The sequence below is a fragment of the Ochlerotatus camptorhynchus genome, unplaced genomic scaffold, assembly GCF_037179485.1.
Source record: "Ochlerotatus camptorhynchus isolate MF236.1 unplaced genomic scaffold, CSIRO-AGI_Acam_v1.1 ptg000043l, whole genome shotgun sequence".
Classification (NCBI taxonomy): domain Eukaryota; kingdom Metazoa; phylum Arthropoda; class Insecta; order Diptera; family Culicidae; genus Ochlerotatus; species Ochlerotatus camptorhynchus.
Genome location: NW_027040534.1, coordinates 1,254,170 through 1,377,345, shown reverse-complemented (window position 1 = coordinate 1,377,345; position 123,176 = coordinate 1,254,170). Strand labels below are relative to the sequence as shown.

Below are 123,176 nucleotides of genomic sequence, written 5' to 3'. Positions count from 1 at the left end.
CCAGCGCAAAAAAAGCCGCATTCTTTTTCATATCAATGGACTCGTCACCCATTCGATACAGTGATGAAACTGAAGCTACTAAGGAGGACTCTAGTCAAAACCATGACCATACAACCAGCTCGCCAATCATTGTCTCTCGACCAAACACCCCTACCATACCAGATAAGGCCTCGGGCAGTCGGGGCCCTGTCAGTGCAGACGTCAATAAAGAACCGGAACTGGCAGATAACCCCCGGCACTCGTTGGTAAACTCTGGGAATCGAAACAAACGTTTTGTATCGACTTATCCGGTTGGATCGTGGGGAAGCAGTGGCCCCGTCGGTGCGGACGTCATTCAAGAACCGGAACCGGCGGACAATCATATCCCCCTATGGACAGCGTGGGAACGAAGACATCTTTAACTAAAATGAAAACCAGGCCTCAAGAGCCGACAACTCTGTCTTTGGCGGGTCATATAACGGGACTTTACACTATTGAAACTCTGTTGGCGCCCGGACAAGGGTCGAAAACGGAAGCAAGATCCCTTCCCCCTCAGCATTACGTGGAAAAGAAGCACGATGAGTCGATAACAAAAACCCCAATACTTGCCACAACAGCCCTAAGGAGATCACAACGAATTCCCACTAGATCTGAATTACCCTCGAATGCACTCTCCAACGCAGCTGTTTATGATGCACTGCAACTAAATACACTAGGCACAACCTTACCAACAGCGGGCCCCTCGTTGAAGCCTTCATCACGCACAGAGACCAACTCGCACAAACCCTCAATACTACGTGAAATGGCTCGGTTACCTCTGCCGATAGCGGTAACAGCTCTAGACCCCTCTGCCGATGGAGCTCCGCTAGGATCCGTACCTCCCACATCATTCAACAAGAACGACAGTACGAAATCCATTACCACATCCTACCGAAGATCGGAGAGACTACGAAATGTACGCCAACCACCAACTAACACTCAAGCCAATGACACAACCTACAGCCAGCTGGTGACCCAGCGAACAATATCAACACAGCAACAGTCTCCTGTGCTTACCCAAGCTGACGATTCTCTCAATAAATAAATCGCCGACACGCGACCAACGGTGCTCAAGGTCAAATATGGACCCAGAATCACCCTCCCCATTCGGCTCATGCTTTGCCATCCAATGGAACATGAACGGATACCAAAACAACCTTAGCGACCTGGAGATTCTCGTCCGGGATCATGACCCATCTATTCTGGCTATCCAAGAAGTGCATCGTGCTAGCACTGATACACGGACAGAAAATTGTTTGCATTGAACCAAAAAAAAACTTTATTTGTATTTACACAAACAATTCCGGTTGAAATTATATTGCATTTTATTGTTTCGATAATAATTATTCAAATAAATTCAAGATAAGATTCTTTTTGTTTTCATAAGCCACTCTTCAACTGCAACTATTGTAAAAATAACAATATTCTTTTATCAAGCCAACAATAGTTAATTTTAATTCAACATTTATTTGTTGTGTCAATTCCCCGGGCCATGAATGCAAAACAACCAACCATTCCCTCGTGAAAACCCGGACAAAAATGTAAACAATAACAAAAAAAATTCTCGTTTGATTCAGCTCTAAAGGTAGGTAAGTATGCTGCTGTTGCATAATATAAACAGTTTTTCTTTTTTCCTTGATTTTTTCCGTCGATCTTATTTTCAGTACTGAGTACCAATGCTCCCAACGCCAGGAAGGCCGCTCCCACACCTGGACCCTACCTATCGACCCATCAATTCATGAACCGGAGAGATTTTATGCCTCAGAAAGTTTTTTTTTTAATTTAATTGTTATTCTGTTGGTAACAAATAGAAAACAAAACATAAAAATAATCGCAAATTATTAAAAATTGAATCAATAAACATATTTTTATTTCTACTGCGTATATTTTTAGGCTTAATAAAATAAATATGATTGAATCAAAAAGAAATCTCTTTTAAAAACAAACATATTTTTTTGTTGACCCAGCTGCCAAATTTGACAGCTTACGTCAAAACCATAAAAGCTCTTGTAAATTCGAAAAGATTTTCTTTTTGATTTAACAATCCATGGGTTTTTAAAAACAAAGATACTGGATTGTTGAAATAATAATGATTTCATTTTGCAGCCAAAACAAAATGAAATTCTTATTAAATTTACGTCAGATATTATTACGTTTAAAATATTTTTTTCTGCGTGTAGAATGGACCGGACTCTCGCGGGACAATATCGTTGGGTGTTGGGAACCAACCACAATACTCGCCAAGGCACTGCTATCGGAATCAAAGCAACTCTTCTCTTCACCACCACTCCGCTATCTACTGAGCTACCTGTGGCTGCTATAAGACTCGAATATCCGCTAGCAGTCACTGTAATCTCTGTTTACCTTCCCTGTCAGAAGATCCCTGGACTTAAAGGAAAGTTAATTGACCTACTCCGCTCCATCGACGGCCCAATACTTCTCCTGGGTGATGTAAACGGCCATCACCAAGCATGGGGCAGCCCTCTAAACAACCGCAGGGGCATCGATGTCCTGGAAGCGGCTGAAACTGTTGATCTAACTCCTCTAAATGATGGATCCACAACCTTCATAAGTGGACAAAGGGAATCCGCAATTGACGTGTCTTTCGCCAGCTCAGGAACAATCCATCGCCTTCTATGGAAGGTCATGGAAGACCCGATGGGTAGCGACCACCACCCCATTGAAATCCGACTCGACTGTAGACCAACCGAAGCCTCTCGTAGACCACGCTGGATGTACAATCAAGCAGATTGGACAAGTTATCAAGAGGCAATCACCGGTACCTGCAGAGAATCCGAACCGACCAACCTCTCGGACTACATCGGTTCGATTTTTCAAGCGGCAACAGACACTATTCCTCGATCTAGTACCATCCCAGGACGAAAAGCCCTTCCGTGGTGGGGGACAAACACAAAAATTGCTGTGAAAACCAGGAGAAAGGCTCTTCGTGCCGCCAAGCGATTAAATAAAAACCACCGACAAGGAGGTTGCTTTGGCTCACTACCGTGCAAAAAGGAACGAATGTCGGCAAACTATACGCGATGCGAAAACCCAAAGTTGGGAGAACTTTCTCAACGAAATCAGCCCAAACCAATCGGCAGCTGATCTGTGGGGAGGTTAATGCTTTAAGTGGGAAGAGAAAAAACCGGGGAATCGCACTTAAATATGAAGGAGGAATTACCCGCGATTCAGAAACTATTGCCGATGTGTTTGGAGAATACTTTGCCTCTCTATCAGCCATAGAAGGCTACGAAGAACGCTTCCGTAGGAAAAAAAGTTGCTTCGACACCCCCCATAGCCAGCATGCCAATTCCAGAGAAAACAATTGTGCCGGAAATAAACGAACCCTTCCGGATGAACGAGCTCGCTCTAGCCTTATCAAAGGCTAAAGGCAATTCTGCGGGCCCGGACGAGGTGGGCTATCCTTTGCTCCGGAATCTACCATCAGAAGGAAGACGCAACCTTCTAGATCTAATCAACCAGGAGTGGCTGCACAACTCCCTGCCTCAGGATTGGAAGCACAGTCTCGTGGTCCCGATCCTCAAGCAAGGAAAGCCAGGCAGACAAGCTAGTGATTTCAGGCCGATCTCCCTCACATGCTGTGCCTCCAAAATCGTGGAAAGGATGGTAAATAGACGACTGATGAACTTTCTAGAATCCAGGGACCTACTTGACCACCGTCAACACGCCTTTCGTCCAGGACACGGTACAAACACGTACTTCGCCACACTTGCCCAAGCCCTAGATGACGCTACCTCGAGCGGGCACCACGTCGAACTGGTAGCTTTAGACATAGCAAAAGCATATAATAGAGCTTGGATGCCAGATGTCATCCGACAAATGGCTGATTGGGGCCTTGGCGGGCACCTGATGCATTTCGTGAAGAATTTCTTGGCAAACCGCACCTTTCAGGTACTTCTGGGAAACCACCGTTCCGCAACATTCCGAGAGGAGACTGGCGTACCACAGGGTTCGGTTATCACGGTCACCCTTTTCTTAATTTGTATGAATGGAGTTTTCGTTAACCTTCCTAAGGAAATTTACATCTGTGTCGCTAGTATCCAATCTACGAAGTATATCATAACAACGCTAACGCTAACGCTAACCTTCCTAAGGAAATTTACATCTTTGGGTACGCAGACGACATTATCCTCCTGATCACTCACAAAACCATAAAGGCACTACGTAGAAAGATGGGCGCTGCCACAAGGGCAGTCTCCCTGTGGACATCACTGACTGGCTTCCAACTCTCAGCCGAAAAATGCACACTAGTGCACATCTGCTCTCACCATCATGCCGTCCTTAACACTCCCATCTGTATCAATGGTACAGCTATTCCCATCAGGAGGTCAGCCCGTATCCTCGGAGTTCGAATTGACCGATATTCGACCTTTTCTGCCCACTTCGACGAAGTCAAGAACGCCTGCAAGACACGCCTTAATCTGCTACGATCCATCGCAGGTCGACACCCAGACAGTAACCGGTCCATTCGTCTTCGAGTTGCTAGAACAATTTTAGAATCACGTCTCCTTTATGAAATCGAAGTTACCTGTCTCGCTCGCGAACAACTTATTACGAAACTAGCCTCTACATATCACCAAGCTATCCGTATCTCATCCGGCCTACTACCATCGACGCCTGCAATTGCAGCTTGCGTGGAAAGTGGAGTAATACCATTCAACCTTCTAGTTACTCAGACCATCTGTAACCGATCAATTTGCTTCGAGGAGAAGACAGCTGGCTCATATGAAGGAGTTTTCCTCCTTAGCGAGGCCAAACAACTCCTTTCAGCCACCGCCAATCTGGAGCTTCCCTCGGTGCCTAGCATACATTGGTGTGGAACCAGAGATTGGAACCTGCGCGGGCCCATTATCGACTTGGCGATAAAGAAGAAGTTCAAGGCAGGATCCAACTCTACGGCACTTGTGAGATCCGTCGCGGAACTCCAGAGAACCAGATACTGCAACCACACTATCCGTTACTCCGATGGATCGGTTTCCCGTGAAGGGGTTGGCATCGGCATCACGGGCCCCCAAATGTCCGTACTACATCGACTTCCAGACCAGTACACTATATTCTCGGCAGAAGCGGTCTCTGCTTTTATTGCTGCTACCGCTCCCTCAAACAAGCCGATTGCCGTATTTACGGACTCCGCAAGTGTAGTTTTAGCCCTCAACTCAGACTCTATTAAGCACTCATGGATCCAAGCCATTCAGCGATATGCCCACAGAACACAACATTTGTATGGATTCCTGGCCACTGCGGCATTCTTGGTAATACGGAGGAGGTCGTTCGCAATGCTGTTGTATTTTATAAGGACTGTTTCAATTTGAAAACAGAAACGCACCTTTCGCAATGCTGAGTTGCAGTTTCATTATTCGAGCACTATTTTGCACCAGATTTGCAACTGCTCGACTATTCTGTTTTATTTCTGAGCGAGTTTGAAACACGAATGGAACTCTGTTTCAAATTTCTTTGGATATATTTAAAGATGTTTCGAAGAACTTCACAAAAAAAACGGAGAACTTCATAGAGAATAGTAAAATTCATGGAACATGATGATTACAAAAATCTTTTAGAACTGTGCGTTGCGCTGATCGTTTGTTTTCCTTGATTTGTTTTCCGTCGATCTTGTTTTCCGTGCTGAGCACCAATGCGACCGACGCGAGGAAGGCAGCTCCCACACCTGGACCCTACTTATCGACCCATCAACTCATGAACCGGGGACCAACGGCTTTACTTCCCTTCCGAAGGAAGGCGTGATCAGAGATGTTATTCCTCAGAACATCCCGGCGGCGCCGACTGGGATTGAACCCAGGCCTGCTGGGGTGAGAGGTAATCACGCTTACCACTACACCACCGGCGCCGTTATTGCGCTGATCGTGTTGCAGTTTTATTTTTGACAGTTTCAAATTATAGAATTGTCGTTTAAAACAATTTTGAAACTCAGCATTGTGAACGGCCTAACAGCTTTTGTAAACAATGACTTCTCTTGATGATTTCTAGAAATTCAAGGCTTGCCCACGCAAACCAACATCCTCAGCGGGTAGGGAAAGACTTTCCCTATTCGATGTTAAGGTTGGTATGCGTGGACGTGCCTTGAATTCCTAGAAATCATCGATAGAAGTCATTGTTTACGCCTCAATTCCTGCTCTATCTAGAATTATAGAAACAAGATTATTTTCATGGTAAATTTTTAAAATTCCCAACCTTGGTGAAAATAACATCCCGACTTTTTCCTGGTTCACTTGCCACCCTGTAAATTTTATCAAGACAAGAGAAAACCCGTTTGTCAAGCAGTTTTGGCGTGACTTTCAACCAGCGGCGATTTCACAAAACTGGACCAACTTATTTCTATTTTTTTATGAAACGCACAAATGATGGCTACTTTTCTGGTGGTTCTAGAAGAAAAAATCTCAAAATAATGTTTTATTTCAAAGTTTGAGTAGTAGTAAACGTCATTTTAACTGCTCGAATGAAGTGGTTAATTGATTTGAATTTGGAACAAATAGAATAAAAAAAAAATGTGTAAAACCCCGTGAGGAATGAATAGTCAGCCCTATTCTGCGAGTCACGTGACTCTCTCTCACCGGTGAGGTGACTCTCCATTTGATTTGCATGGAGAGTCACCTCACACGAGGTGACAATTGTCACCTCACCGGTGAGAGAGTCACGTGACTCGCAGAATAAGGGGGAGTGACTACACTACATACCTAACTGCTAAGCCGGACCGTCCCCAGTAAAAGTAAGATCAGTCAGTGTCATCGAAAAATTATTGAACATGACCAATTTAGAAGAATACGGAATGTAAAACCGTATCAATCCTTTATTTGTGGATTTTTCCTTTTTATTTTCTTTTAATCCTTAAATATTAAAGAAGAAGAAGATCTCTTCGTGCATTCTTGTTCACCAACGCAAAATATACCCAGAGATAACAGGTCCTTTTTTTACTTCTCTTCCTGCTTGGAGTAGACCAGTGTCAGGTGGCACTTGCCGCAGTAGTGACGATCTTCGTGGGCAGCCATGAAAACACCGGCACCGCAGGTCTCGCTGGTGCACTCACGACGCAGACGGTGGATCTTGCCGTTTTCATCGACCTATGGGGAAACGGAAATACAAAAGACAAAATTAAGGGCCATCCAAGGGGGACATGGAGTGAAGGATAATACCTTGTAGTACTTGAGGACAGCCAGTTTGACCTTCTTCCTCTTGTGCTTGATCTTCTTGGGGGTGGAGTAATTCTTCTTCTTGCGCTTCTTGGCACCACCACGGAGGCGCAGCACCAAGTGAAGGGTCGATTCCTTCTGGATGTTGTAGTCGGACAAGGTACGACCATCTTCCAGCTGCTTACCGGCAAAGATCAAACGCTGCTGATCTGGGGGGATTCCCTCCTTATCCTGGATTTTGGCTTTGACATTTTCGATCGTATCGGACGGTTCGACCTCAAGGGTGATGGTCTTGCCCGTCAGGGTCTTGACGAAGATCTGCATCCTGGATGCTGTAGAGGGCGAAGAAAAGGTTGAATATAGGATGCACACGTGGGCATGCGATCGTCTGTCATCATTTGCAGCTTCCGAACAAAATAAGTTGATATTCTAATTCATGTTCAATTAGATAGTAGTAGTAGTTTCTCGTAAACGCTCCCTCCCCCTCTGGTCTTGATAATCATATGTACATTTTTTTTGAAGATTTACATGAAACGTAGACAGTCGTTAAAAACTGCGTAGATTTTCTTTTATTTATGAGGTTCGTCGCTTATTGTGCCGTATTTACCTAAGTAAATCCAAACTCAATTTAAAATCATATCAATTTAAAAAAATATGTTTCAATATGAATCAATAGTTTCCATTGGGAACGCACATGATATTTTTCCAGTAACAAAAATAATTATTTTTATCTGAAATTCACATAACATTTATATGATCACATGAATTCTATGTGGTAAATCACATAAGGTTCATGTGATTTTGTAGTGCGATTTCCAATTTTGTGATCACATTGAACTTTCAAGTTATGTGAAATTCTAATGGATATTTTCCATTGGACATGATTTTTTTTTTTGAGTGTAGTAACGTGAAGCGCCTAATTCCAAGCTGTTTTTTTTACATTTTGCAGTTTTGATTTTATCTAAATTCATATTTTTCTCAGATACACCTACTAGGGGTAAGAGGGGCATAGTGAGCATCCCGTGCACCAGCTTATACTTTCGGCTATTCGGAACAAATTGGTTGGTGGTAGGATCAATATCATAATGATATTGAACCTACTATCAGTTGATTTGTTTCATGCAGCTGGAGATCCAGAGCCAAACTGCGGAATGCTCACTATGCCCCTTCTCCCCCTACCTACCTACACTCAAAAAATAAATCACATCTCCAATGGAAAATATTCATTAGAATTTCACTTAACTTTCATGTGATCTCATAATTGGGAATCGCATCACAAAATCACATGAACCTTATGTGTCCAATGAAGTTTATGTGATTTGTCATATTCAATTCATGTGATCGTATGAACGTTATTTGAATTTCAGATAAAAATCATTAATTTTGTTATTGGAAAAATATCATGTGCGTTCCCAATGGAAACTATATGAAAACTTTTTTCAGTGTACTTATAAGGTCAACTCAATTCAAGCTGAACATTGCATTAGGTCCTAAGTAACATTGACAGATTATTTTCATCGACTTTCTCTTTGTATCCCCACGGCCATGTGAAGATATTCCCACGTATTTTCAGCACACAGATCGATAAAAGAAGCTTTTATCTAGCATCTAATACGACAAACACAACAAGAAAGAGAAAGAGAAAGTCGATGAAGAGAATCGATAATTGTTACTTATGACCTAATGCAATGTTCAGCTTGAATTCAATGTATCTACTAATTAAAATAATTTTTGAATTTTTCAAAACTGCGCGGAATAATGGCACTTTTACGGTATCTACTACTACTGGTATGTTAGGGGGCGTTACCAATCTTCTTCTTTTTTCTGCAAAAAATCGTTGTTTACATTTTTTTTTGTACTTTACACTACACTTAGGTTTTTTTGTACCGTGTGAAAAAAAACCTACCGAGATTTTGATTTTTCTCATGTTTAAATATTTTAAAACAAATCGTATCTTGATGCCATTTGAAATTATAGCATGCTTTGGTCCATATACATATTTAAAAAAAATCTGTATTTACACCAAAAATTGAGATTTTTTTAAAGTATGCCATTCCATTAGGTACATATAGCTTGAAACGGATAATTTGATTGGAATCAAGTCGATAGGTTGTACCGTTGTCGAGAAATCGTTAAAAACGTACCGTGTAAATCGCGACTCAGCGGCACTAACCGTGTAAAAAAAGACTTCAGTGTATACTATTCCCCTATTAAGGCGTTTTTCGATACGCGAAATCGGTATTCGATTTGTCGCGTATTGAAACAAAGGGTACCGTGGTGGTTTTAAGTACAGTCAAATGTTTTAACGCGTTTTTCTCAGAACCACTTTTTTTCGCTGACCGATAAGTTTTCTCAGAAACTAGTACACAACTACACAAATCGACTTGAGCTTTTTAATTTTGGTTCTTCATACTTGTTTTCGGCTAATCTCCCATTTTCATGTCGATATATTAATATTTAACATTGCCCGAACACAGTAAAAAAATGGGCCAAAATCGACCACTTTTTTCGTATGGCAGCCAAAATTTTATGTGAGTGGAAGGTTAGCCGAAGAATCTTATACAGATTGCTAATTGCATGCGTTTATGTGTTACAGATTAGCCGTTGCATATAAAACTTATCGGCCAGCCAGGAGTGCACAGTGGACAGCAAAAATATTATTGAAATCTCTTTTTGTTAAAAAAAAACATGACTGAAACATTGCTGCCAAATTTGACAGCTTACGTCAAAACCATAAAAGCTCTTGTAAATTCGAAAAGATTTTCTTTTTGATTTAACAATCCATGGGTTTTTAAAAACAAAGATACTGGATTGTTGAAATAATAATGATTTCATTTTGCAGCCAAAACAAAATGAAATTCTTATTAAATTTACGTCAGATATTATTACGTTTAAAATATTTTTTTCTGCGTGTAGAATGGACCGGACTCTCGCGGGACAATATCGTTGGGTGTTGGGAACCAACCACAATACTCGCCAAGGCACTGCTATCGGAATCAAAGCAACTCTTCTCTTCACCACCACTCCGCTATCTACTGAGCTACCTGTGGCTGCTATAAGACTCGAATATCCGCTAGCAGTCACTGTAATCTCTGTTTACCTTCCCTGTCAGAAGATCCCTGGACTTAAAGGAAAGTTAATTGACCTACTCCGCTCCATCGACGGCCCAATACTTCTCCTGGGTGATGTAAACGGCCATCACCAAGCATGGGGCAGCCCTCTAAACAACCGCAGGGGCATCGATGTCCTGGAAGCGGCTGAAACTGTTGATCTAACTCCTCTAAATGATGGATCCACAACCTTCATAAGTGGACAAAGGGAATCCGCAATTGACGTGTCTTTCGCCAGCTCAGGAACAATCCATCGCCTTCTATGGAAGGTCATGGAAGACCCGATGGGTAGCGACCACCACCCCATTGAAATCCGACTCGACTGTAGACCAACCGAAGCCTCTCGTAGACCACGCTGGATGTACAATCAAGCAGATTGGACAAGTTATCAAGAGGCAATCACCGGTACCTGCAGAGAATCCGAACCGACCAACCTCTCGGACTACATCGGTTCGATTTTTCAAGCGGCAACAGACACTATTCCTCGATCTAGTACCATCCCAGGACGAAAAGCCCTTCTGTGGTGGGGGACAAACACAAAAATTGCTGTGAAAACCAGGAGAAAGGCTCTTCGTGCCGCCAAGCGATTAAATAAAAACCACCGACAAGGAGGTTGCTTTGGCTCACTACCGTGCAAAAAGGAACGAATGTCGGCAAACTATACGCGATGCGAAAACCCAAAGTTGGGAGAACTTTCTCAACGAAATCAGCCCAAACCAATCGGCAGCTGATCTGTGGGGAGGTTAATGCTTTAAGTGGGAAGAGAAAAAACCGGGGAATCGCACTTAAATATGAAGGAGGAATTACCCGCGATTCAGAAACTATTGCCGATGTGCTTGGAGAATACTTTGCCTCTCTATCAGCCATAGAAGGCTACGAAGAACGCTTCCGTAGGAAAAAAAGTTGCTTCGACACCCCCCATAGCCAGCATGCCAATTCCAGAGAAAACAATTGTGCCGGAAATAAACGAACCCTTCCGGATGAACGAGCTCGCTCTAGCCTTATCAAAGGCTAAAGGCAATTCTGCGGGCCCGGACGAGGTGGGCTATCCTTTGCTCCGGAATCTACCATCAGAAGGAAGACGCAAGCTTCTAGATCTAATCAACCAGGAGTGGCTGCACAACTCCCTGCCTCAGGATTGGAAGCACAGTCTCGTGGTCCCGATCCTCAAGCAAGGAAAGCCAGGCAGACAAGCTAGTGATTTCAGGCCGATCTCCCTCACATGCTGTGCCTCCAAAATCGTGGAAAGGATGGTAAATAGACGACTGATGAACTTTCTAGAATCCAGGGACCTACTTGACCACCGTCAACACGCCTTTCGTCCAGGACACGGTACAAACACGTACTTCGCCACACTTGCCCAAGCCCTAGATGACGCTACCTCGAGCGGGCACCACGTCGAACTGGTAGCTTTAGACATAGCAAAAGCATATAATAGAGCTTGGATGCCAGATGTCATCCGACAAATGGCTGATTGGGGCCTTGGCGGGCACCTGATGCATTTCGTGAAGAATTTCTTGGCAAACCGCACCTTTCAGGTACTTCTGGGAAACCACCGTTCCGCAACATTCCGAGAGGAGACTGGCGTACCACAGGGTTCGGTTATCACGGTCACCCTTTTCTTAATTTGTATGAATGGAGTTTTCGTTAACCTTCCTAAGGAAATTTACATCTGTGTCGCTAGTATCCAATCTACGAAGTATATCATAACAACGCTAACGCTAACGCTAACCTTCCTAAGGAAATTTACATCTTTGGGTACGCAGACGACATTATCCTCCTGATCACTCACAAAACCATAAAGGCACTACGTAGAAAGATGGGCGCTGCCACAAGGGCAGTCTCCCTGTGGACATCACTGACTGGCTTCCAACTCTCAGCCGAAAAATGCACACTAGTGCACATCTGCTCTCACCATCATGCCGTCCTTAACACTCCCATCTGTATCAATGGTACAGCTATTCCCATCAGGAGGTCAGCCCGTATCCTCGGAGTTCGAATTGACCGATATTCGACCTTTTCTGCCCACTTCGACGAAGTCAAGAACGCCTGCAAGACACGCCTTAATCTGCTACGATCCATCGCAGGTCGACACCCAGACAGTAACCGGTCCATTCGTCTTCGAGTTGCTAGAACAATTTTAGAATCACGTCTCCTTTATGAAATCGAAGTTACCTGTCTCGCTCGCGAACAACTTATTACGAAACTAGCCTCTACATATCACCAAGCTATCCGTATCTCATCCGGCCTACTACCATCGACGCCTGCAATTGCAGCTTGCGTGGAAAGTGGAGTAATACCATTCAACCTTCTAGTTACTCAGACCATCTGTAACCGATCAATTTGCTTCGAGGAGAAGACAGCTGGCTCATATGAAGGAGTTTTCCTCCTTAGCGAGGCCAAACAACTCCTTTCAGCCACCGCCAATCTGGAGCTTCCCTCGGTGCCTAGCATACATTGGTGTGGAACCAGAGATTGGAACCTGCGCGGGCCCATTATCGACTTGGCGATAAAGAAGAAGTTCAAGGCAGGATCCAACTCTACGGCACTTGTGAGATCCGTCGCGGAACTCCAGAGAACCAGATACTGCAACCACACTATCCGTTACTCCGATGGATCGGTTTCCCGTGAAGGGGTTGGCATCGGCATCACGGGCCCCCAAATGTCCGTACTACATCGACTTCCAGACCAGTACACTATATTCTCGGCAGAAGCGGTCTCTGCTTTTATTGCTGCTACCGCTCCCTCAAACAAGCCGATTGCCGTATTTACGGACTCCGCAAGTGTAGTTTTAGCCCTCAACTCAGACTCTATTAAGCACTCATGGATCCAAGCCATTCAGCGATATGCCCACAGAACACAACATTTGTATGGATTCCTGGCCACTGCGGCATTCTTGGTAATACGGAGGAGGTCGTTCGCAATGCTGTTGTATTTTATAAGGACTGTTTCAATTTGAAAACAGAAACGCACCTTTCGCAATGCTGAGTTGCAGTTTCATTATTCGAGCACTATTTTGCACCAGATTTGCAACTGCTCGACTATTCTGTTTTATTTCTGAGCGAGTTTGAAACACGAATGGAACTCTGTTTCAAATTTCTTTGGATATATTTAAAGATGTTTCGAAGAACTTCACAAAAAAAACGGAGAACTTCATAGAGAATAGTAAAATTCATGGAACATGATGATTACAAAAATCTTTTAGAACTGTGCGTTGCGCTGATCGTTTGTTTTCCTTGATTTGTTTTCCGTCGATCTTGTTTTCCGTGCTGAGCACCAATGCGACCGACGCGAGGAAGGCAGCTCCCACACCTGGACCCTACTTATCGACCCATCAACTCATGAACCGGGGACCAACGGCTTTACTTCCCTTCCGAAGGAAGGCGTGATCAGAGATGTTATTCCTCAGAACATCCCGGCGGCGCCGACTGGGATTGAACCCAGGCCTGCTGGGGTGAGAGGTAATCACGCTTACCACTACACCACCGGCGCCGTTATTGCGCTGATCGTGTTGCAGTTTTATTTTTGACAGTTTCAAATTATAGAATTGTCGTTTAAAACAATTTTGAAACTCAGCATTGTGAACGGCCTAACAGCTTTTGTAAACAATGACTTCTCTTGATGATTTCTAGAAATTCAAGGCTTGCCCACGCAAACCAACATCCTCAGCGGGTAGGGAAAGACTTTCCCTATTCGATGTTAAGGTTGGTATGCGTGGACGTGCCTTGAATTCCTAGAAATCATCGATAGAAGTCATTGTTTACGCCTCAATTCCTGCTCTATCTAGAATTATAGAAACAAGATTATTTTCATGGTAAATTTTTAAAATTCCCAACCTTGGTGAAAATAACATCCCGACTTTTTCCTGGTTCACTTGCCACCCTGTAAATTTTATCAAGACAAGAGAAAACCCGTTTGTCAAGCAGTTTTGGCGTGACTTTCAACCAGCGGCGATTTCACAAAACTGGACCAACTTATTTCTATTTTTTTATGAAACGCACAAATGATGGCTACTTTTCTGGTGGTTCTAGAAGAAAAAATCTCAAAATAATGTTTTATTTCAAAGTTTGAGTAGTAGTAAACGTCATTTTAACTGCTCGAATGAAGTGGTTAATTGATTTGAATTTGGAACAAATAGAATAAAAAAAAAATGTGTAAAACCCCGTGAGGAATGAATAGTCAGCCCTATTCTGCGAGTCACGTGACTCTCTCTCACCGGTGAGGTGACTCTCCATTTGATTTGCATGGAGAGTCACCTCACACGAGGTGACAATTGTCACCTCACCGGTGAGAGAGTCACGTGACTCGCAGAATAAGGGGGAGTGACTACACTACATACCTAACTGCTAAGCCGGACCGTCCCCAGTAAAAGTAAGATCAGTCAGTGTCATCGAAAAATTATTGAACATGACCAATTTAGAAGAATACGGAATGTAAAACCGTATCAATCCTTTATTTGTGGATTTTTCCTTTTTATTTTCTTTTAATCCTTAAATATTAAAGAAGAAGAAGATCTCTTCGTGCATTCTTGTTCACCAACGCAAAATATACCCAGAGATAACAGGTCCTTTTTTTACTTCTCTTCCTGCTTGGAGTAGACCAGTGTCAGGTGGCACTTGCCGCAGTAGTGACGATCTTCGTGGGCAGCCATGAAAACACCGGCACCGCAGGTCTCGCTGGTGCACTCACGACGCAGACGGTGGATCTTGCCGTTTTCATCGACCTATGGGGAAACGGAAATACAAAAGACAAAATTAAGGGCCATCCAAGGGGGACATGGAGTGAAGGATAATACCTTGTAGTACTTGAGGACAGCCAGTTTGACCTTCTTCCTCTTGTGCTTGATCTTCTTGGGGGTGGAGTAATTCTTCTTCTTGCGCTTCTTGGCACCACCACGGAGGCGCAGCACCAAGTGAAGGGTCGATTCCTTCTGGATGTTGTAGTCGGACAAGGTACGACCATCTTCCAGCTGCTTACCGGCAAAGATCAAACGCTGCTGATCTGGGGGGATTCCCTCCTTATCCTGGATTTTGGCTTTGACATTTTCGATCGTATCGGACGGTTCGACCTCAAGGGTGATGGTCTTGCCCGTCAGGGTCTTGACGAAGATCTGCATCCTGGATGCTGTAGAGGGCGAAGAAAAGGTTGAATATAGGATGCACACGTGGGCATGCGATCGTCTGTCATCATTTGCAGCTTCCGAACAAAATAAGTTGATATTCTAATTCATGTTCAATTAGATAGTAGTAGTAGTTTCTCGTAAACGCTCCCTCCCCCTCTGGTCTTGATAATCATATGTACATTTTTTTTGAAGATTTACATGAAACGTAGACAGTCGTTAAAAACTGCGTAGATTTTCTTTTATTTATGAGGTTCGTCGCTTATTGTGCCGTATTTACCTAAGTAAATCCAAACTCAATTTAAAATCATATCAATTTAAAAAAATATGTTTCAATATGAATCAATAGTTTCCATTGGGAACGCACATGATATTTTTCCAGTAACAAAAATAATTATTTTTATCTGAAATTCACATAACATTTATATGATCACATGAATTCTATGTGGTAAATCACATAAGGTTCATGTGATTTTGTAGTGCGATTTCCAATTTTGAGATCACATTGAACTTTCAAGTTATGTGAAATTCTAATGGATATTTTCCATTGGACATGATTTTTTTTTTTGAGTGTAGTAACGTGAAGCGCCTAATTCCAAGCTGTTTTTTTTACATTTTGCAGTTTTGATTTTATCTAAATTCATATTTTTCTCAGATACACCTACTAGGGGTAAGAGGGGCATAGTGAGCATCCCGTGCACCAGCTTATACTTTCGGCTATTCGGAACAAATTGGTTGGTGGTAGGATCAATATCATAATGATATTGAACCTACTATCAGTTGATTTGTTTCATGCAGCTGGAGATCCAGAGCCAAACTGCGGAATGCTCACTATGCCCCTTCTCCCCCTACCTACCTACACTCAAAAAATAAATCACATCTCCAATGGAAAATATTCATTAGAATTTCACTTAACTTTCATGTGATCTCATAATTGGGAATCGCATCACAAAATCACATGAACCTTATGTGTCCAATGAAGTTTATGTGATTTGTCATATTCAATTCATGTGATCGTATGAACGTTATTTGAATTTCAGATAAAAATCATTAATTTTGTTATTGGAAAAATATCATGTGCGTTCCCAATGGAAACTATATGAAAACTTTTTTCAGTGTACTTATAAGGTCAACTCAATTCAAGCTGAACATTGCATTAGGTCCTAAGTAACATTGACAGATTATTTTCATCGACTTTCTCTTTGTATCCCCACGGCCATGTGAAGATATTCCCACGTATTTTCAGCACACAGATCGATAAAAGAAGCTTTTATCTAGCATCTAATACGACAAACACAACAAGAAAGAGAAAGAGAAAGTCGATGAAGAGAATCGATAATTGTTACTTATGACCTAATGCAATGTTCAGCTTGAATTCAATGTATCTACTAATTAAAATAATTTTTGAATTTTTCAAAACTGCGCGGAATAATGGCACTTTTACGGTATCTACTACTACTGGTATGTTAGGGGGCGTTACCAATCTTCTTCTTTTTTCTGCAAAAAATCGTTGTTTACATTTTTTTTTGTACTTTACACTACACTTAGGTTTTTTTGTACCGTGTGAAAAAAAACCTACCGAGATTTTGATTTTTCTCATGTTTAAATATTTTAAAACAAATCGTATCTTGATGCCATTTGAAATTATAGCATGCTTTGGTCCATATACATATTTAAAAAAAAATCTGTATTTACACCAAAAATTGAGATTTTTTTAAAGTATGCCATTCCATTAGGTACATATAGCTTGAAACGGATAATTTGATTGGAATCAAGTCGATAGGTTGTACCGTTGTCGAGAAATCGTTAAAAACGTACCGTGTAAATCGCGACTCAGCGGCACTAACCGTGTAAAAAAAGACTTCAGTGTATACTATTCCCCTATTAAGGCGTTTTTCGATACGCGAAATCGGTATTCGATTTGTCGCGTATTGAAACAAAGGGTACCGTGGTGGTTTTAAGTACAGTCAAATGTTTTAACGCGTTTTTCTCAGAACCACTTTTTTTCGCTGACCGATAAGTTTTCTCAGAAACTAGTACACAACTACACAAATCGACTTGAGCTTTTTAATTTTGGTTCTTCATACTTGTTTTCGGCTAATCTCCCATTTTCATGTCGATATATTAATATTTAACATTGCCCGAACACAGTAAAAAAATGGGCCAAAATCGACCACTTTTTTCGTATGGCAGCCAAAATTTTATGTGAGTGGAAGGTTAGCCGAAGAATCTTATACAGATGGCTAATTGCATGCGTTTATGTGTTACAGATTAGCCGTTGCATATAAAACTTATCGGCCAGCCAGGAGTGCACAGTGGACAGCAAAAATATTATTGAAATCTCTTTTTGTTAAAAAAAAAAACATGACTGAAACATTGATGAAGTAAAAAGTATTCATTTTACATTCAAAACAAATTATTGAAAAACAGTTTGAAGACGGCCGAAAGATTGGTAACAACCGCTTAAGGAGATTATTTTTTGTAACTTCAAAAGCAATGTTCGTTCAAAACCGAAATTCTGTCAATACTATGGTAAATGTACCAGTTTTGGCCATACCTCGGGAAAATAATTGACTCAAAATCTTCTTGCGTTTGTATATCCCGTGCATATGATTTTGATCAACAATGTTAACACAACTTAAGTTCTATAACATGAAAACACTAGGCGTAGCCAGAGGGAGCAGGGGAGGGCAACTGCATCCCCCTTAAACTCAGCAACACAAAGGCTTTCGGTGAAATGGCATTCGGCGAATTTTCCATAGCAAATATATTGTCAAAACAGGTGCGTTTCCCCTATATATTTATCGGTATGAGTATTTCCACAGTTATGGATCAAGGCATATTAGGAGCAAAAAGGTTTACCATGAAGTCGTTTATTTTCTCTACTTCAAACATATATAATAAATAAGATATTATTTCCTTTAGTTCCCTCCAAAAATATTTGATAGGGAAAGTAATATTCCAAATCCTCGAATATAAACAAAGAAGGGAATACTCCTATCTTATCTTATCTCCTTAATATATAATATAGAAGGAAATATTACCGACCCAATCCACTGGAGTCGATTTTTACGCGGGTGATACGTGCCGCGTAAAAAAAAACCGCGTTAATTCCGAAATCCGAGTAAAAAAAACCGTGTAAAAAGCGACTTCAGTGTATTTACTATAGTAGGCAATGTGCGTTCTAATGCGCTATGAAACGCATGCCCTTTTCCAGTGGTATTATAACACCAAAGTTTATTTTAAAGATTAATGAGAAAAATTTGGAATTACAGATACCTGTGTGAAAGTAATGATAGATAAAAGCCTGATGCGCACAAAATCCAGGGTTGTTACAGAAATTTTGATTTTGAATCCGCGCTAAATTTGGTCATAGAAAAAATATGTTATTTACAGCTCAAATAGGGGAAGGAACCATTAGAAATTTAAGCCAAAAGTACAGAATGCTCATTATGACCCACTATACCCCTCCTACCCCTACCGAAATAAAATTAGGAATAAACTCAACAATTTTTGTTAGTTGTGAGTTTTCGAAAAGCAAGATATAAGTAAGATGAAAGCATCTTCCATTCATCTTTAACTATTCATAGAACTTAGTCCTATGATATTTGTCTGCAACAAATTATCTTTCTTTTAGTTATTTGTGTAAACTAGATGAGATTTATCAGCTATTAGCTATAAGAATCTAGATATAAAAATCTACTTACATAATTTTAAAGAATTTGTTAGCATTAGCTACATCTAAATATCATTATTCTTCACAATATTGATCAGAAGTTTACTGTACATCCGCGTAAAAAGCGACTCCAGTGTACAACAAATTTTTAATAGTTGGTATGATCACCCGAATAAAAATAAAATTGTTAGATGAAAAATACAATGATTTCATTTTCTTTGATAAGCTTTCGGAAAATCCGCGCCAGCTGTAACAACCCTGAAAATCAGGTTATCACTGTATTTATTAAAGAAGGAAATGCTAAGGCTGTGTTCCATTTGGTGAATGTTCACTTAAATTTGACACTTGGAAAATAAATTATAATGTTCGTAAATCCCTCTGATGTTGGATCGTCCGATTTTCGAGAAGGTGCTGATTGATTCCTGGTCTGTCAGAAATAAGTCTGGTACAATAGTAGGTTCATTTGAAAATTGAACACAGCCTAAATATTTATGAAGTTAGGCAAATCAACAACTTTTGGAAATTGTTATTCGGGCTGGTATAGCATTCTGATGCGTTTTTTTTTTTTTAATTTTCGACCTTTTCCAAGTTAACAGGATTGTCATTTTATTATCTTACCAAACCTGAACTCACCTTTCTGTACCAAAAACCTCCACTTCTAGCTCCCACTCCACTGAAACAATAAAACACCTAGGATAATTTTACGAATGCATACCTCGAGTTATATTTTTCACATCCATACAAAACTAAACGACGCAACCTTACATACTAATGCAGACTTTACATGAGAAAAAAAAAAGAATCAGGTGATTGGACAGCGACTAAACTAATAGCACAGCATTAATACATCCGTCATTTTCGGGATTGTTCGTCACTTGGGCGTATTTACCCCAGACGACCTTGCCCGACTGCGTGACCAAACCCAGCTCGGAAATGTTCACTTCGATCACAGTACCCTTGGTGATGACCCCCAAGCTGGTGTACATCGGGGAGGAGGGATTCTTCTTAACGCCGATGATCGGCAGGTGGAACGTCGCCTTCAACTCCGGATGCGTAACGTGCGCTTTGTTGAATCGAAGCGCCATAGGTCGGATAAACCGTTCGAATTTTGGCGGTTTTCGGGTGAAGTTCTCGCCCACATAGGTGACCTTGGTGACCATGCGTTTCCACGCTTTCCGTTTCGTTTTGCCGCTGCGAATCACCTTGAATACCTCTGAGTCTGCCTGTGCTCGAACCTTCGGAATCGGTACGTCCCATTTGCCAGCCTTCTCCTTTCGCTTTTGCTTAATCATGTTCGACAGCACCTTGGCACTGGACTGTACACCACGATCCAACAGGTACGCCGGAATCGCTCCATCCTCAACCTTCTCCGTGGTCTTTTTGACCTTCTTTTCTTCGTGAGCCTGAATTTTTTTCTTCATCTGGATCTTCTCATTGCGCCGTTGCTTCTGGAACAGTTTGGCCTTGATGCCTCGCAGTTTACGGGCCATGGCAGCGCGCTTCTTCGGCTCGCGAGCCTCGCGCTTACGCTTGCGCTCCTCATGATCGAGCCGCCGGCCATGGAGCTTGATGTGACGCTCAATATATTCGTTCTGCGGCATTTTGCTGCTGGTGTGATGGTGAGGTCAGAAGCCGAAGAGCTAGAACAGAAGAGGCAGCGTTAGCGAGGGGTCGGATCTATGGTTATCGTTAATGTGAACTGATACAGGATCCTGCAGACACAAAGCAATACAGCCTACGATGGAGCGAGCAATTGACCTTTGTTTTTCGGATTTGTAACTTATCAAATATGTTATTGATGCGTCATGGAAATCGAACGCCCAATGACCGTCGATAAGTAATTTTCTCTGGGCCATGTATTTGACTAAGGTCATGGAGGTATTCCCAAGACCCCAGCTTCGATCAGGCCGTTTTATTGCAAGTTGGTACGTAAAATATCAAGACCAACAATTGAAATGGCCTTAACTCCATTTTGTAAACAAACCTTGTAAAGCCATTTTCTCGCGAACCGAAACCTTCATTCGCAAACCTAAACCACAATCGGCTAGAGGAAAATTTCCCCTACCTGTTAATTATTTTGGTTTGTCTTTGCGGACTTCGGTTCGCGAGAAAATCGCCTCACAAGGTTTGTTTACAAAATGGAGTTAAGGCCATTTCAATTGTTGGTCTTGATATGATATAACGAATCCCGGTGTTTCGATATTATAACAATGTACAGTAAACTCAATATTAGTAACAGAATGGTCACTGAATTTCGGAATTTGAATTCCCGGTTTACCAAGATAGTTTTAAGGTTTTATAAAAGATTCCTATATTTCATAAAAATAACTATTAATTCAATTCATAGTTGAAGATGCCAAGTTTCAAATAACAGACTTAAAATAGTCATTTTTGTATACGATAGATGAATGAGGAGACGAAAGTATAGCTAACTTTGGTTCCTATAATAGTGGAATGCATTGGTTTGCAAGCAACTATAACCGATTAAAGACATTTAGATTCCGGTATAACAAAGAATAATTCATGTAAACATCCCGAGGATAGAAAATTACTTTCAATTTTGAACTTCGAAACATATTTCAAATTCTAGAACCTTAAAAAAATGTTGATGATTTCATACCTAGAACCATTTTTAAATTTTTGGGACTTTGCCCTCAGAATATGAAAACAAATAGGTACCTATATGTATAAGATTCCCGCAATTTCACAACTCAACATATTAAGGATTTTGTGATTATATGCGACTGAAACTACTACCACTTTTGTTTGCTGCGGAGAAGCAATCAATTACATATTTATAAACCTTATATATCTTGAGATTTATGCTCTTGAAATTGCGAAATTTGATAAGAAAAAGGACTCTCTACAAGGAAACGCCTTACAGATCTCAAACTTTGATAACATTTCTAATCTGAGTTGGAAAGATTACCTTGATCTGTTTTCCCCAAATTCTAGGACATCTAATTTTTTTTTCGTTATTTCAGACTTGAACAAAACTTCAGGATCCTGGACTGATTTTATTTTTTCAAAATTCTGGTTTACACTTCAACAAAAACTTCAAAGGTCATTTAATGATTTAAAGGTAATACCTTTAAAAAATGACATCCTAGACGTAGGTATATAGTGTTTTAAGGTTCCGGACAATTTTTAAGATTTTAAGCTTTGAAAAAAATTACTTACAAAGTTTAGAAAAAATCCTCCAAATCCCGGGGTTTGTACCAAAGATCTTGGATCAAGCAAACAAAAAATCAATGTCCTTGATTTAGACCTAATTAAGAGATTCAGGATTAGAAAAAAAACGCAAAATAAAATAATAAAAGGAAAGTTTTAAGAACCTGGATTTTGCAACTTTTTTTTACAGAAACATCGATAAACATTGAAGACCTCTTAGGCCCCTCTCATTTAATGAAATTCAGTTACGCTGAAGTCTTTTTTTACACAGTTAGTGCCGCTGAGTCGCGATTTACACGGTACGTTTTTAACGATTTCTCGACAACGATACAACCTATCGACTTGATTCCAATCACATTATCCGTTTCAAGCTATAGGTAATCGAATTGAATACTTAAAAAAAATCACTATTTTTGGTGTAAATACAGATTTTTAAAAATATATCTATATGGACCATAGCATGCTATAATTACAAATGGCATCAAAATCCAATTAAAAAAAAACACGGTACATATCCCCCGTGTAAAAAAGACCTGAGTGTATTTCAATAATTTGTTTGATTATAACTTCTTTATTTAAAGGTAATTTAACATATTCAACATACGATAAGCGGACCATCGATTAGGCGAATTTACATATTTTCGTCAATCTGACATCCGCTAACATGTCAAAACATCATATCGACGTTAGCCACACGACTTAGACATGATGAATGATGCCACATCACCGCCGTGTGCATTGCTCGAGTAAATGAGACATAAAAAAAATACACTTGGACAACATTTTAGGATCCTGAGATTTAAAAAAAATTGTAAATTCTCAAGTCAAGAAATCTTCTGCACATCGATGCAAAAAAAAACATGGATTCCTGAAGGGTCTAATTTCCAGATTACCTTTCTCTTACGATCGGATTTGAACGAACAATGGAATGTTTCTATCAAAGATGAATTATTCTAAATTTGTTCACCTTTCCATACGCACCGTTAGATTTAATAACGAGTACATAACATTGTTGACAAAATCTAACACGTCTTAACTCCAATGCCGTCATACGAATTTCAATTCCGTCACAACACATTGAAACGCCATTAAATTCACTTCGGCATACACATGAAGGGAGAAAAAATTGATCGCTAGGAGCACCTCGTATGTTTTCAAGAAGAATGGATGCATAATATATATTATGCGTTCATATAGACGTTGATTTGTAGCTTTTGAACTGAACTATCGTACCGAACGTATGGTATGATTGATTCATTCTCGTAGAGATCATAGAAATATTTTTTTATGTTTCTGTATGATATGACGGAAATGGGCGCAATAGTCCTCTACCCTATTTTCCATACAAAAAAAACAACTTGTATGAAAAATACGGTTTGAACGTAAACAAGAATAGGGTGTTTTCATGTTGGAATTCCCAAAAAAAAAATTGGTTCAAACCTTAAAAGTTTCCCGGTTATTAATAGTCAACAACTTTTATTCAAATATCCAATGAACACCACGAAAATATTGATTTTATGTGTGAAGAGATGTTCTGTTTCTAGAAACATTCGAAGGCTTATGAAATAATTGCAGCAATTGACAAAGACATTCCTAGAATATTTTAAAATTAGGTTTGCAAATATACCAGATGTACATAAGTGAAAGTTCTTCAAATTAAAAATGTATTCAATAATTCTCACGAATTCGCTGAATTATTTTTCTTGAAATTCTCTTAAAAATTTTGTTAGAAGTCTCTTGGTAGAACTCAGAATTATCATAGTAGTCTTCTCTCAATGATATTGAAATTTTCCTAAACATTGCCTTGAAAACACTTCCTTGGAATACTTCAAGAAATTTCTTATATTTAGTTCACTTCAGCATTTAGTTTGAACTCTTCTCCGGATTCTCCTCAGAATCCCTTTGGAATTGCCCTGGGAATTAGATTCCCTTGCAAGTCTTTTCTGAATTCCCACGGTATTCCCCTCCATTTTCCATATAATTGAATCACAAAAAAAAATTAAAAAGTGCTTGGAATTTTGCCTAGAACTTCAATTCTCCGCAGAATTATCTTGAAATTATCTTTAAACTTTCAACAAATTCAACTTATAACCTCTGCATTTTTTCCTACAGCAAATGTAATGAAAATTCTATAACGTACAAGCAAGTTTTATCAGATCGAATATTTTCGTATGAAACCTTCACTAGATGATTTTCTAGCCATAGTAAATTTAGCTGAAATAATGTCAAAATCATTTAAAACCATTCCGACGACCACGACCACAGAACGGAATCTTTACATCTGAATAGAATCTTATATTTCTCGGTTGGGTGTAGGAATAAGGAATTATTCTCACAATTTAAAAAATATATTATTCCTTATTCTGAAAATTTCTTTAAGGCCCAAACCAACCTAGATCTTGTTTTCAAATCTGAAATAATAAAAACCGACACCTTGAGCCTTTTATTTAGCCTTATATTCTTGAAAATGTCCATCAAAATAATTTTCTGTAATCACAAAATCTTCAAAGTTTTAGTTGATGATGTGAGATCGCGGAATTTATTCACTAAGTAGATCTCAAGTTTTTCATTCCAAATTTATAAAATTTTTGAGATCAACATCTCACTTTTCAAAATTGGGCGTTATGACCGACAGAATTAAAAAAAAAAAAAAAAAAAAACAAAATTATCATAACTGTCGACTTTCTTTTCTTTTTTCAATGTTATCGAGTCCTCTATACATATTTCTTTAGAGAACTAAATTAATAGTTTTTAAAACAGCCTGTAGTGAATAAGCAGTTTTTACCTCTTTTACCATGATCAAGTAATCAGTAAATAACCATCGTAAGATCATTTTCTTGGTTTAATATATAGGCGGGTATTTATTTAAAAATAATATGTTTGGATTAATTTTACGTAGGATCAATTGAAACGTCTTCCTACGAGCATAGATTATCACACAGATGTCTATAAAATTTTACCGAAATCTGAACAGCTGAACGTTTATAGGTTTTTCCTTTTGTAAGCAAAACTTAATAGGCTCTATTCAAGTGTTACGCGAGAAATCATCAAGAGACGTAATTGTTTACAGACGCTGTTAGTCCCGTATTCCAGCTCTATCTAAAAGTATTCGATGTTTTTCATATGGGAATTACAAGTCTTTGTAGTTTTGTTATGCTATCCGCCCTTCTGATGGTATTATTAGTTTCGTCCTAATTCACTCCGGAAGTGAGGAGAATCGGTCAATCTAACACTGGAGAAATCACCGTGTGGAGGCAATGTTTACATACACCCAAACTACTATCGAATGCTGAAAGCATGTCGAACTATAGACCGTCGTGAGTGTCGAACTCGTTCCCATGCAAAATTCAGTAACTTACGGTCAAACGGCCTTCTTCATTCTTCCCGATAAGCAAGATTCACCAGGTAGTTACTACGACTGTTTTAAGGTTAGATTCAAATGCTTTCGCTCTGCAGTGCTCTCTGTTGTTGCTGTTATTGATTTGTATCTGCTAGGAACCTAAAATAGAATCAATTTTGTTAAAGAAACGGGAAAACATTCCCCGGCATTCGTAGGGTACTTTGCATTTTTAAATACAGTGAAGCAGTCAAATTTTCAGAGGCTCGATCACCGACAAAACTAAAACCTGAGTGACAAGTTGCCTTCATTGAACCATCCAACATTGTCGTTCATTGCTCTCATCGCACTTAAAACACTATCGAATTGCTTCAAAAAGGTAACACGACACTACAAAGTTTTAGTTTTTGGGGATCTGCTTCTGAATATTCGACGTGTTTCACTTGAATAAAAAAGATTACCCAATTTAAAGTTCTTATACTTGAAATATGAAATGTTTTCTAATTTACGGATGTACTTAACTATTACAATACTCACCGCGGATAAGCCAAAGAAAAGTAAACTTGACCGAGAACTGATTGGGATTTTCGCGAAATTTAATCGAGTTTTCACAACTTTTAACCAATCTTTTTTATAGAAGATCCCCAACACATCAACAATATTCTTCACAGAACCCCAAAAGCTTCACTTTTCTTACGAATTTCACTACCGCGAGCGAGCAACACACTTTGCGTACGCGTTTTGACACTTGGCAAAGTTTACATGTGCCTGTTTATCGTCAGTAAACTGCCGAAATTCTCGGACAATTTCCACCGAATCTGCAAACAATTATATCTCACCCTTAGCGGATCACCAATAACTGCCAAATTATCAACTTATTTTACTGAAAAAGCTGCATTTAGTTACACTTTTTGCAGGAAATTTATCACCAGCAGCACCAAACTCACCTTACTCTGACACCATTCACAAAGTAAAAGAAATAGGAAATGGAAAAGCAGCGCCTCTTGTAGCAATTTGCATCAACTGACAGCCGACAGGAAGTAACGGCGACTTCACGCTTGTCTAAAACCCTTGCAGCAAACGATCGAATAGGGTGGCCAAACTTTAGAATTGTGTACACCGAAAATAGTTTTCATGTACACACCAAAAAAATGTAATAATTCAGTGCCAACATTTCAAATGGGCGTAATTGATTTTGTAAACAATAGCTTTAGTCGTCGATTTCTCGCAAATAAAAGCCCACCCCTCTAAATTACAAATATTAGCTGGTACAGGAAACATCCCTCTGCGTGCTGGTGTCATTCATTTTCATGAGTGAGCCATTCACGAGAAATCGACTACTAAAGCCATTGTTTACAAATGCAATTACGCCCCTTTGAAATGTTGGCACTGAATTGTTCTTGTAAAAATGTAAATGTAAAAATTATTCTTCGAGGCAATCGCTGTAAATATTTACATTATTTGACAAATCTCTAAGCAGTAGGTATGTTTTCTTCATTCAAATTGTTTTCAATAATCAAACGTCATGATCACCTGGGTTTTGTCTAATAAGGTAAATATTTCCATTGCTTGCACCAAACAATATCACGCAGAAAAAAAGAATCATCGAAATAAAAATATTTGAGGTAAAAATAAGCGTAAACTCTGTTTGTTCTGGCCACAAAAATAAAATAGGTTCCCTACACGAAACGAAAATCAATTATTTAATTCATGTGTTTCACTTATACATTTTTGCCAAAGCATCAGCCTTATACCATAGAGGTAACTCTAAGACTAGAAGGTCCCGAAATAACGTGCTCAACTTTTTGGCTCAACTCTGGTACTCTCTTCGGTCCCAAGCTAATCGATTCACCCCTCGAAACATAGGAACAACCATTAACCCCTCATTTTATCTGTCAAACTTTCATAGCGAATCAAAACAAACATTGCGTAGTACTAGAATTTAGACTAGAATGGGGTACGTTAATTGTTTGCTTGGGACCAATAGGCTAGTCAAGAAGTGAGCCATTTTGAAATCGTTAGTTTCGTATTGATTGTTGCTTATACATTCCATAAGACAAACCACATAGGTCCTATTAGAATGCATAAAAGGTATGTGTGACCGTAAATACATTTCATTTGACACATGATCTTTATTAACTTTTTGCAAGGCGTCTGCTTATTAGTTGACTTATACATTTTATGAATAATCAGCAATGGAAATTTGCCAAAAGGTATAAGGAGATTTCTATCCGTGTACATTGATAAAAATTCAATGATTGTTTTTATGTGTTCCACACATGAATTTTTGCAATGTGATCAACAAATGATATCGATGTTTCGGACACATATTTAATATGTGTACACATAAAAGCCATGTGTAACCATATATACTATTCATTTGACTCATAAATTTCGTGTGTGCTTCTGGGTGGATTCTGTTTATGTGTGGTCACATGAAAATCATGTGGAATTTTGCATGGAAATTCGTCAATAAAAATGTGTAGAATTCTATTAGTGTAGTAAAAATAACCATAAAAGATAGCTTAACGACGTGTTCAGGGCACCAGCCAAACCATTTGTGGGATAATTTACCCATCCGGGATACAGTTCGTTTATGGTATTTGTTTAATAGGGTTGATTCAAACGTATTTTATGTTTAAAGTCATGTGATATCAATAAAAATCCGAGTAAAAATCATTATACACAGAAAAAAAAGTTGTTGAATATTACATCCAACCTGCTGCAACCAAGTCAATCCATCGGTTGTGTAATATAACGTTGTACAATGTACATCGATTTTGCGAACAAAATTACATCCATTGATGTAATACCCCGTTCACATTACAGCCTATATTACGTAATATAGGCTGTCTTGCAATGAGCACGCATACATAGGGTTTCCAGTGAAAACTAGATGTATGAGTGCTCATTGCAAGACAGCGCTCGAGACAGCGTATATCACGTGATATACGCTGTAATGTGAACGGGGTATAATATTGTATCTGCTTTTTGCTATTACCTCGGCTATTACATCATTGTTTCATACATCAGCTTGAATTACATTGATCGATATTACATTTTTTTGGTGTGTACGTTTATTTTAAAAATATTCAAGTTGAAAATAAATGTGAATATTTTTGTTCGATTTCACAGTTTTGTAAACAAAAATAAATATTTTTATTCTAAATATCAAGACCAACAATTGAAATGGCGTTAACTCCATTTTGTAAACAAATCTTGTAAGGCCATTTTCTCGCGAACCCGAGGCATGACGTCATCATGGTGTTGTTTTAGGTAGAAGTATTGTAATATTATGAGCACAAAACGCTTTCCACACTCCACATTCCGATTTATTTTGCGGACAACGGAAGAAAGAAAGATAAAACGCTGTACAGACTGCAGAGTTATAACAAGTTATAACGGTTGTCAAATAATTGCAAACAGAAACCACCATCAAGATAGCGCCATAACGTGTTATAACTCTGTAGTCTGAACAAGACATAAAGCAAACCATTGCTCGATTCATTGGTGCATATATTTGTTTTGAACTTTTGCGCACGAAACAAAACAAAACTGCACACACACTAATCCAGCATTTAGTTGTTCGGTATTTTTTTAAACTGGGCTTGAACTGTAAAACAAATATTTTCCAATTAGCGGAATTATCGACATTCAGCAAATACAAACTGAACTTCGGTAACGTTTATTGTAAAATACTGAGCACATAATTTGTAATTACTGAGTAAGCCAGAAAGTTATAAATTTTCAGTATTGTACGAAAAGTCAGTAATTATAATTACTGTACACAAAGTAATCATAGATTTTTTCTGGACATCCGTCAAAATACTCAACATATTTTACTGACCATGAATTGTAAAATTCTAAGCTGTCACTTTAGCTTTAGTGAAAATCCAGAAGCAAGTATTTTTTCCACGGCAGCGGAGTCGAGTCGGAGCCGGAGCCTGAGCCGGAGGCATTTTCGAAGTATCTGATGTCCAAATCAAAAGTATTTTTTCTATTACACCGATAAAACACCATTGGAAGTAACTCCGAGCCCGGAACCTACCAAAAATGCCGCCGGCTCCGACCCGACTCCACAGCATTGGTTTTTTTTTTCTTAAAAATGTTTCAGTAAATATTTGAGAAAGGTGTGTTTTATCATCACGGACTAAAGTAAGCTCGACATTGATATTGAAAAACTTGCTATAATTGCTAATAATTCTTTTTCAAAATAACGATTTAATCCCAACAGTAAGCATTGACACCCCAGACACGTGCGTGGGAAATTATGCGAAGACAACACTGATGGTGTTTATTTCCTGGGAGAATATCATTATCCATCAGTGCAAATCCTTAACTGCTGAAAATATAATTCAACAAACGTCTTTTCTTCTGTGCAATTAATAGTTATTGAATTGAAATTATTATTTCTCTTCCAACACTAACAAAAACTTTTTTAACTGGCTTACACGGTATTTACTAAGAAAAAATAACTGCCTTGTCAGTTAATTGCGAAGCAAATAACGTTTGCATTTACTGAGCTTACCAGTTAATATAGCCGAATGCAAATGGATTACCAAACGTTCAGTAGTTTTTGACAGTTTGACTTAACTGATAGTTCGGTAACGAAAATTAATGCTGTGGCAGGGGGTAAGTCACTCTGCCACCTTGTGCTAAACACATCAAAAACACTCTTCGACACACTCAAACACCCATTAATCACCATGAGAACAATTTTTCAATCTTTTTTGGCAGCACTGCCTAGAGCCAAGAATGTTTACATTCGTGTGATGCTCTTTTTTGTTTTTGTTGCATTTTTCTTAAGTAGAGATCACCCTCCAGCAATCGGTAGGATTCCACAGAAATCTGATCGGGACACGGACTCCTGTTTCGTCGAACATCTGTCGGTATCAGGGTCGGTATGCGGAATTTCGAGCGGTGGACCGAGTTGCGACGATCTGGAACGGGAGAATTATGACGGTTCCGTGTTCGAGGTCGGATGTGTTTACAAGTCGGGACGTGAATGTGGTGGAGAAGCGACTGTTGATGAAGTTTCTGCAGAGTTGCGCAAGTTGGGAAGGGGAAGTAGAAGGGAGCGAGCATCAGGCAGCGGAAGTCGAGGGAAAGACGTTCCTGGAGTATTTGAAGAAACAAAAGTTGACCTTGAATTTGATCCATTACTTGTTGTACACAATCGCCATAGGGAATAACCACACTAGCTACCGGGACGGGTTGGAAGGGGTGAAGAAGTTTCTGCTTAGTTTGGGTCGATACGGAAACAGCCCGTTTCAGTTTTCGATGTACGGATGCGGGGAGATTCCGCAGTGTTTCTGCCGGCTGTGCGCCGTTTTCGGAGTTAAAAATCATAGTATTTAGAAGCAATAAATTACTACTTCTTCTGCTTAAACTGATGCAATAGTTATTGTTTAAAGCACTCGGTAGCCTAAACACAAAAATGCTTTTAAAGTGAAATGTTCCGTTTTTCCGATATGGACACTCGAAATGCCTTACATCATCTTTAGGGTCTCTATTGCTGCAATGATGACTCCCACAATTGGGGATGACGATTCAACGTCAAGCTCAACATTATAAAAGCAGACCATTTCAGCCTCTAATGAGCTAGATTATCCGTAACTATATGAAGAAATGAGCACTCCTCCTGCCGAACGTGCTGCGATACGGATGAACGTGAATCATGGAACGTGGACCAAGCCTGAGAACAACACACACTGGATTTACCTTTACCTTATTGCTAAGAACTCATCTGTTGAATCAAACCCAAACCTCAAATAATATGATGATGAATAGTATGATGTTTTCAAATATTTACCTGGGCATTGCACTTCAACGGACATTTTCTCAATGCCTGCTTTTTCCATATGGGACCATAATCACATTTTTCACTATTGTTTTGTTATCTGTTCGGTAATTTTCTGAAATTAAGAAGACACATCGTGAAGCAGAGCCGACAGACTGATGGTGATGATAGAGATCAAAACTCCCAAGGATGACGACTGACCACTTGTTGAAACATTGCAAGGAGGTGACCAGGACATTTACATGGCCATTCGTGGAGGCACTAAGCAGCCTAATCAATTCGTCTGTTCCCCATTTTCTTTGGTCTGCAGGCCAACGCAGCTGAAAACAAAGAAGAAAAAAATCAATTTCGATTTTAAATCTCGTACGTCGATTAAATCACTACGACACTTACCTCCGAAAACCGGATGGTGGTCACAGACCGCGGTTGTATTGTTGGGATTAAATAATCCTCCTGCCCGTTGTTTTGATCCGAAAAATTGACGTCGTAGCACTGTCGAAAAATCGTCTCTTCTTTTACAACTTATGGGAATTTTCGGGTCAGTGAAAGATAGTACAAATTCCACATGTATCACGCACAGACTGTCGTTTGCTTATTGGATTTTACCATAGGAGTAAAGAGCTATAGCTGTATACAGAGTCACCGTCAACGCCAATAAACAACGACGATCTGTCATTTTCAGCGATGTGGAAGTCATGGTTGCCAGTAAACATTGTATGTTGCCGCTTGACGTTTTGACAGCTCATTCGACACAGAAACACCCTGAAACACACAAGAAACACAATCAGCACAGTCACAAGGTGGCAGAGTGACTTACCCCCTGTAAAGCATTTAATACACTTTAATACAAAAATACACAAAACTTAAAAAATACATATATATGGAAAATACAAAATACACCTTTTCAAATCGGGTAGATGAATCTAAAATACTCAAGTTGACAGCCCCTCGGATTACCCCTCACTTTTAAACTCTCATTAATTTCTATATACCATTCTAGATTACATCCACGACGCTTCGCTGGCTGCTTCCCACATAGAACATGTCCTCAGCAAAGCCACCAGTTCACTGAGTTTTGTTGCTCCGTCCTGGACCACAACAGACATGGATGATGTCTTTCAAAATCTGACTGCTGCTATACGACGTCTATCTAACCATATAAAAATCTAATAATTATCATGTAAACTGTAAAAACATTCAATATAAAAACATAAACTTATTTTTGGAACTTGAAATTGAAGCACAAAAACAGGAATTTTATAATCAATAGATTTTTAAATGAAAAATTTGATTGTTATGATTGAAAATGCTGGTATTCATACTGAAAATATTAATTTTTTAAATCAAAATGGTACATATTATTGTAACAGTAAGGAACTGTTATGTTAATAGCTTGTTTTGGATCAAAAATAATCCCCTTTATTTTCAACACAGTGATGCTTTTGATTTGACAGTAGTACAATTCATTTTGAAAGTTTAAACTTTTAAAAGTAGTGAGTGGTCTACTTTTGATTTAACAGTTGGCTAACTTTTATTTCGAAAGCTAACCGCTTTCTACCAAGAAGAACCAACGCAAACTTTTAATTGTACCAACGATTTTTTAAATTTCAACAACGATATTTTTTTGTGTTTACCCTCACCAATAGATTTTTGCAGAAAACAATTCCATTTCATTTTACACGCTGGCCAGACTGAGCAGTTATAACATGTTATAACGGTTGTCAAATAATTGTAACACAGAAACCACAATCAAGATAGCGCTATAACATGTTATAACTCTGTAGTCTGAACGTACTATTACTTTTATTTCTATCGAAATTACTATATGCATTTTGAGCAAGCACACTGAAACAAAGACCATAGTTAGAAATACTATTTTGCAGAAAACACTTATTTTCAGTATAACTACGCTTAATGCCGTTAAATCTACCATGATTTCAGTATAGTTGACTATAAATATAAACAAAGTTAATACCATTCTGTCAAAACTACTATGCTTACTCAAACGGCATAGTAGCAACAATCAATACGAAACTAACGATTTTAAATTGGCTCACCACTTTAGTAGCCTATTGGTCCCAAGCAAACGATTAACGTACCCTATTCTAGTTGAAATTCTATTACTACACTATGTTTGTTTTGATTCGCTATGAAAGTTTGACAGATAACATCAGGGGTGTGTGGATTCATGCAGAACATGCAGGGGTGAGTGAAATAGCTTGGGACTGCTTGGGACCGTTGTTCTGGTACTGAGTGAGCCAAAAATAATAATGATTTTCTTCGGGACCCAGTGGTCTTAGAGTTACCTCTATGATAGTAGTTTTGATAGAAAAAATAGTAAAATTAAATGAATTTCGTTTCTGCACAAATCTATTGGTGGGAGTATTTAATTTAAACCATCAATATAGTAATTTTGCCAATGGATTTTGTTTCTGTGCATAGTAGTTTTGTTCATATATATATCAATCATAGTAAATTTGTTAACATTCAGCTATACTGAAATCGTAGTAGATTTAACGGTAATAAGCGTGTTTATATTGAAAATAAATGTTTTCTGCAAAATAGTATTCCTTAAAGAGCCTGAATTTGACAAATCAAGACCAACAATTGAAATGGCCTTAACTCCATTTTGTAAACAAACCTTGTAAGGCCATTTTCTCGCGAACCGAAACCTTCATTCGCAAACCTAAGCCACAATCGTGTAGAGGATAATTTTCCCTACCTGTTCATTATGTTGGTTTGCCTTTGCGGACTTCGGTTCACGAGAAAACGGCCTTACAAGGTTTGTTTACAAAATGGAGTTAAGGCCATTTCAATCGTTGGTCTTGAAATAATCGATTGTTCCAATTTTGACATGTCGTCTCTTTATAAATTCAGGCGCTTTAGTATTCCTAACATGGTCCTTGTTTCAGTGTAGTATCTACTTCTGCTATATTTTTTTGCTTCACAGGCCATCTTCAGTTATAACAGTTAAAATGCGAGAAAAGATGCTCAAAAACGGAACGTCAAAACTTCCAAAATGGCATTGTTTTGATTCCATTTCATTTTTACTGAAAGGTGTCTATTGGCGTTCGTTTACCATTTAGTATTTTTTCCGGAAAATTTAGCATGCCAAACTGGTACTACGAGAAGAAAGATCTCCGAAATACACCCTCCATTCGGGATGGAATCGACTTTGAGGCGGAGCGCCGCTACCGGAAGGAAGGAGCCAGATTCATCATGCAAACCGGCACCTCGATGGGCTTAGGGCACAACACAGTCGCCACCGGTGTCGTCTATTTTCATCGGTTCTACATGTTTCATTCATTCAAAACCTTCCCACGGTATGTGACCTCTTGCTGTTGCCTGTTCCTGGCCGGAAAGGTGGAGGAGACTCCCAAGAAGTGTAAGGATATTATCAAAACGGCCCGGTCGTTATTGACGGATCAGAAATTTGGCTCGTTTGGGGATGACCCGAAGGAGGAAGTAATGACCTTGGAGCGTATTCTACTGCAGACGATCAAGTTCGATTTACAGGTTGAGCATCCTTATTCTTTCCTAGTAAAGTACGCCAAGTGTCTGAAAGGAGACAGCGCTAAGCTTCAGAAAATGGTTCAAATGGCATGGAATTTCGTTAACGATTCGCTAAGTACCACTGTCTCCCTCCAATGGGAACCGGAAATTATTGCAGTCGCATTGATTTATCTTGCTAGTAAGTTAAGCAAGTTTACCGTGGCCGATTGGATTGGGAAGCAACCAGAACACTTAAAGTGGTGGGATATGTTTGTCCAGAATGTGACGATGGAAATTTTGGAGGACATTTGCCATCAAGTTCTGGATCTATATCAACAACCCAACAACGAGTCTCCTCCGGATAGCCCACCACAACTACCTCCAAGTAAAGCATCTCCTCCGATGAAACGAGCCAATATATCCCCTGTAACGATCAAAAGTTCGCCAACCCCTACTAATCCACCTCCGAAGGTAAGCGCGGAATGCATTTTACTATCAATCATATCAAATTGCAAAAACAAACCTCCCTTTTCAGACATCTGTACCTCCACCACCCATTGACATCGAAGCAAATCCTATACCAAAACACATTACGACGGATAACTCGTCGCATAGTGGGAACTATGGGAATTATCCAATCTACCCTTTGCACCAAGGTCCTCCGCCGTCGCAACCACCGCATGGCGGACCACCTCCCTACAATTCTGGAGTGCCTCCTCCGTCGGGTCCTCCACCGCAAGTCTGGCAGCATTTCGCACATCCGCACCCCAATAGTGGTTATTACCCGCCCGGCTCGACTGGAGGACGTAACAATTACTATCCACCCCAGTGAAGGATTTGGGAAAATAACTAATGCACTTGAAACCTAGGATTTATCGTGTAAGTATGGTTTAAGTTTCAATAAATTTTCAAAAAGTGCATGCTATCATTAGCATGTTTATTCCGAAAGAAATTCATTTCGACAGGCACAGAAAAAACGTGCGTTGATAAAAAAAAATCATAGCATTTAAGCTGATTATCTAAAAGTTCATGATTGCCATTTTGTTAATTGTACACGCAGAGAAATGATTTTTAAATTCAAATGGATATGTTTTTGGCTCAGGGCCTAATATATTTTTGGTATTGATTCAAATATATTATTCGGTTAATTCAAAGAAAAATATTTTTTAATCAACAAACCGGTTGTAGAGTCAATAATCTATTTGTTGATTCTAAAAACCATTTTGTTGATTCAAAAATATGTTTTGTTGAAATAGTGATGCAATATGTTTGAATCAATAACAAAATAGGGTTAACTACCCCATTTCCAGCGTATTAAGCGCAACCCGCACTTAGTCTTTCTTAATCTCGCGTAGTTTAGCACCAAACGGAATGTGCTGGCTTCCAAATTTAATTACCTTTCCAAACATACCGCAAGATTTGATAAAGAGAAACAAATTGTTGAGATATTGTTAAAAGTCTAACACTGCTTCTTGACGCTAAACTCGGCCTACGGATTCTAAACTCGGCCTAACGCATTGAATTGAAACGCCAATGAATTCACTTCGGCCTATCGGATGAAGATAAAGATTGATTCGGTCGGAGCGCTTCATTTGTATTTGAAAATATTGGGTACAAACATTCATATCACGCGTTCTTATTGACTTCGTTTGGTAGCATTTGAACTAAAGTATCGTACCAAACGCATAATTTACCTGTTAAAACCGAAATCATGAATTTATTTGATGTTTTCTGCTTGATAGGCCCAAAATGGGCGCTTAGGCCGAAGTAGTTATCTACCCTACATTAGGCCCTGAAACAAAAATTCATTTTTCTGCGTGTAGGGGTAAGAAGGGCATAGTGAGCATCACGTGCACCAGCTTGGACTTCTGGCCGTTCGGAACAAATTGTTTGGTGGTAGGATCAATATCATAATCATCATCCATATCCATATGGGACTGATATGCGATTATGGGCAGATTAAACCTACTACCAATTGATTTGTTTCATGCAGCTGGAGATCCAGAGCCAGAGCGGGATGCTCACTATGTCTGACCTGTTCACTATGCCCCTCCTCCCCTTATATCGTGGTACTGATGGTCAATGGTGATAAGTTTGAAGAGTTGTTGTATCTTGATTCTTGACTAACTAGCGACATGCGACTTCTCGCAAGGTAGGATATTTTCAGTGAAGATTGGATCGAAGATTTCGGTAAAGTCCTCTGGATGGTTTTGCAAGGCTTCCTATTGATAAGTATTACTTTGAAGATTTTTAACTATTCAAACATTCAAATAATCGTCTTTAAAATATTTTACCAAGATGCACAGAGGAAAAAAAGTAGAAAGGTCTGTGCCTACGGACACGAACGGAAGCTTGACGTAGGACCGCTAGTGGACGGAACAAATATGTTGAGCATTTAGTTCTTTTAATTGATCGATAATCTATTATCTTAACTTTTTCCGTTTTGAATTTTTGGCCCTGAAAAGGGTCGGTTGTTTTTCAAATGGTGGCCTTGAGAAGGGCCGTTATTTTTTTTTGTATGTCTTTTTGATCGTTTGGTTCGGCTACCGCGTAGCTGATGAAAAAATAGTGATTATAGAAACCTGTAATTTTAAAAGTTTGTTTGTGACATTAAATTCTGAATGATGATATTACCATAGAGGTAACTCTAAGACTAAGCTCTGGTACTATCTTCGGTCCCAAGCTAATCGATGCACCCCTCGAAACATAAGAAAATCTACGAACCCCTCATTTTATCTGTCAAACTTTCATAGCGAATCAAAACAAACATATTGTAGTACCAGAATTTCGACTGGAATGGAGTACGTTAATCGCTTGGGACCAATAGGTTAGTCAAGTAGTGAGCCAATTTTAAATCGTTAGTTTCCACCGGTTGATATTACTACTTACCTATATCAGTATAGGCCGATGGTAAGAGAAATAGGTGATGAATACTTTACATCTAAGATCTGGAATATGTACCGCAAAGTCCGTGAGTGGTCGGAACAAACGTGTATGCTCTTAGTTCTTTTAATTATTCGAAAATCTATTATCTTAACTCCTTCTGTATTTGAATTGGTGGCCCTGAAAAGGACCGTTTGTTTGTTGGTTGTTACGATGATGGCCCACAGCAGTGGATTTTGTTTTGCGTTTATTTATAAGGCCCCCTCGCCTATTAGGCATTGCTTGGGCCGATGACAATGATTTACAATTAGATCCCTTCCCGCTGTTATTTTTCAAATAAAACGTATTATCTCCTATTTGATAAGTTGCATTATTTTCATCTAAACTATCTGTTTGCTGACCAGTCTTCTGGGTGCACTGATCAGCACCAGCTTTCTATTTTCGTTCTCCTTGTGCTTCGACAGCCGGCGTTTGTTAGTATTTTCATGAACCGGGGACCAACGGCTTTACTTCCCATCCGAAGGAAGGCGTGATCAGAGATGTTATGCCTCAGAACATCCCGGCGGCGCCGACTGGGATTGAACCCAGGCCTGCTGGGGTGAGAGGTAATCACGCTTACCACTACACCACCGGCGCCGTTAGTTTCGTGCATTAATTTACATGCATTTACCTCTAACCTTTTCTAACAATAGAATTTCGTAGAGTTATGTACGAAGCTTTTGTTGGTTTTAATATTAGCCACAACTTTTATCAATAACTCAAATCTGTATCTTTTATGCATAGCGAATATAACCCACCATTGTTTTCAGTGAAAGTAAATTACAGAGGGAACCTTTAGAGCCAAATCCAAAAAACGAAGAGTTTGAAATGTATGGTGAACCTATATTTATGTTTTCTTATTCGATCTTTTTGAAATTTACGTAGGTAGTTCTTTTTTTTTGGTATAGAGTTATTAGGTACTTCAAATTATCACTTACCTTTTTCTCTCTGTTGTATTTGGATTCTGTTCTTACGGTTTTTTTCGTTGATTTGTTTTCCGTTGATCTTGTTTTCTGTGCGAGCACCAATGCTACTGACGCCAAGGAGGCAGCTCTCACACCTGGACCCTACCTATCGACCCATCATGAACCGGAGACCAACGGCTTTACTTCCCTTTCGAAGGTGGCGCCGACTGGGATTGAACCCAGGCCTGCTGGGGTGAGAGGTAATCACGATTACCACTACACCACTTGGGAGCCGCTTGGGGTTTTTTTTGCGCGGCTTTTTTTTTTGTAGTTTTCTGAGTCTACCTAGGGGAATTTACGTATTCTCGGCAACCTAAGCAGCGACCTTCTTTCTATAGCCTTTTTCTCTACGGAACGCACACATATGCAGTATTGGTTTGTTTACAATCTTTTGCTGCCAGCTGCTCTAACAATTTCAGTCGAAAGAATTGTCAAAAACTGTTTTGAAACGCTTTTACAAAGCTCCAATCTTCTCTAGTGAGAGCGAGTATTGTCGGCAACCAGTTTTTCTTCGGCAACCGTTCCATTTGAACTGCATGTAAATCTGCTGTTCTATTATCGGCAACTCGAAATCAGCTACAATTTGTAGTGCGTGTGTTTCATTTCAAGAAAACCCTGCTAGATTGCGTTTTCTCAGTGGTAAAAATATAGTCAAATTGAAGCTGAAAGCATAAAGAATCGTTTGCATGCATTCAACGAAGTGTTTTCATAAGAAAATCCAGTGAAAATAGTGTTTCAATTTGGGTTGCCGAAAATAGTCTGTCATGCCGAAGCCGTCATTTCCCCTATGTAAGTGTCTCAATTCACTCATAAATACATTTTTTACGCGGATTTCGAAATTTATGTGGTGTTATTAAATTTGAATGTTTTTTGCACGGTGCAAGTCGTTGAGTAGGAATTAAATTCGGATTACTTTCAATATTATTGATATTTTTCTTGATAAGTGATGTCTCGTATCTACATGTTCCTGATTATGTAATCGGAATATGAGCTGAAAAGCTACAGTGAGCACCCATAGCTCGAGTAAAGCCCTCTAGTTAAAGTATGGACGACTGTCACCATAAAACTGAAAAAAAACTGTTCCAATTGGCAAATCAAAGTTAAAACTCCTGGAGAATAAAAGAACTATGAGAGTGATGATGGTTTGAAAATTTTACACGGGGAGGCGAGGGGCTGTCAACTTGATAGGTTTTCTAATGTGTCAAATTCAAGATTCAGCCATGTTGGATTTTTGTATGGGACAGCGACCGAGTTTGTTTACAATTTGCTCTAAAACTGCACTTCCCCCCCCCCCCCCCCCCGCGACCTCCACGCTTATCCAGTATTTTACGATCGCTTATGGCCGCCACAACCTGGCTGAGTTTCTGAGGGAACAAAAGATTTGAAGTTTGGCTTGTGTCGTTTGACGTGTAAACCTGGGTACTGCGGAGTCGACCAATTTTATTTTTAAAGCCAATGGAAAACTGCTTGAAAATTTTCTCAAGTTTAAAATTGATTTGCTCTTTTCCAGTTGATTCCCGCCAAAAGCTCTGAGCCAGAAGTGCTCGAGCCCCCATGACTCTATCAAAGTTTGTTTACATACATGTTTCGCCAAAGTACGTTTAACTGTAATTGAAAACTCAGCTGCCGCATATAAACTATGCTGATTTTTATACTTTCATCACTAAGCCTGTTGGTTTTTATCTTTGAGCTTAAAATTAAGAATGTGTTATGAAAAAGTATAGAACATTTTTATGAGATTACAATGCTTGACGGTAGATAAGAACAGTAACTGCATTTGCTGCTTCTGAACGTTTGGCTCCCGCTTGACAGTTCACACTGGCTCCCAAGTGACAAGCACCAGCTTAACCAAAGATAAAAACCAACAGGCTCAGTGATGAAAGTATAAAAACCAGCATAGTTTTCAATTACAGTAAAACATACTTTCGCGAAATATGTATGTAAACAAACTTTGTTAGGGTCATGGGGGCTCGAGCACTCCTGGCTCAGAGCTTTTGGCGGGAATCGACTGAGAAAGAGCAAACCAGTTTTAAACTTGAGAAAATTTCCAAGCAGTTTTCCATTGGCTTGCAAAATAAAATTGGTCGACTCCGCAGTACCCAGTTGAGCACCAATGCTACCGACGCCAGGGAGACAGCAGCTCATACACCTAGCCTCTACCACCTTTCGACGGGGCGAGAGGCAATCACGCTTACAACTACACCACCGTCGCTGCTTTACACTGAAACAAAGATAATAGCACAGACAAACAGACATAACTCATTGAATATTTCTCACTGTAAAACATCGTCACTAAAACATTACCGCCATCTGTTGAGTACACTGTGGTGGGTAGTACGCTGAACACATGGCGGTAGTGTGTAAACGTCAAACGCAAGGGAATTGACCATGCGCGCCACAGGTGGCGGTACTACCAACTACGATACTTTCAAATTGACCGTTAAATACTTGTTCGATCAACAACTTGCGAGTGTTATGTCTGTTTGTCTGTGATAATAGTTAGGAATACTATTTTGCAGAAAACACTTATTTTCAGTATAACCATAGAGGTAACTCTAAGACTAGAAGGTCCCGAAATAACGTGCTCAACTTTGTGGCTCAGCTCTGGTACTCTCTTTGGTTAAAAGCTAATCGATTCACCCCTCGAAACATAGGAAAAACCAATAACCCCTCATTTCATCTGTCATACTTTCATAGCGAATCAAAACAAACATTGCGTAGTACTAGAATTTCGACTAGAATGGGATACGTTAATCGTTTGCTTGGGACCAATAGGCTAGTCAAGTAGTGAGCCAATTTAAAATCGTTAGTTTCGTATCTATTGTTGGTATAACTACGTTTAAAACCGTTAAATCTACCATGATTTCGGTATAGTTGACTATAAATATAATAAAATTTACTACCATTCTGTCAAAACTACTATGCTTACTCAAACGGCATTGATATATAAAGCATTCATGGGGAATTCATTCTAAAGCCCTACAGTAAAAGTATGGAGTCTGTCAAAAGTTGTTCCAATCGAACCGTCAAAATGCACCGCTTCATCGACCGAACAGCTTTTTTCAGTTTTTTGGTGACAGTAGGCCATACTTTAACTAGAGGGCCGAAATGGGTAAAAAATGTCATAACCTGAGTAATCGTTACCCAGTTTCTTCCATAGACAAGTATACTAAAATTTGAGTAAAAGCATGTTTACTCATTTTTGAGTAACTACCCTTTTGGCTGGACTGAGTGATTTTCGACTCAAAAATGAGTAGCCTCAAAATAGCGTACATGCAAAACATCTTCTCAATCGTCGTACACGCATTTAACGTTCAATTTAAATATTAGTTACGAGAATGATCCCCCATCGGATCACTTTCACGTTTCTATACATTCTATCGAGCATGTATACCTATATGCACCATATTGTTTGAGATTTGGCGAGTTGCACTGCAAGTTGGTGTACACCGAGGTGTACACAACATCGAACAAATCTCCTTACTTGCTGATAGCTAAAATAGCTATACTAAGCTAACCTAAGGAAGGCAGCTAAGATTGCAGCGGAGAATCAGCAGCCAACTGGGGAAGATGATCACAACTGTTAAAATGACACAATTTTAATTTTTAATTTTAATTTACATCATTTAAATTCTCCAATGAGTAATTTGAATTGTTGGTCTTTTTAAGTTTTTTTTTTATATTGTAACTTTCGTTAATTCTGTCCTGTATCCTTAAAAGGAATTTTTAAACCGTTACATAGACAACAGTACAAATGTAAACAATATCATAAAAATTGTTTTATAAGTCGACTTAAGAACAAATGATTGTCGTTGTGAACAAGGTACAAGATGAACAAGGAACATGAACATGGAAATTTAATAAAAAAAAGAATTCAAAAGAGCAAAAGTATTACCTGTTAAATTTTCAAAAGAAATATCTATTAACGGTAAAAAAAAAAATGGTAAAAACAATAAAATAAAACGATAGTTTTTATTGTATTCCATCAATTGGGTTCTTTAAGAGTATTGAGGTAAATGCATATTCGTAATCTGCATTTAAAATGGAACCCACACCCAAAATGTCATCAATTTTGGTAAAGTGGAACTATTTTAAATAAGTTCGATTACATTTGCAAAAATCACTTTATTAGCGCCCCTTGGTGTCACTTTGTATGGGAACGAGCTGTCAGTTTGTCAGTTTAGTGTCAAACAGTGAAGTTATTGTTTTGCTTTAAATCTTGATTTAAAAATCGAGATGAACGTGTGTGGGTTCGAAAAAAATATCGCTGTGGTCAGAAAACGAAGCTCTTTCAGATGATGTATAAAAACGATACATTTTTCAAAATTAAAGAACCCAATTTAACAGTACATAAAATGTATAAGATTAACAATTAAATTATCTAATTGTTTAATGTTTTTTGCGTTCTCATCAAATAAAATTACCCAATAGTTTTACAATACATTTTATAGTATTTCGAAAAATAATGTATGGAAAATCTTCAATTTGGTTATGGTTAAGATACATAACGACCCCCTGAATTTATTGTATTTTTGCCAAATACCATAGAACCAATTGTCATAAACAGATTATTTCATTTTATTTTTATTGATAGAAATGTGATACATTCTATTGTGTGCTGATAATTTTCAATTTTATTGTTACAGTCATTTTCGTTGCGTTTGTATTGTTATTTTTATCCGGGAAGCATTTTCCTGCAAAATGCTCACGAAATGTCGTTAGTGAGTTCCATGACGATATTTTAAAGGAAAATTCATTTAAAAAGTTACGTATGTTTGTCTGTGCCTAAGGTTTTGACAGATCGGATCGCTGCTCATTTGAATCGGCCGTTATGGATTTTCGAGCAAAAGCTAAATTTAAGTTTCATGCTAGGGGAAGTACAACTTGATCTGAAGTAATATTTGGTGTAAAAATTGCACAAAATGGTAATTATTATAGATTTTAGTATAAATATTAATGATATTAACTGTCAAGCGGAAAGCTACAAAGCAAAAAAAAAATTAACAGTGTAACTTTAACGCATACATTCAATTACGTTTCACCGTTGTTGTTTATGTTTACTGCAGCTTTCTGTTTGTCATCATTTTTGCCTAGATTTTCGTTCTTGATAGCTCTGATCGTTTTCGGCTTCGGATTTTAATGATAAAAACGACACTGGACGTTCCCCCAGCAGCAAATTTCTCCAGGTTACAGGCTCATGGCGAATCGAGAGTAATACGACCACGGAACCATCACTCTGGGACTCCGTTTACGGGGACGGCGTAGTCAGTCGATTCCCGTTCCATCGGAGGACAGTACATTGATTCGCAGACGTGGAAATTAATGGCTATTTCCTGGGAACGGAAGTGCGACCGAATTTATTAGAACAAGGAGTGGATCTCGGTGGCGGTGGCCAGCAAGATCATCAAGGAATGACTTCCCTTTCGTGTGAAATCCATTTTTGATTAAACGAATGTCAAATGTACACTTAAAACCAAACATAGTCAAACACAATCAAACAACTGTCAGACTAAGTATAAGATTCACATATATCACACATATTAAGATATTTAATATTTCCACCATCGGTATTGATGCCGATACTTGGAGCTGTCCTTCCCCTAGGTTTCATGTTTGTTTTGTTAGTGGTGCGACCGGATCAAAATTTAATTTTCCCTCTCACCAGTACAGTGGATTCTATACATTTTTGATCTAAAATAAAAGGTTCACGTTGCTGGACCCCTTGCTTCCGTCTGACGTTTCTGAAAAGCGGGCGAAAACTGTGATTAGCAGATCATATAGTGCGCTCTGTTTCTTGCAAGAGCATTGCCTCGATAAATTTTACTAGCTAGAAAGAGATGCATGCTATCATTCCCACACTCACACATCATTAAACATTGTCATCATCATCATCATCATTTTATGGATGAGGCGAAAAAGGAACCCAAATTGTGAAGAGTTTTTCCTCGCTCGCCGTCGTAGTGTTTTTCGACCTGCTGTTAAATCGCGAGTTTTCTGATTGAATTTGGTCGATTCCGGTCGCGAGTGGTGTGTGAATCGTGAAATTGCGTACGCAATCACCGAGAGCATCCAAAAGTGCATTGAAAATTGGTGGATTTAAACCGTAAAAAGTGAATTTAAAATCCAGTGATCCCCGCAGTGAGAGAAAGGAGGAAGAAAAAAGGTTCACAGCTTTCGCATTATAGCAGACGGGGCGGTGTACGAATGTGTGCGTATGTGTGAGCAAATTTGCTGCGAATGTTTGTATTGGTCATTGCCGATCGCAGACATCGAAAGACACGAGAGCAGCGAGTAGTGGTAGTGGTGGAGTAAATAACTACATCTTCATACGCTGGACTGGTTGGTGCTGCTGCTGTTGGAAGTGAACACAAAAAATTCGTAAGTTTTGTTGTTTTTATTTGCGACGAATAATAATGGTGACTGTTGTTTTCTACTTACCAGAAAAGTTTTTGACTGTTTCCTAGATAACTGGAGACTTATTTCTGGACTAAATTGTGTTTTTATTATATTATTATACAGTTGGCATATTTACGTTAGACTAAATAAATTGCAATTACAGTAACTTTGTTTTGGAAAGCCAAATAATGTATATTCTTTTCTACTGATAACCATCAGGACAATTTAATCTTCGCCGGGGTGTGTTGGAAGCCTTAACACAGTTATTATGCCAAATTAATCAAAATATTATTTTACTTATATAAATAAGCCAAGATTCAATAGAAAACGTAGAAATACACGTAGAAAAATGGATTTTTGTTTCAGGGCCTAATGTATTTTGTTATTGATTCAAACATATTGTATCACTATTTCAACAAAACATATTTTTGAATTAACCAAATGGTTTTTAGAATCAACAAACAGATTATTGACTCTACAACCGGTTTGTTGATTCAAAAATATTTTTCTTTGAATTAACCGAATAATGTATTTGAATCAATACCAAAAATATATTAGGCCCTGAGTCAAAAATATATCCATTTGAATTTAAAAATCATTTCTCTGCGTGTATGCTTCTGATAGGAGCAAACATTGAGAGCACAATTTTAATGTTAAATTGTTAAAGAAGCGCGTTTTTTAGAATTAAAAAGTGTGATAAAAGTGAACGTTTACGTGCAATCGTTTTAGCACAGACAAACAGACGTAACGCACGCAAGTTGTAAATCGAAAAAGCATTTTACGATGCAAACAACAAGTGCTCTGAAGACCTCAAGACAATTTGACCTACGTGCACTTTTATCAAACTTTAATTTTTGGAGCAGTTCAATTTTCGATGCAAGCAGCAATATTGTTGTTTTTTTTTTAATCTCTTATACCATTCGGAGGACCTAAGGCACTAACGTAAACAATACCTTCTTCGGTAAGCATCAACAAAACCGACAACAATTATTGAGATTCTATTGCATCAAATACCAGCTATCTCAATCGTGATTATCAACCCAGAACGCACTGCCTGCCGCCTCAAGAAATGAACATTTACATTACTTTTTCTTGGCTTCTATCGTCTCTGACTTTATAGTTGTCACCGAAACCTGGCTTGATGACCGAATTAATTCATCTCAACTAATTGGCAGACTATTTACGGTATTTCGTAATGACCGTGATAGCACTAAGCTGTGGAGTCTTGATTGCGGTATCCAAACGACTAAATAGTTGCCTTGATCCTACTCCGGTCAGCACTTCTTTTGAGCAGTTGTAGCTAAATATTACGACACCACACTGAGCTATGAGTATCGGCGCCATGTACTTACCTCCAGATCGAAAATCTGATTTGAGCAGCATTGAGAACTATATCAGTTCGGTTTGAGCTGTGCTATCCCGATTAGATCACAATGACCTTGCTTTGCTATTTGGTGATTACAATCAATCTGGGCTAACGTTCTTCGATTGTACATACCTCTTGCCTGTTGTGTTCTTCTGGATGTATTCAATCTGCATGATTTAACGCACCGTTGAGCTCCAAAGCCTGGACTTTCGTTAAACTGATTTTGCTGCTTTGAGTCACTTACTTACCCAGACAAATCGGCAGTTTCTTGACTCGTGCTCTTCCATTGGTGAAGCCGTGATCTACTAGGTTGTTAGGCAGCTCTCAATCCTGCATGGTCCAACGGTCGTTTAAGGCACTTGAAGCTTTTGAGATCGAAGGCCACCGCAAGTACTCTCAAACCCGCAATCAATTCACAAAGCGAATAGGTTATACAGCAAGTAATCAATATCGATTGTAATAATCGTTTTCTCTACAAGAGTTATTCAAGACGTATACAAGATAATCTTCGACGCAATCCAAAACTATTCTGGTCGTTTGTAAAGACAAAAAGGAATGAGGATGGGCTACCGGCTGAAAATCATCTAGGTGACAGAAATGCCAACACTTTGCTAGAGAAATGTAATCTTCTGGCAGAGCACTTCAAGAATGCTTTCAACGATTCCCCAGAAAGGCATTCCCCAGAATGAACCATTCCCCAGAATGTATCATTCCCCAGAAAAGTATGCCATGTATTAGATCGACTATTTTTGTTTATTATAGTCACTCCTGGAATCTTCTTTCGCGTATATAAAAAGAAGAGAAAAACTTCTTAATGGATCAAGGGGTTTTCCCTTCTTTGAAAATATAAGAAAAGGAAATAATTAATTCTTGGGATATACGATAGAGAAGGGAATATTCCTTTCTTTGAATATATAAAAGAGAACATCATTAATTCGTTAAATATACGATAAAGAAGGGAATATTCCCTTCTTTGAAAATATAACAAAGGAAATAATTAATTCTTTAAATATACGATAAAGAAGGAAATATTCCCTTCTTTTAATATATAAGGAAAATATATAATCAATAGTTTTTCGCAAAGGATTCGGGGTAAAGCCCATTCGGTATAACAACGTGTGGAATAATGTTAAAAATTTGTAATCGGTAGTTCAACGTTTCATGCACCGATTTTTTAATCCATCACGAGAAATTCTTCAACTCAGGTCGAACAATTCTTCGATAAGGTTTGACAGTTTCCGACTGGTTGAATTGGATTGCATAATAGACCCTTTGACTTTTTAAATGATGAACGAAGTGCTCGAAAACTTGACGGTTGTCATTTTCCAAAGAGCTATAAAATGGTTTGGAATTCATAAATACATAGTTCCATAAAAATAAACGTAGTGTATCATCAATAGTAAAGTGAAACTAATCAGAGAGTTTTATCATGAAAAATATATTAAATCAAATGTGTAAAATTTATCTAGAAAATTGGTATTCAGAAGATGTATTATTCAGTGTGCAAGAAACTTGCGGACCTGTTTATTTATGGACGCCTGTTAACTGAAATATAATATCAAATGACCAAAAAAAAAGTGATAAATTACTAATTTCATCATCTTTTGTGGGGAATGGTGCATTCTGGGGAATGGTGCATTCTGGGGAATGGAATTCTGGGGAATGTTATAGAATCACGCAAAGCAACACAGTCGTCCGCCCGCTTAGTTCAAGATCCTGAGCCTTTGTGCAACCACCAACACAGTGCATCTCCAACCCTTCTGTTCTTAGTCCTTTTCCCTCCATCCTCCTATTTATCAATTGTTACCCCCTGTTCGGATCACTAATGAAAACTTTTTTTGCAGCAGCGTTGATTTACAGCAGCTCAAAACTGTAAGATTAGTTTGTATTCAGTTAATTGTTAATTTTTGGTTTAATCTACAAAACTCACATGAATAGTTTTCACTTCACCGTGTTTTCTCCTTTTGTGTCTGCTAGTGCCGTGTTATTTGCCTGACTACAACAATAATTATGAATTTCACATTTTTAATCTAATTGTTCCATACAAACTTACTTCTTTAATACCGCAATTCACAAACGATTCCACTTAACTAATTATGCCCTCTACTGATCAATTTCACCATAAATTCACTAAATCGCTTCATTCAACTACAATCAACTATTTCCATCCACTAATGTTTACTTATGTTGCTATGTTTACGTTTTTGACCGTTTGATTCGGGTCGGCTATCTGCACTCAGGTACGCCCGACGACTGCGCGTGTGTTGGTAGCTGCGCGTTCGGTGATGACGTCACCGGTGCCTCAACAGCCCCTCCCCGTAACACTGGCGTAGGCTCTCCGCTGGAGCCAGATTTACTAACACGTATCTCCGGCACCGCAAGCTTTGCCACCGGACGCCTGTATGTTCCTTTTGCTGTGCGCACCACTGCTTGTCTAATTCTTCCATCGGCTCCTTGGATGACCTCCTCTACTACTGCTCGAACCCAGCACTTTCGATTGTCGTCGTCTGCCACAAACACGACTTCGCCTACTTCCAGTGGGTTCTGTTCGCTATGCCACTTCGATCGCCGGTTGATGAACGGAAGGTACTCAGCCAACCACCGTTTCCATATACGGTCAGCCAGCATCTGCGACCTTTTGTAGCTGTCCCGTAGCGCCTCAGCTTCGTTGGTCGGTAGTACACAACCTCCCATTTCGCCTGACGAAAGCCCTCTCAGAAAATGGTTGGGAGTTATCGAACCAGTATTCCCCGGTTCTTGAGGAATATAGGTTAGAGGTCTGGAGTTCACCATGTCCTCTGCTTCAGCTAACGTAGTCTGGAGTATCTCATCCGTCAGTTTACGCCCATCGTCCAACACCTTCACCGCTTCTTTGACCGAACGGACGAGTCGTTCCCACACTCCGCCGAAGTGTGGTGCCGATGGTGGATTGAAATTCCATCGGGTCCTTGAACTCGTTAGCTCCTCAGAACAGTTCGCTTTGATCTCCTTCACGATCTCCTTGCTTGCGCCTACGAAGTTTGTCCCATTGTCAGAGAAATACTCAATGGGAACTCCACGCCTGCAAACGAAACGTCGGATGGCCATTAGACATGCCTGTGACGACAGACTATGGACGACTTCAAGATGGATGGCTCTAGTTCCAAGGCAAGTGAAAAGAGCACACCAACGCTTTTCTGTGTGTCGTCCAACCACTACGTTGATTGGACCGAAGAAGTCAACTCCGGTGTAGCTGAACGGTCTAACGAAAGGAGTGGTTCGTTGATTCGGAAGCGGAGCCATTCTTGGAATCACCGGTTTGCATTTCTGGACCTTGCACCGCATACAGCTTTTCGCAACTCTTTCCAGCTCTCTGCGGACTCCTGGGATGTAAAAACGTTGTCTCAACTCGTTCACTACAGTTTCCCGGTTCGCGTGACCGAACAGCTGGTGATAGTGTTCTATCAGCTTGACCGTCACCGGGTGCCCCTTTGGCAGGATTACCGGAAACTGTAGCTCAAACGGAACGAACTCTCCCTCCTGCACTCTGCCATCCATTCGCATCACATTATGCTCGTCCAGAATAGGCGACAGCTTGAAAATATCACTGGAACGATCAATGGCTTCGTACTTCCCTTCTCTGCATCTAGCTAACGTCTTCACTTCGTCTGCGAACGATTCGCCTTGCGCCATTTTCCACAGATGGCGCTCCGCCTCTTGGTACTCCTCCCTCGAAAACGGACGTTCTACTGCTGATACGGACCCTCTACCTAATCTCACTACCCTGGGATCAGCTGGTAGCGATTCAATTGGCAAACCTCGCTGCTTCCGGCGAATGTTCGACACGAACCTAAGAACGTTCGCCACCGTTCGGACTACAATATTCCACTTCGAAATGCGGCTACAGTTGATCAGCGGCCTTGCGATCTCGATACTGTGGAACAGTAAACTGGCACGTAACTCTTCCTTCACGTTCGGTCTCGGTGGCTCCGGATGTGGCCACGTATCCTCCGTCTCGTACAGAAACTTAGGACCCATGAACCACGGGCTGTTCGATGTGATCCTGGTTCCTTCCTTCCACTTGGTCAAATCATCCGCTATGTTTAGCTTTGTGCGGATCCAGCGCCAATCCGACGGGTTCGTCTTGCTCAATATTTCGCCGATTCTGTATGCGACGAACACTTTGTATTTCCGGTGATCCGACACGATCCAGGAATACACCGTACTTGAATCCGTCCAGAACTGTACACGGTTGATGCGCAAACTGTGATTTTTCTTTACGGTTTCGGCCATTTTTGCTCCAAGCACTGCTGCCATCAACTCCAAACGTGGCGTCGAATACTGCCTCAGCGGTGCCACCTTGGACCTGGCTTGCACCAAAGTACACCGAGGAATCCCATCTACTAGCATTCGAAGGTATGCCACGCATCCATATGCACCTGCACTGGCATCTACGAACACGTGGAGTTGCAGTGATTCGTAGTCCAGTGATTCGCCACCACCGAAATAGTGACGGGGAATTTTCACTCGCTCAATATCCGGTAACAGCGCTGTCCATCTTTGCCACTTTTCGAAACTCTCATCGTCGATCGACTCATCCCACTCACAACCTGTACGCCACAAGTCCTGTATCAGCATCTTACCGTGGATGGTGAACATCGTCAGCAGGCCTAACGGATCGAACAGACTCATCACGATGCTCAAAACGATTCGTTTGGTCGGACGCTCGTCTCCGGACAAGTACGGTTGCAGATTCTCTCGCAGCTGCAACGCGAACGTAAACACGTCCTCTTGAGGGTCCCAGACAATACCCAAAACCCGCTCGGAACCCGTAGCCTTGTCGGTATTGAAATGGACAATTTGGTTCGATTTCGACTCACCTAGTTGCTGAAGTACCTCGCTTGAATTTGATACCCAGTTTCGGATTTCGAAACCGCCCTTTGAGTGGATGTACCGGACCTCGGTTGCCTTTTTCACCGCCTCCTCGACGGTCTCTGTGCTGTCAAAGTAGTCATCCACGTAATGTCGGTTGACAATCGCATCCACGGCATCTGGGAACTGCAACATAAATTCACTGGCGTTGCGATCTTTCACGAAGAGAGCCTGACTCGGCGAACATGTCGCTCCGAATATCGCGCAGTCCATCACATAGACCTCGCCGTCGAACATGAACCGCAGAGCTTGCCTATCCTCCAGTCGTATCTTCAGTTGGTGGAACATCTCTCGGATATCTCCACCGAACCCGACACTGTATTGCCGGAACTTGCACACTACCGACGGCAACGATGTGAGGAAATCAGGACCTTTAAGCAGCTTTGAATTCAGCGAGACACCTCCAACAGCGGAAGCAGCATCCCATACCAGCCGGACTTTATTAGGTTTCTTCGGGTTGATCACGATGTTGAGGGGAAGATACCACACCTTCTTGGGGTCGGTCTCATTTAGTTCTCCAACCGTCGCTTTGTGGCAGTATCCCTTGCTTTGATACTCGATGAGTTGGTTCCGAACGTTTTGTTGCAGTTGTGGACTCTGCGAGAGGCGTTTATCCAAGCTCTTCATCCGGCGTGCTGCCATTGGATAACTGTCCGGAAACGATGGATCATCTTCCTTCCACAGCAGTCCCGTTTCGAACCTGTCCCCAACTCGCTTCGTTGTCCTTTCCAGAATCTCGCGGGCCCGTTGATCTTCAGCTGATTCAGGCAAAACTTCCACCGACACTCCTGCTTCTTCGAGTACATAGTGCGACTTCAGCAGATCGTGCAACTCCTGATTGGACACCCCAGCGCATGAATGATGGCCAACGTATGCAGTCCGCAGACTGCCTCCTTCTTGTGGGCCATACACCGTCCAGCCAAGACTGGATCTGACAGCTATCGGCTCTCCTGCTTGACCGATCCGAGATTCAATAGGTGCGAATAAGTGAAGATGCTTCAAACCTACCAAGATCTTCGGCGAGTCGTTCGGATATTCAGCCACCGGAAGGTTTCGAAGATGGCTGTAACGCTGCACCAATTCCTGGTAGTTCAAGGACTGTGCTGGCAACTTGAGCTCCTTCACGGTGTGTACTTTTTCCATCGGAAACTGTTCCTTCGATCCGACGGCAGATATCGTCAGATTCAGCAGCATTGACTCTCGTTCTAGTCTCGTCATTCCAGCGGTCCAGGTTACCCGTAGTGGCTGTGGTTTCCCAGTCGCCTTCAGCTGGTTCGTGATGGAACTTTCCACCAACGAAAACGAACTGCCCTCGTCGAGAAAAGCCATAATGTTAATGGACTTTTCTCCAAAGCTCAACGTCACTGGAATCATCCGGAAGAGTATCGGCAGCTGAAGACTCACACTGTGAGCGTTGCAGTCCGATCGCATTTCGGTTACCTGCTGATGAAGCATGGTATTGTGTTGCCCTTGACACCTATCGACTTTACACCGGATGTTTGCTTTACACCTACTCCTCCCGTGGGCGTTCAGGCATGATCGACATAGATCGAAACGTTCGACAACTTCCAGCCGCTGTTGAACTCCCATATTCCGAAATTCGTCGCAATTTCTCAGCCGATGATCTGTGCCTCCGCACGTTGGACACGGCTTTCTTTCTGCGAACGATTCTTCGCTGTGTGAGTTGATGTGGCTCTCGTTCTCTTTCGGTCTTCCTCCTTTTGCCTTACCGGAACGATTACCAGTCGGATTCGATGGCATATCGACGATCCCAGTCACTTCGCTAGCAGTAGACACCAGTTCGGACAAGAAGTCGGCCAAGGTCCGCAGCGTTACCCTTTCGTGTTGCCGCTTGAACCGAACCCAGTCCATTTTCGTCCCCGGTGGTAGCTTTTCGACTAACTCCTGGATGAGGAGAGGATTCACCAGGTGGTCGTTAAGCTTTGTTGCTTCGAGATGGTCGCATAATTGCTGTACTACCATCCCAAAGCTGATGAACGTACCCAGCCGGTCCGCTTTCGGGCAATCTGCCTTTCTCACCTTCACAAGCAACGTGTTCAGCAACTGCTCCGGTCGCCCGTACAACATCCGCAACGTTTCAATGATTTGCGGAACTGCTTCTGGCAACAACATCCGACTGCAAACTGCCTCCCGTGCAGGGCCTCGCAAGCTCTCCTGCAAACGAGCAAGGTTCTCCAAATTCGAAAATCCGCAAGCCTTCGTCGTGGTGTTGTAGCTGCTGATGAATATTGGCCACTCGTCTGGCCGACCTGTAAAGGTAGGCAGCTTTCGCGAAAGGAACTGTCGTGCCGATATCTGCGCCTTCGTTGGGTTTTCTTCATCCTGTTTGTTCTTCCGCTTACTCTTCTTTAGATCCTTGTCTTCTTCCTCGTCTTCAGAACATGTTCTGCTACTGTCCTCGTTAGAATCGTCCGACTGTTCATCCTGCGAACTCACCTTCGAACCATCGTCGTCACTATCACTTTCATCCTCCTCTTCTTCCTTTGCTGGCTTCTTTACAACAGGTACTGACTTAACCTTAGTTGTCTTCTTCTTCATTCCCTCCGTGGATGTAGACGGCTTTGGATCGACTATCGGTGTGGAGCTAACGCGTAGTTTTCCTCCTGATGACTTCGTTCCTTTGGAACTTTCACGCTTCTTCTTTTTCTCCAGCTTCTCCACTTCCTTTTCCGCCTGCTTTCTGCCTTCGCTCAGTTCCTCGAGTTCCTTCTGTAGCTGCTTCTTCTCCATTTCCTTCTTCTTCTGGAACTTCTTCTCCGAAGCAATCTTCATTTGGAGGATTTGCTTCTCCAAAGCCCACTGCATCTCCATCTCCTCGTTCTCCAGTTCCATCTGCGCTTTAGCCAATGCCAACTTTTGCTCCATCTTCCTCTTCAGACGCTCTTTCTGCTTCTTCACCGCTTCCATTGCTTTCGCAATCTCCTTTTCGTCGTCCGGGTTAGATTTTGCACTGACCTTCGCTTCCTTCGCTTTGGATTGGCCGTCAACACTATCGTCAACGGGAATAACATCGTCATCGTCAACATCATCTTCCGAATCACTATCATCCGGCTCTTTTTCACAGCACGATGAACATCTCCAGTTCTCGTCGTATTCCACGGCCGATCCAACTCCGGCACAACTGAAGTGGAACCATTTCGTGCAGCCTTCGCAGTACACCATATGATCGTCCTCATGATCCGGACGTGTACAAATCGCGCAGTTGTACGCCGTCTCATCCGGATTGAGGTTAGATCCATCCCCTTTAGATATATTCATTTTTGAGGATGTTCGGATCACTAATGAAAACTTTTTTTGCAGCAGCGTTGATTTACAGCAGCTCAAAACTGTAAGATTAGTTTGTATTCAGTTAATTGTTAATTTTTGGTTTAATCTACAAAACTCACATGAATAGTTTTCACTTCACCGTGTTTTCTCCTTTTGTGTCTGCTAGTGCCGTGTTATTTGCCTGACTACAACAATAATTATGAATTTCACATTTTTAATCTAATTGTTCCATACAAACTTACTTCTTTAATACCGCAATTCACAAACGATTCCACTTAACTAATTATGCCCTCTACTGATCAATTTCACCATAAATTCACTAAATCGCTTCATTCAACTACAATCAACTATTTCCATCCACTAATGTTTACTTATGTTGCTATGTTTACGTTTTTGACCGTTTGATTCGGGTCGGCTATCTGCACTCAGGTACGCCCGACGACTGCGCGTGTGTTGGTAGCTGCGCGTTCGGTGATGACGTCACCGGTGCCTCAACACCCCCAATCTCGAGCAAGTCGCGGGTAATCGCCCCCCGCTTTACTAACTTTCGTTTAAAGTAATTTTGCTAAACAACAATTAAATTTTGGCTCCGTGAAGCTACTGCTAGGGACTTGATATTCGTGACACTTTTGGAGGAAAAGAAAAGAAAGCATGAAAAAATACACACAAACAATTCTATTCTGAGCCGGCGCCGGTGGTGTAGTGGTAAGCGTGACTGCTTTCTAACACCCCGATGGGTCTGGGTTCAATCCCAGCCGAGGTCGGTGGGATTTTTCTGAGGCATAAAAATCTCTGGTCACGTCTTCCTTCGGAAGGGAAGTAAAGCCGTTGGTCCCGGCCCATGTGTGTTGAATGGGTGCGATATCCTACGCAGGTGTGGAAGCTGCCTTCCTGCACATTCGATTGCCGTCAATGGATGGCAATCGATGTCCGTCGGTTATTGGCACTAGATTGCAGAACAGAGACCGACGTTAAATAAAGGAAAAAAAAAAGAAATTCTATTCTGAGGCTGTATTGCCGTCGCATCACTAATCCAAAGTCGCGAGTGAGTTGCGAAGCGTATTTACACATGCGAATCAACAGAAGATATGCTGCTAATGCTGCCAGCCATATCTTCACATCGGTTTTCAACCGAGCGGGCAATACAACATTTTATGGAAGTTGTTAAGGGAAAGTGCGGGCATTTCTATTCGAAAAAAAAACTTTTCTATTGGAATAAAATGAAAATTAATCATATTGTCGAGCAGCGATTTTAGGCACATGAAGCAATACAATCCAGATTTGTCTAGCTTAGCATAAATAAGACCCTATTTTCTCGAGATTTTAGAAGTATCTTTTTTCATAATATTGTTCCGCGGCAAAGTTGGAGTAGTAGGAAACATAATTTTAAACTGCTCGAATGGTGTGATACATTGTTAAACTTGTCTATTTGCTTAATTTCTGAAATTTTCAAGATAATTGGTTGAAAGAAGGCTGATTTGTTGTAAGTCATTTGTTAGATTAATGTTATGACTTAAAGTAATTATTATCCCCTCCCCATGGCTAGTTTTTGCACCTTGCTATTGGTGGGCGGGCTTAATTTCATGCTAGTGGAGTGTTGGAGACGGTGGGTTTATGGTCGGCGTTGCTGGCTCATGCCGCGATAGAATGGCGTCATGGGCAGGCAATGGAGATTACTGAGCTTCCCCTCTCTGATAAACCACTGCATGAGAGAACCAAAGATCTAGTCTAGCAGTGATACTAACACACTTGTTACTCCTTTAATTGAGAGCCGCGTCGTAGTACGCTTACGTATAGGCACTGACGTTGGGTATGATACTGGCGGGTTTTGCCGCAAATCACTCTTATTTTATTTATTTTTACGCAGATAGATTCATTTGGGTTTGCAATGGAATTATACTATTGAAATATTTCAGAAAGTGCCCAACAGTGCTCCTTCTATTTGCGTGACAAGCTTTCATTGTTGTTTTCGTTGAATTATTACTCAGGAAACAATGTTAAACATCATTTTTCTACATGGTATTGTAACTAATCTTATATGTGCTTCATTTTGATTTGGGATAAGTGTTTGAACTATGGCTCGGGATTTCCACTGTGGTGTGCTTCTATTGTGACATACCCATATGTATTTTTGTGGTGCCAGATAGTGGAAGCGTGAGAGCGTAGTTGGAACATTTACCCTATACAATATACAATTTAAAATTAGCTTGGAAACTAACTTCAAAGTGAAGCATTTGAGTCACTTGAAGGTGTCATCTGGGACGAACAAAGATATAATTAATATATGTAAAAGCCAGAAGTACTTGAAACACGTTAAATTGTAGTTTAAAAGCATGGGTTATGATTGTGTAGGTAGATTAGAGATTTCAGTTATTTATTAAATAAACTTCAATTATAGAATTCAGAAAGTTAATTAACATAAGAGATAGGACGCGGGGGTCCGCTTAGGGAGGCGACTAGCCTATGAAGTTGCATAATAAATCTTCCTATTTAGTGTATTTGTTAATTACAGACAATGTCAATAGCGAAAGTCATATCTTCAACCAGGCGCTTACGAACAAGTGAAGTTTTAGGAAAGATGTGTTAAATATGTTGATAGGTTTGAAATAAGAATTAGGATTGTTGTGCTTTAGTTTTCGGTAAGGTATGATGTGTCAACAAAGCCTTTTTGAGCAAATTTTCAAACATCAAATTGATTGAGTGATTTATTGAAAGACATTGCGTTGCGAAAATTGACAAGTCATACATCTAACATAGTAGTAGTAGCAGTGTCGCATAATCTTATCACAATTGCTGCAAATAGTGCTGGAGGGGCCGGCAGGGCTGAATACGGATCAAAACTAACATAACTACTAACACTAAAATGATCCCGGAACTAACACTTATCCATTGCACTTTTAGTTATATATTTAATTAGTTTTATTTTTCTACTAAGTCATCTATGCTTCTTTCTATTGTTTGGAACAAGTACAACTAATACTAATCTACCTTTATGTATGTTTTACTCCCTTTTAACCCATTATCTTTATGAATGGCGAATCATATGACTTGAGACACGTACAAGCTGGAACTCAAAGAATTACTTCGAACAGGATGTCAAACAAATTCAGGACCAATCCAAATGAGACCAGAAACCAACAAGGCATCGGGGAGTTATATATTCAGGGAGAGGTATTTGATAAATAATCAAAAAGTGGTAAGTTAAAATCAGAGCCAAGGATCATGAGAGGTAATTGTCAATAATTCATTAATTAGTAGAAATCTCGATAACTTTTTCAAGGGAGCGTATTGGCTTTTGTAGGCGGTGCGTTTGGTCGTTGATTTGGCTTAACTGGTGGCTCGCCCACGCGGGCTGGCACTATCATCAGATAGGGGAAATTTTCCTCTACCTGCTGGTGGTGTTGATAAGCGTGTGCGAGCTGCCGGTTGCGCCGGATCGACGATCGGATGCATTGTTTGCAGGAGCTGGTGCGTCCCTTTGAAAAAGTAATCGAGAAATAACCATATTATCCTGTAATTGATATTACTATTTTTATATATCAATGAAATTAGTCATGACAGAGTAACAGATGGGGAAGGACAATAGACACAAGTTGACACAATAAACAAGACAAGTCGGGGTTAATACACAAGACAAAATGACAAAATAAGTGACGACAGAAGACAAGACTGGGACAAAAATCAACCCTAAAAAAAAAATGCGCAATTATATTATCAAAACTATTTGGATCAGCACAAAAACAACAGTGACCAAACGGGCACCATAGCCTAGGAACGTCTGTGTGTTGATTCAAAATAGAGGCTCATAGAAGCAAAATTTATCAATAAAAGGGGTCCAGTGTAGAGTTTAAGCAAGTGCTGCCACTGGATCACTACAAAAAAAAAAAAAAAATACTTAAAGTAATTATTATCTAAAATGTATTTCATAACAGAACGTATGCATTCACTTTCTAATGTTAATGTTATACCAATACCCTTATACTCATATAACGTCTATGGTCCGATTCCTACCGTTTGTTTGTTTCGCAATAAGGATAGTTTTCGTAAGATAGATTGTTTTATGACCTACTTTCATATGATATTTTTTTATGAATTTCCTTAATATAATCGTATGAATTACCGTAGACTCGTTCCCTCAGTTTACGTACTCTCCCACGTCGTCTAGTAACTCTATTCACAACATGATAATCTCATACATACGCAAAAAACATGGGTGAAGGGTGGATTTTAACTAGTTGTTGGCTATAGCTCAGCGACCATCCGTCTTGTACTAGGTATGTATCGTCTCTATGCTATGTGCGCGTGTCTGCAACAGTGTTAGTATTTATGATGCTGTTTTCATGCTTATTTTTCCTTCCATTGCATTGGCTGGGGCGGATAATTTTTGTCCTTTTTATGCACGTTGTTCCTTCCATCCTCCTTAGCGAGGTGAATCGCCTCCCCGGTCGGTCGATGTGCTATAGCTACATGTGGATCCTTATTAGGAGGCCTACACCGATAAGTTTAGCGGTGTCGCGCTGTATGTTTTCATTTATTTTAGATTGATGCTTTTGTTTTTTTTCCGGCAGCCGGGTGCCTCTCAAGACAAGTGGAAACTGGTAAATTTTCTTGTTAAGACTTTGTTTGGTTGGGGAAAACGCCTCTTCTATCCGGTTCGTAACCTATAGGATCATAATACATTGCTGTCAATGAGAAGAGCAACCTTGTTTTGGTGTGTGAGGTAAACGAAAATGTTTTACCCAGACGGGCTGCAGTAGATAGAATAAGTGACACATCTCATGGTCTGCTGAAGTTATTATCCTCTTCGGAATACAACCAAAACGGAAACTGAAATACGACTTCCTACGCACGAATGAGGGTGTAATTTTTAGAAAAATCACCTTTGGTTTATGATTCGAATCGCATTTGGTTCTGGTGGCAATGGGCATACTTCTTATTCTTTATTTATTTCTGGCATCCGTGGGTTGTGGTCGGTACAATTTAGCCACAACTAACGTCACTTTTATTTCGCTTTTGCTACGAAGATCATGAGTTTTTTTTCCCACGTGTTGACCTCGATTAATTTGCATTACAAATTTTGAAGGTACGTTTAAGTTTGGTTTACACCGACAATTTAATCTCGATTTATTTATTAGTGAAAGACAACTTTAGCGCAACGGTGAACGAATCGAAACAGTTATGGCTATATGATCTATTCTCTAGGCCAGGACTGTGCAACCTTACTAAATATTTTTTTAAATGGCTGTATCTTTGTTCGATATAGGGTTACGGTATGTAATGTGGGTCTAGTCCTTTCATTCGGCCTATCACGCAAATAAATAATTAATTAAGGAATATTACACAAAAAATAAGGAAAATATTGATCACTGATGATTGATAAATGTGTACCACACACAAATCAATTTATATCACAACATTTCAATACATTTTCAGCTCTCGTAAGTAATAAAACTGGTTGAGAATATCACTCTGTTCGGAGTTTTTAGCCGCCATGACTTCTAAGGTTAAGATGGGAAGGTTGCACTGACGATCATCAAATGGCCTGATTATGGCATTTATTGAATGGAATTACCTGATAATACACACTAGACGTAAAACTCACAGTTACTGTTTGAATATTTTATGTTTATTTTAATTGTTTAACAACGTTTTCACAAGTAAATCATGGACCCAACTTTAGGGACACATTTCTTTTCTATGTTCCTAACTTTGGCCCATGAAATTCATTTGACAGCATATAGCAATAAGAGTAACGTCAACAATGTGGTTTGCATTTGGATGATAAGGAACGAACAGGAAGGGAGATTTTTTCTGCCAAATCTGTATAATGAACATCACAATGTTTTGATTTAGATATTCTGCGGTCGAAAGACGATAAGCGAAATTTTTAATTTTTAATTTTTAACTTGAGTGATTTAATGTAGTTTTCGTAAAATTTTCTCTAAGAAATGTTTTGAGGAATGAAGAGTATTAAGTTAACAGTGATAGTGATAAAAAAAAATACATAAGAAAACGTTACCAAGAGCGTTTTTTTTGAGAATCAAACAGGATAGGACGAAGTTGCATCCATAAATAGACCCAATTTGGGGACAATAGACCGATATTACATACATTTCCCTGGTGAGTTTTTGTCTTAAAAAAAGTAAGTTTTTCAACTTTTTGCGGTTCCTGATAGCAAACGACATGATAAGCATATCTAAGCATACCATTTAGCAGTAGAATATCGTTTGCAGGTAAATTAATTGATGAGTTATGATTAAAAACGTAATCTATGGCTGCATATTAGACCGAGGTTAGGGACGTATACCCTACATGTTTCAAGCTACATTTTGTTTATTTTTTTATTCATTCTGGGCTAAAATTCATAATGATGAATACAATTCAAGAGCCACATGTGAAAAGGGCATACAAGCTTTTTGTAAACAAACCTTTGTAGGCCCTTTTCTCACCAACCGAGAGTTGCTTACGCAAACCAACAACATCATCGGGAAGGGTAAACATTCCCCTACCCGATGATGATAATGGTTTGCGTTGGTGTCATATGGGTGGCGAGAAAAGGGCATAAGAAGGTTTGTTTACAAAAAGCTTGTATGCCCCTTTCACATGTTGTTCTTGAATTGGGCTAGAATGATATCATTTCTGATATTAAAACACCACGTCCGGTTCACAGCGCTGCTCTAAACTATGTTTTTTATATCAGCCAGCAAGATTATGTAGGTAATACAAGTTGGGCTCGATTATCAGCAATTGACTTTTTACTTATATCGCTGATTTCTTGCGACTATTAAATCACGCAAAGTAACCAACATAGGAACAGAGAAGACTATCATCAATTGGTAATGCTGATTGAATGATTGAGCTGTCGTTTGCGATAAATCTACAATGGAATTGTTGAAAAAAAGTAAACCGCAGATAACACTAGTTTACAAAAAAAAAAAAACATAAAAGTAAATTAAAAATGAACTTGAATCTTTGACCAATGAAAGCAAATTTTATCATCTTTAATTTGGCGTTAAAACAAATAATATTGCTTCATTACAGTCAAAAATATATGTATTTTAGTAAACACATTTTTTTTAAAGAGAAATTTCATTTTTAGCTATATTTCTTAAACTATCCTACTGAGATTTTTTTGGAATTCAGCGCACGATTTTACATGGGAAATGATCATCAGCGTACAAAGTTCAAATATGCTGTAAACTAGTGTAATCGAGCGCAACCTGTAGTGTATTTAATGTATTCTCGTCAATCTGAGCAGTAGCCGCACTTATATGTGGATATTTTTTTTGCGGTGCACATGTATGCAGTGGAAAGTGGAGCAGTTTGGAAACCTTAAGAAAATCATCACTAATCATACAAAATTCAGTAGAAAATTTGAATGATGTTTAACCAAATGGATAGTTTCAAGCCCTATTTACATCATGAATACAAATTGAATATTAAAAGTAAACTTTTGAATCTTATACAAGAAGATTAAAAAAAATGTTCGTTTTGTAACCGAAATTAAACCCTTTGGGGTAAAATAAGCACCCTTTTCGGGGTGGTATGAGCGACCTTGTAAACAACGGGCAAGAATATTATGTTCTCTTGAGGCTTTAAACAGTTTTATCATAAAAATATTTAACAGAAAAAAATATTTTCCCTAGAATAAATGAAATTCCACAAGTATTGCCTATTTAAGGCTATATTTTTTCAGTCTGGTTAATGATTGATTTTTTTTACCAAAGCAGCTGTTTCAAAACGTGATTTCATATGATACAATCATATTTATGAAAGGAATAATGCAAAATTGAAGAATTTAAGTTGAAATATCAGTGGTGCTCATATTGCCCCTAATGGACTTAAGTAATGTTTTGTTATGAACATATTTAATATTTATTAAAATCTAGAGGAAAAAAACATTGTATCATATAAGAAACCAATGACCATTTATAAATCTGCTGAAGTAATATCAACTATAAGTTATAAGAAACTACTGATCGACCTTATTTTCTGATTCAGAAATTTTATAATAGCTTTGGCATTTAGAGCTAGTCTAACTAACTAGTGATGTCACTTAAATCTCAAAGGATACTCAGATCAAATTAACATAATTTTCATGTCCAATGTTTTTAACTTGAAATCATGTAAATGGTAAGTGATCTCCAAGTATGAAAAATCATTGCAATGTTGGTATTAGATTGTTGTGTCGACTTGTTTTGATTGGTGAAAGGCTATTAAATTAAATTAGGTATTTGTTAACAAATTACTTTCATTTACTTTATAGGACAACGTTTTTTTTTGCAACGGATTGATTCGTTCCTTTTGAGAACTTTTATATCGTAAATATTAGTCCAAATGTATGTTCGAAACCAGTCAATACATAAGTTATTCGAACATTTTAGGGATTATTATTTAAACTACGCACCGAATTATTACCGATTTCGCTAATTTTTACCGAAGTTTCAATAGCTGAACTGTTCGATAAAAATCAGGCATTTTATTTAATTAGTTTTAAGACTTCAAAACAAGGAAAATTTCACCATAATAGCAAGACTCCATTATTTAAATTAGGCTGTGTAAGGAAACTAGCTGGAGTTCAAAATAATTGGTATTTACTTAAAATCACTGTTAAAACCACCAAGCAAATCACGTATTTTTTACGTGAAAGCATTGTACAGTACATTTCATGGAAAGTCAGCACATTCACGAATGAGTCACGTCGCTCTTACGTGAAGAAATTGATAGACGAAGGTAGCAAGAAAAAAAACGTAACCCTGACTTCATTTTTTTAGTGTAATATGTTCCAATCCATGGAATCGTTAATGCGATTCCTTGAAGAGTCCAAACATGATTGTTATTCCCTATCAATTCACAACAAATATTCCGGTTCTGACTCCTCAAAAATATGTCTGCCTACTCCTACTCCGAGACAGTATAATCATGGAGATTTTTTTAGATAATTTTTTCATATAAGAATTAAATGAAAAACAAAAACAATTATTAATATAAGCATTATTTAAAAAAAAAAACATTCGAAATGATTCGTTTGATGATCTTCGATCATTTTTGTTCGGTTTAAAGGCTTTATTGATTTTGTGCTGCTCAATGAATATAAAAAATGAACTTGAGTTCACAGGGCGCCCCTTACCTCAGTTGGTAAAGGCGTAGCTATACAATCGCAAACTTAATTAAACTGTGTATAAAATATTGACTTAATAAAAAAGTGTGTTCAGAGGAATTGTTCACGGGAGTATTGCCCACAACTTTACAATTTAAAACATTTAACGAGGCCTACTATGAAACAAATGATAAGTCTAACTTTTTCCCTAAATAGATAGAAGGATATTTTCTTCGTCAAAGTTGTAGAGCTACTCAAAATATGAAACTTTGTAGAAAATACCAGTTTTTCTATGTAAATAGTTTGTGTGACTCGTTTTGAAAATGGCAAAATACGCAAACATTCATCGTGACCAGTGGCGCGATAGCGAATAGCTTCTTTTCACATTTTCATCAAAAATGTTCAATTGATTTTGAGCATTTACAGCACTGCTTTGTAGTACAAAATCTAAGAGTGATGGTTTTCTACCTTCCCTCCTATAAGCAGTCGAAGATAGGGTAAAATAAAGTAAAAAAGTACTATAACATTGCACATAGCCACATACATGTAATTTCACTATTTTTACATTTGCCTCAACATTATTTGCTTGAAAAATTATTATGTAAGAAGTTAATAGTTAGAAACTAAATTTAAAGGGGTAACCATAGAAAACGGTCCATACATCTAAAACTATTAGACATAGAAAACAAAAGTGAACTATTGTTCTGTAGACACTTTTTTGATTAGGTCAATAGTTTATACATAATTCAATTAAGTTCGTGATTGTGCCATATCCGACCAGCACTGTGTGCTGGGTCGCACAGTGGTTGAAAAATCCATTTTGACGCTCCTAATTATGAGCAACATGGAGAGTGGATTTAGAGCTCTGACGTCTTCAGCAAAGTTGATGAGTATAACATGTTTCATCTTTTGAAGGCATGGGTTTTTGTGTAATGAAACATTTATTTTTTCACAATGTCGAGATAAATGGTTGACGTCTTGAGCAAAGTTGTAGCAAAAATGGTAACAAACAACTTTGCTCAAAACATGAAAGTCGTTAATTTCACTCAAATCGAGATAGAGAGCGTTGTTTGAGAATGGACCCCCAAAAACACGTTTTTCATCAAAACATATATTTTCTTTAATTTTAGGTCTTCACTATGTTCAACAAAGATGATTGGTATACTAAAATACACATCTTTCTAAAACATTCTGTACCTGCATCAATTTAAAAGGATGAATTATTGATAAATTTTCTTCTATTTTCCTCATATTTTGGACTTGCAAATCTTTCTTAGGTGCAAGAAGGTGCAGATGAGGTCAAATACATCTAAAACTAAATTAAAAGAGCTTTCAAATGGTGGTAAACTTGTCCGTCCACGACAGTGGGGTAAATTTTTCCTCGATTTAGAGTGACATAATTAATGCATGGGCCCAATATCTTTAAAATCGATTGTCTAAAAATTGTCAAATGTTGTATGAGTCCAAAACAAATGTAGGTTAGAATTGGACCGTGTGCTTGCTTATTGAATTAATGCTTATTTTTTGAGAACATATTAGTGGGATCTTTAAACCATTTGTTTTATTTAAAAAAAAGCATGAAAAATGTTCAGGATAGGTTTGTGAGTTTATATAATTTCTCGTAGTGGGTCGCAATCAACGAAGGATTGGAACCATATAATTGTGATCAATAAATGTCACTATTGGTCTTTTTTTTAATTGTTTTAACTATTTGGTTACTATTTTCATAATTTTAGTAACTAAAGTTACTACTATTATATCACATATCCACTACCAGCCCAAACAATTGCTAAAAACGCCATCTTGATTGGATGCAATCCCAGAGTGTTATTAATTTATTCGTGGCCAGGGATGGAAAATCGTGTACTTTAAAGTTCCCTTTATCTGTGATCATGGTGGGTCTGAAGAGTTTTTGTTGAGCACGCTGAGGCTGAAATTGCATACGTGAGTGACTACCGACTGAGTCGGACGTGTGTGCTGTTTGCTGCTGCGTTCAGGCTGTTGCTGGTTCGAGGAAAGTGTTCGACGGAAGGCTGGTCCGATAATACGGATTAGGAGGCGGATTGGTGGAGTGATACGAAGATAAGGTGGCGGTTAACATCCGCAGGTGATGCGCTATAATTTGCGTGACGGTTTCAATCGGTGGTGGTGATAGAAGAAGAAAGAAAAAGCGTGATTGAGACTGCTTTTGGCAGGATTGCTGCTGAAGGGGCGAAGGGTCTATGCGGGGAGGCCCAGTGTGCATATGTGTGCGAGGGGAGCGCAAGGGGAGTTGCGTTTAAGAGTGGAAATTGTGGATTCCACGCCGAACGGTAGCGATAATTTCGAGTGCGAGAAGGCAGGAAAGGGGAAGAAAAGAAGAAGCTGATAGTGCGGGAAAAAAAAAGCCAAAAATATAGCGGCAAACAGTAGTGTGTGAGTGAGCACCCTAAAGGAATACAGAGTAAAGCGGTGGTGAAATTCTGTGAGACGAAGAGAGTAGAAAGAGAAGCAAAAAGAAAACGGTGAAAGATAGCGGCAGCGGTTTTAATGCAGCGACAACCGATAGTAGGAGAGTGAGTGCCACATAGGTGTTTCATCTTCTCGTAGTAGGGGTTAAAAGAGAAAAAGAAGGAGAAGAACAGTGAAGTCCGACCGCAACGCGGTCCGCAAGAAAATAGTTTCCCTAGAAGCCCTTCAATTTAGTGAAGAAGAAGAAAGTGCTGAGTGGTTGCGATGAAGCGCGTTGGTGTCGGCCAAATGTTGTAAAGGATCGTGATCGGATTTACCGGGAAATACCGATTGGAGCTAATGGCCATTAAGGACAGGTAAGTAGTTGGTCCATCAAGGTAAGATAAATTAATAAACATATAAAGTATCCGTTCGATTTTGGCAACACGTTCTCAGTATATTTGAACTGCTTGTGCTCTGCAGTTATATTATTAAATTCTGTTTAATAATTTTCTTAGATTTTCAGTAAAATTGTGGAGCTTTAAACGTCACCTGCAGGCAGCGTTGCCAGGTTGCCAGATTTATCTGGCACAGCCAGAGAAATTTAAGCTCTGCCAGACAGATTTTTTGAGAAATCTGGCAGCTTCCTATGTTAATTTGCTGTGCCAGATTTTTGCCAGACATTTTTTTTCCGGTTTTGCCAGATTTTTTTCAAAATAAGCCTGGCATCTCTGCCTGCAGGCCTGTTCTGCGAGTAGTATGGCTCTCTGTCGCTAGTAGGGTGACGATGGTCGCCTCGTGTGAGGTGACTCTTCATTTGATTGCACGGAGAGTCACCCCACTAGTGCGTGACTCTTGTTGACTCATTGGTGGCGGAGATTCGCACGACTCGCGGAATAGGTCAGATGATAAGATTTGCATTTATTAAAGATTTTGAAAAGCTAAGAAGGCAAAATTGTGTTGACAAAATCGAACGGGTAATGCCGATATAAATATATACATATATACACACATTAAATGCAAAGGGGAGGGATGGGACCACCAGGGCACCGGATTGAAGCGATTTGGATGGGGAGAGTGGAATTGCCAACTCCCTGTCATTAACATTTCGTGAATTGACGGCGGGCTCTTCTCCCCACTCATTGGGACGTTCCCTCGTATGATGGCTTGTTCTACATCGGGTTGTAGGATTTTATCATTGGAAGGCGATTCTCCTGATCCCGCGGATTGCGCGTAAGTGTATCTGCTTACGGGTCCGCCCCTCCGTTTTTGGCCCTTCTTACAATGGTAAATTGAATACAACCAGGTATCGTTCTTGATCAAGTCATACTTGGAGGATGATCCACTGTCTAATGGCTGTGCCTTGCAGCAATGAGTGGTATCCTTTACATACATACATACATAGCACGCTGAGGCTGAAATTGCATACTCCCTCCCCATGGACATGGAGGTTGACGATACTGAAGCAAAGGGTTATATTTAATTTCTTTATATTTGCAACGATGATGATTTCCTATAGTGACACATATCACCTTCTTAATGCTTCAGTATGCCTCAAACGATTAATTCTTGGTTGTTAATAGAACTTCCTTGATGAAATCGGCTGCTTCATGCAGACTGAGCAAACCTCTCACTAATAAAGTAATGATCTTCTAGTAAATTTTGCATATCATTTTATTAATATTTTATTTTATTTAAGCATATTATTTTTGTTACAGTCAATTAGCATTAGCATACGACACAAGAGATTTAATATTACTTGCTCGTTTTTGCGTTAAATAATCAATATTTATTTGCTTGTATTTACCTTTGAAAGTTTTATTTTCAAGTTTTTTTTTTGTGATCTGAAAATTTTCCCAGTTTGGATAGAAGTTTCGAAGCTAACGCATGTCCACAGGCCCAATAGAAAGATAGGCAGAAAAAGTGTATCATGAAGAATGGTTGCATGCAGTGTTGCTTCCACTCACTTGCTATAGATGAGTGATTTTCGGAGTTTTGAATTCGTTAGATGTTGTAATGGAGATTTGTGATGTTGGATGCGGGAGGAGATTGGAGGGCGGGTGTTTGACGCATAGCGCCTGTCAATTTCGATTTCAGAGTGCCGCAGTCGGCGGTTTTATGATTCGCGAGCGCTCGCGATTCGTAGAATCGTTGATTGTGACTGCAAGTGGATTTGGCGGATTTTGTGTGTCGGACGCTTGTTTTTTTGCCTCTTCTTGTGTCTAACATGTGCAAAGTATCATTATAGCGTCTAATGGTTTTAAAATTCTTGGTTGCGTGAAATATATTTGTGAGAATATCTTTTTGAGATTTTAGTAGTCACGTTTTGTTTGTAGTTTATATTTTATTTCTTTCATGTAATTATCGTAAATAATAGTTATTCAATAATAGATAGTTCATCCATATATTTGTACTTTGACGCGAAGCGCTGTGGATTATGAGATGCTCGATGACCCTGGAGGGATCGATTTTGCTTACTGAGCAGAAAATCATGGATTTAATCCCAAGCTCTTCCACAGCACAATAAATCGCCACCATCATTTGTATATTTGATATTGAATATTAACCTCGGAAACTATTTGCATATCAAGCGAAAACGTAGCCCTGTATTGTCGCGAAGCGTTATGGTTCTGAGATGCTCGATGACCCTGGAGGGATCGTGTTTGCTTACTGAGCAGAAAATCATGGGTTTAATCCCAAGCTCTCCGTCATGACTCTTAAAATTCATGATCACTAAACAAAATGAATATGTTCTTTCGATAGCCGGCTATCGAGAGATTAAATAAACAACAAATAAACAATAAATACTTTTGGTTGCATCGCCAACTTGAGGTGAATCCTAACCGAATACCCTACCCAACCCTCCAACTCCGTAGCACTTATGAGGGTGTCGCTAAGTCGGTGGCCTCTCGTTAAGTAAGTACTACATCAACATTTCCTTCCCTATCCCTAGTTATGGTAAAGATGGGCGTGGCCGGGAATAGCGACAGTCATGCTTCTGTTACTCTTGTTTAGATTGGAACCAATGTTTACTCCCCAGCATTATTCCTGAAAGTAGTCTAACTGAGAATTTTAGAAGAGACGTGAGTGTCGCTAGTATCCAATCTACGAAGTATATCATAACAACGCTAACGCTAACGCTAACGCTAAGGGATGGAAAATCGTTTACATTCATTTCGTGCATTCATTTACATTCATTTGCCTCTAACTTTTTTCATCGACAGAATTCCGTAAAATAGTGTTTGAAGCTTTTGTAGGCTTTGGTATTAGCTACATCTGCTGTGAACAACTCAAATCTGTATCTCTTATCCATGATGAATCAGAGCGATAAGAACCCAAAATTGTTTTTCAGTGAATGTAAATTGCATTCACTGGCAAACAGTGGCGTCCCGTAACCTCACTTTTTACCTGTACACCAACTTTCAAAACCAGATTTAATGCCTTATTCCTACTCGAATCGGTTGAAAAATACACTTAATCTTCTAGTTTACTCGACATCCATCCATTGCAAGCAATATTTTGATAATTGTTTATGTTTTGAGAGCTGGTGCACAGGTAGATTAAGGTTAAGGAAATGCCACTGCTGAAAAACAATAACATGTTCTGCCAGCTCTATTTTGTCATGCATAAGAGATTCAGATTTTAGTTATTAACAAAAATACAAAAGCTTCATACATCATTTTACGGTATTCTGTTGATGAAAAAAGATAGAGGCAAATGAATGTAATACGAAATGAATGTAATACGAAATGAATGTACATAAATGATTTTCCATCCCTGTTCATGGCTCACTGTGCAATGATAAGCAGGACATTGTAAAGCTAACCCATCCTAGTCGGCACGTTGTATTTGCGACATTTCTGTAAAACCTGCTGAATCGCGAATATCTGGATCGTGGTACCGCGGCACCATATGAATCCCTATTGCCCTACGAACTCCTTTGCTATCACCATTTATCATATGTTTATGTTGGTGTTTTAATGTACTTTTGGTATTTTTAGGACCATTTTGGCGTTCTTTAAGCCATGTTAAATTTTTTAGGCTTTAGCCTTTTTAATTGTAAAAAGGCCATTGTTGGTCTTTTTCAGCGATTATAGCATGTTTTATTCTCTTTTGAGCAGTTTTGAGACCAGTGCAGCATTTTCCAAGCTTTTATGAAAGTTTCAGTGTTTCAAAATGTATAGCCATTATTGTGTTTTATAAGTCAGTTGTTGTTTATAAAGCAATTTAAGAAGTTAAGAATATTTTAAGGTCATTTTGGTGTTTTAAGGTGTTTCTTCCTTTTTTTGAGTAATATTTATTTTTAAATGTTGACCATGAAAATCGGAGAAACCTGGAATTCTGGAAAAGGAAATTCAGTTGTCACCCTGAAGTTTACTGCTACTCTTTATGAAATCAAAAATAGCAATTCTTTAACAAATCCTATAATTCACTAAATGAAATCGCTATAAAAACCAACAATTATCATTTTCAGTTCGCAATTAATGTTTTACATATTGTGCTATTTTTTTCTTGTCTTTTAGACCTTCTACTCAACTCGTCCTTTGCGCCAAGGACCTATTAATCTTATACAATGGTATCGCGAAGAAAATCCCAACGTGGTTCGGAAAGCATCGTACTTCAACATATATAAATCTTGAGGGACTTAACTTCGCTTGTCCTCCGACGCTCTCTGCCGGCCTCTGGCATCCTTTCTGTCTTCATCTTGCTCTGAAACAGTTTTCTCCGCCGGCAGTTGTGGGTCGATAGCAGGAGAAGAAAAAGAAAACAAATATCACGTGCTAAGGATCCTTCATTCCATATAGTGGACAACAGCTGAGACGTCAAGAGAATACCGCGATAAGGCGCGTATTATCGTATACATATAGAGACACACGAACGGGAACCAGAATTGTGGCATAACTCCCAAAATAGAAGCCGTTTAGTCATTAGTTTGTAAGCGATTTAGCACACTAATTGGTATCCGGATCTGGAGGTATTGCTTACGATACCAAGCGTAGGTGCTGTAATATTTGTAATCTCCGATGGCAGGAACCATTAAGCAAGGTAATTCAATGAAAAATTTCATTTGCATCTATCAGTTTTTAAATTGTGTGTTTTTCTATCTTCAGAGGATGTGTGCTACGTCGTAGCTAAGTATGATTATGCCGCACAGGGTGCTCAAGAGCTAGATCTAAGGAAAAACGAACGTTATTTGCTGTTGGACGACAGTAAGCACTGGTGGCGCGTCCAAAACTCCCACAATCAGTCCGGTTATGTGCCGAGCAATTATGTTAAGAAGGAAAAGAAATCGGTTTCTCTCTTCGATAGCTTCAAAAAGAAGGTGAAAAAGGGCTCTTCTGGCAGCAAAACACTACCGAACTGTTCTCCCTCGCGACAAGTCGACAGTCCCACGATGAGCAGGAGGTTACCTCCTGATCCATCGGAGGCGATTGGTGAGTTGAATAATTTTTTTGTTGGGCAATATGCAATATTTAGTCAATTTGTTTGTTGTATGCTTATGAATCGCAGTATACATTACCCGTCATAAGTATGGAATCGCTTGAACAAGTATTACAACGCTCATATTGAATATCAGGTGCATTACCTAGAAAAGATAAGCGCCACCCCACGTATTCACATTCTCTTTGGGTGATGCTAAACTTTTCAAGGTGATGCACGGGTAGAGCTTGTACAATTGTGCATATATCCCTTTGTATTTTGTAATTGTAGTTTTTTCGAGAATTCTGTTTACTATTTGATATTATTTCTCGATCTGTGGTTTGACGAAGCTTATTCTTCTAACAAAAATCCTAATTTAAGAGAACATTATAACCACTGGCGTTTACTATAAATTGTGTATGAAGATTCTTCATCAACTGCTTGTAACTCATTTTATTAATCTTTTTCTCATACCTGTGACTTGGCACAAATAAAAACACAATCGAGCAGCCTCCACTCCTATAGGAACTGCCATAGTAAAATATAACTACCAAGCACAGCAGCAGGACGAGCTGTCGCTTATCAAGGGAACGCGAATATTGATCCTCGAAAAGTCCAACGATGGCTGGTGGCGTGGCCAGAGTGGTTCCGCTACCGGTTGGTTCCCTAGTAACTATACGACAGAGGAAACCGAAGACGACACCGTACACACGTACGCTATGGCGGAAAATGTGCTAGATATTGTAGTAGCGTTATACTCATTCAACTCAAACAATGACACGGAATTGTCGTTCGAGAAGGGAGACCGTTTGGAAATTCTTGAACGACCTGCAGCTGACCCCGAATGGTATATCAACGGTCGTCTTTCGTATATAAACAGCGACAATTGAAATGTAACTTTCTTTTTTTAGGTACAAAGCCCGCAACAACAACGGTCAGATCGGGTTGGTGCCCCGAAACTATCTCCAGGAACTGTCCGAGTATTTGGCGCAACCGTATCGCGGCAACAATGGCAGCGGACCAGATTCGCTGGATCGACGACCGAACGATCAGCAGTCGAACAACAACAATTCCAATTCCGCCAATAGTAATAATAACAATTCACAACAACTGGACCGACCACCGCTGACGGGCAAAAGCTGGTACTACGGTGCTATCACTCGAAGTCAATGTGATACAGTACTGAACACCCATGGCCATGATGGCGATTACCTGATTCGGGATAGTGAAACGAATGTAAGTATTGTAGTCTCAACTAATACCATACCAGTTAACTGAACACACATATTGGCATTTTTCCGATAAGGAAGGGCTTTCTTCAGGACGCTAGATAAAAGCAAACTAACAAATGGGGCGAACAATTCTGTAGGGTAGGTGTTCCAGTAATAGTGGTGTACCTATAGTTGCGGTATAGGGGTTGTGCCGGAATAATGGGGGAAACCCGGATAAGGTTATTTTTCCATCAGTAGTTATCCTAAAATAAAGCAGATTTGCATTTTTTTTAAACTTAAAATTAGGCAAAAAATGACGGAAAACAAATGATTTTCCTTAAGATTTTGACGTCTTTGCACCTATAGTTGCGGTTGTGTTTTTATAATAGTGGACCTATAAGAAACCAATGCGTTCCACTATTATAGGAACCAAAGTTAGCAACTACCACTACTACTGGAACAGTGTTCTTATTAATGAAGGACAAGTTTTCCAAAAATGTATACAATTTAATTACGATGTAACATTTTTATTGTAAAATAGAGATTGAAAGCTATAGATTTTCGTATACAAATTGTTTGTACATCGTTTAGTTATTTTTTTTTTTAATAATTAAATCTGCACAGTTCCTGCACTACTAACTCACCTATACCCTACCTATTTTCGTTGAATTTTTTTCAATTGATTCGCGATCGGGACAGAGTTCCAGGAAATCCATCCAATATCTTCCCATTATATTTACCAAAACTCCACACATTTTATTGACGGGGAGACCTAAGGAAAATTGTTCATTCATAAGCCCCTCGGAAAGGAATCAGCACTGTCAGAAATGAAGTTAGATTTTGATTTAGGTGGCAACAGCCTAACTAAAACGTAGCTCACTTAAAGATAGACCAACGAGCGAAATTCTACTTACACTGAGGCAAAACAATATTAAGTATTCTATTGGAATCGAAGTAATCCGCTATATATTTAGTATGCCATCGCCATGATAATTAAAGGCTAAATAAAATTTATTCATTCCACTATACTAACTCATCCTATCAAGCCGTCTTTTTAATTCCGATAGGTTATGGGCCCAGGGCTACGGGCATAACCAGAAGATTTTCAAGTAGTTTTTCTTTAAAAGAATATATTCTGAAGCGATCGTGAAATTCTTTCCATCATGGCAAATACAGGAGGTGGAGAAGCTGGAAGTTGCGTCGCCTTGGCGGTACATAAGCTGAAAGGAAGAGAAAATTATGTAACGTGGGCGTTCGCGATGAAAATGATCTTGATCCGAGAAGATACTTGCAGCGCGGTGGAGCCGTGTGATGGCGAGGTCGTGGATGAAGACACGAAGCAAAAGGCGTTGGCCACCAGCTGTCTCATAGCGAATTTGTTTATTATCCAGGTTGGAACCAGTTCCAACCTAAGAGGGTTCCAACCCGTGTGAACCCGAGCTTATTGTCAGTGCGAACCTCAACCCGAGTCAGATTACAAAAACAAACGTTCACACTGACGTTTGACAGACAAGAAGCAGACACAATCTTGATACCCGATCCAGGTTGGAATTGAATCAAAAACAAATTCGCTCAGCTTGGAGAAGACCAACTACGGCTTGATGCTGACCGCAAAGAATGCAAAAGAAGCTTGAGACAAGCTGAAGAAAGCTTTTCAAGATGACGGAATCTACAGGCGGATCAGTTTGTTGCAGCAGCTTACTTCGATTCGATTAGAAATTTTCCAAACTACCGAAGCGTACGTGGTTGCCATGGTTTCAACGAGCTACAAACTGAATTTTGTTGTTATTAGTGACGATTGGTTGGCATCGTTACTGTTGATGGGACTACCGAAATATTATGCTCCCATGGTGATGGACATGGAAGCGTCCGGCCAAGCTTTGTCATCAGATGTCGAAGATCCTGTAGGATTTGAAGCCGAAACAGGAACCGAAGAGCAGGCCAAGGACGATTGCTGTTTTAATTGCAACAAGCCAGGTCCATTACACTTCAAATTGTTTGAAAAAGTCTGGATCGTCGAAGCTTCCCATGTCTAGTTTTTTCACCTTGACGTTGGTGGGAGGGCTTATCCTCAAATCATTCATAATGGAGCGTTGGAGACGGTGGGTTTATAACCGGCATCTCTAGCTCATGTCGTGGCAGTGTGCCGTCATGAGCGGGCGTTGTGGATTAGTGAGCCTTCCGTCTCTGATGAACCATGGCTTGAGAGAGCCAAAGTTCTAGCTGCTAGTGACAGTAGTTTAGATATTTTATACTTAAACAGATTTTTTGATTCAATCGGAGTACTACGCGGACGTATCCTTTGACTCGTTAATACGTTTATTCTATTTTGTCAAGTGTATTTTCAACATGGTCTACGGAGCTTACGGAATTCACAATTCAAAACTGAATCAATCGGAACACTACGCGGATGTATCTTTTGTCTCGTTAATACGCACTCACGTCACAGCATTCTTTTTCCAAAACTATCTTGAAACAATATACAAGAATCAGTGTTCAAACCACCGACAACGGTGTTCAAACTTCCAACATAGGCTAGTCCTTCTGTCGCCGATACCCCTCGTTGCGGCGAATTGGTGGTGAATCAATTGACCACTACTTTGTCAAGTAGTTTTGGCGTGACTTTCTACCAGTGATTTCACAAAACTGGGCCGACTAATTTTTATATTTTTTTTATGAAACGCACAAATGTTGGCTACTTTTTTCCCGTGTTTCTAGAAGAAAAAATCTCAAAATAATGTTTTATTTCAAAGTTCAAGTGGTAGTAAACGTCATTTTAACTGTTCGAATGAACATAACAATACGATATTATTCCACCCTTGTTTTCAATATGAAATATGGAGGGCCCTTCACTTGGACTGGAATTTCGAGCACTAAAGGAACCAAAACTCGCGACCGATCACTTCAACGAAAACGTGTTTTTTTATTGCATACAAAAGTTACAAAAGTTCTTTATTTATCTTTCTTTGTTCTGCTTATCTACCACATTATACGATTGGTTTCGAACTGGCTCACTTGTTTTTGTTGTTGTCATTAACCCACAGGGCTCCCCAACACCTAAACATTGAGTTTGCCACGTAGTAAGTGGAAATTTAGATAGAATTGAGGTATGTTCTCCCTGAAATCATAAAATAACTGTTTGTCGCGTAACCTAATCTAATAAAATAATATCTTTGATTGTACTTACTGTTAGATTGAACTGGAATCGTCCTTCCATGGCAAACGTTGACCTGAAATAACCTGTAAAAGAACACTGAAATTTTAAGATAATTAGTATAAAATTTACCTTTGTATCAACACTTACAAAAATAATAAAATACAGCTTTGAAGCTGCTGAGTACGCAACTAGAAGAACGGTGTTAGTTGCGACCTACACCTTCTGTTGTTTTTTCGAAAGATAGAAGCAAAATTTATTCACATGGGTTAAGTTTTGAAAACTATGCTGTCATGCAGCTCCAGCTTGATGCCCACGGAATAAAAATATCTCCAAATGGTAAAATGACAAACGATCAACATGCTGAATAATAACGCTATTTCAGCAGTGGAAAGCAATAATGATATAATCTTTGTTACTTAAGCGTAACAAAGATCGGGCAAAGTGTGCAGTGTTTGCAATCGGTGATGTGCAGCAGGAAGAATGGTACTTCGACTCCGGAGCAACCACTCGCGTTTGGAATCGAGTTTCGAGAACAAGAAAGCAAGAAACGACGTTTAAAATCGGAACAGCAAACAAAGGAAGCATGCGTACGAAAGCGAAAGGGCCGGTGAACTTGAAGTGCGTTGAAGATGACGTTTCCGTGCACGATGTACTGGAGGTACCACCTGCTATTTGGGCTATTTGTAAGTAAAATTTGTGCCAAGGCATTTGAGACTGTTCATGAAGGAAGGATGTCGCAATATGGCGAAATTTTCGCATCAGGAATTGCGGAAATACGACTGTACCGACTCAATCGACGACAAGTGGACAGAGCTTACAAAGCCACCGATATGACGATGTGGCAGAAGCGCCAGAGGCACCTGAAGAAGCAAGGTTTGAAGAAACTCCAACGGTTGACGGATGTAATCCAATTCAAAAACACCGATGATTTGGAATGCGTTGCCGGGCCGAAGATAAGTTCGAGTTGATGCACACGAATTTGTGCGGACTGTTTAAAGTTCCCTCAATTGGCGACAACCGATATTCTATGAGCTACATTGACGATGCGACAAGAAAAGTGGTCATTTACACGCTGGAGAGAAAAGATTAAGCGTTGGAAGCATATGATGAGTTCAAGACTATGGTGGAACGTCAAACGGACAAGAAATTGAAAATCTGGCGTAGCGACAACGGTCGTGAGTACGTGAACTCATGATTCAAGGCAAATATGGTTCGTGACGGGGTGCGACATTAAAAATCGTGACCATATACTCCCGAGCAAAATGGGATCGCTGAGCGGATGATATATTGGGCAAAGTACGAAGCATGCTGAATCTATCCAAAAGGTTTTGGGCCGAGGCGGTATTCGGTGTATCTAATCAACCGCAGGAAATCGAAGACGGGCTACGTCTTCGCAGTGCAAGGTGACGCAATTTCCTGGATCGTGAAATGTCAACCAACGGTTGCAGTATCATCGCTATGGTGCTAATGTTTAATTTGTTTTTGTATAATTTCAGGTGTTAAGGTGGTTCGCTGCCTCTGGATAGTGGGTTTGACGGTGGTTCAGCAAGAATAATATTAAGACATACGGAAATACAACAAACGTGTCAAATTAACTGCATTGGTAACGAAAACACAGAGGAGCGTACACCTGATGTCACACACTAAGGTGATGGTAATAACACAGACAAACAGACATAACACTCGCAAGTTGTTCATCGAACAAGCATTTAACGGTCAATTCAAAAGTATCGTAGTTGGTAGTACCGCCACCTGTGGCGCTCATAGTCAATTCCTTTGCGTTTGACGTTTACACACTACCGCCATCTGTTCAGCGTACTACGCACCACAGTGTACTCAACAGATGGCGGTAATGTTTTAGCGACGATGTTTTACATTGAGAAATATTCAATGTGTTATGTCTGTTTGTCTGTGGTAATAAGGTCGGTGATAATATGACATTTACACTCTTACTATCCCAAAATTCGAAACTTCGATTAAAACGTGGAATCTGTGCAGCACCAGTGGAGAGCTCTCAAAAGCTGCAGGTCTCATCAACCGCTGCCTGCGGTATATAACTTGTGGCTGGTGGCCTCACAAATGGATCTCAGATGTAAATGTCATCAGAAGCCGATAGCAATAGAACCCTTATAAAAAATAACCATAAACGAACGACAACCCAAATAATAGAACTATTCCACAAATGGTTTGGATGATACCCGGAACACGTCGTTAAGCAAAATAACCATAACAATTTTATTAGGGAAACGAAGTCTGCAGGCAAGCGTTTGATTATGAATTAAATCCGCCAGAACATCGCAGCAAAGGCAAATACTAAGGCGGCGGAACGTCAACAAGGAAATTAAGCAAGCCGATAGGAATTTGAGCTGGGCCCAGGTCAAGCAGCTGCCCAGAATGGAAGTCTTTCACGTTGGCCCTGTGCACCTCTGGAGGTTCCCAGGTATTTGAGTACGACGACGATGGAGTTGCCCCTTGGAACGGAATGAAAGCGAACAAACCTGATGTTGCACAACAAGCCGGCGTTTTTTTTTTTTTTTTTTAGCTAAACAACAAAATCTTCTATCTCTCTTCTTTATTCTTTTAATCTCTTACTATCCCTTAATCGGACGCTAGTGGGACCAAAAAGCCTGCTAGTGAAAGGAAAGTCGTTATGCTATACGGTCTAGCATAGGCCACGACTAAATTTCCGTAGGTTTATGCCTGGCTTAAGTGCAGATCGGTAGGCAGCACAATAACAAAATCAGAAGAAACTTCCGGTTGTAGCTAGAAGAAACTCCTGAAGGAAATCAGAAAAAAACCAACCCTAAACATCGATGAAGGATCGATTCTAATGTACTGAACTGATTCTAATCAAATTTTAAAAGCTTTATACCCCGTTCACATTACAGCGTATATCACGTGATATACGCTGTCTTGCAATGAGCACTCATACATCTAGTTTTCTGAGTGTTCACTCGGCTGTCGACAGAAGCAGGCCACTCTCGATGTGTGCTACGCGATCGTCTGTTTACTCGGCAGCAACCATTGTGTGGTCCTTCTCATTGTTCTGCATCAGTAGTTCTTTCGGTCGATGCGTCGTCGACTTTGGAAAGCAACCGTTTCGTGATGAGTGTGTGAGTGCTGACCACGTTTTGCGTCCATTGCTGCAATGGACGCGCTCTGACCCTCGTTGGCGTACAACAATTTGCCATACAATGAAACCACTGGAAGCGGCTCCAGTACTGATGGAGGAGGCTTTTTGGATAGCGGAAGATAAAGTGTTTATTGTGTTGTACCTTTTGACTATAGTTTTAAGATTTATTGTATAGTGACCAAGAATCCTCGGCTCTGTAAAGTTAATTCGGTTGAGCCTTATCAAATAAATTAATAAACAAAAAAAAAAAAACATCTAGTTTTCACTGGAAATCCTATGTATGAGTGCTCATTGCAAGACAGCCTATATTACGTGATATAGACTGTAATGTGAACGGGGTATTAAACTCAAAGGGTTAACATTTTGAGCCATTTACAGATTTATCGTGGACACCCTTTATTCATGTCTCCTACATTTTTATAATGGCATGTGTATTTAATTATACCAGAGAAGATCTAATTTTTTTTAATAGATCTTCGCATCTCAAGCTTATACCCCGTTCACATTACAGCGTATATCACATGATATACGCTGTCTTGCAATGAGCACTCATACATCTAGTTTTCACTGGAAATCCTATGTATGAGTGCTCATTGCAAGACAGCCTATATTACGTGATATAGGCTGTAATGTGAACGGGGTATTATTGCTTATCGTATATAGGGAGCTGCACCGTCTGGTTAACCTCACTTATTTTGACATCTGGCAGTGGTTTGTTTACATGGACTTAGGAAAAAAAATATTAAATGTTTTTTTTTAGATTTTTTGGAGAGGTATAGAGGAATCGACAAACAAGCAAAGGTAAACAAACCACCACTGGATGTTAAACTGATGAATGCAGGTTCATCGCGTTCATTCGTGACGTAAGCGTGCAGCATCCTATTAGCTTATTGCGTGCTCTCAACTTAGTGTTCTAGATGCACGTCCACAGTTATTATTTGAGAGCTTTAAATGCCTGTACCATTTTGCATTACTATAATTGTGTGGCAAGTACAATCATACTCTATATGTTCAGGGAAGTCGAGACATTTTCCAACTCGAAAAACTCATAGATCGGACCGCGAGAGTCTTACCCAGCCACCTCCAGCATGGTCTACCTTTGTAGCTGCGCCTGTACCGACTGAGCTAAGGGAGGCCCCGATATAGATTCTAATAGGCACATGTTTACTAACTTCGTTGAAATAATATTTGCACCGTGTTCATGCCAGTAGCCTGGCCGCCTATATTCCCGCTATGCCAATGTATGAAGTACCCTATTAATTTGAAAACGGGAATAGGGATAAGTATCTTCATTATTAAACTCCACTGCATCTATTTTTAAAACGTTAAATTCACATTCCGTACCATCTGTTATTTTTCTACTTGCAGCTCGGTGACTACTCAGTATCACTGAAAGCGCCCGGACGCAACAAGCACTTCCGCGTGCACGTGGAAGGCAACATGTACTGCATCGGACAGCGGAAATTCCACACACTAGATCAACTAGTGGACCACTACCAAAGAGCACCTATCTACACCAACAAGCAAGGCGAAAAGCTGTACTTGGTGCGACCACTGCCGAAGGCAAACGGTACCTAAGAATCCTATACGGCAAAACAATCGTCGTCGCGTTTGTTGGTAGCCAGGTAAGAGTGCGTTTTTTATTATAGTTTATGTGAGATAAAAGGCAAAACCCATACGCATATAAATTTAAGTTAAAAAGAGACGTAAATCAAGACAGAAAGTAAATGAACATCCTTTGAAATGATATTTCATAAAATCTTGTATTGATAATTAATATTAATTATTTATTTATCAAAATCTTAGACGAGAAATACGACAAATTCTAACAAATCAAAGAAAAAAAGATCACGAATAGAGCAAACTGACTAGTGTAATGAAGACAAAGTAATATACTCGAGAAGCATAATCAGAATCTTGTGACGAGACAGAATCGAATGGATGTGTGTATTCTAGCAAACGGTATGAAACCACTAACCTTGGTATATGCATTTACAAACCAAGCGATCCCAATTATTCCCCAACTGAAAGTATGTTATGGGCAGAGAAGGCAAATCCAGTCACAAATTCTTTATCGAAACTATAAGAAGAACAGAAGCAACAAAACAACAACTGAAATCATCATAATTACATCTGTAACAATTTCAAACAAACATTACGGTGCAGCTTCCAGATATTAATATTACATAATAGTACATGAATGGATATATTATAAACACAGTGCAGAGTAACATAGTATATGGATAAACAACAAAAGTCATAATCCGGCCAGCATTTCAAAGCTATATAACATCTGTCATTCTTTTAATTGCATTTTAAACCTACTTGTGCTTTTGCATTCGAATAGAGGCTCATACATATAACGAAGTTCTAGTTTTTCGGGGAAACTACATAGATAGTTTCTACGATTCTATACCATTTGTCTGAAAGTCACTAGCCCAAATGACACTTCCCTGAACGTGACTAAGCCCGAATGTAACGCAATCCCGAATCGTTGGAAAATAGTCTGAGTTGAAGAAAACTCATATAATTTCTGTATTGTTTGAATGTTCAAAAAATTCTCATCAAACATTCAAATTCTAAACATTTGAAATATTTCAAAGTTCTAGAAAGAACTGCTGATGTTTAAAAGAAGGATTTTTTTTTCTAAAATAATAGATTCTGATTTCTTATCAAACTTTCAAATACTAGAACTCAAACTTTTTACCAGTCATTTTTTTAAATCTGAAATTTTCAAATTAAAACTTCAATCACAGTACACTCATGGGTATGTATAACATTTCCATATGGATAAAAAATCAAGCAAAGATGGGAGTGATATGCGAATATGTGCAGTAACAGTACATCTCGAAAGAACTGCTCATGTTTTAAAGAAGTAAAATCTACTAACATTATTATTAGAGCAAGTGTTACATTCGGGCTAGTGTTAAAAAAAAAGTGTCTAAAAATGTAATTTTTCCTTTTCTTTTCTCATCATTTTCAAGCACTCAACTTTCAAAGTCAGGCATTTTTTACCACCGATCCAGAAAGCATCACATGGAATTGTCATCCATGGTTTTCGTTTTTGAAAAGTGGGGGATTTTAATGCCGTTCGAATTTAATGAGTCGATTTTTATTGATTTCTGAATATATTCAATCTGGAAGCGTTAATAAATTTTTAAATTACCATGTCATTCTAGCGGAAGACGCGTACTGTCAGACAATTTTCGGGTTGATAAGTCGATACAAATGATTTGAAATAATTGCGTAGAAATCAACTGGGGTTTCAAATTAAATTTTCCCAAAATAATCAAAGGGTTGGTCTGTCACGAGGCATGAGGTGTTGTCGATCATGAAGGAGTTTGACATTTATTTGTTATTTATTTAATTACATCAACAGGCTGGATGAAGCCCCAATGATTTAAACCTTATCAACTATGGTAAAAAAAAATACATTCAAGCATGGTCATAACATAAAAAACATTAAAAAACGTATATCTTATAGTCAATATCTTAACTCCTGCCGGCGAAAAACAGAAGAAAACTTTCGACGAAGCGCATCACGGGAGAGATGAAAGTCGAAAACAGATGCAACTCTGTTGAATGTTCTCTGCAGTCCGCAAATCGCACCGTACGCTCCATAATTTGTGCGACGTAGAGGCAGTCTTAGCATAAGGTTATTACGAAGCGGTCGGGGTTGAACATTCAGGTCAATTTGCCTCAGGATAGCCTCACAATCTGTCCTTCCTTGTAGGATATCGGCCACGGTAAGGGCTCTGTTTGTGTCTCTTCTAGTCCGGAGAAGTTCTAGGTCGATAAGTTGACAACGGCTTTCGTAGCTTGGTAATCGAAACGGATCGTTCCAAGGCAATCTACGCAACGCAAAACGAAGAAAGCGACGTTGAACAGATTCAATTCTCTCGGCACCGTTGTTGTAGTTTGGGTTCCAAACCGCTGAACAATACTCAAGCGTCGATCGAACAAGCGAACAATAGAGAGATTTTAGACAGTAGATATCAGTGAAGTTTTTAGCTATCCGAAAAATGAACCCTAAAGTTCTTGACGCCTTATCAACAACATATGCAATGTGTTGCTTGAAAGAAAGCTGCGAATCCAAGATCACACCCAAGTCTTTCACCTGATTCACGCGTTCGATTGTCGAGCCAAGCAGGTCATAGCTAAATATTATCGGTTGTTGTTTTCGTGAGAACGTAATAGCGGAGCATTTGGCTGGGTTCACTACCATTCTGTTTAACCTGCACCAACTAGCGAATACATTCAGTTGACGTTGAAGAAAGTGACAGTCAGCAATGGAGCAGATTCGTAGGAAGATTTTGAGGTCATCTGCATATGATAACCGAGGAGCTTCGATGACCAGATGCACGTCGTTGAAGTACAGTATAAAAATTAACGGTCCCATGTGGCTTCCCTGAGGTATACCTGATGTGGCGAAGAAGCTAGCTGATCTGCAATCTCCTATGGCAACTTTTAATTGCCGACCGGTAAGATATGATCGAAACCAACTCAGAAGATTACCGCATACACCGAGCCTGCCGAGTTTAGCAATCGCAATAGCATGGTTCAACTTGTCGAATGCTGCGGATAGGTCTGAATAAATAACGTCCGTTTGAACCCGATCCGACATGCTTTCGGTTATATACGATGTGAGACACAGCAGATTGGTAGTTGTAGAGCGACCGACAGTAAACCCATGTTGATCAGCACTCAAAAACTGCTTGCAATGGGACATTAAGTATTAATCGTTCAGTGTCATGCAACACTGAATATTAGTTGTCCCTAGTTCCCCTAATGCTCTGAATATGTACTTCAAAGTTTGCATTATTAATTGTATTACATAAATAAACCTGTTTTTGGAATTGCCAATATAATTTTGAATTTGTTGGTATAGTGTTTCTAAATGTATGTTTTAATGTTGATAGCAGGCTTCAAATGAGAAATAACAGCTTATGTTAAAGAGAATATATATTTTTCGTTCGGTATAAGTAAAGTTTTTCCGCATTTATGCCAAATGGCCATTATGCCAAACGATATAATAACTTCTAGGATTAGGGGTCGATACCGTCCATCTTCAAAAATATGAGCCTTTTGGAAAGAACCGTCGTCGCCATAGTGGACGGCTGACCTTTATCTTGAAGGGCACAGCGTGGAACACGCTGAACTCGGCGAATCTGAATGATGAAAAGATAATTCGATTGCTGCCGGCAGGCGTGTTCCAACTTGATTGGTATTCGTCAGGTCGGGCCACTCGACTTGGAATAGCTCTGCAGAACCAAACAGGATAGTACCAGATTCCTGTCCAGTAGGATGATGAAATGAAGTCTCGTAAATGATAGTTGCGAGAGATCGGTCTGACCTCGGACATGATGCAATCCGTCAGTACATATCGGAAGGGTGCCTCGGGTTGTTGGCAACAAGATCTAATGCCATCAGGGACTCGAGGGACCGGTGCAGTCGTGGATTTCCGTTGGTTCAATGATCGGTGATGCGTCCTGTTTTTCCAAAGGTTTAGGACCTCCAGAACTATCGTGGTTAGTGGTTGCATGGGTAACTGTTTCAGTTGGTTGGAGATGACTTTTGTGTCGGCTACTGGATCCAATCTTTTCGTGTTCGGTAGTATAATGGTGCGTTCCTCGTCATGTTCCTTCTCGATACTGGTCGGTTTATCGTAAGTTTGTTCATGTTGGGTTGGTTTATGGACGTGGACTAGGTTTGAGTGCTGGGGAAACTAATTGGGAATACGCGTTTTTTTACAACACCAGACTCGATTCTCCCAAGGTACGTTTCTCGTAGCTCTGGCAAACCATAACCTATGTTAATACGACTTGTTTTCAGCATGATGTCGAAGAATAGTTCTCCACCGGTCAGCATGTCCATTTTATCAGGCGTGTGGAACTCGGAATCAGCAAGAATAATTCCGTCGGGGGTGTAACGATCATCGCTGAAGGGATTGTACTTGTTACTTGTGGCGCAACTAAGCATTCATCATTATTCACCTTGTCACCTAACCAGTAATCGAGACATTTGCTTGATGCTTGTGGAGGTCAAGGCGGTTGGCCATCTCTTCGGTCACGAAGTTCACTTGGAATCCGCTGTCCAACATGACGACACGTCTGGAATGTGTCTGATCTTTCTGTTGAGGACCTGCACCTCCGCAGTAAGCAGCAGTACCGGGCGACGTGGCACGAACAGTATGTGGATACCCATTGAAATCTTTTTGATTGGTTCGACGCTAATGGAATTGATGGATGGCTTGCCACTATTTCCATGGGAAGGGAAACATTAGATTTCGAATCCTGATGAATGTGGGCGTCTTAGTGGAATACCTGTATAATGAGAGAGAGAAGGATTAGTATTTTCCATTTAATTCCACTACTTTATTTGCTTATCCTTGACAGATACGCGTATTTCGTCTACAATGTGCAGACTTCTTCAGTGTCTTGTACTAGTCGAGTATTAGTACAAGACACTGAAGAAGTCTGCACATTGTAGACGAAATACGCGTATCTGTCAAGGATAAGCTAATAAAGTAGTGGAATTAAATGGAAAATACTAATCCTTCTCTCTCTCATTATATTAGATTTCGTTTTTCGGCTGGGTACTCCGTCCTCGTGGAGCAACGTATGATGTCGGTGCCGTAGGCAGTTGAAACAAACTCCAACAGCGTATCTTCACGTTCTTCTGTGATGGTTTCCTCGTACTTGGGAACCTCATTTTTTTCTGCGTTGTCTCCCAGGACTGACAGATTGAACTGTCGAGTGCTAAAACGAATAATCTTGGCATCCAAGTTCGCTTGTCCAATGAGGGCCTTGGTGGTACAATAGAATAGCGTCTGTATTTCCTTGAATTTCGGCTATGCGGCGTAGCTTCCATTATGGATCATAGCTTTGGGCAGCTTTGGCTTTTGCTTCCAATAACAACTCTTGTAGTTCAATGGAAACGTCGTTAATACATTAAGCTGTGCCAATCCAAGTGACGAGTTGATCAGTGTCCCATTGATTCGCACTATCTTCTTTCGCTTGGAAGCGCTGGAAGATACAAATCCCCGATACTCATTCGCTGTGGGTTCATCCATCTCGGCTTCCCATTCGTCGAATCCGTGGAACGATCCCGATCCCTCCTTGATAGGAACGTCTCTGGGTAAAATTTCACGGTGAAAGCTTCGTGACTTGTGATCCGGCGGAGGGCGGCTTTATTCTCGGCAGTGGACTATACTGCGATGTTAGTGGAGGAGGCAATCGTTATTCGAAATTAATTCCTGGAGTTCTCAAAAGAACTGGGAGTTTGACGTTGCTCCGAGCCAGGGAAATAATTGAACTTCGGCAGCTACGCTACACTATTGCATTTTTCTTCTCTTCTCTAATATTTACAACATGTAAATATTATTCTCCTGCTGCTGCGATACAAACTTGTTCACGGTTGAAAATTAATTGTTAGGTAGGTGGTTCAGTTAGGTAGATTTCGATTTTTTATCTACCACTGTAGTAGCAATCAGTACTTTAGTACTTAATTCGAAAAATAAGTGCGTTTTAAAATTTATCTCCCATACTTTTCCGTGCAAAATGTTGAAATGTGCATTATTATAACGTTTTTCAAGATAGGCGCGAAAGGCCAAGTTTTTAACACCTATGTGGTCGTCGCTGATTGGTGGATTTCTTTCTGCTGGATTTTGCTCCACTCTTCGTTGCTTTTTTAAGCGCTGTTCGGTTGACTTTCGGCGGAGACCGAACAAACCGGTATTAGTGAATCAAACCGAATGCAATTAGGCCTACGTTCACTGTACCGAACACCGTTAGCCCGAATGTGAGATAGTGCAAGAATAAAACTGTTTTAGAAATCTAAATCTTGAAGAAATATAGATCCAGGGAAAAATTACGAATATTCTCGGACTTTCGTGCTTTAAGAAAATGATGCATGTAGCCAGCCCCGCTATCTGCGGAGGCTCCGTACGTCGTTTTCTACCTGGCAGATCCACATTATCCGCTGCGTGCATCTTTGTCTACCTCCAGAACCACTTTCACCGGATTGCCGTCATCTATGGGGACGTCGGTGAGTCGCTCCCCTTAAGTTATGTTACATTAACAATATCCTTCCTTTCCACAGTAACGGAGAAGATGGGCGTGACTAGCAATGACAATTTTCATGCTTTTCATGTTCTGAACTTTGATTGAAGAGCTACCCGAGCAAAGTCTGAGATCAAATTGAAATCTAAATTTGATGCTGTGATTTCGCTGATAATGATTACTCAGGTTACTTTCGTTTTGGGTGTTTTTAACAGTTAAAATTTCAAAATTGAGAGCAAAAAAAATCTTCCTGTGACATCACATTGAAAACTATTTCTGCTATCAGTGAGAGCAAACTGAAAACTCAATTTGATATCCATTTATACTGTTGATAACAACACAAGTATTCAATTTGATGTTTTGTTAAGGCAATGAAAACAAACCCACAACAACATATTTTTGAAAAGCAAATGTACAGCAAAATGAAAACAAAATTTGGTATCAAATTTATCAATTGCGTAAACTGAAATCAAATTATGATTTCAGTTTGATGTTGATATCAAAACTTGATTTCAATTTGCTGTCATTTTGATGCTGGACTTTGCTCGGGTATTCACTCCCAAATAGTTTTCCTTAAACAATCAGAATAATCAGAATGGTAAAGTAGATACATAACAGTTGCCAGTATGCAATCCATGACTTACTCCGTTACATACGCAACGCAACCATTTTCACTGGGTGGTCGTTCGACATTCTTACGACGTGCTAAGCCCACCGTAGTAGCCCAATTTTTGCGGTTTGGGTGGTTCTCCCAATAATTGGTGCAATTCGCGGTACATTCGTCTTCTCCACCTTAGATGGTATGCAGTTCGACACCAACAACATTAAAACATACAAATAGGCATTTCCGAAAACATCACCATTCTAAAGATGGAACTTCTCTTTACCGTCATTTTGAGACTATTATTGACATTTTTGGTGATTTTGTATTTCTTATATCGAGAAAAAAATAATTCCCATGCCCCGATCAAAGTTTTCAGTAAAGCGTGTGTGCACAGCTCTGTTAAGAGTTCCACTCAGGTTGTATAAGCTGCACCGTTCGAAAATAGGAGCCACCCTCTTTTCCTGTCACCATGCAACTAAGGTCTCACCGGGGTTGTTAATCCGATTTTTCTTATGGTTACTCGTATGATAGGGATAGGAATTACAGACCAATAGGCTAAGGACCACTAATTGGGGTCTATTAAATATCTGCAGGTACGTGTAGAACCAATGGTACTTATTGTCTAGCCGTTTATCAATGAAGATTCTGGTATACTTTCAATTTTCGATCATTTTTAAAACTTCAAATGCTAAAGACCGGCGCACAATGGATACGTTTTCAGGTTTTTTGACAGTTAGCCCGTGCATTATCTGTCAAAAAACCCGAAAACGTATGTATTGTGCGCCGGCCTTAAGAGTCACTCATCAGTCACTGTTTGTGCAAACGTCTAGTACATGCGCAACTATCCTACTAGCTCAAGGGGTACATCTATCCTCACACAGATGTCGCTACAGTAGTAGTCACAAGTGTCTCTTTCTGTTGTGTACTTTTTTGTATTGTATTTGAGAAATAAAATTATAGTTCGTATGCCGCCGCCATGGCAGGACGGCCAATCCAACGGTCGTGTTTTACTTTATGTAGTGCTCCGTAAACACAACGTAAATAGGATCCAGCCCGTGCGCGATCAGTCACTTTGAAACCTAAACATAATTGCAGTTTTGTGGAAACCAATCATGGATTCTCAAATGATCTTCATCATGTCTAACTAAATTGACCTGATATTCAATTTGGATCGGTTTAGTTATAAAATATTTTTATGAAATTCCCCATCTGGAATCTGTTATTGGCTGCTATTTTATTCCCCTTTATCAAATAAATCCGTATGTACGATCTGGAAACCACTGCACTGTGCTGGTCGCAGTGATTATGTTCTGCGCAGAGAAAAACTACCTATTTTATACTCATATTTACTTTTTAATCGTTTGAAATATACATATAATCTTCTAGTTGCAAAGGTAGATTGAAGTTAATGTGATGGATTAAAAACATACCTTAAAGCCAATTTTCACCAACAATATTCTTCAATTCATTAATTGCTCGATTCTTTGCATGACCACGGCCATACAAACACATTTCGTGCTATTTTCACTACCTACATATTTTAATAAAAGATTCTATTACTTAGCACCCAACACGTTAAACATAATGTTTTTTGCTGCCGAGTTATTAACGAAAGTGAAAGTCGATGAACAGAATCGATAAATGTAGACCTATTGAAAAGTGACGCGAAAATTCTTCATGGAAAACCGAACGTTAAAAAAATTCTCGACTCATCTATATGTTCATTCAACGACATCCCTATTATCATAGAAACAAAACTGTATTTTCTTATGTATTTCAAACCATCCCTTCTCGAAAGCACTCATGCCATAAGGATAGACCTCGGGATATACCCAAAAAAAAGCACAACATGGAACGTTTGTGTTGAAACATAACAGAAACAATAAGAAAGAATTTATCGGCGCTAAAATATTTCTAATCTAATTAATTGTGAATCGAAATTAGTAATAATAACAGCTTAACAGTAAGTGGTAGTCAAAATGGGAGATAGAGAGAGAAAAGCAACTCACACGGTTACAGACAGCATCTAGCGTACTATGTATGTATTGGTAGACTCAAATTACAGGAAAACGAACAAGCGAGTTTGCTATTTCTGCGGACGCCTTCTTTTGTACGAACGGAAAAGAAACAATGAATCTAATTCAATTGAAACAATTCAGTAGCTATAGAAGAGGAGTAATGCGAAAAACACGAGTCACGATAAGTCTGATTCCAGAACAATTGTCATCGTAAATAATCATTGAACATCACATGATCATATCTATTGCTATATACAGACTAAATAACGCTAAGGTACAATCGCCAGCAAGTTTCGGACTGTATTTAATCTCTGATATCTCAAACATAAAATGCATGTTGTCATCCAGCTTGTTGATCCATCGTATATATATAAAAATGCGTATGCAGTTGTATGATCATTAATGGAAACTGTTTTGATTGCCCGAGCAAAGCTGGAGATCAAATCAAAATCAAAATGTGCTGTTATGATGTAACTTATTTTGAAAACTCCAGTTGATCTCATTTTGGTTGACTTAAGGTGATTCCTTATAGAGTCCACAAATGGCCGCCACGTAGGCTATACATGCACTTCAACTTCGAATTTTAATAACACAAATCTCGGAAATCAGTGCCCCATTTAATTTGAAATTGCTACTTCGTGTATGCTGCAGTGCACCAAACGTGGAGTAACAATTTAAATATTGCCCGTGTCGCAGAAGCTGATAGTTGTGCACTTAAAGTTTCGAAGTGGTTACGAGAATAAGGATGTCAGAGCGATTCACCTTAACGGTTAACAAAACAAAAATGAGAGCAAAATTTTACACTGTTGAATCAAACGGAAAACTAATCTTGTTTTCAATTAAATCAATTTGATTTCTGATTTTGCATTCATAATGTTTAACTGAATACGGGCCTGGCGTAAATGGTTAGCATCCATGTTTCTCATGCTGAAAGACTTGAGCTCAAATCTCACCCCGGGCGAGTCACGGATGATCTAAAATGTGTGAAACAAAACATATAAACTATAATCTTTAGTTCAACGACAGATGAACTTAAATTAAATTCCTAAATTCTCATAACACTGAAATAAAGCAATGCATTCAAAATGATCGAAAAACATAAATTTCCGCTAAGTATTATCTTAAATTTAGTGTTCTTTGAGCTCTTCCACACAGCTGTCGTACCTTTTAAATTCTGGACCGGAAAGTCTATAATCCGATTAGATTGAAGCTTTTCATCAAGTATCATACAATTGCTACCGCTAACTACCGCTTCATCAAATACCTAGTTACAATATTCATAAACAACCTTCTTCAAATATGTAGGAGAAGTAACACCTTCGCCATTTTCCATACCTTTTTTCGTTATTTAAATAAAGTATTTGAATGCCAATTTGTTTTGGACAAAAAAGAGCACACAACCACTTTATTTACCCCCTTACGATAATAGGCATAGGAATTTGACGAAGACGTAATCTGCCCTATAACATGGTATTACAACGTCCATATCACCATAATGCCACTCTTTCGCTGTAATTGTTTCATGTATGTGTAAGTTGCATCATCAAGAAAAATGTCTGTACAGATGAATGAAAGTGCATTTTTAAACCCAATTCATCGTTTTGTCATAACTTTTCAAATTAGTGTACCATCCAAACTTGAATACATCCATAATCCATTTTTTTGTTGTTGAAATTGTGCATACCATAGTAATTGAATTTTAATCATTAAAAAACGGCGGATAATGGAACACGTCGTATAAAATAAATAATATATAGACATGAAAAAAAAGTTAGGACAAATACATCAAACTATACCAAATCGTAATTAGCGTGTAAAAGCCAAACATGAAAAAAATCAGCTGTAATTAAACAAACAAAAAATAACAGTTCGAATAAAACAAAATCCAGCTACCATGCATACACATAAACATAACACATCTACATACAAACAAATCACCGACAAACATACCGTAGGCTAAACTCGAAACATTTTCATCAGTGCGTGTTCGAAACACGGACAACTCAATATAAGTATAAAACAAACAAAAAAGTATATAAGAGAGATAAAAGGACGCTTTAACCACATCCGTTAAAGTGATAACGCGCACGGATGAGGTCGAAACGGAATGTCATTAGAAACGAGCAAATCAATGATGCTATAAAAGCGGCGAATACGAAAACGGAGAATCGTTAGCACTTTATATTAAACGAGGATCGGGTAATGTAACACCATGATGGTCGATATTCGGTTGTATAAATTCATTTGTGACTGGAAACGAAACGGTTACAGAAGGTGGATGTTGAAATCGGATCGATTCAGAGATCGTGGACTTTTTTTGTAGGCGGAATTAGTAGCGAAAACGGAACGGTTTTCTTTTTTGTGGCATATTTGAGAAGGAATTAGTAGAAGGTAAAAGCGTATTGAACGAATAGGAATAGAGTCATGCTGGGGAGATGGAGAGAAAGGGAGAGCGAGAGAGCTTCTAATCAAGTAAAATAAAAAAAAGGAAAAAAACATAGACCTATGACGGATAAAGCGATTTGTGAATTAAAACAAAATATTAAAAGAATAGCTTTTATGCGTTTTTATTGGATTTTAAGTAGTGTCGTTGCTAAACTTCTGAAGCGTACCGAAATCCTTTCACACCATGATTACCTATTATTTTTTATGCTCTTGTCTTTTGCCGATTTATTTTGCTGAGAAGTTGTCTTAGGATCGGGTTGTGCGGCGTGCTTCATTTTCTTCCTCTCTGTTTCCAATATCTGGTCCTCTATGCGGAGACAAGATATTTTGTGCGGCTGAACCTCTGCAATGAGAATTATGGATGTAAATATGTTTTATTTTATTTTATTTTATATATCACCGTCTTCGACTAGTCGTACAGACTGAACTATTTTCTTATAAACTAAAGATTGCTTCTAATCCTATTTCTAAAAACATTTTTGGTCAAATTAAAATCAAATTCGTCACAAACAACATTGAACGAGCGAAGGCACGAATCGAACGGGTTGTTGTATCCGTAGTTTGTTCTGTGGTATGGAACTGCTAATAAAGGTGAGTTCCGAAACCGTCGGGGAGGAATGTTTAGTGGGATCTGTGCGAGAAGTTCAGGACAATCAATAAATCGTCCGATGACATCAAAAATAAATAATCGCTGCATCGTAACTCGTCTGGTAGATAGTGGCTCCAATCCTATGAGCTTACATCGGTCAGAATAGGGAGGAAGATTAGACGGATCGTTCCAGGGAAGCTGTCTCAATGCAAAACGTACGAACCTTTTCTGTACCCGTTCAATGGTAAGAACATGAACTACATAGTAAGGGGCCCAAACTGGAGCAGCGTACTCCAGAATGCTACGAACCAACGAACAGTAGAGAGTTTTTAACGCGTAAATGTCGGTGAACTCGGACGCATGGCGACGGATGAATCCCAGCACAGAAAAAGCTTTGGCAGTCATAATTCCCACGTGTTCGTTGAACCTTAGTTTCGTATCGATGGTAACACCGAGGTCGCAGATGGACGAAACTCGTTCTAATTCCGCCGTTTCCATCCTGTATTGATGCAGAATGGGGCTATTGCAGCGACTGAAAGAAATAATTTTGCATTTCTTGTTGTTAACTCGCATGCCGTTATCGCTACACCATATCATCATAGTGTTGATATCCTCTTGCAGAGCAAAGCAGTCCAAGAGAGAAGCTATGACACGATAGAATTTAAGGTCATCAGCGAATGAGAGCTTGAACGAGGAAAGCCGCAAACACAGATCATTGATGAAAATGTTGAATAATAGTGGTCCCAAAACGCTTCCTTGGGGTACACCAGACGTGATGTTGAAAGAGCGGGAACGAGCCGAGTTGATCACAACATATGCGGTACGATCACATAAGTACGAAGAAATCCACTCCGTAATCCAATCTGGAAAACCTATGTGCCTCAGTTTCTCAATGAGCTGAATGTGCGGTACGGTATCAAAGGCTTTCGCGAAGTCAACATACACCGCGTCAACTTGCCGCCTCTCTTCTACTTCGCGGGACACTGTGGTGACGTAACACATGAGGTTCGTTGTTGTAGAGCGATGCTTCATGAAGCCATGCTGACCTTCGAAGATAATCGGAGACGCTACGTTGTATAAAACATTGTGCACCAGTTTTTCAAATATTTTACTGAGACAACAAAGAATAGATACTCCGCGATAGTTTGTCACCTGGTTACAGTTGCCTGACTTGTGTATAGGAACAACGTAAGCAGATTTCCAAGCCGCTGGAAAGGTCCTTTCACGTAGCGATTGATTGAATAAGTGAGCAATTGGATTCGCCAGTTCTTCGGAACAGTTTTTCAGCAGCAGAGGTGGTAAACTACATGAATCTGTGTTGGATCTTGTATTGTCACGCTTGTGTTAAATTTTCATTTGGTGATGGTCGAAGCGCGCTGCAACCCCGCACATAAGGATTCTACACAACTTGAGGAGCGAATCCTGCATAAAGAGCCGCCGTATGTTAAATCAATATGCGTAATCTCATTTTGAGAAATTATCCTGCCACACATAATAGTAGAATCTTACATTTCTCGGTTGGGTGCATCATCGAAGTATTATACCGCAAGCACACCATTTACTTGGGTCGTCCAAAATCAGTAGTATACCGCAAGCACACCATTTACTTGGGTCGTCCAAAATCAACTATTGACTCGACAGCCCGGTCCGGCTCCAAACGTTATTTTACTGCCATGTCATCGACGATAGAGTTGCCACCGCAGCATACGTCGTACTCGATCCGAAATGCCGAAGTGAAGCGTGGAAATTGTGAAACGATCCCCGATCCAAACCACCGAAACGAAGTCGATCAAGAATCCAAACCTGATGCAGTCCGTGAAGTTGATAGTCCAACCGAATTATTGAAGACCAAGCCCATGATGATACCGTTGTTCTCGCACCGTGGTTCGATTAGTCGGCCGATCTTGAAGCCCAAGTAACACACAAAGAAGTTAGAACATCATATTCATGAAAAGTTGACTTATAAGAGCAGCGTATTTGAAAAATATCCTTCGTTATCCTTACGTTTTTAAGTTGTCTTAAAGTCTCGATGTCTACCGGAATCCGAAGTACCGATGCAATTCGGAAACAATCTGGTATTCAAAGCCGATGCAACCAGAATCCGTCCAATGTTCAAGCCGTTCCCGATGTCAGGCGGAACCCGACCGATGGTTAAGACTTTTCTGATGTCAGTTGGTATCCGTCCGGTGTTCTAGCTATTCGTGATGTCAACCGGAGACCTTCCGGTGTTCAAGCCTAGAGTATGAATAACAAGGGATGGAAAATACATGAATGGATAAACAACTTATTTAATAATTAGTTAATAAAAATAAAATAATAAAAATAATTTGTCAAGTTTTCAGATGAGCGCACAGCGAAAGACTATTTGAATATATAGTTTTTGCCCCTTCAATATTTTGTAATTTTTGAAGCTTTTTAACAATGATTCAAAATTAAGTTTGTATCAGCCTAATTCATTTTCTTATTTCCTAAACACATTTTTTTACACACAATTCTTTTCTGCTAGCGTAGGATTATGAAGCGTAGCTTTTTTTGCAAATTTGGTTATGTATGAAAATCAATCATTCTAACCCGTAATCGTAACGCGGGTAGATCGCCTCGTAAGGGTGCGTTACGGTGGTGTGAGATCAACCGAACTCTGGTTCTAACCTATTCCTGTTTCATTCAAAGTGTTTTTATGTTACTTCATACGTGAAGTTTACGATTTTCAGAGTATGTTGGAAATGCTATTTACACCGAAAATAGTTTTCATGTAGCATCCATTAGAAACGCATATGATTTTCATCCATAATCAATATTAATTGAATTCATCTGAATTTCACATAAAAAACATGCGATCACGTTAATTTTATATGATTTTTCATATGAATTTCATCGGCCTTATAATATTCATGTGATTTTGTGATGGGATTTGCAGCTATGTGATCACAGGAAAGCTATGTAAAATTCACATGGATTTCATCCATTAGATATGTGATAATTATTTTGAGTGTAACATGAAGCTTTAGTGTGATTGTGATAATTTATTAGCTAGAAAATAGTCTGAAGAGGGTAGATAGATAGTTCCGCTAGAGTACGGCAGTATGAAAATTAAATAGATGTTGAAAATGTCTGTCTTGCATCAACGTAGAGAGAGCAAAGTCAGTGATGAAAAATATTGTATTACTATCTTCGTCGCACTCCAAGCAGCGCATGACAAATTCCGTATGAAGACAGTCCTCTTTCATTTACGTCGTGAAAAAAACTAGCTCAGTACGTTCTCTCTCTCTCATAGATCGGTCGGTTACTCGGAGAGGATTAAAAACTGCACGTTTTAGTCAGCCGTTACGTATTGTTTGACAAAAAATGATGATCGTTGGAAGCAACACAAAAAAACTTAAAATGGGTGCAAAACGGATTCGAACCACCAACGTTGAGATTAACAGGCTTGTGTTTTTACCACTGGTCTATCAACGCTTGGGAGAATGGATAGGCTAAAGGAAAACAAGAAGCGCTCATAGTGTGGTTACTAGTCTGGTCACATGCACGTTCGACGGTATTTGCTTTTTTTTTTGTCCATGCATGATACAGAAAAGAGAAGTGAAGGTAAAAGATGCGATAGGATTTGTTCAAATGGATTACTGTCGACTTCTCTTCGTCAATGACGAAGAATGTATGGAAATGATGGTTTTTATACCGCGACAATTTATTTTTGGTTTTCGTCAAACGTCACTGACCAAACTGACCGTTACCAATTCTGGCTGTGAGATCGTTATTCTCGCTACTACTTCGAAACTTTTAGTGCACACATATCAGCTTCCACGACACGTACTACAATGAAACTGTTACTCTATGTTTCCTGCGCTGCAGCATACATGCAGTAGCAATGTCAGGTGAAATGGGACTTTAATTTCCGAGATTTGTGTAATTGAAAATTCGAGGTAGAAGTGCATTTATAGCCCACGTGGCCGCCATTTGTGTACTTCACAAGGGATCACCTTAATGCGACAGTACTAGTCAAACGCACACTTATTTACCTACTTACCTTACCAATCAGGCTAAGGCCTTGTTGTCCTCTGCTGTCCGAAGAAGTCGTCTCCACTCTACTCAATCCATCGCCACAGTTCGTCAGCCTCGTAGTCTGCGAAGGGTCCGCAGGTCACCTTCTACTTGGTCGATCCACCTTGCCCGCTGCGCGCCTCTTCTTCTTGTTCCTGTTGGGTCGCTTTCTAGAACCATTTTCACTGGGTCGTCGTGCGGCATTCTTACGACGTGCCCAGCCCACCGTAGTCTCCCAATTTTTGCAATGTGGACGATGGATGGTTCTCCTAGCAGCTGGTGCAATTCGTGGTTCATTCGCCTCCTCCACGTTCCGTCATCCATCTGGACTCCACCGTAGGTGGTACGCAACACCTTCCGTTCGAAAACACCAAGGGCGCGTTGGTCCTCCACGAGCATAGTCCAGGTCTCGTAGCCGTAAAGGACCACCGGTCTAATCAGCGTCTTGTAGACAGTCAACTTCGTGCGGCGGCGAATTTTATTCGACCGGAGCGTCCTCCGGAGTCCAAAGTAGGCACGATTCCCTGCCATAATGCGTCTTTGAATTTCTCTGCTGGTATTATTTTCGGCGGTCAGCAGTGAGCCCAAATACACGAACTCATCGACCACCTCGATTTCGTCACCGTCAATCTGAACTCGAGGTGGGAGGCTAACATTGTCTTCCCTAGAACCTCTTCCTTTCATGTATTTTGTCTTTGATGCGTTGATGGCAAGTCCAATCCGTCTAGCTTCAGCCTTCAGTCTGATGTACGTTTCCGCCATCATCTCAAAGTTCCTTGCCATAATGTCAATGTCATCGGCGAAGCCAAGGAGCTGGATGGACTTCCTGCATATCGTGCCACTCGTGTCTATCCCAGCTCTTCTGATCACACCTTCTAACGCGATGTTGAACAGCAGACACGAAAGTCCATCACCCTGCCGTAACCCCCTCCGATACTCGAACAACGCACATCACTCGATCCATCGTAGCCTTGACCAATCGCGTCAGTTTATCCGGAAGTCCGTACTCGTGCATAATCTGCCATAGCTGACCTCGATCGATTGTGTCGTATGCGGATTTGAAATCGATGAACAAATGATGTGTGGGCACGTTGTATTCGCGGCATTTCTGCAGAACCTGCCGAATCGCGAAAATTTGGTCCGTGGTAGCGCGGGCACCCATGAATCCCGCCTGGTATTGCCCCACGAACTCTCTTGCATATGGTGACATAGAATTTGGGAGAGTACCTTGTAGGCGGCGCTCAGCAGTGTGATCGCGTGGTAGTTGCAGCAATCCAACTTGTCGCCCTTTTTGTAGATTGGGCATACGACACCTTCCATCCACTCCTCCGGTAATATCTCCTCCCAAATCTTGGCAATTACCCAGTGCAGCGCTCTAGCCAGTGCTTCACCACCGTATTTTAATAGCTCACTTGGTAGTTGATCTACACCAGTTGCTTTGTTGTTCTTCAGCCGACCGATCTCCTCCTCAACTTCTTGAAGATCGGGGGGCGGTAGCCTGTCGTCTTCTGCGCGTGCTCCAAGATCTGTTGCCGTGCCATCTTCGTTTTCTGCTGCTTCACCGTTGAGGTGCTCGTCATAGTACTGCTTCCACCTCTCAATCACCTCACACTCGTTCGTGAGAAGGTTACCGTCCAAGTCCTTGCACATATCGGCTTGCGGCACGTAGCCTTTGCGCGAACTATTTAGCTTCTCGTAGAACTTCCGTGTGTCGTTTAAGCGGTACAGATTTTCCATCGCCTCGCGATCTCGGTCTTCCTGCTGACGCTTCTTCCTTCGGAAAACCGAGTTTTGTCTGTTCCGCGCTTGTCTGTATCGCTCCACATTCAATCTCGTGCGGTGTTGCAGCATTCTCGCCCGTGCTGCATTCTTCTCCTCTACTAACAGCTTGCATTCGCCGTCAAACCAGTCATTTCTTCGGTCCGAGATTGCAGTACCTAGTGCCGCTGCAGCAGTACTACCTATGGCTGAACGGATGTCCAAGCTGCGCCAAGCTGCTCTTCCGTGGGTAGTGCAACTTCCAGCTGCTGCGCGTAGTCCTGGGCAACTCCGGCGTCCCGTAGTTGCTCAATGTTGGGTCGCGGCGTTCGACTTCGACGTGTGTTATGCACCGTCGAGAATTTTGAGCGCATGCATACTGCAACTAGGTAGTGGTTCGAATCTATGTTCGCACTGTGGTACGTGCGGACGTTGATAATGTCGGAGAAGAATTTCCCGTCGATTAGAACGTGATCGATTTGGTCTTCTGTGTGTTGGTCAGGTGATCTCCAGGTGGCTTTGTGGATATCCTTGCGGGGGAAAAAGGTACTTCGAACTACCATACCCCGGGAGGCTGCAAAGTTCACGCATCGTTGGCCGTTGTCGTTCGATACGGCATGCAGGCTGTTTGGCCCGATTGCCGGTCTATACATTGCCTCCCGTCCTACCCGAGCGTTCATGTCGCCGATGACGATTTTGACGTCCCGTGGCGAACAGCCGTCGTACACCTGCTCCAGCTGCGCATAGAACGCTTCTTTCTCGTCGTCGGGTCTCCCTTCGTGTGGGCAGTGCACGTTGATGATACTGTAGTTGAAGAAACGGCCCTTAATCCTCAACTTACACATCCTCCCGTTGATCGGCTGCCAACCAATCACGCGTTGGCGCATCTTACCCAGCACTACAAAGCCGGTTCCGAACTCGTTGGTGATGCCACAGCTCTGGTAGAAAGTAGCCGCTCGATGCCCGCTTTTCCATACCTTTTGTCCTGTCCAGCAAAGTTCCTGCAGTGCTACGACTTCGAAGTTGCGTGGTTGAAGTTCGTCATAGATTAACCTGTCGCAACCCGGGAAGCCGAGCGATTTGCAGTTCCATGTTCCGAGTTTCCAATCGTAGTCCTTATTTCGTCGCGTAGGTCTGTGCCGATTGTTCCGATCCGTATTTCTTTCTTCGGTATTTGCAACTTTGTTTTTTTTTTCAGGGCGGCTTGTTGGGCCTGCCCTAACCCCCTGTCTCGCCGGGGGACCATCGTGCACAGCTCTTTTTAGAGTCCCACGCTGGCACTAGGACGGTGATCAGCCGCTCCTAACATGGAGAACAGACGCCTTATTTACCTAACAATTTTTAAATAATAAAAATACGAAGCACAATGGAAGTGGGGGTAAAATGGGCAGGGAGTTGTTTCTAATATCTCTTATTTCATAACAATCGGAACATTAAATGATTTTCTTAAAGTATGAAATGAATTTAAAATAGACAAATAATGTCAAACCATCCCGATAACGCGTTCTGATGAAAATTTTATAAATATTTTGCGAGCAAAAAGTTTTAAACCTGTTATAATCACTACCCTTTTTAAAACTGTAGGTCTTCTGCAATAAATTCACATCTTAACATGCTAAGAATTGGAGTAAAATGATCCGATAGCGAACATTTTAAAAATATGCTGGCCGAGGGGTAAAATTAACATGTATATGGGAGACAAGTCTTGTGAATGTGATAACACGAACTATACTTTTAATTTTTGGATTTCACATGAGGATCATTTATACATAACTAATAAGCTGAAATTTTACGACATTTATAAGTTATAGATGATATCCATGAAAATCGGGCTGAATAGTTCGGGATCTTTTATGTTTTAGCTGAGGCCTTTTTCAAATACAATGCTTGTTCATGCTATTCAGCTCCTAAGACCTCATTTTAAGCTACACTCAAAAAATAAATCACATAACTTTAATGTGTTCTCATAATTGGGATTTTCACCAACAAATCATATGAACCTTATGTGTTCAATGAAGTTTATGTGATTTGTCACATAGAATTCATATGATCATATGAATATTATGTGAATTTCAGATAAAAATCATTAATAATTATTGAAAAAATATCATGTGCGTTCCCAATGGAAACTATATGAAAACTTTTTTCAGTGTACTGCACTGCAAAACAATCACCGAACATGTTTTTACTAACCTTATGATTGAATGCCCATTTTTTCCCAATGCTTGTACGTTTTACCTCCAGCACCAAAATAAAATTCAATAAGAAAACATTTTTGGATTCAATTTAAAAATGTAGAAAATTCATTTGGTGTCAAAGAACATAATTAACATACCAACATCATTCTCTTTAGGGTGCCCATTTTACTTCCACTACCCCTACGGTACCAGATGTCCACGGTTCATTCTTTTGTTGGATTCTGAAGCATCGAAGATTTGACCAGGCCTGATGTTTTCTGAATGATCTTGCCCCTTAAATACCGCACAGTATGCCGTTTTGAATTGTGTTGCGCATCTCTGATGTGTAACATATACACTCAGGTTTTTTTTTGCACGGGGGATACGTACCGTGTAAAAAAAATCCGCGTTATAAAAAAAACGTGTAAGAAACCACGTTATTTCGAACAACCGTGTAAAAAAAACCGCGTTATTTCAAAATTCACCGTAAAAAACTGATCACACTTGAAAATGTTGTCCGTACTTTTAAGCCATGAATTTTCTCACAACGCAGCGGTACTGTGAACACTTAGTTACATAGTTTTACTAACGTTTCACGACAAATCTGATTGATATTCAACGCTTCAACCCTTCAACCCACGTGAACGGAGTTAGGCGCTGATTAATATTAGGGTACATCACGGTAACTTCCTGATTATGCCCTGTCCAAGGATGAAGGGCTTGATGATGATTTGTCAAGTGTCGCTATGATTTTTTTTTAATTTGTTAAAATTCTAGTTTTTTTTTAAGTTTATTGATTTGAACGGTTCAAGCGAGTTAATTTCACGGAGCCGTAAATTGTAGTTTTATAATAATTTTAATATTAGCATAAAATAAAATAGTAATTTAAAATTCGCTTTTGTAATGCTAAGGTAAAGAGTTAGCTTTGAGTGTAAAGTTAATTTATAAGAAAGTTCCACCAGTTTTTTTGCACTTCGAAACTTGCCCTAGCAGCACACTTGTCACTGAACAATTGTGGACACTTGTGTACAACTGATTCCGGTCACAATCAAGTATCAGCAACTTATTTCGATCGAAGTGTGCCGCTTGGGTGACGGGTCATACCTCTAACATACTAGCAGTGACAGAGTCGCATGTCCTAACAACAACTGCCTGTGACTAGTGTTCGAGGGGCCGACAGGGCTGAATAAGGGTCAATACTAACAAAACTCTAACACTAACATGACCCCGAAACTAACGTTCATCCATTGCACTAATAGTTATACTGTAATTGTACTTTCCTAATAACCCATCTATCACATATAAACAGACATAACACTAGCAGGTTGTTCATCGAATACGCATTTGACGGTCAATTTGAGTGTTTTTGGTTGGCGGTGCCTCCATCTGTGGCGCGTACGGTCGGTTCCCTTGCGTTTAACTTCTGCACACTGGCGCCATCTGTTAAGCGTACTATCCATCACATGATACTCGACAGATGGCGGTAGTGTTTTAGTGACTATGTTTTGTGGAGAGAAATATTAAATGTGTTATTTCTGTTTGTCTGTGCATCTATGTTTCTTTTTCGTTGTGTGTGTGTGTGTGTGTGTGTGTGTGTGTGTGTGTGTGTGTGTGTGTGTGTGTGTGTGTGTGTGTGTGTGTGTGTGTGTGCGTGTGTGTGTGTGTGTGTTTTTTTTTTTTTTTTTTTTTTTATGGTAAGGTTTAGGAAAGCTTCAAGAAGCCTGGCCTGTAGTGAAGGTGGCACGGTGTGGTATCCACTAGTTGCCTAGTGCAGCTCCACTAAAACCCATTCCTTACTCTCTCCTCTGCCTGGATCCCCCCGGGACCACTGTGAAGCGACTACTTCGGGAGGTGGCTGTGCTCATGCACTTGTCGTACTCTCAGCGCTAGCTGGCGTTGCTAGATCGCTGCTCTTCTCTCCATTTACGCTGCAGCTCTGACATAATCTGTGTGACTGCCCTGCTGACGGCATTCCAAGAGTCCTCCTCTCGACACATTTCATCGACGACATTCTCCACGTTAAGGACGGGCATCTCCGTTCGCACTGCCTCGAACCTTGGACAGTCAAAGACCACATGCTCCGGCGTTTCATCGACGTTGCCACACTCCGGACAGAGGGGTGACGCTGCGTGTCCGAACCGATGCAGGTATTTCCTGAAGCAGCCGTGGCCAGACAGGAACTGCGTTAGGTGGAAATTGACTTGTGTGTGTGTGTGTGTGTGTTCTTTTATTCGTTTTCTTTATCCCTTCACCATCACCCCATATCCCATCATCTTGACGAGAGATGAGTTACTTGCATGGTGCATGCCCAAGTCGTACTACAGGATAATATGCTGAGCGTGGTTCTATCACAACAACCACGCAGAAACGCAAATCGATACAGCTGAAGAATAATGAGGTAAATTCTACACAGTATTTTAAAGGAGCCAACTCTAAGCAGGTAATAATAGCAATTAATAATCAAACAACCATAAAAAGGTAAGAATGAATTTATTTATTTTAAATACAGTAATGACGTGATTTTGTCAGCCCCTCCGCGCTTCAGACTTTTTTCTTTCAATAATTTCACATACCCATAAATCTATTTTTTTCTCATTCATCGTTAAGAGGGATATTTAAAGTATACTTTGGTGCAATAAGTTCAAAAAGATTACCGAAAAAGGGCATGGGTTTTGTAGAACATTGGAATACATTTCCAAAAAAGGAGGCTAACGAAATCGGGACATTACTGTATTCCATTTACATTTACATGATTTATCACATATTTCCGGAGATCTTCGAGGTTGGAGCGTGGTTGCTTTTGTAGATGGGCACGTCATTTGCCGGTTTCTCGCGAATTGGGGCTCAGTTTGGAAAAACTAATAACACTAGTTTACAGCATTTTTGAACTCGGTAAGGTGATGATCATTTCCAATGCAAAATCCTACGCTGAATTCAATGCCGTGGTCAGAAAAAATTAATGTAGAGCCATTTTTGAGATATACAAAAAATTTTATTTTTTGAATTTTGGACGAAAGTACGATTACTAAAATGTCAATATCTTTGGAACTAGTGCACCAATTTTAAATCTTTTTTTTATGAAAATGAAGCTAAATAAATTTGCTATCGTTCACTAGAATATTATGTCTTAATTAAAAATTTAATTTTGAAGTCATTTAAAAATTTACAGCTTTTTCTTAATTTTTCCTGCGAATTTTCCATAAAAATCTTGTTTTAATCAACATTTTTAATGGGATAAAAAGATTCAAAAAATCATTCCATAATTTATTCTTAAAGTCCATTAAAAACCGGAGAAAATGAGCCTTTAATGGATGAAATCGGTTGGAAATTGTCGAAGTTATGAGCATTTTTGTAAAACACTTAAAAATGTTGCTGAAATACAACAGCTTTAGAGTTCCTTTTCTAGGTGTCGTTGTAAGCATCCAAATCGCATGTAAAGTTTTCATGGGAGATTCTTTTCTCTACATATCAATTTGATTAAGGCATATCAGGATTTAAAACCGAGTTGATACAAAAGAAATTTATTTAGGTTTTATTAAAAATGATTGAGAATCGAATGACTTTGTCTTCGATGTTTTGAACTTGTTTCTCGAATCAGAAACCAACAATAGTCACCCATCATTGCTTCATCCCAAAACCCTTGGTAACGACGTTCCATCATCTTCATTTGTTGGTGAAAACGTTCGTCGTGCTCATCACTCTCGACACCAAGATTTTCCGGGAAAAAATCCATGTGAGAATGTAGGAAATGTATCTTCAAAGACATATTCACACCTGTGTTCAGTGAAATAAAAGGATTTGAAATTAATTATATGTAACAAACACAATATTTTTGATTTATACCTATTTTCTCATAATTTTTGAGCAATTCATCGACGGCTTCCTCATAATCTGGGCTTCTGAAATTTCCTAAAAAGGTTGTGACAACACGCTGGAACGATTTCCACGCTTCTTCCTCATCTGGTGTCAAAACTGTATTGAATGCGGAATCATTGAGCAGTTTTTTAATCTGTGGGCCAACAAATACACCTTCCTTTATCTTTTCGTCAGATAAATTTGGAAATACTGATTTCAAGTACTGGAATGCCGGCCCTTCTTTTTGCAACGCTTTGACGAAATTTTTGAATAGCCCAAGTTTTATATGTAGTGGTGGAAGTATTATGCGTTCTTGTACCACAAGAGGATCATTTTTAACGTTGTCTTTACCAATTGTGAAATTATCCCGTTTTGGCCAATCTTTTCGGACGTAGTGTTCCTTACGAGCTCGACTGTCCCATTTACACAAAAAACATATATTTTGTGTATCCCTGTTGCAATCCAGTCAACATGGCAACCACTTTAAGATCGGAACAAATTTTCCAATTGTGTTGATTGTAATTTATCAAATTGAGCAATAGAGCCATTGATTCATACGTTTCCTTCATATTAACGGCATGAGCTAATGGAATAGAAGGTTTCTCATTCCCTTGATGCAGTAAAACGGCTTTCAAGATCAACTTGCTGCTATCGATGAATAAACGCCATTCAGCTGGATCATATGGCTCACCAAACTCTTCAAACAAGCCGTTTACGTCATGGCAAAAACATGCCTTGTCCTTTGTAGAATAATATTTGTCAAATTTCTTGTGACGATTCCTGTGACAAGAAATTTTGACCTCCTTGCTCAGCATGTTGTGTTCTTTCAAGCGTGATGCCAGCAATTCGGATTTCTCCTTCGATAAGTCGAGATCTCGCACCAAATCATTAAATTCGGATTGTGTAAACAGTTTTGGGTTTCTTTCCAATTCCACCTCGAAGTCTTCCTCGCATTCCTCCTTGAATTCCTCCTCACTTTTTGTAACGGTCGATTCAACAGAGGGCGCTCGTTTCCGCTTTGGATAAACAGGATACGGGACCGAACTTGAATGTCGAACAGGTTTTGTCATAGAAGCCACTTTTGGATACTCAACTGTTTTGTGACGTCCTTGTTGCTTAACTTTTGTCAAGCAGAAATAACAATCCGTTGCATGACAAAACGTTCGACGCCATATGGTGGGCATGTCAAAGGACAAATAGCGACTGACAGATAACAAATAAGTGAGTTAGTAAGTAAGACATTAACACTTATCAAAAATAGATGAAGTAAGATAATGTCGATCAGGAAAGAACAAAGCACTACACTGCTGTACATAAATTGTTTATATGAAAGTTATTCAAAAAATCAATTTACCTTGCGCCTGACATCCACCTAACCAAGCACGTTTTGCACGAACTACATAATACTTTTGGAATCCACGGTTCGTCAAAGTCTCCAGGATCAATTTTAAAATAAAGCCTGTATGCAGTTTGCAACGAAGCAGTGAAATTGACCGATTTTGTAAATATATAGTTGCCACACGCGTAACAAACCTTTAGAGGATCATTTTTACACTTGAATTCACGTTTTGTCGTATACATCGTTAAGCAATGATAAAGAAAGAAAGCTGTCAAATTGAGTTGGTTGCGTTAGGTTCTCGCCGAGCGGTCTCACAAACACTAGCGTAAATTATATTGTTGAAAATATCCCATTTAATTTTGCGTGACAGCTGGTAGTGTTAGTGAAATGCACCGTATGCGTACACGTCCGCAGAAAGGCTTACTGGAAGTGGTGCATGAACCTAGGAGCGGGACAACGGCCAATCTTGGAACATTCAATTTCCATGATTTTACAAACAATTTCATAACTTCGACAATTTCCAACCGATTTCATCCATTAAAGGCTCATTTTCTCCAATTTTTAATGGACTTTAAGAATAAATTATGGAATGATTTTTTGAATCTTTTATCCCATTAAAAATGTTGATTAAACAAGATCCCTTCGCAGGAAAAATAAAAAAAAAATGCTGTAAATTTTTAAATGACTTCAAAATTAAATTTTTAATTAAGACATAATATTCTAGTGAACGATAGCAAATTTATTTAGCTTCACTTTCATAAAAAAAAAGATTTAAAATTGGTGCACTAGTTCCAAAGATATTGACATTTTAGTAATCGTACTTTTGTCCAAAATTCAAAAAATCAAAATTTTTGTATATCTCAAAAATGGCTCTACTTTAATTTTTTCTGACCACGGCATTGAATTCAGCGTAGGATTTTGAATTAGAAACGTTGGTCAACCACTAAAGTTCACACTTTTTATGTTGTTTTGTAAACTAGTGTAACACAAACAGGTAGAGGAATATTTCCTATATGATTTGGTATAGTTTGTTTACAGGATTGTTCTTTTGTTCGCGGGAGACCGGTTGTTGGCGTGTTTGTTTGCAGGGGCGATTGCGCCCAGATCTCGGGGTTCTCCGGATTTATGGTCGTAATCTAATACACACAGTTGATCACAATACGAGCCTAAAAGCTGCAGTGACCTCGTGAGCACCATAGCTCGAGTCGTCTGAAAGTATTGTGTATCGCATGGAGAGCTCAACCGAGATGCTAGCCTATTAAGACTGAAGTTGGTCACCTCTCGAAAAAAAAAAAAAAAAAAATCACGGTAACTTCCTGATTATGGTGTTTCTAGAAATCCCGATCATCGTGAATGCTGTAGTTGAGCATTGCACGCGAAATAGCGAACAAATAAACGATTTTCATATTGTACATCTCAGAATTCTATAAAACTTCGAATACAATTGTAATTGTTCAGTAGGGACAAATGAACCAGGTATGTGCTGGAATTTGACCATTGCATCTCGCATGGTGGAATCTCTTCCAGATGATGTGGAGCGGTCACATCAGTTTGAACGGAGATCAGTCAACGTATGTAGGACTGTTCTTTGAAGACCATCAATAAAATATGCACGCAGTGAAAGCTTCGCGTGTAGATCCCTAAACAAAACTGACTAACCTATGAATTTTGGGCATCAGTAAAATCTGAACCTGAAACTACTTATCTACATCTTATGCAACAAGTTTTTAAATAACGTTTATTTTCGATAATCTGTATTGCGCATTTTGCACAAAAGTATACTCCTGCGCTAAACATAATCCCTGGTCAGATAGCGTATAGGGCGTCGTTGTGCCAATTTGGTCGTGGCACATTTCGAGTATGAGAGAGTGATTGCAGTTTGCTCAAAAGTGCCTGAGTAAAATGCAAGTACTTTCGATGATTACCCGTTCGTAGTTGTTACAGTGAAGATATACACCTATATTCTCGTTTATGTCTAGGCGTGTTTGCCATACAGAAACATTTTTATTTGATTTTGTGTGGTGGATGGGTTTCGGGCGTGGACGGGCTGGGTGATAATATTAAGTTAACATTGAACAATTGAGAAATGCATCGCTTCAGTTTGAGAAGAACTTCACTTAGCAACCGATGAAACATTCTGACGGCCCACATTACTGTGCAGGCGCCGTGTGTTGGCAGGGTCCAATATTGAACAGTTTGATGTTTATAAAGTACCATCAGTTAAAACTGTATTTTTGAGCTTTATCTCTATACATTCTTAGGTGTTCTTAGATAATCTTATCATTTCTGTGTACGCTGATTCAAAGAGTAAATGGTATTAACATTGAGCTGTCCATAGCTGGGCGTTGTTGAACTTGTGGTTCATGCACAACATTTCATGTGAGTACCAAAGTAACCATATCAGGTATAACATTTGATAACGGCACAAAAGCATTTGTAAACAAACTTTCTAAGGCCCTTTACACGCGAACCAAAGTACACCCACGCAAACCAACAACATCATCGGATAGGGGCAACTATCACCTTTCCGAAAGTGGCATTGGTTTGCGTGGGCGTACTTTGGTTCGCGTGTAAAGGGCCTTAGAAAGTTTGTTTACAAATGCTTTTGTGCCGTTATCAAATGTTATGCCTGATACAATCACAAAATAACTTTAAATGTAGGTTCAGAGTGAGACAATGTCACTGAGATATGTTTAGTTGGGTATTCTGATGAAACTATTACTTTAAAAAACCAATCCTGGTTGTATCTCTTTTTCGTTTGCATGTAACGCTGTTTGATATTACTAACCGCACCGAGCGTTCATTCCTGGTGGTGAGCGAACTTGAAGAAGAAGAAAATGACTATACAGGATGAGTGGTACCATGAGCCCCTTCTTGGAACGAGTGAATTGTTGATGGACCTGGTCTACGATTCAAGGTTGGATTCTGTGATGATGAGTATCACATAAAACTATAGATTTCCGATGGCCATCGTTCCAATTTTTTTTTTATTTTACAATTTTTGGATGTATTTTGTTTTAAATATATTGTTACTCAAATATATCACTTTTATTTAGTAATTTAACAACAATTGAAGTGACCTTTGTCAAGTTACCTTTTGTAATTGAAAACGAAAAATCAAGCAAAAAATAAATAGTGGTGCGATTAGCTCAATTCAAATGTAGGATCAAATGTTCCAGGTATCGTTCGTTCGTGTTAGCGTTCTGGTTGTATTTTTTGCCTTCTAGCAGGAGCTGTAATCTAAAGCGGTTGTGATTGGCACGGATCCGCATCAGTCAAGTCAAGTCAGTATTTAGTCAAAATCAACCGACTGTTGCTGGTCAATGGTATCCTGTCGGAAGGTCTCCACCTCAGCTTGACTGTCGGCGTGAATCATCTTTGCTTTGCTACCGGGCTGTAAAAATAAGTAGAACATGATTTAGTAGATGTTCGTTTAAACGAGATTCACTTCCATTATACCTTAGGGAACATCAGAACGAAGGGTAGTTCAGCTGACAGCTCGCCTCCAAGTGCTCCAAGGAAGAGCTTCACTTTAACGGCATAGGATACGATGATTCCGAAAGCGTCACGTTGATCCGGTTGGGCCAATCTGTTTCATGATAATGCATTTTAAGATACCGTTTTTCTATCGAGTTAGGATTATATAAGTACTTACAGAGTGGTCGAGGCTAAGCACTGCTCTTGGCGCTTGATCTGTCCGTCCAAAGCAATGCCACGTCTTTGTTTGTTTGACGAATACAGAGGAGTTAGGTACATAACCTTTTGGAGGCTGGATCCCGGTTGGATCGGACATCCTTCGCTAGTCTCCAGCGAAGCAACCGTATTGCGATAGCTTCCATTTTGGAAAAGAACCACATCCACTCCTTGTTGAATCATAGCCTTTACCTTTTTGACCACCTTGTTTGAGTTGTTACGGATGCAGAGATTTACTCCGATTCTTTCGCCATGTAGATACAGCTGTTTGTCCAAGGTGACCTCTAGTTCAAGCTCTCCGGGACTGAGCATAAAGTCCTTACGCACCACCGTGCATGGTTGCTGACCTTGCTTGGTCGGAGCGAACTGGATCTTGCGAATTCCGAGGGATACCGTGCTACGACGATGAGTGCGATCAGTCTCCGACTCACCGGTGAAAATCTTAACGTAGTAGGACACTCCGCATGGTTCACCTTGATCTTTCTCACCCTGTTGCAGGGTGACCGAGGATGGAGCATTTGGAGAAATGTTGAATGTAAAGGGGAACGCATTGGGGCCCAATTTCTTCAGTAGACGGTCCTGCAGTTTCGTCTGTTCTTTGCCAGATTTTTCCGGCTGTGGGTAAATTTGTTCAGAGGCCAAGTAGAGTTCCTTTTGGAAGTTCAATCCCATAACTTCGTCTTCTTCGCGACCGTAGCGGAAACTGCAGATAATCTGCCCAAAGACCTTGCGGTGGTCACGAATGTATTCATCATCTAGGACGACGATACCGTCTGGAAAGGTGAAAATGTTGTCGTTAGGCATGTTTTAAGTATTGTTTGTATCTTGCATACGATATGAAGCGATGTAATTGTATAGCTAAGAATCATCAGTAGTAATATACCCAAGCAACAAACAAGTTCTATATCAGTTTATTTGACCTTTGTATGCCTGGTTTTGGCTATAAAGAAGTTTGCTCAACATAATTCCATGAGCATGTGGGTAAGCCTATATTATATTCACCAATCTGCTGCAATATATTAACTAAATTTTCAATAGCAACCAAAATATCCATTAGTACCGTCCCATACCGTACCGCGTTCATCTAGATATAATTGATAAATAGCAGATTTTTAGCGATGGGCCGAATCTTAGATCCATAGGCCAACATTAGAGCCATTTCCCCTATATGTAAATATTTTTATAAAAAAAGTAAAAAAAAATAAAGTTTATTTGAAGTGCTTTTTGGTGTAAGATAATTCCTAAACAACCGTTGAAGTTTCAATTGCAGTTATGAGCTACGTAAAACCGGAGTTATAGAAAAAGTGAACCTTATAAATGCCAGCTAAATTTATACTTCCTGCAAAATAAACGCATGGATTACTCCTACATGCATGCAACCTACATGACGTCAAGCAAAAGCGTAACACTTATGCGCAGTAAAAAATAAAAATGCTCTTTTGAGCATATATTTTGTAAAAACATGTTCGGAGATAAATGCATATTTGCATATGATGTTTACATTATCATCATGCATCTTATAAAACTAATGAATTTACTGAAATATAATGTATATTTTTTTTATCAATAATTAGTGAAAATCGGCGTATATTACCCCACGTTCCCCTACACTGCCCATAAAAGCATAACTGTCCCATATGAATAGGAAATCCAGCAAAGATGGGACAGTTATGCTTTTATGGGCAGTACAGTAAAATCATAAATGTTCAATCATTGGATCGTATTTAGATTCATGGTCCTGAATTATTGTTAACACGGAGGTAACGCCTTAAGCTATAAATCTTTTTATGTAAATAGCTTCGTATCACGGTTTCTTTGTTGAATATTGTACCTTGCAAGGTAATTGTGCGTTACCGCCGCTGCACGATGTGGACGCCAATAAACGCGCAGAGCATTTTGCTCGGTTATTCTGTATTAATGTATTTATACTGATTTCAGCAACATAGCCATGCTTTGATGCTAAAAGGTAGCTGAACGAGTGAGCAGATGACTGCACTTAAAATCAGAACTGACTGATTATTAGGGACTGTAAGTAAACTATTTTTTTTTAATTATTTAAAATAGCTAACATAGTCCAATGCTAGGAAGCAAAGCTTGATTCTACCTGTTAAAATAAATGTACTTAAAAACTTGAAAACGACTCAGCAATTAGGTACGGTATGCTCGATTCTGCGATCAACAAAGTACTTAGCTGGGAGCAGTGCTGCAAAATCTCGATAATACACGATGATATTCAAAATTCAGCTTTGATTATTCATTTGAGCTAGCAGTCATCGTCAAGGCAAACCATGTCAATTGTCAGTGACAATGCTGTCATTGACGAACATGTACAGATTTTTTAATTAGCTAAATTTGTATCGAAATTGAATTACTTGAGCAAAACAATTACATAAAGCCGTTAAAGTAAACAAGCATCTACGTTCAGACCTGCTTGGATAACAATAATGTGACACAGAATGCTCGAAATTACACTTTTTGTTAGCAGATGAATGTGTGTCATTGACGAATTAATTTTTTGAAGATCAGGTCTGTTAGTGACCATGTGAAATTTTTTTTTGTCAATATGGCGTGACAGTCTGTAAATGACAATGACAAATCTCAGTACTGGCTGGGAGACGTCCCCGGCGTAGTGGTTAACATTCATACCTTTTTCGCCAATGTCACGAGTTCAAATCTCATCCCCGAGTTCAAGTCCCAAATGACCCAAGAGTGTTAAAATTTATATAATATTAATTTAAAAAAAAAACATCCGATTTTTTAAAACTTGCGCCATTATTATTAGCTTTGCCTGGTTGGCTTGCCACCCTGTTATAATAGTAACGGATTCCAAAAGACTAAGAATAATGCTTAGAAACCAACGAAGTTTTGATGAATCAGCTGGGTTTTCAATAAAATACGGGAGTTACAGAACATTTTCCCACTATGGGATTTGACAAGTATGACAGTACCACTTAACTATAATGGCACATTTATGGAAATGTATAGCCCATAACCACAGACAAACAGACGTGACACTTCATTGTGTATTTTCGTTCACGCATTTAACGGTTGATTTGAATATTATAAGTTCCGTGAACTACTCGCCGCAGCGCTGGCATCGGATCACTTTGACGTTTCTATACATTCTATAGAACTTTTATGCAATATTGTTTGCGAGTTTGCGAGCAAGCTTGTTTTCCACAAGAAGCCCGAGATATGTCGTTACTGATGTCCTATGTTTTCAAGAAAAACATTTTCTAAGAGTTACGTCTGTTTGTCTTTGCAATAACAGACAACAACAACACATACGCATTTTGCGTTTGTATTGCATATCTTACAGCTGTCGTTCCCATGACATATGTGTGTTTTTCGTCTTTTGTGAGGGTATGAGTGAAAAATTGCCGCTTAGCACCCTCGTGGATTCAACTGAGGCAGAGCAAAGCCATTCAATACTTGGAAAATTTCCATGAAACTTTGCATATTTGTTTGCAATCATTCAAACTTGTGCTAGGCAATTTTGACTCGATATTTTTCAATAAATCCTTTCATAAAATAGTCTCTTCTAATCAAAATGTCGTCTGAAAAAACGTTGTAGGAAAATATATGACCTTTCTGAAAAAAAAATATCACAAATTGTGTTAAAAAAAAAGTTTAAAATTTCAATACCGAAAAAAAACAGTTGTTCAATATATTTGAATGAATTGAAAAACTAAACTTTCCTTAACATTCACATTTAACACAAAAATCGTAGAAAATGATCATGATAAATCATAATAAATAAATCTGATATCATGAAATGATAAGCTATAGATATCTGGAAAAACTCAACAAGTGTAAATTTTCAAAAATTTATGATTAGCATTTCCATGTCAACTTACGAATCGATCAGATGCGACCTTCTCCGATTTCCATTAAATGTTGCAAAATTCTAGAGCAACATGTGAAAAGAACCTATGTGCCAAATATAAACAAAGACTTGAAACGTCGATTTCTCGCGGATTAAGAATCATTCAGGCAAATCAGCAGCAGCATCTGTTAGTGTAATGTTTTGTTCAGACTACAGAGTTATAACATGTTTACCGGAAACAATGGAGGAAAGGCACTAGTTTTGGCCGTGTGCTTATTTTAACTATGCTTAGGCAAGATGTTTTAGATCCGGGTTTCCTAATTTGAGTCTTATTGATTGCTATCGCTTATTCCAGTTTCTCAACGGATTCCCATGCTGCAAGATATTCATTGAAACCTATTCTAAATTTGCATTTCCTAATGTCATTGAACAAGCGTTTGATAAGCTTTTATAGTCTTTTTCAAAACACTTATTATCATATAACATCAAGTCCAAACACTTGGAAAGCAACAAAATAAATAATCTCTAGTTGACTCCCCACTCTAGTAAAAAAAAACGCTTTAACTCGGTTTCTTCCTGAAAGTCTGTTTAGACACCTTTACTATTAGTCGCACCAGAAGTCTACAGGTTTCAGTTGCGTAATTTGCCACAGGTCACTAATTCAATTGTACTGCTTCCTTATCCGTTTAAAGTTACAACTAGCTTTTCTATCTGCAATCGATACACACCAATCGGTTCCACTCCTGACACGTGATCGACGAAATCACGTTTTCCCATGTAGATCGTGACCTTGCCATTGGGGGAGCACTTCTTGAAGACTTTGAAGTTGAAGACCATTTTGATGTGGGTAGTTTTTATCGTTTCACCGAAACCGAAAAAAAGAATTCACTTATAATTTACAATGGAATGAATCACTTTCGACACTTAGTTTTCAATGATTTGGAATGTAGTTCGTAGTTTGATTGGTTTTCGTTTCCTTAGATTATCTGTAAGGATGACAACCGTTGTTGAACGCAAACTAAACTAAGCACCCACTGTACGCCTACCTTTATACTATTTCCTGCTTCGCGGTTTTCCCGACAATTTCTCTGTGCTCAGGAATTCATTGATCCAATTATTGTCACCACTGTTTGGGTTTCGCGCGTCCTGCTGTTTCGTCTTGTTTTCACATTTGGTATGGCTGTCTTTCGATTTCTTCCAACCATGAATTCTTTCAGTGAGGTTGGGTATGTGGTGATGCTTTTTGAAATTTATTATATCGTTATAATTTTGGAAAAAAATCTTGATCATAATAAAAACAGTTGTCCTAATTTTCTTAAAATATGTGACAAGTAAACCTAAGTGCAACATACGCAAATACTCATAATCATACTCATAATCATACTCAAATATTTGCATATTTAACCCCGAATCCTCTATAAATGCTTACACATGATCATATCTACATCTTGTTATAGTTGTAGCAATGATGTTTCACATTTAAAATTCCAGAATATGAGTATGACGCACGTTACATTGACTTTTCAACTGTTTTCGAATAGGTAGTAATCTTCTTAGTGTCTATCAATGCGACATAAGTGCTTAGTACTTTGGAGGAATATTTTGTTGAATACATTATAATAAGTATCCAAAATAGAAAAGAAGTGAATTAGCATTAACTTAGAAGTTCTAACTGTGGGGAATGTCCGAGGAAGGAAACCATATCTTTCGATATCATCGTACTTTTGTGGTCACGTTTTTCGACCAAACGTCAAGTAAATTTGAACACATGCATGCCATACCATATACTCTTCCTTTTCGTATCAATTCTGCATTTTGCAAAGCATGCATGTGTCATACGATAAGGATTAAGGAGGAGGTAAAGAACAATTTTGAATTTTTTTTTGTGTGGATAGGTCCTGTTTCTTTTGGTTTTATTACGTCCCCACTGGGACTTTACGCCGGGTCTCAACTTAATCTTCTTTGTTCACGTCTTCTTTGTTCACGTCTTCTTCTTCTTATTCTTTTTCGCATTTCAATCTTATTGTTTACCGCATATTAGCTTATTGCGTGCTCAAAACTTAGTGTTCTATAGAGGCATGTCTACAGTTGTTAATTGAGAGCTTTCTAAGCTTGACCCATTTTTGCATTAGCATTATTGTGTGGCAAGTCGAGAAATTTTTCAACCCGAAAAATTCCTGGACCCGACCGGAAATCGAACTCAGTCGCCTTCAGCTTGTTTTTGATTTACAGCTGCGCCTTTACTGACTGAGCTACGGGAGGCCCCTTTGCGAACAGCAAGTCCACTAATTCAAAAAGTTCAATAAAGACCACTATAAAAATTCAAAGCCGTATCGACCTTATATTGCAAAAAAGGCCCCTAACGGGCTTGGTGGTTACTTGCGTTCCCCTTGCTGACAGATAACGTACGTACGTTATGATTGCTCTTAAGGGGGTATTCCCGATCTTTTTTTTTCAAAAAATCAAATTTTTTTTTCACGTTTTTTTGTACTTTACACACTTAGATTTTTTTTACAGGAGTCAGTATTTTTTTACTGGGTTTTTGAATTTCTGAAAAAGTCGGTAAAAATTCAAATGACCGTTATCCGTAAGGAATCAATTAAATCGATAAATTTTATTTTCTACCATTAAATGGGGTTAACAAAACTAAGTCTCCACAAGTTCGGAATAAATTTCTTAATTTTTGGATTTTCCACAGATTTTTTAAGTTTTACCGAACAGTTCCGCATTTCAAAAACCCAGTAAAACCTTACTGACTGGATTAGTGTGTAGACTATATACTTTCATCCCCCCAAGCCGTTTTCCGATCAGCGAATTCGGTGTCCAGGCATAGCTGACTAATGGTAAGAACCCCCAAAATGGTTTTAACTAAAGTCAAAACTTTAAACGCGTTTTCTCGAAACCACATTTTTTTTATCGGGCGAAGATTTTTCTCAGAAACTATAAGAGATATTGACTTGAATCTTTGCGCATTTTGTTCCTTATTAAATTCTTTGGAGCTCAGCCAAAAATATTAACATTTAACATTGTTTGAAGCACCTTAAAGCTGCAAAAAAGCGGGCTAAAAATCGCCTGTTTTTTCATATGGCCGCCATTTTGTTAATTTGCAAGATTTTTTGCTGCCAACGGGAGAAGCTCCAGAGAATCTTATGCAGATTATTAATTTCATCACGAAATCTGTTTCAGATGAAGCCGTTCCAGCGAAAAGTCTTCGCCCGTCCAGGCGTTTGCGGCGAACAGGGGTCTGTTTGCTGCCATTTTGTGACGTCAATAATGTCTTTTTTTATGTCGAAAAAAATTTATTTGTAAACTTTAATGTTCAATAAACAAGAATCCCAAAGAGTTAGGCGCATTACTATTCATTTTCCTTGAAAAAAAATTAATTGAAAAACAGGCCGAAAAAAGGCAAAAGATTGGGAATACCCCCTTAACTCTGTGTTCCTTTGAGCAGCCTATTTTACCCAAAAGCTATTCCAAGCAAACCTTATTAAAATGAACAAATATTGTCATTGTAGTGGAGTGTTAGTTTTTTGTAGCTTTAAACAATTCAATTGAACTGCCTAAATTTTACCGAACAGTTCAGCTGTTGAGATTTCTGTAAACATTACCGAAATCGGCGATAATTTCTAGGGTAAGGGAAATTCTCTCCTTCCCGAGTTGCTGGCTTGCGAAGGCGAGCTGCGGCTCGCACGAAGAGGTTATTTGAAGTTTTGTTAACGAAACCAAAACTATTGATATGGTATTCCAAGCCTTAACTGAGTAGACTTTCTAGACTAAATTATTATTACAGTGAGATCTCGAGGTCTTTAATAAAAAAATACATCATACTGGCTAATGAAACTCAACGTTTCTTGTTTTGTGAGCCCTTGGAATGTCGAAGGAAAGACTTGCAGGAAGTGAATTAAAGGTTTGCATACAATAAATCGAAGAACGGTTTTCGGTTTGGAAAATTCCTCAACTTTTCGTGACATAGAGTATGTTAAATTTGCAACACAATAATCAGTGTTCGGAAGAACTTAAATCTCTCCTATTAAATCAAATATTAAAAACCCATCATCGCCATCGTGGCGAACAAAATAGTTTTTACAGTGCTGCAATAATTATTAATAAGTCGTTATGGCAGCTATCCATACACAATAATCCGTCAGAAATAATTTCGTCAAGATACATAATTTGTCGATTCATAAAAAAATCACTGGATAACTGATCAAAATACAGTTTTAACGTGTCTCTTAAATTCTGCTAGTGTTTTTTTCTCCTTTATTTGTTTTTCGTCGATCTTGTTTTCCGTGCTGAGCACCAATGGTACTGACGCCAGGGAGGCAGCTCCCACGCTTAGACCCTACCTATCGACCCATCAACTCATGAACCGGGGACCAACGGTTGTTATGCCTCGGATTGAACCCAGGCCTGCTCTGCAATGATTAACCCTGTATCATCGTTTCAAAAACGCGTTTCAGATCCAAAAAACAGGAACCGGTGTATCTTTACGTTCCAAGTTGTCTTTCCACTTTGCTAACACCATATTCAACGCTGTTTCACAAGAATGACCTCCCCGATATTTTGATTGTTCTGGTATCAACAAAGAGTTGCTATTCAAATAGTCCAACAGCTGGCCATTAACAACACGTTCTAACATTTTCTCTAATGTGTGCAACATGTTGATGGGACGAAACTCTTCGGCTTTAATCGTTCCAGCATCTTTTTGAATAGGAACCGCCAAGGATTACTTTCCAAATGTGGTACATGTCCAATCTGCAATGAATCATTAATAAGGTCCAGCAAGATGTGGCCAATGACATGAAAGCAATCATGATTAACTCTAGCATTAACATCTATTCATCTAAAGTGTACATCCCAGCTCGTAATGTGGAGATCGAAGGTGTGGTCACCGAAGCGAAACTGACCCCCTGAGATCTTGGTGAAGCAGGCGTTTTAAGAACCCCTTGCTTCCCACGGTTGAGATACTGGAAGTCCAGAAACTGGGCTCAGTATCTTTCAGCGAGGGTAAAAAGAGCTTTAGACAGACTCGTTTCGGGTGACCTTTTCTGGTTCAGTCTTTCCTCACTACATCGAGTTGGGAAAACTTCGGCTACCTTTGCGCTTGTTTGTTCCTTGGGTGAATTCCATGAACTGCCAAAACTGCAAAGAGTTGGGACATACGGCCTCTCACTGTGGCAGCAAGGCAGGCACGCTGTTCCAAATGCGGGGAGAAGCACGAGGATGGCGCCTGCACAGTTGAGAGATGAACTAGCCTACGGCTAAAAATCTATAATAAAGCATTAAAAAAAGAAGCCTGCACAGGCACTGCACCAAAATGCACGTACTGTAAGGGAACTCCTTATGATCTCTCGTCGTGCCTGGCGTACAAACAACGCGGGGAGAAACTAGAACGCTCTCTTAAGGAACGTTCCAGGCAGTCTTTCGCAGAAATGCTTAAGACAGTCACGCCATCGACTAACGACAAAAATCCCTTTGCCCGTTGTAAGATGACGAGTCTGGCTGACTTGGCTGAGGAGGGAACTTCACGGAAACGAAGACGCATCCGTTCGCGGAAAGTTGCAGAACAGAAATCTCAAATCAGATTGCTCAAATAAAGGAGTGGTGGGAAAAAGGAATTTTCAACTCCTCCTGGTTTCCGCAGGACTGACTATACCCAGGATTTTCCACCCGGGGACATCAAAAGCCCCTGATGGCCTATTTTTAAGAACAGAAGCCCCTTCTTCATCTGGGTTGTTCTCATTTGATAACATTGTGGACGGTATGCTGAAGTACCTCGATATTTCTGATCCTCTGAAAAGCATAGTCTTGGCAATGTGAAGACCCTCTTGTAGCAATTGAAATTGAAGTGGTCCCTCCTTGCCGCAATCATTTCCGTCTATGGATAATTTTCCAAACGAGGTCGGGGATTTGATCATTTTTCTACTGTGGAATTGTCGAAGTCTCATTCCTAAATTAGAATCTTTTAAGTTTTTACTTCACAATAATGATTGTGATGCATTTGCTCTTTTTGTAACTTGGATCTCTTTAGATATAGATCTTCCTTTTTAATAATTTTAACATTATTCAACTGGATCGTGAGGTTCGCGTGGAGGAGGGGTGATTTTGGGGATCAAAAAGTGCCATTCCTTCTATAGAGTTAATTGAAAACAATTTTCAGATATCTGTTCAGTTGTTCCTACTCCACGGTTGATTATGGGAGATTTTAATTCCCACTGTACAGGCTGGGGGGAACTGTATGACGACAACCGTTCTACTTTGATATATGACCTCTGTGACAACTTCATTAACAATGGAGAAGTAACACGTTTGGCTGGTCCATCCTCGAATGGAAGTAGACTAGACCTCGCACTTTGGTCTAATTCATTATCGTTGGATTGTACGAATGTAATCCAGGATCCCCACGGTACCGATCACTTGCCGATTGCCAGTGGGTTCAATCCGTCGGAATCTGTTAACGTCGTGACCTCACCCGTAATATCGATTGGGCAAAGTTCAAGACTGTGATAGATGAAGCCCTAACGTCGGTAGAAGGGCTCCCACCGTTAGAGAAATATAACTTCCGCTTCAATCTGATCTTGGACAGCGCACTTCAAGCTCAAACTCGACTGGTTCCAGGAACGTTTTTCCGTAGGAAACCTCCTTTACCTTGATGGGACCAGCAATTTACTGAGGCTTATTGCAAAAAAGTAGAAGGGTCTGTGCCTAGGAGCACGAACGGAAGCTTGACGTAGGACCGCTAGTGGACGGAATAAATGTGAAGAGCATTTAGTTCTTGTAATTGATCAATTATCTATTATCTCAACTCTTTCCGTTTTTGAATTCTAGGCGTACCAAATTTGTAGTAATCTTTTTCAAAGAGAAAGTTGATTAAGAGAATGAATCAAAATCACTTGCACCCCTGCATCCAAGTTTGGTTACAAGACTACAACTCTGGAGAGCATTTTGTGTGGTCGTTGGGGGCTTGTGGTTCTGAATATGGGCAAACAAGCACAGATAAATTCTATTCCAACTCTTTACTGATGTAAGCCTGATGGCCCTGAAAAGGGCCGTTTTATTGAAGAGGACATCCATGGCCACTTACGCTTGGCGTGTTTAGTGTAGGTGACACCATCACGGACCTCATTTTCCAGGAACACCTTCAGCACACCTCGTAGATCAGACCGGAGATACGTTTGACACCACCACGGCGAGCCAGACGACCGATGGCGGTTATCTCGAAGAACTTTGCGATGACGTTTGGCGCCTCCTTTACTAGACATTTTCCTCCTTTGCCACGACCAGTCAATTGTTGCTTGTTAGTTGGGAAGGAGTGGACTAGCCACCACCTTCCTACTGCTGCTATTGCTGTTCACCACGCCGTCTGAAGCCAAAATGAGCTAATGCCATACAGCAGCGCTCTTTTATATCTTTTCAGGTTGAAGCAGAATGATGTGCAACCAAGTGGTATAAAAGCTACAAAGACTCCTCCCATTATGAGTAGTTTGCTATCAAGTAGCGACACTGGCTCTTTTCCTTTTGCGTACACAGCAAATGAGAACGACCCGAATTTGAGTTTAGTTCACTCATAATCGCCAAAAGTGCAGGAACTCAGCGATGAGTAAATTTGTCTCATGGTTTCCTGTAGAAAACCTTAAAAATTTGCCAGAAAATAAGGTAGTTGACGAAAATTTTATTCAGTCTCGGAGTAGTACCAAAAGACTGAGTGAATCCAATCTTTACTTTTCTCAAGTTCGGGAATTTTTCCCTGGAAAATCTTGGAAAAACCTGGGAAAACATGAGGCAAATTTACTCATCGCTAAAATCCTGCACTTATTTCTTATTTCTGAGATAACTAAACTCAAACTTGGGTCGATCTCATTTGCCGTGATATCACCTTGAAAGATATCGGCACCGGTGGTTACCGTGATTACCTCTCACCCCGGCAGGCCTGGGTCCAATCTCAGTCAGCCCCACCGGCATGTTCTAAGGCAAAACATCTCTGATCACGCCTTCCTTCGGGAAGTAAAGCCGTTGGTCCCCGGTTGAGTTGATGGGTCGATTGGTAGAGTCCAGGTGTGGGAGCTGCCTCGCTGGCGTCGGTAGCATTGGAGCTCAGTACGGAAAACAAATCTCACGTCACTTTTCAATAGGTCCTATCTACATTGATCGATTCTCTTCATCGACACTCTCTTTCGTAAATAACTCGGCTTCACAAATGTTTCCTGCCGTCTTCGTCGAATTAGATGCTAGATTGTTGCTTCTTCCATCGAAAATATCCGGCCGTGGCGATTCAAAGTTGATCAAGGTTGATCAAAATATTGTGTACCCCTGCTTCCAGTTTGATTACATGAGCATTTTATGTGATCGTTGGTTCTGAATATGGACCAACAGGCATAAGAATTATATTCCTACTCTTTACTGTAATAAGCTTGGTGGCCCTGAAAAGAGCCGTTTTGTTGCCAAAGTTGGTGATGATTTAACCTCCGAAACCAAACAGAGTGCGTCTCTGTCACTTTAAAACGTAGATGACATCCGTTACCCCTTACGCTTGGCGTGTTTAGTGTAGGTGACAGCATCACGGATCTCATTTTTCAGGAGCACACCTTGTAAATCAGACCGCAGATACGTCAGACACCGCCACGGCGAGCCAGACGACGGATGGTAGTTATGTCGAAGAACTTGCGTTTGGTTCTGAATATGGCGATGAGTGTGCAAAATATTACGCAATTACATCCTCCCTATTCGCACGCGCCTGAGGTTCGGAGGTGACTGCCACTTCGACTTGTTTCGTCTACTTACTACTCTCTGACGACTGTGCTGGGGAAGCAGCATATGCATGTAGGTAATTGGTGGATTTGTTAGTTAATTCGACGCTTTTGGACAATGATGGACATTTACCAGTTTTTCAATAGTTTCTTGTTGAAAATCAACATTCGGAAGCATTGTTATCGATGCGTAGACATATTTTTGATCGATTGGTGATAAAATTATTGAAATTAGACCAGGGGCAGCTGAGTTATTAACGTTCAAAATCTTTCTTAATTTGTTACATGTTCCATTTTCGGTTTTCACAAAGTGCACCCCATATAGAAATCAAAGACGTAGTCCTACGTCAAAATCCGACGCGTTTAAGCTTTTCCGGAAACGTGGAACACCCGTGCATTTCGAACGCGTACTAAAAAGTCTCATCACAGCAAAGAAACGCGGATACTGGCGGCAATTCGTGGACGGATTATCGCTGAAACGTCGATGAATACGCTTTGGAACACGGCGCGAAGGATGCGTAACCAGTCTTCAAACAACGAGAGCGAGGAGAAGTAGGATCGTTGGATTCTCAAATTCTCGCGAAAAGTATGTACAGATCCGTGCCGGTACAGATGATTCCTCGCGAAACGACGAATTCGGTAGACGAGACCAGCCACCCTTTTTCAATGCTGGAGCTCTCACTCGCGCTCCTTTCGTGTGGCAATCCTTTCGTGTAGCAATTCGGCTCCGGGGGCTGATAGGATCAAGTTCAACTTGATGAAGAACCTCCCAGTCGTCGCTAAGAGGAGCATGTTTAACTTGTTTGGTCAGTTCATGAATCTCAATATTGTTCCGGAT

The 123,176-nt window shown here is 39.7% G+C and overlaps 6 protein-coding genes, 1 long non-coding RNA gene and 1 other non-coding gene across 9 annotated transcripts; 2 read left to right on the top strand and 6 right to left on the bottom strand.

The window, feature by feature from the left end:
• Nucleotides 1-6,807: 6,807 nt before the first annotated feature.
• Nucleotides 6,808-26,638, bottom strand: RpS27A (ribosomal protein S27A). 2 transcript variants are annotated; one of them, XM_065237636.1, is made up of 5 exons: nucleotides 26,545-26,638; nucleotides 15,185-15,418; nucleotides 13,264-13,267; nucleotides 7,188-7,509; nucleotides 6,808-7,115 (listed from the first exon to the last, which is right to left on the bottom strand). In XM_065237636.1, exons 2-5 carry the CDS (start codon nucleotides 15,408-15,410, stop codon nucleotides 6,966-6,968), a joined length of 702 nt encoding a protein of 233 aa, XP_065093708.1. In that variant the 5' UTR covers nucleotides 15,411-15,418; nucleotides 26,545-26,638; the 3' UTR covers nucleotides 6,808-6,965. The 2 variants fall into 2 exon arrangements, with proteins under 2 accessions (XP_065093708.1, XP_065093700.1); XM_065237628.1 differs by lacking the exons at nucleotides 6,808-7,115; nucleotides 7,188-7,509; nucleotides 13,264-13,267 and adding an exon at nucleotides 14,710-15,017 and having other exon boundaries at nucleotides 15,090-15,418.
• Ip259 (NSA2 ribosome biogenesis factor-like IP259) lies at nucleotides 19,786-20,729 on the bottom strand. The gene has a single exon (XM_065237617.1). It carries the CDS (start codon nucleotides 20,688-20,690, stop codon nucleotides 19,911-19,913), a length of 780 nt encoding a protein of 259 aa, XP_065093689.1. The 5' UTR covers nucleotides 20,691-20,729; the 3' UTR covers nucleotides 19,786-19,910.
• LOC135714325 (small nucleolar RNA SNORA16B/SNORA16A family) lies at nucleotides 20,861-21,002 on the bottom strand. The gene has a single exon (XR_010518814.1). It is a non-coding gene; the product is annotated as a small nucleolar RNA SNORA16B/SNORA16A family (small nucleolar RNA).
• A 7,817-nt stretch (nucleotides 26,639-34,455) lies between the features above and the next one.
• CycK (cyclin K) lies at nucleotides 34,456-35,741 on the top strand. Its single transcript, XM_065237329.1, has 2 exons — nucleotides 34,456-35,360; nucleotides 35,425-35,741. Exons 1-2 carry the CDS (start codon nucleotides 34,506-34,508, stop codon nucleotides 35,719-35,721), a joined length of 1,152 nt encoding a protein of 383 aa, XP_065093401.1. The 5' UTR covers nucleotides 34,456-34,505; the 3' UTR covers nucleotides 35,722-35,741.
• Nucleotides 35,742-44,719: 8,978 nt separating this feature from the next.
• On the top strand, nucleotides 44,720-81,405 carry dock (SH2/SH3 adaptor protein dock). Its single transcript, XM_065237569.1, has 6 exons — nucleotides 44,720-45,154; nucleotides 70,791-71,313; nucleotides 71,379-71,702; nucleotides 72,199-72,535; nucleotides 72,600-72,924; nucleotides 80,558-81,405. The coding sequence occupies exons 2-6, from the start codon at nucleotides 71,292-71,294 to the stop codon at nucleotides 80,765-80,767; spliced, it is 1,218 nt and encodes a 405-aa protein (XP_065093641.1). The 5' UTR covers nucleotides 44,720-45,154; nucleotides 70,791-71,291; the 3' UTR covers nucleotides 80,768-81,405.
• On the bottom strand, nucleotides 48,765-54,728 carry LOC135714307 (uncharacterized). The gene has a single exon (XM_065237648.1). The coding sequence runs from the start codon at nucleotides 54,726-54,728 to the stop codon at nucleotides 48,765-48,767; it is 5,964 nt and encodes a 1,987-aa protein (XP_065093720.1).
• Nucleotides 81,406-89,973: 8,568 nt separating the features above from the next.
• On the bottom strand, nucleotides 89,974-92,619 carry LOC135714097 (uncharacterized). Its single transcript, XR_010518805.1, has 2 exons — nucleotides 90,634-92,619; nucleotides 89,974-90,383 (listed from the first exon to the last, which is right to left on the bottom strand). It is a non-coding gene; the product is annotated as an uncharacterized LOC135714097 (long non-coding RNA).
• Nucleotides 92,620-109,029: 16,410 nt separating this feature from the next.
• Arr1 (arrestin 1) lies at nucleotides 109,030-114,614 on the bottom strand. Its single transcript, XM_065237358.1, has 4 exons — nucleotides 114,320-114,614; nucleotides 109,728-110,538; nucleotides 109,532-109,661; nucleotides 109,030-109,466 (listed from the first exon to the last, which is right to left on the bottom strand). Exons 1-4 carry the CDS (start codon nucleotides 114,426-114,428, stop codon nucleotides 109,365-109,367), a joined length of 1,152 nt encoding a protein of 383 aa, XP_065093430.1. The 5' UTR covers nucleotides 114,429-114,614; the 3' UTR covers nucleotides 109,030-109,364.
• Between the last annotated feature and the right edge of the window lie 8,562 nt (nucleotides 114,615-123,176).

What these genes read in the sequence shown, in the direction of transcription:
- RpS27A (XM_065237636.1), bottom strand. Translation starts at nt 15,410, where the DNA reads ATGCAGATCTTCGTCAAGACCCTGACGGGCAAGACCATCACCCTTGAG. An exon ending in CTGTCCTCAAGTACTACAAG is followed by an intron (nt 7,116 to 7,187) that starts GTATTATCCTTC and finishes GTTTCCCCATAG; the next exon opens with GTCGATGAAAACGGCAAGAT.
- Ip259 (XM_065237617.1), bottom strand. Translation starts at nt 20,690, where the DNA reads ATGCCGCAGAACGAATATATTGAGCGTCACATCAAGCTCCATGGCCGG.
- CycK (XM_065237329.1), top strand. Translation starts at nt 34,506, where the DNA reads ATGCCAAACTGGTACTACGAGAAGAAAGATCTCCGAAATACACCCTCC. An exon ending in CTACTAATCCACCTCCGAAG is followed by an intron (nt 35,361 to 35,424) that starts GTAAGCGCGGAA and finishes CTCCCTTTTCAG; the next exon opens with ACATCTGTACCTCCACCACC.
- LOC135714307 (XM_065237648.1), bottom strand. Translation starts at nt 54,728, where the DNA reads ATGAATATATCTAAAGGGGATGGATCTAACCTCAATCCGGATGAGACG.
- dock (XM_065237569.1), top strand. Translation starts at nt 71,292, where the DNA reads ATGGCAGGAACCATTAAGCAAG. An exon ending in GGCAGGAACCATTAAGCAAG is followed by an intron (nt 71,314 to 71,378) that starts GTAATTCAATGA and finishes TTCTATCTTCAG; the next exon opens with AGGATGTGTGCTACGTCGTA. An exon ending in CCTGCAGCTGACCCCGAATG is followed by an intron (nt 72,536 to 72,599) that starts GTATATCAACGG and finishes TTCTTTTTTTAG; the next exon opens with GTACAAAGCCCGCAACAACA.
- Arr1 (XM_065237358.1), bottom strand. Translation starts at nt 114,428, where the DNA reads ATGGTCTTCAACTTCAAAGTCTTCAAGAAGTGCTCCCCCAATGGCAAG. An exon ending in GTCAGGAGTGGAACCGATTG is followed by an intron (nt 110,539 to 114,319) that starts GTGTGTATCGAT and finishes TCACCTTTCCAG; the next exon opens with ACGGTATCGTCGTCCTAGAT. An exon ending in TGCTTAGCCTCGACCACTCT is followed by an intron (nt 109,662 to 109,727) that starts GTAAGTACTTAT and finishes ATCATGAAACAG; the next exon opens with ATTGGCCCAACCGGATCAAC.